Here is a 144179-nt window from a genome sequence, read left to right as displayed (position 1 = left end):
CTGCATTCAGGCAAAGGGTGTGACATATTCTTCATGTTCACTCCACAATATCGACCCATGTTTGCAAGCTGTGCATTTCCACATGGGTTCCCTATGCACATCAATCTCTGTTTCTTAATATTAACAGGTCTGAAGATATGGGAGCATGTGGCCAACTAGCAATCATGGCTCAATCCAAGCTGATGTGGATAGTGGAATAAGCAGACATCATTGCTCTCCTTAGCCTCAGCTTACTTTAAGTAACTGTTTTTATTGATTTCCACTGACTTCTCAGTACATTTGTTCTAAATGTTTCAGCGGTGCTCACTGTCTCACAAACGAGAAAGAAATTCAGAAAATAAAAACAGAACTGAACATATCCTATCAGGAGGCCAGAAAACGCATTCAACCAATAAATAGCGGGAAACCTTCATACGCCCAGAAGGTTTCTGCGAAGTGCACCATCGGTACACAAACTGAGATGATATGACTATACCACCAAAAGAGTCATTTACTCCGATTGCACGCTATTTATTGCGTTCACAAAAGCCCACCCACAAAACACAGTCAGCTGCCACTCCTATTTCCATACCTCCTAATGCTCCACCACTACCAAAACCAAGTGGTAAAGTAAAGGTGCAAACATCGGAAGGGTCACCTGCAATACAAGAAACAATGGATGTCGAAGATAAGGAGGTATCGGATGACCCAGTTCTGGAAATCTTTGCAGAAGAAGATATGGATACAGGCCAAAGACCTGTGTTTCCGAAGAAAGATAAAGCCAGGACTGAGAAAATGAAGCACTCAGCCCTTCGGAAACCACCTGATGGACCCAACAAATCCAAATAATGGAAAGTTTAAATTTCTACAATGGAATTGTCGTGGATTCCGTCGAAATAGTGACGACATCAAGGCGCTCCTGAATAAGCATGAGCCTACTTGCTTTTGCTTACAGGAGACGTATTTAAAGGCAAATGAGGACCCATAATTGCGTAACGTTTTCGTTATACGAAAAGACAGAGATGCGGATGGACCTGCCCACGGAGGCGTCGCTATCCTTGTGGGTAACCACATCCCATTTCAAGCTACACCACTTACCACCAACTTAGAGGCTGTAGCAGTTCAAGTTACTGTAGGGTTTCTTTTAACTGTTTGTTCCATCTATTTGCCACCTGGGAACAACATCCCCCAGGCAGACCTTGATGATCTCATTAGACAATTGCCGCCACCTTTTCTGTTACTAGGGATTTTAATGGACACAATACTCTGTGGGGTAGTGTCGACATTAATGGAAGGGGTCGGACTATAGAGCACATGCTTGAAAACAATGACCTGGCCCTGCTAAATGTTAGACTTAACACTTTTTGCACATGCCTACCCGTACATTTACCGCGATCGATCTCTCTATATGCTCGCCCTCTCTCTTCCCATGTGATGCCAATGAGCCTCCACTAAATCTCAGGAGGAAAGTATTGCTTCTTAGCTATGCAGCCAAATTACTTAGCCTCCCTTCTCACCCCATCTGGACATCTCTTTGAACCTCAGCGGGTAAACTTATACAGAAACAAACCAAATGAAAATAAACCTGCAGGTATCCGGCTACAAGAGTTAACAGAAGACTGGGGCATCTATCTTGGAAATATATCTCAAGCTGCAGATGCAGTACAAGCACCATGGGCAATGTATACACCTCCTTGCGATAACTATTTTCTTCAGTGGGTAAAACACTCCCTATCAAACAACAACATTAGACAGTTACATGCGTCTCATGCATTGGCCAATGCTCGCAGTCTCCAAATATATACAGATGGCTCCAAAACTGATATATCCGTAGGAGCTGGAGTAATCAGTCCTACAACCACTCTTTCTGTAATAGCGATTTTGTGTACAGTGGAAAAGCTGGCTGCGCATGTTGTAAATATATGATATTGAATTGTAAAACGCTACTTATGTTTGTTCATGGATAGCGCCTCGCTATTTGCCTTCTGAGTTTAACGGTGTAATCTGGTAGTGTCGGATCAGATAATCATAGCACCAGCCAGAACAAAAAAAAAGAGAGAAAAAAAAAAAAAAAGTTGAGGTAAAGTGGTTGAGTCCTGTACAACGACTGGACAAGTGTGTCTGGTTGCTGTGGCCTAATACTTTTCAAATGGTGTTAATTAATGTAATGAAGTGTTATTCATAGTTTTGGTTGTCTGATTAAGTCCCCCAGGAGTGGTGATCGTACTCACTTAGCTAATAGTAAACATTGTATATAGTTTTTTTTTTTTTTATTATTAATTATTTATATATATATCTATATATATATATTTTTTTTTTTTTACTCTATCCACTATTGTAAACTTCTCTCTTCTATTTCATGTGAGGTCTATCTCCCCCTTATCTTCTATGCAACCTCCCCATACCTCAATTGTTATCCCCACTTCCTTTTCCCTTGGGCTCCCAGGCTTGCCTGATAGCCCCAGTAAGAGTCTCAACTAGAAAGTGAACCTGGCGCGCCTCCTCGTGGCCAAGGTCCGGAGTCAGAGGGCAGGGGACCAGTGTCCCCTGGCTGCAAAGTCGCCAGTGCCGGCACTCAACACTCATCATAATAAGACACCACATACTTACACACCTACATACATTCATACACTTGCCGGCCTTCACCTTTTCAGATGCTACAGCGGCATATAGGGGAAACCCCGGAGACCGCAAATGGAACAACCACACCTTGACACCTTGTTTCTGTCCAGTTACCACTTGAATGTAGTGTTTATACTGCTGAACTGTATGCGATAAAAACAGCTTTAAATGTCCTTAACGATCATCTAGACACCCAGATCATAATATACACTGACTCTTTACGTGCTGTCAATGCCCTACGGAATAAATCACGAAATTTCCATCCACTTATCCCACAAATTAGATCTCAGATATATCACCTCAGTGAAAATAAGCAAACTGTAACGTTTTGCTGGATACCCAGCCATGTTGGTATTCGAGGAAACGAGCGTGCAGATGAAGCAGCAAAACACCCTACTTGTTTCAATTACATCACAGTTCCATATTCCGACTACAAACCAATCATACGGCAGATATGCACTGAGATATGGTCTAAAATGTGGCATCACCAAACAGATAACAAGCTCCTTCAAATAAAACAGAATCCACAGCTTTGGAGATCCAGTTCCCGATTAAACAGGCAAGAAGAGGTTGTGCTTGCTAGAGCACGAATTGGCCATACACATCTAACACACTTATTTTTACTACTAGGTGAAGATCCTCCACTTTGCTCGCTTTGTAGTACCACACTAACCGTGAAGCATATTATCATTGAGTGTCCACGTTACCATTCAGCTAGAATTGCATGTTTCGGAACTCTACTGAATTCACAAAACCCACTGCAACTAAAGCATATACTAAGAGATGATGCCAATTTATCAGAATTGTTTATTTATCTGAAAATGATCAATGTATACAACCACTTCTAGACCCATCTATAATGTATTGATGAATTTTCGAAAGTAACAGGCGCAATTTGGCCATAGTAGCCCTTGCGCCGATAAATCCCACAACAACAACAACTAAGACATGTGAGAGATGGAAAACAGAGAAAAAAATTGCGAAATATAAAGTTGAAAACAGAGTTAGTTATCAGGAGGCTAGAAAATTAATTGCACCGAGTATACCTAACCGTACCTATGCCAATATTACAAAAAAATATCAAACCATTGCCACACAAACCGATGTTACCGTTCCTTCAAACACTTCCATCTCTGACTGGGCTCGGGCTGTCCTCTCTCAGCAACAGTCCAGTGCTGTTAAGCACTCAGACCAAGAAAATAATACGCCTCTCACAATACCAGCAAAATCTCAATCTCCGCCAGTGAATGCCACTACAAATAATGATAGTACGACTTCGAAAAAGATTATCCAAGACAAATCGATGGAGGCAGAGTATCCATCCAAACAGGGAGATCGAATTCTGGAAATATTTGCTGAAGAAGAGATGGACACTGGTCGCCCTTCCTTTCCGAAAAGAGACAAACCAAAGCCAGAACGCCATAAGACAGCCACGTCAGGTACAGCTTCTTCCTCTAAATTCAAATAATGTCTAACATCTTGCAATGGAATTGCAGAGGCTTTCGTGGAAACATTGACGGCATCCGTTATTTAATTAATCGCTACTCTCCAGTTGGTTTCTGCCTGCAAGAAACCTATTTAACTCCTCAAATTTCCATTTCCATCTAAAACTACTCGGTCTATAGACAATATCGGAATACATCCGATTCTGCTTGTGGTGGTGTAGCTATTTTAATTAGTAAAAGGATTCCAGCTAAGCAAATTACTCTCCAAACCCAAATCGAAGCTGTCTCTGTGCGTCTGATTACTCAAACTGCATTAACTCTAGTCTCAGTTTATCTCCCACCAAATCATGCTTACTCTTATAATGATCTTAAAGAACTTTTATTGCAGCTACCCTCCCCTATCTGCCTGCTATGGGATTTCAACGGCCACCACCCTTTATGGTGTTCATCTAAATTAGACAGACGCGGCCGACTGATTGAAACTTTACTGGAAAAAGAAAACCTCTCTCTTCTTAACAGTGGCTCGCACACCCATATACAGTTACCCAATGGACAGACTTCTGCCATTGACCTATCGATTTGCTCCCCGATACTGTTTTCAGCTATGCAATGGTCCACCCTGGATGATCCCATGGGCAGTGATCATTTTCCAATTGTTTGTAATCTGTTTACTACCCAACCACAATTACAACATCCCTGTAGGAAATGGAAATTCTCTAAAGCCAATCGGGCGAAATTTCAGTCAGCAATCACTGTTGACAAAAAAACTCTTCAACTACAGCCCATTGATGAAGTTACTGATTATATTACATCCCGCCTTTTAGTTGCAACTAAGTACTCAACTCCGTTATCAAATCCCCCGTCCCGACGGCATTTCAACTACTGGTGGAACGAAGAGTGCACAAAAGCAAAGAATGAAAAAAATAAAGCATTTAATTTATTCCGTCGATCTCCAACCACAGCTAATCTAATTAGCTACAAGAAACTAAGGGCAAAGGCGCGTTACATTCAAAAGCAGGCCAAGAAAGATTCTTGGACTAGGTTCGCATCAACTATCAATAGGAACACTGACTCCAGACCAATATGGAAAAAAATTAGGCAGCTTTCTGGGAAGTTTCCAACTGTTCCTTCCCCAATTCTCTCCTGCAAAGGGCAAGAACTCTCTGCTCCTGTAGATATAGCCAATGCCTTGGGCAAAACGTTTGCTGAAATATCGGCTGCATCAAACTACACTCCAAAATTCCAGAAAATTAAGACTGCCAAAGAACAGAGACCTATCAACTTTCGAACCTCACTGTCACTTCCATATAATCAGCCTCTGCAATATTGTGAACTTTTACAGGCCATCAGAACAACACGAAACAGTGCCTCTGGGCCAGATGGCATATATTATGTCATGCTGCAGCATCTCGATGAGAAAAACTTACAACTGATTCTAATCGTTTTTAACCGGATCTTCCTGGAAAATATCTATCCAACCTCTTGGCACCACGCTACAGTTTTGGCATTTTTGAAACCTGGAAAAGATCCCTCCAGTTCTAATAGTTACAGACCAATATCACTGTCAAGTTGCCTTGGTAAAATTCTCGAAAAAATGATCCATAGTCGACTCACTTGGATCATTGAAACTCAACATCTACTGAGTAATTGTCAACATGGCTTTCGCAAAAACAGGTCATCCCTAGATCTGATGATCAAGGCGGAATCTGAAATTCGCAATGCCTTTGTGAAAAACGAACACCTTGTCATGGTCTCCATTGATATAGAGAAGGCATTTGATACTACCTGGCGGTATGGCATTCTCAGTGACCTATATAATCTTGGTCTACGAGGCAACCTACCCATATTTATTAGGAACTTCCTGAAGAGCCGATCTTTCCAGGTGAGATATCAAAATTCCCTTTCTGCTACATTCTCGCAGGAAGAAGGAGTACCAAAAGGATCAGTTTTGAGTGCAACCTTGTTTGCCCTTAAAATTGATTCCATTACAAAAGTACTCCCAAATACTGTAGAGGCTTACCTTTACGCTGACGATCTCGCTATTTCTTGCCATTCTCAGAACATGAGATCTATCGAAAGGCAATTGCAGATGTCCCTCAATAAAGTTCAAAAGTGGGCTGAGCTCAATGGATATCGTCTTTCCCCACAGAAAACAGTTGCGATCCACTTTTGCTGTCAACGCAAATTGCATGCAGATCCTGAACTTCGGATTTCAAATTCCACCATTCCGATTGCCAGCAATATGAAATTCTTGGGACTAATCCTGGACAGTAAGCTCAATTTCTTAGATCATGTTAAATTAATACGTACTGCCTGTCTTAAAAAGATCGACATGCTAAGAGCTTTATCTGCCCTCTCTTGTGGAGCAGATCGTACAACTTTGCTGCTCTTATATAGAGCACTGATTAGATCCCGTTTAGACTATGGTGCTCCAGTTTATGATTCTGCCCGAAGGAGTGTGCTATGGCTGGATCCTATTCAACATAATGCATTGCGGATTGCAATTGGTGCATACAGGACGTCTCCAACTCAGAGTCTATACATTGAAGCTAATGAGCCCCCTTTGCATCTTCGTAGAAAAATGTTACTACTTAAATATGCAGCCAAAATACAGACTTGCCTTTTGCATCCTTTCAGCCATACCTTTTTAATCAACCACTAGTTAATCTCTATAGAAATAAACCAAGTAAAATCCAACCGGCTGGCCTACGGCTCCTTGAAATATCGCAGAACTGGAATGTTCCTCTCCACAATAGGCAACAGATAAAGAATTACTCTCATCCACCATGGACCACCTTTCCTCAACTGACCTCTGATACCTATTTCCTTCAATGGGGAAAGAATTGCCTACCGGCAGTGACTGTGCAACAACTCCATGCTAGCCATATTCAAACCTATGCCGACTTCTTACCGATATATACGGATGGTTCCAAATCTCTGTCAACTGTTGGGGCAGCAGCAGTGTTTCCCTCTGCTATCATATCAGCTTCTCTTCCACCTGAGTATAGCAACTTTTCAGCAGAACTGTATGCAATACAGTGAGCTCTAGAAAATTTGAATTTACATCCATCTGCAAAATATATAGTTTATACTGACTCTCTCAGCTCAATCAAAGCAATGTAGAATACATCTCAAAAGAATCACCATATTGTAATGAAAATCAGGAGTTTGTTATTGCAGATTTATGATCGTCAACAACTAGTGAAGTTTTGCTGGATTCCAGCACATTCAGGCATAAAAGGGAATGAAGTGGCTGATATATCTGCCAAAAGTCCAAGTTCGGACCTAACTTCTGTCCCTATTCCAGCGCCCGATTATAATACCTTAATTCAAGCAGCATGCCATGCACAGTGGACAGAATTATGGCATAACCAAACGAATAACAAACTTTTCCAGCTGAAACAAAACCCGAAGTTCTGGCATTCCAGCAATCAGACAGTGCGGCGGGAAGAAGTGGTACTCACACGAATGAGAATAGGACACACCCATCTGACTCACCTCCACCTACTAATGGGCGATGATCCTCTTCAATGTCCACACTGCTTAGAACATCTAACAGTCAAACACATTCTGATTGACTGTCCGCAGTATCAACAACATCGAGATGCAATACTTCAAAATATGGATAATCATTCAGAAACATTGGGCCCCGGGTTCCAAGCGTTCCGTGGCCAAGCGATTTCAGTGCGTTTATACAAGTGAACTATCTAAAGAGCTTTTGCCAATACATATTCTGTTTATTTCTGAATAGCGTTTTCTTCATTTCATTTTATATTTCAGTAGCTCTTTCGTTCTACAAGTAGGCCCAGAAAGGAAAGACACCTTTCTGTTTCTTTTTCCTTTAGTACTAACTCAACTAACAGCCGTTTGGTCACCTCGTGGCACTGCTCCTGCCTCCCCGTGGCGGGGGTAACCTGGGAGGTAAAGAAAAACCCCCAGGGCCAAAAGGAGCCAACATGGATAAAAATACTTATCCACCATTAGAGCCTTCGAGCTCCAGGGCAGAAAATTACAATGACCATGACACAAATCACGATTTAGGTAACAACACCAAAAGACTGAAAACTGATAGGATGGAGCAACCCTGCCCATCTTTTCTAATTTTCCATTCCCTCTCTAGTCAACCTATGAGTAAACTCTCCCTTTGTGATTCAGAAACATCTGGAAGGTATTGCAGGATGCCCTAAGACTGTTAAGAGACTGCAATCAGGAGACCTATTAGTGGAAACCAATAACCACAGACATTCGGAGAAACTTTTACAACTAAGTAATTTTGCTGGTATCCCAGTAAAAATATCTCCTCACGCAACCCTAAATTCATCGAAGGGTGTGATATCCAGTTGGGATCTTCTAAATGTCAGCGAGGAAGAAATAACCCAAGAGCTGCAGGGACAAAATGTCATTGAAGCAAAGCGCATAATGACTAAAAAAGACAATCAACTTACACCTACCAGAAACATTATTCTCACGTTTAATACCCCTGACTTACCCACCTCTGTAAAAGCAGGTTATTTGCTATGCCGCATTCGCCCATATATTCCCAATCCTTTACGATGTTACAAATGCCATAAGTATGGCCATTCGCAAACTAAGTAAGTGTAAGTGTAAGTGTAAGTGTGTTTAGGGTCAAGCGGCACCAGGGGTTTCCCCCATCTCCGCGTAGTTTACATTGTGGTGTGTTACAGTACGCTGTAAATGCCAGAGATTTAAAAGTGTGTGGATCTTGGATCGTTTAGTGTCGTGTACCGTTGTTCTTCTGGTCGTTTAGCCGCTAAACCCCAATTGGGGCCCAACGTTGCCCCACTTACGCCCCGTGGAGACAGACCAGGAACCCAGTAGCTTATATGCACTCTGGCAGGTCCTGCCACCTAATTTCCTGAGATTTCGGTGGCTAGGACCTAAAAAAAAAAAAAAAAAACGGGGGCACTTAAGTTTAGAAAAGCCAGAAGGGGTTAATGTGGTTCAGTTTTCAGTTTAGAAATCGTTAATTTTGATTAGTTATGTGGGGTTTACGCTGCCGTATTAGTCAGAGTAGGGGGAAGAGACTGAAGACTGGGGGGAAAGACAGAAGTATGAGGGCGATAGGGAAGGCAACCCCAGATGGTCAGTAAGGCATGCCTATGCCTCACCAGGCGAAATATGTGGAGTGGTAGGAGAGGGAGGAAACAGGAAGACCATTTCCTCCTCCCCCTGCCAGGGATAGGGAAAAAAAAAAGGTACCAGGCAAGGGAGCTGGTAGAGTTCGCCATTTGGCTACATGGCAGTGAGGCTGCATCAGTCGTAGTGTAGTCATAAGTCCGGTAGTAGAGTCACTCGTGGGATAGTGTCCCGTCCAAGTTGAATGTCTTTGTTTTGGTTCTCTATCTTCATTCAGTATATTTGTCAGTTTCATTTAGGTCTCATATTTGTTGGTACATAGGCAGGGTTTCTTGGTAGACAGATAGTAGCTTCCACATAATTTTCATTCTGGGGTGTGTCCTAAAGGATGTTTTGATTTGTTATCTGGCTGGTCGTCTTTCACTCCTGGTGTATTGCATATAGGGTTCTCCTTCTTGAGAAGAGTTCTTGAGCGAAGTTGGTATTCCTCCTCTGAATCCAATAGGTGAAACTCTTGCCCTCTGGGGAGGTATCTTATACTCGTGATTAGAATGCACCTGAGATCCTCGTATTGCGGACAGTCGTACATGAGGTGTTCCCAGGTTTCGATCTCTCCACATGTACAGCATGGGTCCTCTACAAGGGCGAAGTACATTAGCTTTGCGTTAAAGGGGCCGTGTCCAGTTAGCAAGTATGTTGTTTGCAACCCCGGAAAGAACCAAGTAGGCGATTTTGGATAGATTTTTTCAAGTTGCGGTAAGAACTTGTGGGTGATTGTTCCTTTGGTTGTTTCTGCCCACCTGTCCTGCCACACCTGCAGCAGGTGAGACTGAAGCCGGATCTTTTCTGCCTTATGGTTGTTTGTTGGGTCTATTGTAAATTCCAAGAAAGTGGTGGTTATTCCCTTAGATAAGTAGTAGAGGAGTCTTGTTCTTGCGATTTCAAGATCAAGTGGACGTACTGCTGCTATGATCTGAAGCGCTGGGTTACTCATCGTTTTGCAGGCGCGGGTGGTAGTGAGAAGGATGGTGCGTTGAATTGCATCCAGGGTTCTCTTATTTACGACCAAAGCAGTTTTGTCATACCAGATTGCTGAAGCGTATGTAATTATTGGGAGGAAGGTTGTCTTGTAGTATAAGGCTAGGGTACGTTTTTTGAGACCCCAGTCTCGCCTTGTGACCCTAGCTACCATGGCAGAGTAGTTTCTGATCTTTTATCTTAGGAATTTGAGATGTGGTTGGAAGGATAAGTTATTGTCTAGTATTACACCCAGGTGTTTTAGTTGACTAGCAAACTTGATAGTTGTCCCATCAATCTTAATCTGGGGTGGTCGTCTCAGTTGCAGGGTTCCTTTGAGCAGCGCCGACAATGTCTTTGTCGGTGAAATTGTTAAGAAATTCTTCTTGGCCCACTGTTGGAGTATCTGCAGGGCTTGATTAGCTAGGATTTCCAACTGGGCTCTGGAGTTTGCTTGCACTGTCAAAATCACGTCATCTGCGAAGGCCTGCACCCCCACTGCGCCCAGGTCCATTCTCAAGAACTCATCAAATACCAAGTTCCAGAGAAGTGGGCCCAATACAGACCCCTGTGGACATCCTCTGTGTACTGTTCTTGCGATCTTTTTGTATGGAGTGTTTATTTCAATTTTTCTTTGTGAGAGATAGGTTTCTATGACTTTATAGAGGTTGATGGGTACTTTAGCTTTCCTGAGTCTGCCCAAGACGCTCGGCCACCAGAGTGAGTCGAACGCCCCGGCAAAATCAATCGCTATTACGAGGAAATATTTGTTGTCACATTCTTTGACTTTGTTAGTTAGGTTTCTGAGGGCTTCTGTTGTGTAGGATCCCGGTTTAAATCCAAACTGATTCCCACTACGAGGCCAGCTGCTCCGTAGTGTTGAAGGATTCGTTTGTGCAGTAGCCTTTCAAATAATTTGCTAACTACTGAAAGAAGTGCGATGGGCCTGTAGGATTTCGGGCACTCTGATTTCTTAGTCGGACTCTTGATGATAAGTTTGACGTTGGCCGTTTTCCATTTTGTTGGGAATTTCCCTACCTCTAGGCATCTGTTGAACAGGGTCAATAGAAGTTGTGGTGTATATTCTATTACTTTTTTAAGTATTTCGGGTTCTATCATGTCTAGGCCGGGACATTTTCTCTTTCTTATCCGGGCGGCAGCAGTACTGAGCTCCTCCATGGTGAAGGGGGGCTCCATGATTTGTGTATTGTAGTTCAGGTTTTCTTGACAAAGATGATTTTGTTCCTGTAGAGTTGGGACTGCCGGTTCCTTGAATATGGCATTCAAGATGTTGTCCACCGATTGTTCCCAAGTTGTTGTCATTTGACCTTGTGGGGTTCGTGTGGTAGTCACTACCTCCCCCCTAGGGAGTTTGTTGGTAATAACCCTGTAGACTGTTCCCCAAGGGTCATCATTTCCAGTTGTTGTCACTAAGCGTTCCCAGGTTCGTTCCTTACTTTTCCGTATGCCGTCCGTGTATCGGTTTCTGGCTTCTCTATAATGTTGCCTGAGGGCTTCTACTTCGGCTTCTGGCCACGTCCTGCGCGCTCGTTGGAACTCCTTTCTTCTTTTGGTTACCACTTTGCGGAGGGCACTGATTTCCGGAGTCCACCAGGGGTTAGCTCCAGGTTTCGGGTTCTTCTTTTGGATAGCTTCGTTGCTTGTATCTGTGATTATTCTAGTTGTCTTATCTTGCAGTACGTCTGGGTCGGCTTTCGGGTCTAAACTTCCTGGATTGTGTTCCACCGCTTCATTCAGTAGGTTTCTGAAGAGCTCCCAGTTGGCACTGGTGATAGCGTATCTGTTTGTCATCTGCTTGGCTAGTGGTGTTCTTGTTAGGACTCTTGTTATCTTGTAGGTTATGACCCGGTGATCCGAAGTGGTCCACGAATCTTCGACCCTCCAATCAGTCACGAACCCAGCAAGATTTCTTGTTGCCAGAGAGATGTCGATCGTGGCCTCCCACGGGGTATTACAATAGGTTGGCAGATGATGTGGCTGGTTTAAAACAGTAAATTGGGAGCCCATGAGGAAGTCCTCCAGAAGTTGGCCGTTTCTGGTACCTCTTCTGTCTGGTGTAGTACTATGCCATGCTGGCGAACGACAGTTGACATCCGCGCCGACGATAATTTTTTTGGTTAGGTAGTGTATCCAAAAGTCGTTGTAAGTAGTTTATTGCGAAGGTTATTTCTTCTCCTGGTCGGCAGTATAGCGCCACCACGTAGAAGGCTCCCAGGGCTGTGATAAGGTGTGCGCATGCGGCCCAGGTCGTGCAGAACTGCGTGATCCTGGTGGCCGTGATGTTCTGATTTCTGATCAATATGGCCGCCCACGGGATATCCTCATCTGTCTGAATAATTTTGAAGTGCAGTGGATAGCCCCTGACCAGCTTTTTATGTACATATGGCTCCTGGAGTAGTATAATGTCTGCATTTTCCTCCTCTGCTTTTACTCTGACCTGGTCGGCCACCGCTCTGGCCCGTTGTGCATTTGTCTGGAAGATCTTTATCATTGTGGAATTAAAGTTTTTAATTCGTGTCCCCATAGTTAATTCTTCCTTGGTAGACACTCTTGGCTTTCAGATAGATCGGGCATTTCTGGTCTCTGATGGAGTGATTATGGTCTAGTGTCTGCGACTTACAGTTTGCGCATACGGGGTCTTGGTTCTTGTTTAGTCATGCCCCTTTTCAGAGCAGTGACCACATGTCTTGACGTCCTGTGCGCAAGTGTGGGAGGTGTGGCCGAATTTGCAGCATTTGTAACACTTGGGAACAGCCACATGCTCCCTGAAGCGACAGGATCCCCAGTCTATGTAGATTCTTGATTCATTTCTTATTACTTGCCAGGCTTCCGGCACTAGTTCCACTATCCAGTTATTGCTGAAACCATCCCTTGATTTGATGGCGTATTTAGGAGTTATTAATTGTTGTGATTTCCCTTCCGGATATATCCCCTGGAAATTTCTTTGATATATTTCCTCTGTCAGTTCTGATGCGGTAATATCTTTGTTTACATCATAAATAACTATAGATGGGCCCCTACTTTTGGGTGGCTCCGCGCTCAGTCCAAGGATTGCGATCTTTGGGTTTTCCATTAATTCCCGTGCTTCTTCTTTGGTCTCTGTCTCTATGACTATACCCACACTTCTCATTTTCCTAATTCCCTTTACTCTTGTCTGCTTTAGGTCTTCTTTTAGGTTTGTTATTATTTTGGTTTTGATTTCATCACTAGTTTTTATTTCTTCCAGGTTTCTTGGTCTTAGGATGACCAAATTTCGCAAACTGTGTGCAGAGGAGTTCCAGTCTGCCCCAATTGTGGATCCTCTGAACACAATCAAAGTGACTGTTCGGCTACAAAAATGACATGCGCTAACTGCAAAGGTGACCACCCTGCATATTCCAAAACTTGTGAAAAATGGAAAACAGAGAAAAAAATCGTAAAATACAAGGTTGAGAATAAAGTCAGTTACCAAGTGTACGCAAACAACAGCCCAAAGTCTCAGACCAGGCAAATAATACTCCTCTGACAATACCAGCAGCATCTCCTCCTCCAATGAGTACTACTACGTCCGATATTACAAACTCAAATGCAATGAAAAATACCCAGAACACAACCATGGATACAGATAGCACATCTATACAGGAAGATCCAATTTTAGAAATTCACGCTGAAGAAGAAGAAATGGACACTGGTCGGCCAGTTTTCTCCAAAAAAGATAAATCAAAATTAGAACGTCATAAGCCAATCACCTTCAAAAAGCAGTCAGATACAGCTCCATCAGTTAAACACAAATAATGCCTTGCATTTTGCAATGGAACTGCAGAGGCTTTCGTTGCAATACAGACGATATTCATGATCTGATAAATCGGTATTCGCCAGTTGCTCTTTGTCTCCAAGAAACTTACTTAACTTCACAAATTTCCCCTTCGATAAAGAACTATTGTCTTTATCGAAGAGACCGTAATACAGCAAATGCTGCCCATGGTGGTGTTGCAATTCTGATAAATTCAAAGATCCCAACAAAGCATATCCCACTGCAAACTGAAATAGAAGCTGTTGCTGTTCGTATAACGCTCCATATTTCATTAACACTTGTGTCAATCTACTTGCAGCCAAACCATACATACTGTTTAAAAGAACTTGAAGACCTCATCATACAGATACCTCCACCTTTCTGTATTTTAGGGGACTTTAATGGTCACCACCCACTATGGGGCGCTACTAAATTAGATAGACGAGGTCGACTCATAGAAAGCCTATTAGAGGCACTAAATCTAGCCATACTGAATACTGGCACGCACACTCACATTCAGCTCCCAACTGGACATACTTCAGCAATAGATCTTACCATTTGTTCTCCAGTACTGGTCCCGACCATAGAGTGGTATGTTATAAACGATCCTATGGGCAGTGACCACTTCCCAATCGTATGCAAGGTATTGACAGCACAGGCTCCTTTAACTAAACCCTGCAGGAAATGGAAATTTACAAGAGCAAACTGGGCAAAATTTCAGTCATCAATCTGTTTCGATGAGAAAAAAATCTGTCTCCAGCGTATTGATGATGTGACAGATTACATCACGTCGCATCTCCTAAACGTGGCTAAAGATACAATACCATTATCAAATCCACTGGGCCGTAAACACTATAATTATTGGTGGAATGAGGAGTGCACCAAAGCAAAAAAGGCAAAAAATAAAGCGTGGAATTTGTTTCGGCAATATCCAATCACAGCCAATCTGATAAATTATAAGAAAGAAAGGGCAAAAGCACGTTACATACAGAGGCAAGCCAAAAAAGAATCCTGGACCCGTTTTGCATCAACAATTAACAGAAACACTGACAGCAAATTAATTTGGAAAAAAATTAGACAGCTTTCTGGTAAGTTTCCAACCATACCTTCTCCAGTCCTCTCCTGGAATGGGCGAGAATTATCTAGTCCCTCGGATATAGCTAATGCTCTGGGCAATACTTTTGCTAAGATCTCAGCAACATCAGCTTATACTACATCTTTCCAACGAATTAAAAACAGTCGAGAACAGTATTCTATTAACTTCCAAACTCCCCTCATTCTACCATATAACAAACCTCTACAATATTCTGAACTATTGCATGCCATTAAAACAGCTCGTAATGGTGCCGCAGGACCAGATGGCATCTATTATATCATGCTGCAACATCTTGATGACAAATCTTTGCGCCTCCTCCTGGTCTTTTACAACCGTATTTTTTTAAAAAATGTTTATCCAGCTTCTTGGCACCACTCTATTTTTTTGGCTTTCCTGAAGCCTGGAAAAGATCCAACCAATCCCCATAACTATAGACCAATATCTCTGTCCAGCTGCCTCAGCAAAATCCTTGAAAAAATTGTCCACAGTAGACTTGTATGGATAATAGAGTCACAACATCTAGTGAGCAATAGTCGGCATGGCTTTCGACAAAACAGATCATGTTTAGGTCTCATGATCAAGGCTGAATTTGCCATTCGCAATGCTTTCGTTAAACATGAGCATCTGGTAATGGTTTCTATAGATATACAGAAGGCTTTTGACACCACCTGGCGACATGGCATACTTAGTGATCTTTATTCTCTCGGTCTACGGGGCAATCTTCCCATATTTGTTCAGAACTTTTTATACACTAGATCGTTTCAAGTAAAATACCAAAACGACCTCTCTACAACTTTCATTCAGGAAGAAGGTGTTCCTCAGGGATCTGTACTGAGTGCCACTCTCTTTGCTCTTAGAATCGATTCCATCACTAAACAGCTTCCAAACACAGTTGAATCATATCTTTACGCGGATGATCTTTGCATTTCCTGTCATTCCCAAAGCATGAGATCAATTGAAAGGCAGCTTCAGATATCACTGAATAAAATACAATGGGCCAGCCTTAACGGCTATCGACTCTCACAACAGAAAACAGTTGCTATCCATTTTTGTCGACAACGCAAACTCCATCTGGATCCTGAACTCCAAATTTCCAATGTCTCCATCCCAGTCACTACTAACATCAGATTTCTAGGATTAATCCTAGACAACAAATTAAATTTCTTAGACCATATTAAAAATGTACGTACTTCCTGTTTAAAAAAGTTAAATATACTCAGAACTTTATCCGCCCTAACATGGGGTGCAGATCGCACCTCCTTACTTCGGTTATACAGGGCATTAATCCGATCCCTTCTCGATTATGGTGCACCTGTCTATGATTCTGCCAGAGCAAGTGCTTTGCGCTGGCTTGATCCAGTTCAGCACAGCGCCTTGAGGACTGCACTTGGGGCTTTCAGAACATCACCAGCACATAGCCTCTACATCGATGCACATGAGCCCCCTTTAAATCTACGTAGGAAAACACTGCTACTGAAGTATGCCGTTAAAATACAAAGTTGTGCCTCGCATCCAATTCAGTCATACCTATTCAATTCTCCATTAGAAAACCTCTACAGAATTAAGCCTAGCATAGTAAAACCAGCTGGTCTTCGCCTTCTTGAACTGATGCAGCTTTGGAATGTCCCCATTCATTCTGTACAAGAAGTAGTAACATGCGCTCAACCACCATGGACGTGTACTCCTCTACCCACCTGTGACACTTACCTTAGCCAGTGGGGAAAAAATGTTCATCAAGAATCAAATGTGAAACAACTTCATGCAATTCACACTCACAGATATTTTGACTTTTCTCCAATTTATACAGATGGCTCTAAATCTAACTCAAACATTGGAGCAGCAGCAGTGTTCCTAAATACCACTATTTCAGCATCCCTTCCACCTGAATTCAGCATCTTCTCAGCAGAATTATATGCAATTATACTAGCCTTAGAAAATCTCTGTTCTGACTGCTCATTAAAATTTGTTATTTACACTGACTCCCTCAGCTCAATTATGGCATTATCTAACTCCGCAGATAAATATCACCCATTTCTAAATGAAATTAGAAGATTATTACTGCAGATTGAAGAGCGCCACCAACTGATCACCTTCTGCTGGATTCCGGCACATTCTGGAATTTCTGGTAATGAACTGGCCGATAAAGCTGCAAAAAATCCATCTACCTTAAATTTAACCAATATACCTGTTCCAGCATCAGACTATCCACAAATCATTCGTGGTGCATGCCTAAAAGAATGGAGAGCACTCTGGCACTCTCAAACAAATAACAAACTTTTTCAATTTAAACAGGATCCTAGATTTGGCGTTCCAGTGTGCGTTCATCAAGACGAGAAGAAGTACTTCTTTCAAGATCAAGAATAGGCCATACACATTTGACTCACCTTCATTTACTCACAGGAGATGATCCACCACAGTGTCCACATTGTTCTCTAAATTTGACTGTGAAACACATTCTCATTGAATGCCCACACTATAATCAAGACAGAAATACAACCCTACTATCTTTGGTTAACCTTCGGAAACCAATAACCCTAGAGAATGTCATTGGTGACAATGCAAATATTCCTGAATTTTTTAATTTTCTGAAGAAAATTGGACTTTTTACTCATTTCTGATTTCTCCTTTTCTGACGTGACAAGAAATTCTAATATTTTATTACAATAAAGGAATAGGCGCATTATAGCCAAAGCAGCTTATGCGCCAGAAAACCACCACCACAACAACAACATAACATTTCAATTCCTCTTGTTCACACTGTCCGTGTTCTTGGCCTCGTACTTGATAAGAAACTGAACTTTCAAGCACATGTAGCTTATCTTAGAACTATCTGCTTGAAAAAGTTGAATATTCTCCGATGTGTGTCATCGATGTCATGGGGTGCTGATCGACATACCTTGATCCATCTTTATCGAGCTCTGATCAGATCCCGCTTAGACTATGGCTCTCCAGTGTATGATTCTGCGAGAAGAACTACTTTAGAGCGATTAAACACGATCCAGCACAGTGCGCTGAGAGTTTCACTAGGGGCTTTCAGAACCTCCCCTGTTCAGAGCCTTTATATCGAAGCTCATGAACCACCTTTACATCTTCGGAGGAAAACATTACTTTTGATGTACGCCGCAAAAATTCGCAGTCTTCCCTCCCACCCTAGTTGGAAATATCTGTATAATATCGAATGGGAGTCATTTTATAACAGTACGCCAAATGAAAACCGACCTGCTGCACTTAGACTTAGACTTAAAGAACTCACTGAAGCATGGAATATAGACATCAGCAATATATTTCAGGACATGACACCTCCTGATCCGCCTTGGACAAATATTTCTGTTAATTACGACGATTATTTTCAACAGTGGGGTAAGAATACCTTGTCGCCCTCCAATATTGCACAATTACATGAAACTCACTCTTCTAACTCCGAGGCCTGTAAAATCTATACAGATGGATCAAAAACTGAGACCCAATGCTGCAGCAGTCTTCCCTTCATTCACCATTTCTGTTTCATTACCAACAGAATGCAGTATCTTTACTGCTGAGCTTTATGCTATTAATTTAGCTCTTGATCGGATAACTGAATTTTTAATTACGACTACTTTAATATACACTGACTCACTCAGTGCTGTCTCTGCCATAAATACTAATACCAACTCCTCTCACCCTGTAATAAAACAGATTCATTCTAAGCTACTTGCCTGTAAGGAATTGAACCAAACTGTGACATTCTGCTGGATCCCAGGACATTCTGGAATAACTGGCAATGAAAGAGCGAATCATGCAGCCAAACAACCAGAAACCACTATTTCGCAGACTTTTCAAGTTCCATATACGGATTACAAACACATTATCCGTAAAGCATGTTATAACAGCTGGTCATTAATTTGGAAAGGTTATCCAGGAAATAAACTCTACCAAATAAAACCGGAACCAAAGCTGTGGCCCTCCAGCTTCCAGAAAAGAAGACGAGAAGAAACAATTTTAGGAAGGCTCAGGATTGGGCATACTCATCTCACTCACCTGTATCTGTTAACTAATGAAAGCGCTCCACAATGTCCATCATGTCAAGTACAACTGACCATTCGTCATTTGTTAGTGGACTGTCCTCACTTTCAAAACATCCGCTTAGACACTTTTAAATCGTTAACTAATATGCAGACATCAATAAATTTAACTCAGATTCTGGGAGATGATCCTAATAAAAAAGAACTATTTACTTTCCTAAACCGGATAGGGATATATAATAAAATATAGTTATTTCATATTCACCATTAGGAAGACACAATATGGCCCAAGTAGCCTATGTGTCGTTAAACACAACAACAACAACAACAACAACAACTAGTAGAAACCACCAACCACAGACATTCTGAGAAGCTGTTACAGCTTACAAGGTTTGCTGGAATTCCAGTTAAAATATCCCCGCACACAACCTTAAATTCATCTAAGGGTGTGATATCCAGTTGGGACTTATTAAACGTTACTGAGGAAGAAATAACCCAAGAGCTGCAGGGACAACACGTAATTGAAGCAAGACGAATAATGGTCAAAAACGATAATGTACTTACACCTACAAGAAACCAAATAAAACCGGAACCAAAACTGTGGCCCTCCAGCTTCCAGAAAAGCAGACGAGAAGAAACAATTTTAGGAAGGCTCAGAATTGGGCATACTCATCTCACTCACCTGTATCTATTAACTAACGACAGCGCTCCCCAATGTACATCATGTCAAGTACAACTGACCATTCGCCATTTGTTAGTGGACTGTCCCCATTTTCAAAACATCCGCTTAGACACTTTTAAATCAGTTACTAATATGCAGAGATCAATAAATTTAATGCAAATTCTGGGAGATGAGCCTAATAAAAAAGAACTATTTACTTTCCTAAACCGGATAGGAATATATCATAAAATATAGTTATTTATTTCATATTCACCATTAGAAAGACACAATATGGCCCAAGTAGCCTATGTGTCGTTAAACCCAACAGCAACAACAACCTACAAGAAACATTATTCTCACCTTCAATACACCCAACTTACCCTCCTCTGTAAAAGCAGGTTATTTACTTTGCCGAATCCGGCCTTACATTCCAAACCCTTTAAGGTGTTACAAATGTCAAAAGTATGGCCACTCACAAACTGTATGCAGAGGAGTTCCTGTCTGCCCTAATTGTGGATCTGCAGATCACATACAAAGTAACTGTACAGCTACAAAAATGACCTGCCCAAATTGCAAAGGTGACCATCCTGCATATTCCAAGACATGCGAAAAGTGGAAAACTGAGAAAAAAATTGTAAAATACAAGGTTGAGAACAAAGTAAGTTACCCAGAAGCGAGAAAATTAGTTGCTCCAACTATAACCAAAAATATGACCTATGCCAATGCTGTGAAAAAATATCCGACAGTCTCCACTCAAACTGATGTAACAGTTCCCACTAACAAATCAATTTCTGATTGGGCTAGAAATGTTCTTTCTAAGCAACAATCCAAGTTCTCTGACCAAGCAAATAGTACTCCTCTGACAATACCAGCGGCATCACCTACTCCAGTCATAGATACCATATCTCATAGTTCAAACGCAAATGTAGTAAAAAATTTTCAGGACACAACCATGGACACAGATGGCACATCCATACAGGATGATCCCCCTCTAGAAATCCATGCAGAAGAAGAAATGGACACAGGTCGACCAGTTTTCTCCAAAAAAGATAAAACTAAATTAGAGCGTCATAAGCCAGTAATCTTCAAAAAACAGTCAGATACAGCTCCTTCAATAAAACACAAATAATGCCTTGTATTTTACAATGGAACTGCAGAGGCTTTCGTTGCAACACAGATGATATCCGTGATCTAATTAGCCGATATTCTCCAGTTGCCCTTTGTCTTCAGGAAACTTACCTAACCTCGCAAATTTCTCCTTCAATAAAAAACTATTGTCTTTATCGAAGAGATCGTAACACAGCAAATGCTGCCCATGGTGGTATGGTGGTGTAGCAATCCTGATAAACTCAAAGATCCCAACTAAACATATTCCACTTCAAACTGAAATAGAAGCTGTTGCTGTTCATATAACTCTGAATATTTCAATAACAGTTGTTTCAATATACCACCACCAAACCATACTTACTGTTTAAAAGATCTTGAAGATCTATTCATACAGATACCTCCACCTCTCTGTATATTAGGGGATTTTAATGGGCACCACCCCTTATGGGGCGATCCTAAACTAGACACACGTGGTCGACTCGTTGAAAGCTTTCTAGAGTCACAAAACCACACCTTACTCAATACTGGTGCGCACACTCACGTACAGCTCCCAACTGGACACACCTCAGCAATATATCTCTCAATTTGTTCAGCAATACTCTTTCCAACCATAGAGTGGTACGTTTTAAATGATCCAATGGGCAGTGACCACCTTCCAATCATATGCAATGTTTTAATGTCACAGAAAATGGAAATTTGTTCGCGCAAACTGGGCAAAATTTCGATCATCAATCTCTCTTGACGAGGAAAAAATCCAGCTCCAAAATATTGATAATGTAACAGACTACATCACATCACATCTCCTAAAAGTGGCCAAGGACACAATACAATTATCAAACCCCCCTGATCGCAAGCATTATAATTATTGGTGGAATGACGAGTGCACAAAAGCAAAGAAAGCAAAAATCAAAGCCTGGAATTTATTTCGGCGATGTCCAACCACAACCAATCTCATTAATTATAAGAAGCTAAGAGCAAAAGCACGATTTGTACAAAAGCAAGCTAAGAAAGAATCCTGGACCCGTTTTGCATCGACCTTTAACAGAAACACTGATCCGAAAACTATATGGAAAAAAATTAGACAGTTATCTGGTAAGTTTCCTACTATACCTTCTCCAATCCTCTCCTGGAAAGGGCAAGATCTATCCAGTTCCTTAGACATTGCTAATGCTTTGAGCAATACTTTTGCTGAAATATCAGCGGCATCAGCATATCCTACATCATTCCAACGAATTAAAAACACTAGAGAAAAGCATGCCATAAAATTTCAAACCGCATGTACTCTTCCATATAACAAACCTCTGCAATACTTTGAACTTCTGCATGCCATTAGAACAGCCCACAATGGTGCAGCCGGGCCAGATGGGATTTATTATGTCATGCTTCAACATCTCGATGACAAAGCTTTAAGCCTGCTTCTGGTTTTTCACAATCGTATATTTTTAGAAAACGTTTTTCCAACTTCTTGGCACCACTCTACTGTTTTGGCATTCCGAAAACCTGGGAAAGATCCAACTAACCCCTATAGCTATAGACCGATCTCTCTATCAAGCTGCCTGAGCAAAATCCTTGAAAAAATTGTCCACAGAAGACTCGTATGGATCATTGAGTCACAACATCTAATGAGCCATAGCCAATATGGCTTTCGTAAAAATAGGTCATGCTTAGATCTTATGGTCAAGGCTGAATTCGCCATTCGAAATGCCTTTGTTAAACGGGAACATCTTGTAATGGTTTCAATAGATATCGAGAAGGCTTTTGACACTACCTGGCGGCATGGCATACTTAGTGATCTTTACTCTCTTGGTCTGCGAGGCAACCCTCCTATTTTTGTTCAGAACTTCCTACGTACTAGATTGTTTCAAGTTCAGTACCAAGATGCCCTCTCCAAAACGTTTATACAGGAAGAAGGAGTACCACAGGGATCAGTACTGAGTGCCACTTTGTTTGCTCTTAGAATAGATTCCATCACCAATCAGCTTCCAAATACAGTTGAGACCTACCTTTATGCAGATGATTTTTCCATCTCCTGCCATTCCCAAAATTAAACAGCATTCCCAAATTGAATTCCCAAAATGGTCTATTGAACGGCAGCTCCAGATATCACTTAATAAAATTCAACAGTGGGCCAGCCTCAACGGTTATCGACTCTCGCAGCAGAAAACAGTTGCCATCCATTTTTGTAGACAGCGCAAACTTCATTTATTAATTTTTTATTAAATCTGTTTATTGCTCTGCCAAAGAGCCACCCCCTGGACAGCTGGAAGCTAGGGGGGTGATATTACACGCAGAGGTTAAGACAGGGACATGTGCCTGGCGGTTACATGGGGCCCATGTATGCCTAACCCGACAGGTACAGAACTTAGTGTTTATTATTTTACATAATTAACAGAATTAAAGGATATTATTTTCTCTAAATTGCTATAAATTACATAAGCATGAGGGAAATATACAAAATATAAAGAAATGAGGCAGTCCTTCACCGGTTGTTGCACGTGGTATCTCTTCAATTCTTCAATATTGAACGTAATATTGCAGCCAGGCGTCTTTGGAGTAGTAGATTCTAAGTAAGAGAGGACCAGTGATGGCTTCACCTATCTTTAACGGGATGCATTGTGGTGGCATTTTCCTTCTGGTGGCGTCTCATAAGTATATGTTTGTATATGTGTCCTTTAGCTTCTGACGTCTGTATGAATGCTGTTCGCAGAATCTATCCAGGTCGATGGCTAGATTGTTCATCAAATCTACCGTGTTTCCTGGGAACATGCGTCTCAATCCTTTCAGGTTGTTCAAGCTGATTGTGAGTGGGAGCCTTGGGTCCATTTGATTCCTTCCGGCAATGCGTGGAGTTTTTATTAAATCAGTGATGTCAGGGGTGTCGAGTCGTCTTGTGATTAGTCTGGCAAGTGTAAGAAGATTTGCTGCCACAATCTGTTGTTTCCATGGGGTGACTTATCTGGATCCTGAACTTCATCTGGATCCTGAACTTCAAATTTATAATGTCTCCATCCCGGTCACTAATAGCATCAGATTTCTAGGATTAACATTTGATAATAAGTTAAATTTTATAGACCACATTAAAAATGTACGTACTTCCTGTCTAAAAAAGTTAAATATACTCAGAGCTTTATCCTCCCAAACATGGGGCGCAGATCGTACATCTCTGCTTCGGTTATACCGGGCATTAATCAGATCCCGTCTTGATTATGGAGCTCCCATCTATGATTCAGCCAGATTGAGTGCATTGCGTTGGCTTGATCCAATTCAACACAGTGCCTTGAGACTTTCACTCGGTGCTTTCAGAACATCACCAGCACATAGTCTCTACATTGATGCCCATGAACCCCCAATAACTTTACGTAGGAAAACACTGTTATTTAACTATGCTGTCAAGATACAAAGCTGTGCCATGCATCCGACTCAGTCATACCTGTTCAATCCACCATTAGAAAACATTTTCAAAAATAAACCAAGCGTAGTAAAGCCAGCTGGTCTTCGCCTTCTTGAACTGATGCAAATTTGGAATGTTTCCATCCCTTCCGTACAACAGACAACAACTTGTCCTCAACCACCATGGGTTCCACCACCTATACCGACCTGTGACACCTACCTCTCTCAATGGGGTAAGAACATTTTACAAACATCAAATATCAAAAAACTTCACGAAGCTCACATTCAAAGATACTTTGACTTCTCTCCAATTTATACAGACGGCTCTAAATCTAATTCAAACGTTGGAGCAGCTGCAGTGTTTCCAAATACCGTAATTTCAGCATCCTTGCCATCTGAATTCAGTATCTTCTCAGCTGAATTATATGCTATCAAACTAGCTTTACAGAATCTCTCTTCTGACTGTGCTTTAAAATATGTTATTTACACTGATTCACTCAGCTCAATCTTGGCTTTATGTAACTCCTTAAATAAAGTACATCCTGTTCTAGACGAAATAAAAAGCATATTACTGAAAATTGAAGAACGCCACCAACTGGTCACCTACTGCTGGATTCCAGCTCATTCTGGCATTTTGGGCAATGAACTGGCTGATAAAGCTGCAAAAAATCCAACTAGCTTCGACTTAACTGATATTCCTGTTCCGCCATCAGACTATGCATTAACCATTCAGGCTGCATGCCTGTCAAAATGGCCCCGAGTGCCAAGCGAGTGATAATAGCGATATTTTCAAAGTGATTTGAAAGCGTCTTTTCTCTAAGCGACAGATTGTAGAGATTGTTAAAACCTTCTTTATTTCAAGTTATTTAATTTTGGCTTTTTCTAAATAAAGAACTAAACTTAGTATCAAGGAAGGAAAGACGCCTTTCTTTTATATTTATATATATATATAACCAATTTCTCTAACACGCTAACCACTAATCTCTTATCGCTTGGTCACTGGTGGCACCGCTCCTGCCTCCACGTGGCGGGGCTGGTAGTCTGAGTATTAATCTAATACTCAGGGCGAAAAGGAGCAAACATGAATCCATTAATATCACCGAATGTAGAGCCTACGTGCTCGCATGAACTTGAGTCATCTCAAGCAAAAGAATCAAAAAAGATGATTCTTCACATGACATACCTGCTTTTATAATTTTACACTCTTTATCAACGAAACCTCTTAGTAGCTTATCGCCATTTCTTGTGCAGAAAAGCATAGAGGCTGTAGCAGGTACTCCCAAAATTGTCAAACGCCTTCGCTCAGGAGATCTTCTTATAGAGACTTCCCATCCCAGTCATTCTTGACAACCCCTGAAGCAAACGACCTTCGGAGGCCTTCCCATTTCGGTAACCCCGCACAGAAGTTTAAACACCTCAAAGGGAGTCATCTCGGAATGGGACCTCCTTAATGTTTCTGAGGAAGAAATTGCCGAAGAACTGAAAGCACAACGTGTTGTCGGTGCTAAGAGAATTATGACCAAACAAGAAAGATGGTGTCCTAACACCAACAAGAAATGTTATCCTTACCTTCAGCAGTCCGAATCTCCCAGAATCAGTAAAAGCTGGCTACCTTTCCTGTAAGATCCGACCCTATATACCAAATCCACTTAGATGCTTTAAATGCCAGAAGTATGGTCATTCTCAAACAGCATGCCAAGGTAAGACAATCTCTGTCCCCTGTGTGGCTCATCAGACCATTCCCAAACTGAAGTACAGCAGCAACGCCAGAGTGTCCCAATTGCCAGGGTACTCACCCCGCATATTCTAGAACTTGCGAATTATGGAAAACGGGAAAGAAAATAATGAAGTACAAGGTAGAGAAAATGTATCTTACCAAGAGGCACGTAAACAGATATTAAATGTGATGCCTGCCAAAACATATTCCAATGCAGTCAAAAACACTAAAGAATTTTCTACACAGACATATATTACTGTTCCTCCTAAATTATCTCTTATTCAATGGGCTAGATCCATCCTTGCGGATGGTGAGACACTAACAGCAACAAAGACAAAGAGTCCATCAAATTCTACTAATACAAAGCCATCCAAGCCACAACAAGACGTTCCAAACTCAGGCACGTTATTAAAGGAGAAAGATGTTCATCGTACAGAAAATAAACCAACTGAACGAACTATGGAAATCAATGAGAAGTTAGATAATGAAGATGCTGTTCTCATGCTTCATGCTGATGATGAGATGGATATTACTCGCCCAGTCTTTTCAAAACGAGAGAAATATAAACAGGATCGAGGGAAAAACAAACGATCAGACCAATCCGTCTAACCTAAACCCAAGTAATGCAGAAAATTATACAATGGAATTGTAGAGGACTAAGAAGTAATCTTGAAGAATTAAAATGCCTAATGCACCAGCATGATCCTGCATGTATTTGTCTACAGGAAACTTATTTATCATCAAATTATAGCCCACACTTTTCACGGTATACACTATATAGACGTGACAGATGTTCTGATTCTCCAGCAAGAGGAGGAGTAGCAATATTAGTTCGTGGTAATGTACCATCGAAACCCGTTCAGCTTTCCACTAATCTAGAAGCAGTAGCCGTTCGTATTGTTCTTGCGATTAATCTCACTCTTGTCTCCATTTATATTCCACCAAACGTTTCATGTTCCATTTCAGAACTTGATAATTTACTTAATCAACTACCCCAACCTATATGCATTCTATGTGATCTAAATGCTCATCATCCTTTGTGGGGTTCCCCGAACATGGATCGTAGAGGGAGGATGATCGAAACTCTACTTGATAACCATCACTTAACACTACTGAACACCGGTGTGCATACTTATATCCACTTGCCTACAGGTTCTAGCTCTGCTCTAGATCTGCCCATATGTTCCTCGTCCATGTATCCTAGTGTTGATTGGAAAGTATTAACTGACCTTCACAATAGTGATCACTTTCCTATAATTTGCAAAATACAGACGGATACAAACTATACATCTGACCAAAAAATTACATGGAATTTTCACCGAGCTAACTGGGAAAATTTTTCGAAAACAGTGCAATTTGATAACCATTTGATTCTTACTGCATCTATTAATAATGTCACTAGACATATAGTAGAACAACTACTTGGAGCTGCTACCAGCGCAATACCAAAAGTTAACCTTACGAAACAAAGGTATAATAATTGGTGGACAAGGGACTGCTATCTTGCCAAAAGGAAACAAAACAAAGCTTGGAATACTTTTCGCCGAAATGCTACAATAGAGAACCTTATAAACTATAAACGGCTGATAGCTGAAGCACGCCGAATTCGTAGAAAAGCTAACCAGGATGCGTGGATTCGATTCAGTTCTACCATCTGCAGAAACACTGAACCCAGAATAATTTGGAGAAAGATCCGCATTCTCAGTGGAAAGTGTCAACAAACCAAAGCCCCAATCCTGTCCTGGAAAGGAATAGATATTTCTTCTCCTACTGATATTTCAGAGGCTTTAGCAGAAACATTTGCAGTCACTTCATCATCTCAATCTTATGAAGACTCATTTAGACGCAAAAGAATGCCCGCGGAAAAATATAAAATTAACTTTGTTACAAAACAATCTTATTCTTATAACCTTCCGTTCACTATGAATGAACTCAACGAAGCTCTACAGAATTCTACAAATAGTTCTGCTGGACCAGATGGCATTTTCTATATAATGCTTTGCCACCTTAACTCAAACTCAAAATCTATACTACTGAAATATTACAATAGAATCTTTGAGGAGAATGTTCACCCTGAGACATGGCATCAGTCAGTTGTGGTAGCCATAGCGAAACCCGGTAAAGATGCTTCCTCCCCCAATACTTATCGTCCAATATCTTTGACCAGCTGTTTAGGAAAGATAATAGAAAAGATGGTTCACAAGAGACTTGTCTGGATTGTTAAAGATCAAGATGCTATATCATGCCATCAATTTGGTTTCCGCCATAACAGGAGTACAACTGATGTGCACATCAAGGTTGAAGCTCACATTAGAAATGCTTTTCTTAAAAAACAGCACATGGTAATGATAACTTTCGATATTACCAAAGCATTCGATACAACCTGGAGATATGGAATCCTCCAAGACTTATACAAACTTGGACTGAGAGGTAATCTGCCTAGATTCATTCAGAATTTTCTTCACCTCAGGACCTTTCAAGTAAGATTCCAGAATAAGCTATCCAAAATTCACACACAAGAAGAAGGAGTACCTCAGGGATCGATTTTAAGTGCCACACTCTTTGCTTTACGTACCAGTAACATTAAAAGAGACATCCCAGCCACAGTAGAAGTTTATATGTATGCAGTCGATCTTGCTATTTCCTGTCAATCATCGAACATGGCTACCATTGAAAGACAACTACAGATAGCAATAAACAAAATTGAAACTTGGACAGAAAGCAACGGCTATCAATTAACCGAGGGGAAAACAGCAGCAATACACTTCTGTAAATTACGATCGCTTCATCCGGAACCTGTATTAAAACTGAAAGGCAGAGAAATACCGATGACAGATTCCATAAGATTATTGGGTCTGAATTTAGACGCCAAATTAAATTTTCGTAAACATGTGACCTATCTACGAACTACGTGCCTCCAGAAACTAAACATCCTTCGTGCAGTATCCTCAACATCTTGGGGTGCTGACAGACAGTCATTGCTGAATTTATATCGTGCTCTAATCCGGTTACGATTAGACTATGGAGCTATAGTATATGCATCAGCTAAAAACAGCATCTTACGCTCTGTGAACACCATTCAACACAGTGCCCTTCGATCAGCATTAGGCGCTTACAGAACCTCGCCTGTAAAAAGCTTGTATATAGAAGCACACGACCCTCCGCTTTATCTTAGAAGACAACGCCTACTCTGCCAATACGCTGCCAAAATAAGAAGCTTTCCAACTCACCCTTGTTGGGTATACCTCAACCAACCTTTATGGCCAACACTTTATGAATCTAAGCCTAATGAACCCAGACCTGCTGGAATTCGTCTTCAAGAAGTAATAAAAAAGTGGAAACTCGATCTCAATAAAATTGCGGAAAATGAAAATATGCCTTTACCCCCATGGAATAGACATCATATAAACATTGATCTTTATTTCGCTCAGTGGCCAAAATACACCATTCCACCCTGTAATATCCGACAGTTGTATGCCAACTATACTTCGCAACACACTGGGAAACTCATAATCTATACGGATGGATCTAAGAGCCAATCACATGTAGGTGCAGCAGCCGTGCTCCCATCGCATGTAATTTCAAAATTCCTTCCAGTTGAGTGCAGCATTCTATCTGCAGAACTATATGCTATACAGCTTGCATTAAGTGAAATATGTCAACAGTCGTCCCTCTCTGTCTTAATATACTCGGATTCACTCAGTGCTATTTCAGCCATACAGGGTAAACGACATTCTCGTCATCCTTTCCTACAAGAAATTGACTTTCTAATCAACATCTGTCAAAAGAAACAATCTGATATAACTCTTTGCTGGATCCCAGGACACTGCGGAATAGAAGGAAATGGAAAAGCAGACATTGCAGCTAAGTCAGCATCAGAACTGCCAAATTAAACAATGATAGTTCCATACACTGATTTTAGTCCAAACATTATTAGAGAAAGTGAAAATGAATGGGCCCAAATATGGAAAAATGAAATCAACAATAAACTGCAGGAAATAAAACCTAATCCAGAAATATGGAATTCCAGCATCAGAGAGAGTCGCAGAGAAGTAATACTTGCCAGACTGAGAATTGGCCATACTCATCTTACTCATTTTCATCTATTGGCAAACAAAAATCCCCCACTCTGTGTCCAATGCCAAGTTCAGCTTTCCGTAAAACACATTCTTTTGGTATGCCCTCGATTCAGAAATTCCAGATTGCTTTGTTTTCAGAGTTCATGCAATAACCAGAATCCAGTTACCCTTCAACAGATCTTAGACAATTCTGCGAATATAGAGGAATTGCTTAATTTTATTCGGCAAATCCGATTCGACAAACAAATCTAAAAAAAAAAAAATTGACTTACATCAAAACTTGGAAAAGACACATCTTGGCCATTGATGCCCTTGTGTCATTAAACCCTTAATCAACAACAACAACCTGTCAAAATGGACAGCAATATGGCACTCTCAAATTAATAATAAACTATTTCAATTTAAACATGATCCAAAAATTTGGCGCTCCAGTGTCCGCACATCAAGACGAGAAGAGGTAGTCCTTTCAAGGGTAAGAATAGGACATACTTACCTGACCCACCTGTATTTACTCACAGGGAATGACCCGCCACAGTGTCCACTTTGTAATATAAATCTGAGTATTAAACGCATTCTCATTGACTGCCCTTACTATGAACAAGACAGAACTTCAACCCTACTATCACTGGTTAATCTTCGTAAACCAATAACGTTAGAGAATCTCATTGGAGATGACGCAGATATTTCGGAATTTTTCAACTTCTTAAAGCAAACTGGACTTTTTAATCAATTCTGAATTTATGAAACTTTATCATTTCTTTTTATTATAAATGAATAGGCGCATTATAGCCAAAGTAGCTTATGCGCCATCAAACCTCCATATCAACAACAACAACAATAAGCCAGAATATCATCAGTGGATCGATACTGACAGAATCCATACTGGTGATTGTTGATCAGACGGAAGGTTTCCATGTAGTTTAAGAGTTGGCAGTTGATTGATTTCTCCATTACTTTAGAAAGAGTAGAAGTAATCCCAATGGGACAATAATTGGATGGGAAGGATTTGTCACTCTTTTTAGGAACTGGCTAGATATGAGCAAATTTCCAAGGAGAAGGAAAAACACCTTTGGAATAAGAAAGTGAAAAAAAAAAAAAAAAGTGGCAAAGAACAGGAGTAAGTTCAGGAGCACGGCTTTTGAGAACAAGTGGAGAAATACCATCCGGACCTGGAGCATTCTTATCATCAAGATTCTTCAAAATCCTTTTGACATCCCTTTGATGGAAGATCACAGGAAGCATTGAATGGAGTGTGTTGGCAATGGAGGGAGGTGTTTTACAAAGATCATTAATACGTGAGTTGGTAGAAAAATGGGATGCTGGCAGGTCAGATTTATCCTTGGCTGGAGTGACAACAGAACCACGTGGTTTGGACAGAGATGGGAGCAGAGATGGGCAAAAGTTGCAGCCAATAGCTTTGGCAAGAGACCAGAATGCTCAGCTACCACCAGATACGGAGGATGCGGAAAGGTCAGGGAATGACCACCGCATATCCAGAAGCAATATGGCCTTAGTTGCTAATGCTCCTAAAAAACAACCAAAATAGCTCAGCTACCATTAGGGCAAGAAGCAAATTTTCTACTCTTAGCCTGTTCAAACTCTAGTTTGGACCAATTAAAAACTGCTTTACAATCGTTGCGAGCTTTGGTGTAGGCAGAAAATGATACTGAAGAATTAGAAACTAGCCAATTACAATATGCAGTGTTTTTCTCTTGAACAGCCTTAGCACATTTATTGGAAAACCAAGGTTTAGATAGAGGACGAGATTTTAATGTGGAGTGTGGGATAAAGGATTCCATTCCTGAAAGAATAATTTCAGTGACACAATCTGAGCGAACGTCGATATCAGAAGTTTTGAAACAGTAATCCGACCAATGAAAAGAAGTCTTGCAAGTAATCCCATTTTGCATTTTTGTAATGCCAAACAACACGAGGGTGGGAATAGCCATGAGATAAAGGCTGCATTGGAGATGAGACAGTCACCAAGTTGTGATCTGAAGTGCCTAAAGGACCTCTCGGCCCCGGGTGCCAAGCGAATTCGAGGTCAAGCATTCAAAGTGCGAATATATAGCGATCTTTCCCAGTGATAAAAGTTCATTTTAAGTTATATCGTTTTTTACTGGAAGTTCATTTATAATTCAGTTCTATACTTGAAAAATCACAAGTAAGAACAAGGAAGGAAACTCACCTTTCTTTTTCATTACATATATTTACTCTATTTTACTAACCAACTAACTTATCTCACCGCTTGGCCTCCTTGCGGCACTGCTCCTGCCTCCCCGTGGCGGGGCCGGAAACTTGGGAGGAAAAGTCAACCTCCCAGGGCAAAAAGGAGCCTAACATGGACTACGACAATTACCCAGAGCTTGAGCAGCCTAGGCGCTCATCCAGTACCATCAACAATGCTGATCATGAAATTTCTCACGATGTAACAAAGTCTAAACGACTGCGTACAGACACAGACCAACAGTAATGCCCATCATTCCTTATCTTACATAGTCTGTCGGACAAATCTATGAGCACTCTCTCACCATTTCTTATACAAAAATGTTTGGAAAATGTGGCGGGCTCTCCCAAAATGGTGAGAAGACTAAGATCTGGAGACCTCTTGGTAGAAACAGTGGGTCGTGCACATTCTGAGAGACTGTTGAAACTAACAATATTTGGCGGACTACCCATCCAAGTTACCCCTCATGCAACACTAAATACTTCCAAGGGAGTAATTGCAGAGTGGGATCTGATAAATGTAACAGAAGATGAACTGGCCCAAGAACTCAAACATCAGAAAGTGATACAAGCCAAACGCATCATGATCAGGAAAGATGGAGAATTTGTTCCCACGCGCAACATCATCCTGACATTCGGAACACCTATCTTGCCATCCAGTGTCAAAGCCGGCTATCTCAACTGCCGAGTACGACCCTTTATCCCGAATCCTATAAGATGCTACAAGTGCCAAAAAATTGGTCACGCACAAATGGCTTGTCGAGGGGATCCAGTCTGCTCAAACTGTGGGTCGAAAGAACATTCGCACATAGACTGTGACGCCAAAACACCGCACTGTCTGAATTGCAAAGGCGTGCATCCAGCCTACTCCAAGTCATGCGATCTATGGAAAACTGAAAAAAAAATCCAAAAGTACAGGGTAGAACGAAAAGTCACATACCAAGAGGGAAGAAAGCAAATTATGCTTAACGCACCTAAGAACACATATGCAGCGGCAATGCAAAAATACCAAACAACAGCAACACAAACTGAAGTATCAGTTCCCCCAACCATGTCGATTGCAGATTGGGCCCGATCTATACTGACACCATCAATGAAACAGGCTCCAAAAGAGCAAAAGGTAGTAGATAGAGCCAACAATACCCCTGTCACAGTCCCACCAGCAACCTCACATAGACCATCAGATATTTCAAAGTCAAAAACCGACTCAGTTACAAATAGGAAGACAAACAATATCACTTCAGAAAATATGGACACTGATAATAATACTGACCCAAATGAACCTATCCTAGATCTTCATGCAGAAGATGTCTTGGATACCGGACGCCCAACCTTTCCAAGAAAAGAGAAAAATGAAACTCGATCGCCACAAACAGCCTGGGAATAAAAAAGACTCAGAAGCTTCCTCAAGTAACAAAACCAAATAATGCACCAAATCACACAGTGGAACTGTAGAGGAATTCGCAGTAACATTGATGATATCCACGAGTTAATTGATCGTTACCATTCCGTAGGCATCTGCCTACAAGAGACAAATTTAACACGTCATGTATCACTCTCAGTTAAGAATTATGCACTCTTTAGAAAAGACAGAACTGTTACAAATAATGCTCACGGAGGGGTAGCCATACTCATAGACTCACGAGTACCTTGCAGATTAATTCCTTTACAAACCTCCATCGAAGCTGTTGCAACACGTATTGTGATTGGTATTACTTTGACAATTGTTTCTATCTACCTTTCGCCCAATCACTCCTATACCATCCATGAACTGGAAGATCTTATTCAGCAGTTGCCAACCCCTATCTGTTTATTGGGTGACTTCAATGGACACCATCCATTGTGGGGTTCTCCCAATGCAGATGGACGAGGACAACTTATCGAACAGCTTGCTGACAGACAAAATCTGATTATACTAAATACTGGCTTGCCAACTTACATCCATCTCTCTACGGGTAGAACTTCTGCAATAGACCTTTCGATATGCTCTCCGATCCTCTTCCCTAGTATTGAGTGGACGGCCCTCGACAACCCGCTAAATAGTGATCACTTTCCGCTAATATGTAAGATTCAAACAGGACATTCCATAATTTCCCAAAACTACGTAAAATGGCAATTTCACAGAGCAGATTGGGCAAAATTCACTTCCCGAGTGTCCTTTGATGAACAGATAATCGAAACCTGTCCTATTGACAGAGCTACTGACCACATCACGAGACAAATACTGGCTGCTGCATGCACTGCGATTCCACAATCACAGTCAACAACCCATAGAACCATAAACTATTGGTGGAACGAAGAGTGCAAAGGTGCAAAAAAAGAAAAAAACCGAGCATGGAATCTGTTTCGAAAATATCCCACCACCGCCAATCTTATAAACTACAAGAGACTCAGAGCCAAGGCCCGTCACATTAGGAAGAAAGCTAAAAGAGAATCTTGGATTCGATTTGCGAGCTCGATTAATAAAAATACTGATTCAAGAATAATATGGCAGAAAATAAAACAACTAAGTGGCAAAGTTCCCCGATTATCCTTCCCAATTCTCAACTGGAATGGACAGGATCTTTCTTCTCCTACAGATATAGCGAATGCCCTAGGGACTGTTTTTTAACAGTTATCTGCCTCAACAGCATATGATCTATCATTCCAGAAGATCAAAGTATTAGCTGAAAAGTCCAAACTGAACTTCAGACCTACGAGTAAATGTACTTTACCTTATAACCAGCCGCTTACAATGCTTGAACTTCAAGAAGCCATATCTAGCTCAAAACACAGTGCTGCAGGCCCAGACGGAATATACTACATAATGCTCCAACACTTAAATAAAGGCGTGAATCGGTCTGTTCACTGCTCACTTTTTTCAATCGCATCTTTCTTGAACATTGTTTCCCCAGTTCCTGGCACCACGCCTATATAATAGCAATTCCGAAACCAGGAAAAGATCATTCCATTCCTGAAAACTATAGACCTATTTCTCTCACCAGCTGCTTTAGCAAAACCCTGGAAAAAATAATTCACCGTCGACTTACTTGGTTTCTCGACTCTAAAAATATAATTTCTGACAATCAATTTGGATTCAGAAAAAATCGATCAGCCCTGGATCTCATGGTCAAAGCGGAAACAAACATCAGGAATGCATTCATTCGAAATGAGCATCTCGTCATGGTATGCCTTGATGTAGAAAAAGCCTTCGACACCACATGGCGTTTTGGTATCCTGGGAGATCTGCATTCCCTTGACCTGAGAGGCCACTTACCGTACTTCATATTGAATTTCCTTCAGCACAGATCTTTTCAAGTCCGATACCGACAAGTTCTCTCTCAAACATATATACAAGAAGAAGGGGTCCCACAAGGCTCTGTGCTCAGTGCCACCTTATTCGCAATAAGAATAAACCATATGACTAAATATATGCCCAGCACTGTTAATCCATACCTCTATGCCGATGATCTCACTTTTTCTTGCAGTTCTCAAAACATGACTTTCATTGAGCGGCAGCTCCAAATTTCAATTAATAATATCCAGTTATGGATGGCACAGAATGGGTATCGACTCTCTTGTTCAAAATCTAAAGTAGTTCACTTTTGTAACAAAAGGAAGATGCATCCAGATCCAGAAGAAATACACTTAACAAATCAGCCTATCTCAGTTGTGAGCAGCATTCGTCTGCTTGGTCTGACTTTTGATAGTAAGTTGAACTTCATAGAGCACGTTAAACATCTAAAGACGTCTTGCCTGAAAAAAAATGAACATACTCAGAGTCATTTCTTCTACATCATGGGGTGCAGATCGGTACACGTTACTGCATTTGTAAAGAGCCCTAATCAGATCTCGCCTTGATTACGGTGCCCCGGTGTATGATTCTGCTAGGGAAAGCGTGCTAGCGCGACTTGCACCAATTCAACACTCTGCCCTGAGGATTTCTATAGGCGCTTATAGAACTTCACCAGTTCAAAGTCTTTATATTGATGCTCATGAACTTCCTCTAACCCTCAGGAGAAAGATGTTAATTCTTAACTATACAACTAAAATCCAAAGTCTACCTACCCATCCCATTAGGCCGATACTTAACGACCCACAGTTCACAACATTCTATAGAAATAAACCTAGAGCAATTCAGCCTATTGCTCTCAGAGCTCAAGCACTATCAGAAACTTGGAATATAGATCCCGATAAAGTTCTTCAAGATTTAAGCAGTACGGATCCCCCATGGAGGTGCATTAAGCCACTCTGTGACAATTATTTTCTAAACTGGGGAAAACACTCTCTTGCAAATGTTAATATACAACAACTCCATATAGCCCATACACAAAATTATCTGCATTTTTCAAAAATATATACTGACGGATCAAAATCTGAGAGTGGAGTGGGTGCATCAGCCGTTTTCCCTCATAAAACCTTCTCTGTATCACTTCCCAATGAATGCAGCAGCTATACAGCTGAATTATACGCCATCAAAATTGCAGTGGAAAATATCGTCCATCTGACCATCCATAAAAGCATGATATATACGGACTCCCAGAGTGCGATTATAGCTTTACAGAACAATTCTTCTAAAACACATTCTTTAATAAAGCTCATAAAATCCAAACTGATGCATCTTCAAGAACTCCAACGAGTGGCCATTTTCTGTTGGATCCCAGGCCATGCTGGGATACAAGGAAACGAACATGCAGACTATGCCGCTAAACATCCATCCGACAGAGAATTATCACAGCATTACGTCCCATATTTTGACTACAAAAGTAACATTCGAAGAATGTGTAAAGAACAATGGAGAATTCAATGGCAAGCCCAAACGCACAATAAACTCGGCCAAATAAAACCTGAACCGCAACCGTGGACCTCCAGTTTCCGTATAAACAGGAGGGAGGAAGTAATTTTAACTAGAGCGCGAATTGGCCATAGTCATCTTACCCACCTTTATCTCCTCACAGGTTCAAAGTTCAAAGTATTTTATTATTTTTTTTTTGACGGGCTCCAGGGTTTCCCCTATTCACCGCTGAAAGTAATCTATACATTGGGTACAATTTATAATGATTAATTGTACATAAAAGTACAATGATTAGTTATACATAAAAGTACAATGATTAGTTATACATAAAGAGTACAATGATTAATTATACATAAAAAGACTATATACAGTGGTGGTACATAAAAAGACTATATACAGTGGTACATAAAAAGACTATATACAATGATGGTACATAAAAAGACTATATACAATGATGGTACATAAAAGACTATATAAAATGATGGTACATAACTAAATACTGGGCTTCGGAGTCCAGCAGACTGATCAATACATCAGGTAAGAGTAATCCAAAGAAACAGTCTAGCATTTTACTGGACCTCAGGAGCAAGAATTCTTTTCCTCCGTTTAAACAGTTTCTCTGCATAGGTGGAGAAGGCGGTATAATATTCAGAACAGTTAACCAATCTTGGCAGTTCGGAGCATTCAAATACATTTGTGAGAAGTTGAAAGTCCAGTCTTAAATCATCGTACAGAGGACAATGAAAGACGAGGTGCTCGACAGTTTCTTGAGCACCACAACTACAGAGAGGAGTGTTACTTAATCCTAGTGAGAACAATTTAAAGTTAAGACTTCCATGACCGGTATATAAAAACGTAACGTATAAACCAGGATTGAACCAGCCCATTTTCTTGTCGTAATCAACAACCTCGGGAAAAAACTTAAAGGTCTCCCTACCCAAAGTAGAGGTAGACCAGGTATTTTGCCACGCTGTACAACATTCATTTCTCATTCTTTTAATGTCTACGTTTTCTTGCAAGTCAGTATTATATGTTATACCATTTACAATCGCGGGAACATTTTTTCTTCTACAATATAAAAGATAGTGTAACATTACTTCATATTGGATTGGCAGTCGATGACTGAGGACCTGGAGAGCAGCTGTAGAGACAGTTCGACAAGCTCTACTTACAGCGAGAAGAAAGAATCTTTGTGCTTGGGTAAGATATTTTTGAACAAGGGAGTTACCGATTCTGTATCCCCAGGCCCCAGCCCCGTAACACACAATTGGTATAAATATAGAAGAGTAGTATAATTTAAGGGAAGATTTCTTTACACCAAAAGTACTCCTGGTAATCTTAATAATTTTATAGGTCATAGCTTTTATTTTCTGAAGTACATATTTTGCGTGGTAATTAAAATTAAGACGGTCATCAAAATAAATTCCTAAGTATTTATGCTGCCGAGTACTCCTAATCATTTCTCCATTCAACTTCATAACAGGTGGTCTATTCACATCAAGAGAGCCCTTTAGCAACATTTGTTTTGTTTTATTAGTCGAGATTTGAAGTTTATGTGTTTGACACCAGATATCCAAGTCCTCCAGAACTTCATTTGCTCTGCACTCTAGCTCCCGGCGGGAATTACCAAAAATCAGAACAGCAACGTCGTCTGCATAAGCTATCTGAAGGATGTTGTCTCGATCAACCGCGAGCCACCCATCAAGGACCATATTCCAGCACACAGGGCCAAGAACAGAGCCCTGAGGGAAGCCCCTAGAAACAGATCTGGAGACAGAGCAGAATCCTGAGGAAACTGTGATGCTGCGAGAATCAAAGTAATTCGAAAGGAGACGGTAAATAGGAGCAGAGACCCCGGCCTCTCTGGACCTCGCCAGGACACTTGGCCACCAAACAGTGTCAAATGCCCCTTGGAAATCAACAAAGAGACCGAGGACATATTTAGAATTGGAATTTTGAACAGAACTCAAGATCTGACAAATAGCATCAACAGAAGACCTTCCACGTGTAAAGCCAAATTGAAGTGGGGAACTTAGGTTTCTGTCTAAATAGTAATTTAGAAGACGAGAAACAATTAATTTTTCCAAGACTTTGCCAAGGATGGGCAGCTGTGCAATGGGCCTGTAAGAGGCCGGATCATTGGAGGGTTTGTCAAAGGACTTAAGCAGAAGTTTAAGTCTAGCCTGTTTCCAAGCCAGCGGGAATAATCCTGAAGACAGACAAGCATTCAAAAGATTTAATATAATTAATGGACAATTTTTCCAAAATCTTTTAAGTACAGAAACCTCAAGGAGATCCTGTCCAGGACATTTACCATCCCTTAAGGTTGAGATAGCAGATTCCAACTCAGTATCTGTAAAAGGAGCTTCGGTTCGGGGCCCTTGGTAAGATAAATGATCTAATCTCATTGTAGTTTGGATGGTGTTTTCACAGGAAGCAGTGTCCTCATGGAGCAAGCCATCCAAGATAGCATTTATGGATAAACTCCAGTCCAGGGTTTCGTTACCATTTACAATAATAGAAGAAAGAACATCGCCGGGATGAACCTTGTTAGTAACAAGTTTGTAGGGTAATCCCCACGGATCTTCATTTATGTTATGCTGAACAAACCTTGCCCAGGCAAGTTTCTTCTCTTGGAAAATGGTATTGAAATAACTCCTTCTATTGGGTTTATACAACTCACCAAGTCTGTCAATCTATCCTCACAGGTAATGATCCTCCACAATGCACACAGTGCAACTGTCCACTCACAATAAAGCATATTCTTATTGAGTGTACTTTATACACCACTGCCCGCCAAGTCTCTTTTAGCTTTCTGCCAAACCTTAAAAGAACCTTTGACACTCTGCCACATCATAGGTAACGACGCTAATCTACTGGAGTTCTTTCACTTCACAAAAAAGATCGAATTATATGATCGTTTTTGAGTAATGCCATCACAATCACCATGCATATGTAACATTTATAACGGTGATAGGTGCAATATGGCCTAAGCAGCCCTTGCACCAAAAAACAACAACAACAACAACAACAACAACAAAGGACCTCTCACTTCGACTGTGTACTTAGAAGGGTTGTTTGTGAGAAAAAGTTAAAGCATGTTGGCTGTATGATTAGGATTGTTCGTTATTCTTGTACGTAAATGAACCATCTGTGCAAAGTCATTGGTAATTGCAAAAGTGTCAGCATCTCGACCAGCTGGGTCAGTGTGATTAGAAAACGGAAGCCAGCTGGAGTTGTGAACACTAAAATCACCAAGGAAAATTACCTCACTGTTAGGAAAGTTGGACTGGAGAAAGTCAAGTTGCAAAGAGAGCAGGTCAAAGCGCTCCAGATGAATTTGACACGAGGTAGAGAGATTTTAAGCCAGAGAAGATCGAAAAGAGGAGATTCCAAATTACCAAATCTCTGACAGGGAATATTAGAATGGTCATATGCACAAGTATCACCTTTGAGGTGAAAGGAGTCATACAGCATATAATTTGGACATCTGAGATGAGCAGAAGTTGAATCAACCGATAACTGAGATTCAGTCAGAAAAAGTACATGGGGTTTGGCAGACTGCAAATGGAAACGAACATCATTGAGGTTAGAATTTTGACAACGTATATTTGTGAAATTAACGTGGAAGTGTTTGGGAGGTTTAGATCTTTTCAAAGATAAGCTTACGCTATTAGTTTGACAATTTGTTGTGAATTCAATGGTAAGAAAAAGTGGATGGGACATGCTGTTTGAAGTAATGAAATTTTTGGATATGGCGTACACATGGTAAGAATATGCCCAGATCCTTGACAATGACCCCTCGCATACACACTACTCGGACTCCCTCCAATCACTATTTGGCATAGTAGTGTAGCAAGATTATACACTGCAACACTAGCTGATCCGGAAGCCTCCTAAGAGTTACCATTAGGTTCGGTCCGGTGTACTAAGTAGTGGCTGGTCTGCAAACACCGTTTTAGAGCTGTATCATCGAAATGTAAGGAAGATTGGATCTTGCCATGATGTCCATCAAAACCTGAAAAGTCATCAGTCATACTGCATGATGGAAGAGATGGGGAAGCGTTGACTTGAACTTAGCTTTGGAGACGAAACATGGGTTCCACCACTTCAAGCCTCCAATAAGGAAAGTGGTGGTATTTCACCGGTTGATGAGAGTCATCTACCACATAGTACTGCCTGGTAACACATAGTGGCAGCATTCATCTATGTGTTGTGGGTGCCACACCTTGACCTCTGCTTATGTTGGTTCACACCTGGGTGGTCACCCACTGAGTACTTGTGCATAGAGGTTATACCGAGGATTACTACAGTGCCACTGTCGTTAAGGTGCAAGCAGAGGATTTGGCTGGCACAGACCATCCGGACTGCGCCGAAATTGTGTCCACTTGACTTGAGGGTCACACAGATATCAGTTCCATCAGGGTTTTAGGCTCCTAGGTAGCAAGTACAGCTTGTCTGGCACATCTGAGAGAATGTCTGTGACAACTTCAAGGACGAATTCTGTAATCAAGTCACAAAGAGGTTACCAAATACGGAGGATGCGGAAAGGTCAGGGAATAATTGCTGCATATCCCCGGAGCAATATGGCATTAGTTGCCAATGCTCCTAAAATCCAAATAACAGCAACAAAGGAGGTAAGGCAGGTGAAGGCAGTTCACAAGGAATCTTTGACAAAGGATGCAAAGAAAAACGCCAAAGAGTTCTTTATTTATGTAAACTCTAGAGGCCTCCGTAGCCAAGTGGGCAGGAGCGGGAGTGCAGTAGCACACGCTCTTTGAGTAGACCGGGGTTCAAGCCCCTGACTGCTGAATATGGTCGATCTGCCAACCCGCATTGGACCAGCGTGGCAGATTATGGTCCATTTCCCTCAGCATGAATTGTTGAGGAGGCTTCCATCCTGCAGTGGGTGGATAATGGCTGCACTTAATTTTTTTTTTTTTTTTTTTTTTTAAACTATGATATGAGTGCGAAAGGCATCATTTTGTCTGTATCTGATATTGTGCTCATCGTTCTCAATGAATTTTCAGGTATTGCACTACATTGATTAAGCAACACTTCACTAATACAACACTACAGATACTTATTCTCGGGGAGTCCCACCACCCAGGTGGCACCGTCTCAAAACTAGTTGACTTTTCAGTGGAGGGTGGTCAGGTACCCTGGTATTGCAAACATGACAACCCAGTTGTGAAGTTAATCAAACATAAGAACCCAGTTTATTCGAGATTGTGCAATACCTGAAAAGTCGTAAAGGTGAGTCCCCGGGTGCCAAGCGTTCCGTGACCAAGTGATTTTTGTGCGTTCCAAAAAGCGTTATATATCCAAAGAGCCTTTGAACAAATTATATTTCGTTCCAACTACCGTTTTCTTTATTTATAAATTACTGCAGCACTTTCGCACTACAAGAAGTAGGCAAAGGCCCAGAAAGGGAAGCCACCTTTCTGTTTCTATTTCTAACAGTAATAGAAACCTAGTGGCACTGCTCCTGCCTCCCCGTGGCGGGGCCGGAAACCTGGGAGGTAAAGCAAACCCCCAGGGCCAAAAGGAGCAAAACATGGAATATGACAACTTCCCCCCGATTAAGACTGCAAATCTGAATAATACGGATTTGCATCAACCTGATATCGACTCTACCAATCCAAAGAGACTGAAAACGGATACTCCTCGAATTGAACATCCGAGTTTTCTGATTCTCCATTCACTGACAAACCAGCCCTTAGGCAATCTATCGCCATTTCTAATTCAAAAATGTCTTGAGAATGTAGCTGGTTCCCCGAAAATGGTGAGGCGACTAAAATCTGGCGACCTGCTTGTAGAGACCACAAGCTCTAAACACTCTGAGTCTCTACTTAGATTCAATTCATTTGGTGGAATTCAAGTCAAGGTGTCCCCACGTGCCACACTAAATACATCCAAAGGCGTAATTTCAGAATGGGACCTAATGAATGTTTCAGAGGAGGAAATTGTTCAGGAATTGCAGGGACAGAAAGTCACACAGGCCAAAAGAATCATGATGAAAAAAGATGGCGAGCTAACTCCAACTCGGAGCATCATACTAACATTCAGCTCACCAAACCTATCTTCGTCAGTGAAAGCAGGGTATTTGCATTGTCGCATACGGCCATACATTCCAAACCCAATAAGATGTTATAAGTGTCAGAAATTTGGACACTCACAAACAGTCTGTCGAGGTGACCCAGTATGCCCAAACTGTGGATCGAAAGAGCATACCCAAACTGATTGTAATGCCCAGTCTTCTCTATGTCCCAACTATAAAGGCAACCATCCAGCCTTCTCCAAAAATTGTGAACAGTAGAAATACGAGAAAAAAATCCAGAAATATAAAATAGAAAACAAAGTCTCGTTCCCAGAAGCACGAGAGCAACTGCAAATACAGATGCCTAGACGTACATATGCCGAAGCCTCTAAAAAATTTCATTCAGTATCCATCCAAACTGACACATCAATTCCACCAAACATCTCTATTGCTGAATGGGCTCGATCCTTGCTCTCTTCTGCACCACAATCATCAAAGCAACATATATCAAGCAGGGCTAACAACACGCCAATCACCATACCACCTGCTGTCCATGCAGCCCCTGTAATATCCGTTCAAACAGAGAAACCAGATCCCGTTAGCAAACAGCCAGTTGACTCCATCCTTATGGATACCAATGAAATCCCCAGTCAAGAAGAAACAGAAATCATTCTGGAGATCCATCCGGAAGATGAAATAGACAAGAGACCAGTTTTCTCAAAAAGAGATAAAATTAAAATTGACCGCGGTAAACAGACTTTTAAGAAACAGACAGACTCAGCTCCCTCATCTAAATCTAAACAATGAATAATATAGTCCAGTGGAATTGCAGAGGCTTGCGTAGCAATATTGATGACATCCAGGAAATAATTAAACGTCATAATCCAATTGGCATTTGTTTACAGGAGACATATTTAACTCCTAAGGTATCTCTCTCGATCAAAAATTATTCTCTTTTCAGAGAAGATAGACCAGTTACAAATAAAGCTCACGGTGGGGTTGCTATTCTCATAGATTCACGAGTCCCTTGCAGACGTATTCCTTTGCAAACCTCTATTGAAGCGGTTGCTGCGCGAATAGCAATTGGAGTCACTATAACACTTGTTTCTGTCTATCTACCGCCCACTCAGCCTTGCACTATTCATGAACTTGAAGATCTAATACTGCAGTTGCCAACCCCTTTCTGTTTATTGGGCGACTTCAATGGACACCATCCATTGTGGGGCTCTCCCAATGCAGATGGACGGGGACAACTCATTGAAATGCTCATTGACAGGCAGAATTTATCCATCCTAAATACTGGTTCACCAACTTACATCCATCTCCAAACAGGAACTGTGTCCTCAATAGATCTATCTATATGCTCTCCAGTCCTTTTTCCTTGTATTGAGTATTTCCTTGTATTGATCTAATACTGCAGTTGCTAACCCCTTTCTGTTTATTGGGCGACTTCAATGGACACCATCCATTGTGGGGCTCTCCCAATGCAGATGGACGGGGACAACTCATTGAAATGCTCATTGACAGGCAGAATTTATCCATCCTAAATACTGGTTCACCAACTTACATCCATCTCCAAACAGGAACTGTGTCCTCAATAGATATATCTATATGCTCTCCAGTCCTTTTTCCTTGTATTGAGTATTTCCTTCTATTGATCTAATACTGCAGTTGCCAACCCCTTTCTGTTTATTGGGCGACTTCAATGGACACCATCCATTGTGGGGCTCTCCCAATGCAGATGGACGGGGACAACTCATTGAAATGCTCATTGACAGGCAGAATTTATCCATCCTAAATACTGGTTCACCAACTTACATCCATCTCCAAACAGGAACTGTGTCCTCAATAGATCTATCTATATGCTCTCCAGTCCTTTTTCCTTGTATTGAGTATTTCCTTGTATTGATCTAATACTGCAGTTGCTAACCCCTTTCTGTTTATTGGGCGACTTCAATGGACACCATCCATTGTGGGGCTCTCCCAATGCAGATGGACGGGGACAACTCATTGAAATGCTCATTGACAGGCAGAATTTATCCATCCTAAATACCGGTTCACCAACTTACATCCATCTCCAAACAGGAACTGTGTCCTCAATAGATCTATCTATATGCTCTCCAGTCCTTTTTCCTTGTATTGAGTGGACAGCTTTGGATGATCCACTGAACAGTGATCACTATCCACTAATCTGTAAAATTCAAACTTCACACTCTGTGACTTCAGAAAACTGCATGAAATGGAAATTTTCCAAGGCTGATTGGGCAAAATATACTTATCATGTATCCTTTGATAATCAGATAATTGAATCTTGTCCAATTGACATAGTCACCAGCCATATCACTAAACAAATCCTAGCAGCTGCGTCTATTGCCATTCCACAGTCACAGTCAACCTCCCGTAGATCCATAAATTATTGGTGGAATGAGGACTGTAGGAGTGCCAAAAAATGTATGTATTGTATGTATTTATTTGTCTTGGGGGGCACCTGGAACGTTAGTTCATCTCCGCCTCATTAACTTATACAAATATACAAAGATTAAATACTGTACAAAAGAAAACCTCAACAGATTGAGGTAAACACAGATAATTTCAAAGTAAACAATGAAAGTAATCTCATGCATATTAACATAAAAAAAAAAAAAAAAAAAAAACAAGTTCAAAGAAAATAATTAAGGATAACAGTACCCATTCAACTGACAAAACTTTGCACAAGCCCAGAAGTCTTAAACAAACCTTAAAACAGTTGAGGTTAAATCCAGTAAGTCCTGCAGTCATTAGTAGCAAAGTCACAGTTAATCACCAATAACAAAGTCACAGTCAGTTAACAGCCATCCGAACAAAGGAGCACAGGAATTTTCACAGGAATCAAATTGAGTTTCAGTTGTAGGACACTTGTAGAGTTTAAAGAAAAAAAAAAACAAAAAAAAAAACACAACACACACAGAGCACAAGTCCAGAGCGGTAGATCTTGTTGAGAAAATGGACGTCATTGCAGTGAAGGTGAAGAGTCTTGAGCTGAATTTGAAACATTCGCATGTAGTCATTGCAGAAAGGATTGCGAGCCTTTTATTGAAGGTTGCCTTAGCAAAATCCTGAAGAGCGCGGTAACTCGTGGCATTTGATACGAAATTAGGTTCCAATCCTGATGAAAAGTTGGGAATTGCATTCTGCAGAATTACTCGAAATTCATTGTATGAGGGACAAGAGTACAACACGTGCTGCCAATCTTCCACACCGCCACAATGGCAGAGTTCCGTAGGAGCCAAGCGAAATTTAAACAATTTCTTATTTAATGATCCGTGTTCTGATATCAAATAGGAGGTAAACAAGTCAAGGCTAAACCAGACTGTAGATTTTTTATCCGTAAGAGAGTCAACTTCAGGAAAAAACTTACGCGTTACACTGCCCAGTGTTGCGCCATCCCACCTACTCTGCCACAAGTTGATCAACTCTTGCCAAATTCTTTGTCGTTCGGCTTTAACATCGACTTGAGTGTTAATAGAAATACCAAGGATCTCAGTGGGAATCTGAAGTTTCAGGCGATAACATAAGCCTCTGAAAATTACGTAGAAATCGAGTGGTAACGTCCCGGCTAAAACCTGTAAAGCAGGTGTTGAAACTGTTCGACAAATCTTCAAAATACAAAGTAACATTGTACGCTGGATTGTCATCAATTTTGATTGAAATTGTACAGTCCGCACCCTATGGAACCAAGCGCCAGCAGCATAGGTAACCATAGGGAGAAACACAGAGTTATAGTAGATTCTTAAACATCTTCTAGAAAGACCCCACTCAGTTCTAGAAACTCTGACAAGAGCGCCGGTGAAATTTCTGATCTTAATTCGCAGATTGGATAAATGAGGGAGAAAGTTTAACTTGCTGTCAATAGTTATTCCCAAAAGTTTAATTTCCGTTATTAGAGGTATTTGTCTGTTGTTTATTTTAACTCTTGGTGGTCGACGAACATCCAATTTAGAGCCAAGGATCATAATTTTTGTCTTGGTAGAACTAATTTTTAACTTATTTTCAACTGTCCATTGTTGAAGATCAGATAGAACTTTCTCAGCGGATATTTCAATAGAAGACTTTGAATTTCCACCAACAAGGACTGTCAAATCATCCGAATAAGCCATGCTCTTCACGTTGTCAAAAGTTCGGGTAATCCAACCTTGCAGGACAAAGTTCCAGAAAAGTGGTCCCAAAATGGAGCCTTGAGGACACCCTTGATAGACCTGACGCAAAATTTGTCTGTACTTAGATCTGGCGGTGATAAATCTGTTAGAGAAATAGCTCTTAATTAGAAGATAAAGTTGCTGGGAACATTCGGCATGACGTAAACGTTCGAGGGCACTTTCCCACCAAAGGGAATCAAAAGCACCCTCGAAGTCAATAAAGATAGCAAGAGTATACTTGAAACTGGAGTGTTCAACAGAAGAAATGATGTCTACAAGGGCGTCCTCGCAGGACCTTCCAGGAGTGAATCCGTATTGATGAGGCGCAATTAATCCCCGTTCCAATAACAAGTTGTTTAATCGCAGGGCAATTAAACGTTCTAATAGCTTACCAAGGTTGGCCAATAAAGCTATAGGCCGATAAGACCTTGGTTCCTGGGGGGGCTTGTCAGGTTTCCTAATCAGCTTGATAAGGGCTGTCTTCCACAGATCTGGGAAAGTCCCAGCATCTAAACATTTATTGAAAAGTTGTAGAAGTATACTGGGCTTAATCTTGGCGAGCCGTACTATAAAGGTACTCTCCAGCATGTCCATCCCTGGGCATTTCTTAACTTTCACTTGTTTGACAGCTGTGTCCAACTCGATGGCACTAAATGCCTCAGTCTTAATTGAAGAAACGTACAGAGAGTTGGCAGAACGAATATTAGTGTGAAAATCAGAGTCGGAGCTCACATTGTCCTGTAGAAAAAGATTATCTAGAATAATATTTACAGAATCCGTCCAGTTAGTGGTCTCCAGACCATTGTATATGATCGATCCATACACTTCTTGTGTAAATAATTTATTTCTTACAATTTTATAAAGTAGCCCCCACGGGTCTGCATTACCAGAGTTGTGCACAAATTCTGTCAAAGATTGCTTCTTCCTGGTAGCAATTGCCTTCACATAACGTTTCTTGAGATCAACGTAATTATTATAAAAGATGCGAACATCAGCCTGAGATAAATGACGATTGCGCTGATAGGTGCGTCGAGCGTGGTGGACCTGTTTCCGAAGCGAAGGTAATTCTGACGACCACCAGGAACAAGTTCTGGAATTGACGAGTTTTTTCCTTGATGATTTATATGATGCATTAATCAAAATTTTTTGAATCTGTGTCGCAGCTTCAGACACAGACATGGCGTCAAAATGAGAGTTAGTCAGTTTGGAGAAATCAGCATTTACAGAATGTTCAAATATGTCCCAATTAATGTTATTAATTGAGAAGCGAACGTACTCAGGCACACAGATACTCGAATCTGAGGGTGGAGAAGGTATGGAGACCGAGAAAGAAATTGCTCGATGGTCACTTGTTGTCCAGTTAGGTTGTACAGTCCAATCGTTGATAGCTAGATTACAGAAGGAATTTGAGAAGGTGATATCAATATTTGATTCTCCGGAGAAGCTGGAGAACGTAGTGAACTGTTGAGGTCTGTTAAAAATCTTCATATTATTATTAATAATAAATTCTTCCAGTAATTGCCCTCGAGCATCAGAGCGTGCACTAAACCAAAACTTAGACTTGGCGTTTACATCCGCTGAAATAAGGACATTATGAGGACCCAGAAAATTCAATGTGGATTGTAAATAATTTAATGAGTTATTTAAGTCTTCAGATGGAGGGCAGTATATTGAGATGATATAAAAGGTCATGGTAGAATATGTGACAAGGATACAAGTTGCAGTTTGGTGACAGAGACCGTTAATGACAGTTACATCAATTTTGTCGTTTAATACAACAATACAAGTCTTCGGTTGCTGGTGAGCAGGTTGGATTACTCGGGTGGAAAGAGAATAACCTGTGATCTTTGAACAATCTCCCATTCGCCCTTTAGCAAAATATGGCTCTTGAATAGTGATGATGTCGATTGAGTTTTGTTCTGCTCTTAATCTAATCTCGTCCGAAACAACTCGAGAATGATGCCCGTTGATCTGCATAAATTTCAGATTAATAGACAACACTAGGCAAGTTCGTACTATTAACATCACCAGTAGGGGAATTATTTACACTATATACACTGGAATTGGGTGTGTTACTCATCGGCAATCCTCAGTCGTGCTGTTTCCAAGGCCTTTTTGTAGACTGGACAGTTGCTATCTCTCACCGAATGGTGAAAGTCACGTTTTCCTCTCTTACAATTGATACACGATGGCTCTTCGTTTTTATTAGGACACTCGTTAAACACATGACCACCCTGCGCACAGTGACTGCAAGACGGGGACTCGCGCGTGCAGTACTGAGCGGTGTGACCGTATCCCAAGCAGTGAAAGCATTTCGTCACAACAGTATAAGGTCTGTGTCTATGGGAACTCCAGGCAAGAAATATGCGCTCCAGAGTAATGATATGTTTGTAAATCTTGGGAGAAAAACTAACAGCCCAGTTTACAGATAAATTTGACCTTGCTTTAGTTGAGAAACGAAAGAAAGTTCCGTTCTTAACCTCCTCAAATGTAAAATCCGAATCGCCAAGATTTTTGTTATATAAATTTTCAAGTATCTCGTCACGTGTCAATTCCTTTGGGACATCATAAATCAGTACAGTGGGGTTTCCCTTTCGAGGAACACCTGAGCTGATACCTGCAGATGTAAAAGACTCCGAGGAGGACAAACACTCCAGATCTGCTTTAGAGGCCGTTTCCAGCAAGACTCCTTCGTTCCTCACTAGCCTAAGAGACTTGATCTTAACATTTTTTTAAATCTGATTTAAGAGTTTTAGCCACCAATGTCTTAACGTCAGCACTTGACTTACAATCACTGTTTTCAGAAGCTCTAAGAATTAAGACATTGTCAGGTTTCACTTTAGGAACATTTGCAGCGAAACTGACAGCATTAGCAAAGGTCCTGACAATAGAAGTGTCAGTAGCAGTGTCTTCCTGCAAAGTTGAATCATCCGTGACAATCGGGGAAGGGGACGCATCATGTCTTAATGTAGGTTTGTCTGTAGAGGAACTGTCACTAACAGATTGTTTGGCCAAACAAGCCTTATTTGTTGTTGTTATACCGGAAAATGTATTTATAACTCTTCCAAAAGATTGGTACGTGTATTTATTTCTATGTTTAGGGCCTTTAGCTTTTCGTTCTCTACAAGGAGATAAGTCGCAACAGTCTCCAAATTGAGCCATTTATCCATTATAGTGTTACCTGATTGCTTGGTAATCTTGTTGCCTTCATAAGAAAGGAAGCTGGAGAGATCCCGTCTCATTTTTGCAATTCTGTCGTATAAAATAAGAACATTCTGTCCCGGGTCGCTTGCCTGAGCATTTGTTAAATTATTTTTCTCCTCTGCACCTGCAGTTCCAAGTTTATTACTCGAAGGGAGCTCCGTCTGACGTTCTTTGTCAATAGTTGATTGTGAAAGAGAATCAGTAGCAACTTTTGAAGATGAGCTTTCCTGAGAGGCAATAGTCGGTTCCAGTGATTGAGTCAATGGCACTTGAGGGGTCAGAGGTGTTGAGATCTCACCAAGAGATGGCAACGGAGAAAAGATATCAGCTGCAGTAGGTTGTTTATCATTCATGTTAATTGAAATCAGAAATATATGCGAAGAGCAAATTTAATATCTAAAAGTGATGACACTGAGACAAAAGAAGAGTTTAACTTGAAACCTCTTCAGTCTTCGCGGGGTCCAGGAGAACAGACTCTTCAGGTCAAATTTTTGCAGTCTGGTAGCTGATCTTGGCATAAAATGGGTGTGCTGTACAGATCTTTATGCAGACGGTGAAAATTTGCGACGCATGCGTGCTATTGAGACAAGCACTGCTGGCACTAGGTAAGTGTAAGAAGGAAGTAAACACCGGAGGCACAAAACGGTGTAACTGGTAGCTTCAATGCCACGCCCGTCCAAGGTCACGGAAGGGGGTAAACAGCCCCAGTCAAATTAGCAAGATAGAGCTGTGGTGGTCGGGCAAAGGAGTGGCCACCTCCCAAAAGCTTCGGCTATGGCGCCTAAGCTGAGTGACCAAAGAACAATAGCAGCGAGAAGAAAATGGAAGAAACTCGAAAGCGAGCTCTAATAACACAAAACTATGCTTACCAACAGAATCCTCAAGTTGTAATTATCTATTTGGTAAAAAACTGCACTTTTAACACGAAATAAATCCATAGTTCTAACATGATAATACAGGAGCTAAAAATAACGTGACCGTCCGACGACGTAAAAAGTAAAGTGCAGCCATTATCAACCCACTGCAGGGTGGAAGCCTCCTCAACAATTCATGCTGAGGGAAATGGACCATAATCTGCCACGCTGGTCCAGTGCGGGTTGGCAGATCGACCGTATTCAGCAGGCAGGGGCTTGAACCCCGGTCTACTCAAAGAGCGTGTGCTACTGCACTCCCGCTCCTGCCCACTCGGCTACGGTAACTCTTCCGTATCTCGGAGTGCCAAAAAAAAAAAAAAAAAAAAGAAAAACCGAGCCTGGAATATATTCCGCAAAGATCCTACTACCAATAATCTTATAAATTATAAAAAACTCAGAGCCAAGGCTCGCCATATCAGGAAAAAAGCAAAAAGAGACTCCTAGGTCCGATTTGCAAATTCAATTAATAAAAATACAGATTCTAGAATAATATGGAGAAAAATAAAATAATTAAATGGCAAATTTCCTCCTCCATCCTCCCCAATTCTCAACTGGAATGGACAGGAGCTGTGTACTCCTGCAGAAATTGCAAATGCTTTAGGCTCTGTATTCTCACAGCTGTCTGCATCGTCCGCATACGACCAGTCATTTCAGAAGATTAAAGCTTCAGCTGAAAAATCTCGATTGAACTTCAAAACCAAATCGTGTCTATCATATAATCGGTCCCTTACTATGATTGAACTTCAAGAAGCTATACATACCTCAAAGAACAGTGCTGCTGGTCCAGATGGAGTGTATTATACAATGCTTAAACACTTAGATAACAAAGCATTATCCTTGCTGTTAACATTCTACAATCGTATTTTCACTGAACATTCATTCCCCACATGCTGGCATCACTCCTATGTACTGGCAATTCCCAAACCAGGGAAAGATCACTCTGTCCCTCACCACTATAGACCTATTTCTCTTTCCAGCTGCTTGGGTAAAACCCTGGAAAAAATGATACACCGCCGACTGACCTGGTATCTTGACTCCAAACATTTAATATCTGATAGCCAATTTGGCTTCAGGAAAAATCGATCATCCCTGGATCTCATGGTCAAAGCTGAAACAAACTTCAGGAATGCGTTTATCCGAAACGAGCATCTCGTTATGGTATGCCTTGACATAGAGAAGGCCTTTGACACCACTTGGCGTTTTGGCATCTTGAAAGATCTACATTCCCTTGACCTCAGAGGCCACTTACCATATTTCATACAAAACTTCCTTCAGCATAGAACTTTTCAAGTCCGCTATCGGCAAGTCCTCTCGAAAATCTATATACAAGAGGAAGGAGTCCCACAAGGCTCAGTTCTGAGTTCTACCTTATTTGCAATAAGAATAAATAATATAACCAAATGCATACCCGTCCCTGTAAACACATATCTCTATGCCGATGACCTGACTGTTTCCTGCAGTTCACAGAGTATGAACTTCATCGAAAGGCAACTACAAACCTCTCTTAACAATATTGAATTATGGATGACACAGAATGGATACCGACTATCACATCAGAAATCCAGTGTCATTCATTTTTGCAACAAACGAAAGATGCATCCTGAACCAGAGCTTCACTTATCGAATCATCCTATATTAGTCATGAAAAGTATTTGTCTCCTGGGCCTCATTTTTGATAGTAAGCTTAATTTCTTAGAACATATCAAATATCTGCGGACTACTTGCCAGAAAAAAATGAATATACTCAGAGTTCTTTCTTCGACAACATGGGGTGCAGATCGCTATACCCTGCTTCAATTGTATAGAACCCTAATTAGGTCTCGTCTTGATTATGGTGCCCCAGTTTATGACTCTGCCAGGGAAAGCGTACTTACACGCCTTGCACCTATTCAACATTCTGCCATCAGGATTGCTACAGGAGCTTTTAGGACATCGCCAGTACAAAGCCTTTATACTGAAGCCAATGAAGTTCCACTCTGTCTCTGAAGAAAGGTGTTACTTCTGAATTATGCAGCTAAAATTCGAAGCATGCCTACCCATCCAATTTGGCCTATACTTAGTGACCCACAGTTTAAAATTTTTTTTATAGAAATAAACCCAGTGTTGTTCAGCCTACTGGTATCAGATTACAAGCACTATCAGAAACTTGGAATGTCCATCTCGAAAAAGTCCTCCAAGATCCAACCTGTTCAGTCGCCCCATGGGCCTATACTATACCATCCTGCGACAATTACTTCCTAAACTGGGGGAAGCATTCCCTGGCAAATATCAATATACAACAACTCCATACTGCTCACATAGAGAATTATCCTCTTTTTACAAAAATATATACCGACGGATCAAAGTCTGATAGCGCAGTAGGTGCTGCAGCAGTTTTCCCTTTTAACACCATCTCTCTATCACTTCCCACAGAATGCAGCAGTTATACAGCTGAGTTATTTGCCATCAAGCTTGCCCTACAAAATATTCTCCATCTGTCCATCAAAAAGAGTATAATATATACGGACTCGCAGAGTGCACTTATAACATACTTATGATAGTAACAACAAATGGTTTTTTCCTTGTATGGTAACATCGTTTATTTTAACTGGCCATGGCTCATTGAATTTTAAACTACATTACTTTGGTCTAGTCAGCTCTCCTTTATGCACGTGTGGTCAACCTGAGACTTGGAGTCATTTATTATATGATTGTAGTTTGTATGTTGAACATAGAGAAAGGCTATAAAAGTGAAGATTGGTAATTTAGTTAGAGGCTGTGAAAGTGACCTTATTGCTAATCAGGATAAATTTCAAGCACTGCAAGAGTTCTGTGTAACTGTTTTTCAACGGAGAAGACATTGGAATAATCTAATGATTACTAATTAAGATTTGGTTATATACATTTTGATTATTTGTGTTTTTTTTCCCTTTTAGTTTGTTTGTGTGTATATATGTATTTTATTTATTTCTTTTTCTTTTTTTTTTTTTTTTTTTTTGCTGGCTCTCAGGTGTGGGCAGCCTGGGAGCGGGATTGCTGGCACCCACCGGTATAGCACTACTTCCGGTGGGTGCGGGATTTTTGTGCATGAGGCACTTAAAATAGAAGACCAGGCCCAGCACCAAGTGAATATGGGCAGCCATTAGGGTCTATTCGCCAGCGGGGAGCGGCTGTGCAGGTGACAGCTTCTCCCTGATGGTGAAGAGACCTTCCATACAGGTCTATTTTGCAGAGGTTCTGCACAAAGTCAACTCTATCAGGTGGAGATAGACGGAAGTCTAGGTGCCACCTTAGACATTATAATAATAATAAAAAATAATAATCTACTTTCTGTACGAATATTTTGAGTGGAGTTGGCGTGAGGATCATCTGTAAAACAGCCATTTTCAGCATGTCACCAAGTGATAAATTAGTCAAAACAAAGTTTCAGAATTATTTCTTTTGAAAATTCGTGGTTTTTAATGGTAATAAAAAGCAGTAGTTGAGAATCGCTGCTCTAGAGAATAGACAATCAGACACGATCTCTATTAAAAGTCTATTTTATTTTATTCTTCAAAAATACACTGTTAACTCACCTAACTGTAGGTTATTACAAAAAATAACTTTATAATATGTATATATATAAAAAACTAGTTGCAGCGTAATGTAGACTGAAGGCCTATTTCCGAAGGTAGGACTCACTACAAAGCTGCAGTGTGAAAATGCACTTGTGTGTTCTACCATAGGAAACAGAGGTCAGTCTAAATTACATTACTGGTCCATTTCTTTGGAAAAATTGGGACAGGGGAGTACTCAAGCCCACGACGAAGGCACTTGTGTAGGTTATAATAGAGAACAAAAAAAAAAAAAAAAAAGATAATAAAAATAATAAAAAAAAACAATCCTGCTTAACAGCAGCAGGGGCAGTAACACTTTACACATCTAGGAACATAAGCCATGTAGCAAGCACTACACTTGAAGAGATTCGGGAGGTTGGGGAAAGAGAATTTGGCAGGAGAACACAATAGTTTGTAAAAGGGCGATCAAGCTGCATAGCAAACTCCGACTGCGTGGCCTTTAAAAAACACCCCCAGACTGTCCACCTCAGCACATGGAAACCAAAATTCATGGTCCCTAATTTGTCACCCTCTGCAAAAAAAAAAAAAAAAAAAATGCAAGTGAGCCTAATATTCACCTACAGTCGTTTACCTGAAATAGTGTCCACTCCTTTTCCTTCTAACTTAAGAGCAAAATCACTCACCAAGTCACGGAAGTTTAAGGAATCGAGATTTTTGCATAACAGATTGAATACCAACCAATCTCCTAGTTTACATTTATTTATTATGGCTTGCAGATAGTCCTTGTTGGCGAGTCGGGCACGAGATCTTGTAACTATGAATCTGGAGCGAGGCCACATGACCATAGCGGTACGATAGACGAGCACAATACCACTGAGGATAGCCAGAATGACAAACCAGAACCACAAGAAGACGTAGATCTTTTCATTGATGATGTTGATGGGGAGGATGCACATCGCATCGTGAAGCTGGACATCTCCGGAAGAACCGTATTGATGGAAAGTACATTTTGTGAGTCGCGGAAACACTTTGATCATAGGATCGTAACGAACGGTCCAGTCCCACTCGGTGAACTGGATGACTTTAGCGCCATACGTGGAGAACTCTCCTCCCAGGAATCTGTCCATTAGGAACATCTGCCCAACAACGTTGACGAAATTGAGCACCTCTGCGAAGACATAACAGAAGAAATAAAGATTATGGTTATTCATGTTGGACACCAAGTATTCCACCAACAGTTTCCTATTGGTGTTCTTGGTCTTATCAACAAGGATCGGAGAATTTAACCCGAGAATTAAATGTTTAATGCGCCCTCCTTCCATGGCTTTCCAGAAGTAGTGTGGAACGTAGAACAACAAGGCTTGCAGTAATAGAACAAAGCACACCCACTGATAGTAGGCATGGTACACTCTTTTTTCTCCTTGGGTGAACTTATCCACTCCAGGATAGGGGACTTCCGAACCTACTTTCTTATTCCAGCCACCTTGCACGCTGAACGTTGTATGAATCCAACAGTAAGTATCTAGTAAGTTCGGAGGGATGTTGTCTTTTGAGATGCAGTCGATCGGATCGCCGATGTACTGTCGTCCGGTCACGAGTATGCTGAACGCTACCAGCACGACGGCAGTCACCTTGTAGTGGAGGCGAAACACATTATTGTCGATTAAGGTGACGTCTGTTTTGAAGAAGTTTTTGAGCCCAGCGAAAAGATCCATGCTTCTTCACCTGGGCAAGAGAAAAGAGAAAAATTAGAAAGTCGAAATACACACACACAGACAGAACGCGCACAGTACAAACCACAGGTTTTTGACCTTGGCCGGCCGTTACGACCGGACACGTTATTTCGCGCTCCTGAATTTGTGTGGAAATGAAGTGTTTAAAATGTTAAATCAGCCTAAAAAAGTGTTCCACCTGAAAGAGTTTATCTGGAGGATTCCGTAGGTGAGATTAGTTTTATTATCTATTGGGAATTTAGTAAATTACCAGCGTTTCTATCTGTGTCCTTTGTTGTCAGACTACAATGGTCACCATGTCGCTGGCAGAAGGGCCATAGAGAGGCACTGATGTAAAGCAGAAGCCACGTTGGTAGTTTACACTTGACTGGGGAGTTGCCCAAACTGTGTTTAAAACTGAGCTGAAAGACCGCTCCACCAAACTGTACCGTAAACCGCCGAATTTTGTAAAATCGTGTGCTTCGAACATGTACTTAGTGTAGAGAACTATTTTTTACTGCGCCGTGCTACACTGGGACGGCCGGCGACGACACACATTCTGCTTCACCCATTGTTCTTGAACTGGAGGGTGTGACTACAGTGATCTGCATTATTGAGTGGGGAGGGTGACCCCCATGTGTGTAAATGCTTAAGCCTCTATTAGCGAGAGCTCCTGGTTGCCATCTACAGCCTTCGGCAGTAGCTTCGTCATCGCCACAAAAAGCAGCGACCACCTGCTTTTCACAGCATTCACTTTCCCACTATACTTGGGTGAAACCCCCCCCCCCAATCATTGGTGGGGAATATTGGTGAGGAATCAAAAGTTTAGATTGACCACTGCTAGGCCCGAAATTGTGCCACGGACTTACGATCGGCAACATTTGTAAACATTCCTAGCCGGTTCTTGAGTGTGTGGATCCTACCTCGATAATCCGGATTAGTCTCGATAAACCGTACCTGAGACAAAATGATTAGCCATAGTCAGAAATTGACTGAACTTCAGCCAGAAGATGAACACCAACGAAGAAGGCAACAACCTATCGTAGAGCAAAATGATGATTTGCAAATTATAGAGAAGAATGATCACGACGATGGAGCACAGCCACAGCAAACTTCAAAAAAGAAATACAAGAAATATGTCGCCCCGAGTACGGGAATGGAGACAAGATCGCAAAGCGAATCGAAAGACCAGCAAAACAATGAGGACCCCCAACCAGAGAACAGCGAAGAATTAAGTAAGCAACACCAGCCTACCATAGACCCCAGATTGCTGGATGGAACGGTACTGGACCAGGTTTTGGCCCTCCGGGTGGAGCTTGAAAACAAACTGAAAGACTCCGCAAGTAGAATCTCAGCTGCCCTTAGGGCTGATATTGTAGGAATATGGGCCAAGCTGGAGACGGTCTTCCACAAGGTTCGCAGTGAGGCAGAAAGAAATGCAGCCAAACTGGAGGCCTACCAGGAATGTAGGGTCACACAACAAATGCAACAGCGCATCCCTACCTATGCAAGTGTACTGAGTAATCCACCAACTGTGACACAGATGCCAAGAAATGAACAGCCAAAGAAAAAGACACTCCTCCCAACGCCAAACCTGGTAATACTAAGGCCCAAAAATGCCGAGGAAATAAGAACAAGTGAAGAAATTAAGGCAAAACTAATAAGCACCATGAAGGAAGGGCCAGCCATAATAAAGAAAAGGGCCAGCCATAATAATATACGACGTAGATAAAGACATCACACCGAACCAATTAGCGTACGAACTCTACCATAGAAACCTACAGGGTAAAATCCCTAACAAAAATCCACAAGAGATAGCAATGCCCAAATACTCCATTAAAGCGAGGGATGGAATAAACAAAAACTGGGTAGTAGAACTAACCCCGGAAGCCTGGCAAACCCTGAAGAACCAAACAAGGGTGTTTATAGAATGGGGCTGCTACCGATATCACGAACGTGTGGTCGTTCCGAAGTGCTACCGCTGCTGCAAGTTCGGTCACACCACGCATACGTGTGCACAAACCACCCCAACATGCGGCCACTGCTCAGAAAAAGGCCATGAATATAATTCCTGTCCCCACAAAGATGTGGGACCTACCTGCGTAAACTGTAAAAACTTAAAGCTAGAGTACAAGCATTCACTGAGAGATCCCATGTGTCCCACGTACCAACGAGCCAAGAGTTTATACCAAAGTAGGATTAACTATGGGGACGAAAATTAAAGCTTACAACACAAATATACTAAAAATAATTCAAATAAATGCGCAGAGGGCTAGGGCAGTAGCCGACCAGATCCGAGTTAAAGCTGAAGAGGAAAACGTCGATGTCATCATATTACAGGAGCCATACTCGCATGGGAAACGGGTTGTAGGCTACCCGCTCACCTACAAAGTGATACACACAGTTGAAGACACCCCATGGGCTGCTGTCCTGGTAAGGAACAGCAATATCACAGTGACTAAAATCACGCAGTTCTGCACGGAGTGGGCCGCCTGTGCCCAACTAAATACAGCTTTAGGGAACCTGTACGTTGTGGCACTCTATTGTAGACCAGGACAACAGATAGATTTTGCAATCGAATATCTTCAATGCCTGCAGGACATCCTACCAAACCAAAAAATCATCATAGGAGCCGACGTGAACTGTCGATCCCCGACATGGCACAGTACTACCCCTGGCAGGCGTGGAACCCAAAATGGTCAACTCCTTGAGGATTACTTGGCAGGATCACAGCTGACAGTGCTAAATCAACCTCACCACTTGCCAACCTTTTGCAACACCCTCTGGGAGGCTACGATCGATGTATCCCTAGCTACTAGGAACTTGGCGGGATTTGTGACTGACTGGAAGGTGGAGGAGGCATGGACTACCTCAGACCACCATGCAATCACCTTTAAAATAATCAGACAACTGACAACAGTAACACGAACAAACCAACAGAAAAACAGATATGCAGTTGCCAAAGCAGACTGGATGTCATTCAAAAACCTGCTCATCACAGCCATAGAAAGCAACCCAGCCAGTATAAACCCACAAAATGACCCGGATGACCTTCTGAGGGGGACTACAGACCTAATACAAACCATTAGCGATCGAACAATCAAAAGAAAAAACCCAAAACCTGGTGCTGTTCCTTGGTGGACCCCAGAAATAGCCGTGCTTCGACGCCAGATGCAAAAATCTAGGAAAGATTTCCAGAGAGCCCGTAGGACTTGGCCTGCACATGAAGTGGAGGCTTTAAGACAGCGCTATCGAGAAGTCAGAAATCACTATACGGACGCGATACAGAAAAGCAAGAAGCGTTCCTGGGAGCGTCTAGTATCCACGACAGGAAGAACTGACCCCTGGGGTGTAGTTTACAAGGTGACTACAAACAAACTGCCCAGGGGGGAGGTGATCAGCACCACCAGGACCTCGCAAGGAGACTATACAACCACTTGGGAGCAATCAATGGGTAATATACTCGACACAATTTTCAAGGAACCCGCGACCCTAACTCTGCAAGAACAACATAACATCTGCGAAGAAAATGAAAAATATATCACCCCTGCGCTCGAGCCCCCCTTCACCCATGAGGAACTCGGCGCGGCTGCTACCAGGATCAAAAACCACAAATGCCCGGGACTTGATATGATCGAACCGGAGATACTGAAAAAAATAGTAGAAATTGCTCCGCAAATCCTACTCACCCTCTACAACAGATGTTTGGAAACAGGGAAATTCCCTGCAGCATGGAAAACTGCAAACACCAAGCTAATTCTGAAAAATCCTACTAAGAACCCAGAATGTCCATCATCATACAGACCCATCGCTCTGCTCTCAGTAGTCAGTAAATTATACGAGAGGCTACTCCGCATGCAGATACAGAACCACTACGAAAGGGCAGGCCTGGCAGCTAAAAATCAGTTTGGCTTTAAGCCAGGATCCTCTACGGTGGATGCCCTTGGAGATCTGCTTAAGAAAGCACAAGAGTGCAGGAAAAAATATCTATTGGTCATTTCAGTCGATTTTGCCGGGGCGTTCGACTCACTTTGGTGGCCGAGCGTCCTGAACAGACTGAGAGAAGCTGCAGTACCAATCAACTTATACAAAGCAATGGAAGACTACCTTTCAGGCAGAAGAGTGGAAATAAATACAAATTATCAAAAAATCACAAGAAACATACATAGGGGATGTCCACAGGGGTCTGTCTTGGGTCCTCTCATTTGGAACATGGTCTTGGACGATTTCCTGTGCCAGGACTTGGGGCTGGCTGAGGCCCAGGCCTTTGTGGACGATCTCATTGTTACTATTGAGGCAGATTCCAGAGTCCAACTGGAAAACATCGGCAATCAGGCAATGCAGAAATTACAATACTGGGCCACAAAAAACCAGCTAAAAATTGCACCGACGAAAACCATATCCATCTTGCTGAAAGGAACTCTTCAGGTACAGCGTCCGCCCCAAATAAAAATAAATGGCCTGACCATCAAACTCACCAAGCAAATGAAGTACTTAGGAGTTATCTTAGATAATAACCTATCCTTCATACCTCACCTGAAACACATAAGAATGAAAATAAGAAGATACTCAGCCCTAGTGGCTAGGATTACGAGGAAGGATTGAGGACTGAAAAAACGAACCCTAATGCTATATTTTAAGTCAACCTTCATCCCAGCAATAATCTACGCAGCTGCAGTATGGTACACCAAAACATCACTGGTAACCAACAAGAAAATCCTGGATATGACACATAGGACCATCCTATTGACAACCACACGAGCTTGCCGCACGGTAAGCACACCTGCACTGCAGGTGCTTGCTGGCGCGCTACCCCTGGATTTAGAAGCTGTGAAAGCAGGACTGCTCTACTTGCACTCAAAGGGAGTGGCCGCAAATCATCAGGACTTCACAATCAACCCAGCAAACAGTCAAAAAACGGAAAGAAACGACTACAGACCTACCTCCTTCAGGAGTGGCAGCAAAGATGGACAGAGACGACGAAGGGCGAGATCACTCGTAAATTCTTTCCAGAACTGAACAAAATATACCCAAGGCAACCGGGTTGGTTCTTCCCGGGCTTGCACCTGACCTCGTTACTCACAGGACATGGACCCTTCAACCAGAAACTGTTCAGCTTCTGCCTCGTCGATGACCCAAATTGCACGTGCGGGGAGGTCGAAAGCTGGGACCACTTGCTTTACGACTGCCCACAATACGAAGACCTCAGATGCACCCTCATCACGAAAATCCATTACCTCCCCAAAGGACTTGAACATCATTTCATTGACACAGAAGAGGAGTACCGAGCACTTTCCCAGTACGCACAGGACCTCTTCACATGAAGAAGGGTGTTAATTGCCATACCTCGAGACTAAATCGCATAAGACAGAGACAATTCCTGGAAAATAAAACTGTGGAAGAAAAGAAAATGAATGGAAAAGAAAGGAATAAAGAAAAGAAGGTAAAAAGAAGAAAAGAGAATCAACGGAGGAAAAAAAAAAAAAAAAGGGGGATTGGGATTGCCTCATGAGTGTCCCAATCTGAATCAAGTGGACAAGAATAGAGACAACAAACAACAAACTGCAGCCTAGCTCCCAAAGCCTCACGGCAGCCTGAAGAGGGCACCCTAGCCCCCTTCACCTTTAAACCCTACTCCCCGGGGAGACGATTCTCTCGTCGCCCCCTCCTCATTTCCACTCTGGTGGGGCATGGGCATGCCACACTGGAACTTGGGGCTGTCTTCCCTATTGGCTCCATATTTCTGTCTTTCTCCCCCCAGTCTTCAGCCTTCCCCCCTCTCTATCTTCACGCTAGCCAAGTCCCACACACCTAACTTTAAATACATCCAAAATATCTTCACCCACGTTCTGGCCCAACTCAAGCGACGTCAACCCCACGATTGACGTTTGTATGTGTATGCACGTTGTGTGTACATATGTGCATGTGTGTATATATGTACTTATATGCACACATATATGCACCCAACTCAAGTGAGGTCAACCCCACGATTAACGTTGGCACATGTATGCACGTTGTGTGTGCATATATGTGCTTGTATACATGCATATATGAATGCAATATAAATACAATATTTTTTTTTCTTATTATTATCATTTTATTTATTTATCTTTTTATTATTATTTTATTTATTTATTTATTTTATTTTATTTATTTATTTATTTATTTATTTTATTTTATTATTTTTTTTTTATTTATTTATTTTTTTTTTTTTTAGGTCCTAGCCACTGAAATCTCAGGAAATTAGGTGGCAGGACCTGCCAGAGTAACTTAAGTCTACTGGGTTCCTGGTCTGCCTCCACGGGGCTAAGGTGGGGCAACGTTGGGCCTCAGCAGGGGTCCAGCGGCTAAACGACCAGATGAACAACGGTACACGGCACTACACATATACAATATCCATACACTTTTAAATCTCTGGCATTTCCAGTGAACTGGTACACCCACAATGAAAACTACGCGGAGATGGGGGAAACCCCTGGTGCCGTCTGACACTAAATACACCTTAGTACAAACCACAACGAATCGACACAGACGGCCGACAGCTTTTCCGCGCGACCTACTCAACAGGTTGTTCTTTGGCGTTTTCCAGCTACGCAGTGTTGCCAACTCCTAATAATATTTCCCGCTAGCCGCATACTGAAAATCCGCTATTTTTAGCACTTGTCCCGCCAAATTTTTTAAAATTTCATTTGTTTGTACTTTGTAGTGAATAAAAACAAACAAACAAATAGTATATATAAATAGTTATTTATTTTTCTGTTTTTAATATAAAATCAATATCTAAAAATCTAAATTAATTTCGAAATTCAATACCTCCTCATCATATGCTTCTTGTGTTCCTATTTTGCGAAGCACTTCTTCAGGTAAAACAATTTTTACAACACTTTTCAACTCTTTTGAGCCCGTATCGTACTGATAAGATTGCATTAACCGTGCCAACACTCATTCCGTTGCGTGTTTTGTGTTTTACTAGATTTAAGTTGCTGAATATTCTTTCCACATCTGCATTGGATAATGGCAAAATTAAAATACCCAATGCAAATTCGCTAATTTCTTTAAATGGATTTTTACCGCTTGCATCTCGATATTTCGAAACTTCTGACCAAAAATTCATTGTATCGTTGATGTTTTCCCATTTAACGAGAGTAATGTTTATATACTGTTGCTCATTTTTTTCAATTTGATTCAAAAGATTTGTTTACTCTTTGTACTTCAGATAAGATAGGTTTTAAAATAAAAGATACGCTAAATTACTTTCATCTTTGAACATTGAATAAAGAAGTTCTGCAGTATAACATTTGTCAGTCAAACGAGTTATTTCAAAATGGGCTTTTAAAAATGCACGATTTTGCATTGCACGAGGGTTTCTAGGAATACAACTATCGTGCTATACGTGGACTGACTATACTAAGATATTATTACACTGTGGTTATTAGAAATAATTATTACTTATTACTCTTATTACTTATTGCTCTGTGGTTATTAGAAACGTTGAAAGAGATGTCGGTAATTCGGATCGCATTTCTTGGAAGCCAAACAAATACGACGAAGAAAAATTATCCAATGCCATTCCTTCGCTGTTTCAAAAAAAGGCGTCATTAGAATTTTTTCCACATTTTTAGATTTGATTCAACAATTTAAAGCCATGACCCAATGATCAGGTCGTTTGACCGCGAGCGTAACTACGTAAAATTGTTGGGGTTCTCCTCAGGGAAATCCAGAATAATATAAAACGGATTCTTCGCTTTATAAAAAAAAAAACTATGAAATATGATATCCCTACTATTTCAATTATGAATTATTTTTATTGTTAATTAATTGAACAATTAATTTAATATTTCTTAATATAAATGTTACATTGCCAAAATACATAAAATGCTAAACATTTATACTCTTCCCGCTAAAAAATCCGCTATTTCATATTTTTATCCGCTAAACCTGAAGCAATTCCGCTAAATCTAGCGGGAAAACCGCTAAAATGACAACACTGCTTACACAGTTAAAATCAAAACAACGTTGTGTACAAAAAATTTACAGAAAGCAATTCATTATAGTTAAACTCACCTTTAAGAAATGAGCAGAGTTGATGTCTGCATTTGAACAGTTTATCTTCGTGTTTATCTTTTTACAGTACGTACCGTAAAGTTACGGGGGAAAAAACCCAGCAAATATGAAAAGGGATAAATACGAATATAAATAGGCACTCGAATATTACACTTATAATTTGCGCAACGCTGGTAAATAACCACAAAAATCAAAAGTCATTCACCATTAAAACGCGTGGAAGAAATAACTCCAGTATTAAAAGTTGAACCCGCACAAATAAAGCTTTACACAACATTCATTCCCAAGTGAACGCATTAACAGGCAGACGAAAACTTATAGCCAATAAGATGTTAATAAAATGACACTTGGCAGTGTTGGCATGGTAACTGTGTAGTTGCCATTACTGTTCTCTTAGTAATGCCGTAAAATGTTTAGGAAACACGCGAAAGTGAAAATAATGCAGCTGCCACACAGATGAACGCACCTGAATAACCATAAGGTTAAGTGCAGATAGACATATTTGGTTCGCCATTAACACAGCAAATCAACATTGAATGAAGAGTACGCATAAATTTCTTCTAAATGAAAAACATAAAAATATATGTTGTTGTCATTCACATATTAACGCCATTAACCATTCGTTCTTCATTTATTATTTGTATATGTACGTGACATGTAGAATCATATGCGAATCCTAGCTAAGGGAGTACCCGTTTAATAAGTAAATTAACTAGATCGTATGTATAGCTTAGCTTAATTTTCAGCACTCACCTCTAAAATTAAGCTAAGCTATACATACGATTTAGTTATTACATTTTAGAATATAACTTTAAATTATATTCTAAATAATTTAAAATTATTTAGAACTAAGTTCGAATTATTTTATTACGGGATAAGAATTCTCTAAATGAGGAGTATTGAAACTGACCTCCCATAGACTTCCATGTTTTGAGCTTTGCCACTTATTTCTCGTGCGCTGTTCACGTGAGCGTTGCTTACAAATAAAATCATCTAGGAACTAATTTTAATCACGCAGAAGAACAGAGAGAGAGAGAGTGTAGGAATTTTGGAGCAGAAGAACAGAGAGAGAGAGAGAGAGAGAGTGTAGGAATGTGGTGCTCATACAGGGAGTTAAGAAGAAAATCAATTTGATTGAAGCGGTTTTTCTGGAACTTTCGGTGAAGAGGAGGGGTGCATACAACTTTGGCCGTATTTATTTCGGAATACAGTAACAGATCGTCTGTTGGATCGCCGAAGGTTCAAGTGATGTTTGCTGCATGCCCGGTTCACTGAGATCATCTTCTGGGTAAGTTATGCTGTTTATTATTTCAGTTGACCTCATTACTGTTCGTGCAGTGAACTTAATAGAAGCTTTTAAATATTAAATCAACGCTAAATTTCATCACAAATATTCTGATTGTGAATAACGCGATGGCAATAGAAAGCTCTATTGAGGATTTATGCCTGGAGTAAAATCTTTAGAGAGTATAATTCCAGTGATTATGTTTTTGATGTTAAATGCCCCGATGATGGTACTTGAGCTATGATGGTTTACAGCATGAATTATCTTCTAGCGCAGCGGCACTGTCGATTATATGTGCATTTTTTATACACACTTTTAGTGTTGGCAATAAAAAAAAAATTCATTCTCTTGGCATTTTCCTTGTTATTCCTGTTTCTTTATAGCAGTTTACCAAAAAATGATTAAATGAAAGATTCCTCGTAATTGTAATGGTTCCTTGTTATTGTAATTGTTTGATAAACTTATGTGGGCGTATTAATGAGAGAGAAAAATTAGATAATTCATTACTTTAGCGACATGACATCATTTTCCAGCACTAGGGTATATTTGAATTTCATTTCATCGTACGAGCGAAAACGATAATAATTGCTAGCCATTTTTCATCCGCCTTGTTTATTTATACTAGACATTTATTTACACTACACACACCAAGAATAGGTTTTTATAACAGCAAGTTGGTGGAGCAATCACAGGTTTAGTCACAGGTCGGAGGTAATGCGCAAGGAACCAGTGTTGCCATTTTAGCGGTTTTCCCGCTAGATTTAGCGGAATTGCTTCAGGTTTAGCGGATAAAAATATGAGATAGCGGATTTTTTAGCGGGAAGAGTATAAATGTTTAGCATTTTATGTATTTTGGCAATGTAACATTTAAATTAAGAAATATTAAATTAATTGTTCAATTAATTATTTAATTAACAATAAAAATAATTCATAATTGAAATAGTAGGGATAACATATTTCATAGTTTTTTTTTTTTTTTTTTTTTTTTTTTATAAAGCGAAGAATCGGTTTTATATTATTCTGGATTTCCCTGAGGAGAACCCCAACAATTTTACGTAGTTACGCTCCCGGTCAAACGACCTGATCATTGGGTCATAGCTTTAAATTGTTCAATCAAATCTAAAAATGTGGGAAAACTTCTAATGACGCCTTTTTTTGAAACCGCGAAGGAATGGCATTGGATCATTTTTCTTCGTCGTATTTGTTTGGCTTGCAAGAAATGCGATCCGAATTACCGACATCTCTTTCAACTTTTCTAATAACCACAGAGCAATAAGTAATAATTATTACTAATAACCACAGTGTAATAATATCTTAGTATAGTCAGTCCTCGTATAGCACGATAGTTGTGTTCCTAGAAACCCTCGTGCAATATAAACAACAGGCCCTATGGGAAAAGTAGGGTTAGGTGCCGACCACCCAAGATTGAACACACATTTGTAACCAAAACATTACCAAACACAATAAATAATCGTAAAAAAATACTTACGTATTTTATTACGATTATTACGTATTTTTTTTATTACGTAAAGGTCGTAATAAAATATTGCTAATGCTTTTGCTTTTATCGTAAGCAAACTTGTTTTTTGTTTGATTTTCTATCCAAACAGATAACAGCCATTCCATCACTTCCAATTCTTTGTGTGTTAATGGATTTTAATTACACTTTGAGTTGTTCCCGCTATGAAAGTTGTTTTTATGTTCTCCGCATTCTTTGTAATTCTCGGCGTTGCCTCATTTAGGTCTGTAGCACGTGCAATATCACATGGTCTTTCATTTCGCTCAAAGCGTTTCACGATTTCATATTTTTTTCTCTGTCGATAGAGGCGGACTGGCCATAAGCCTTACCTTACGGGATGGCGGACAAAAACAAAACGAAATATACCCAAAATTTTCGGAAGGAATGGTTAGCTTTTCCGCAATTCAAAGACTGGTTAGTAGAGATTCCAAAACATCCAACTGGAGCAAGATGTAAGTCTGATTTTACTGCTAAAATTTCGGACATTAAAAGTCATTTAAAAACTTTCAAACATATTAAGTCAGCAGAACCATTTTCACCTAATAGATCAGGCAACCAATCTAAATTAAATTTTCCCACCAAGAATTTACAATCAGTGGAAGCTGAAGCAAAGTTGTTTGTTTGTTTGTGCTCACTCTTCAATACTGGCAATAGACCACCTTGGTGAATTATGTAAGAATGCATTTCAAGATCAAACAGCCAAAACTTTAAAAATTCATCGAACAAAATGCAGCGGCATTATAAAATATATCGTACACCCCCACTTTCAGAAAGATTTATTGAAGTCAGTGCTCGATGATTTTTCAAATTATAGTTTGTTACTAGATGAATCAAACGATATTAGTGTGACAAAACTATTAGGCATTGCAATTGGGTATTATGATGAGCAATTCGATAAAAGACTTTCTACGTTCTTAGCTCTTGTAGAATTAGATCAATGTAACGCTGAAAATATTTCAAATTCAATTAAAATAACGCTGGAAAAATTTAAACTTCCTTTAAATAATCTTGTGGGCATTGGGATAGATAATGCTAGCGTTATGATTGGAGTTAATAACAGCGTTTATACACATTTGAAGTCCGATGTATCGAACTTGATATTAATTAAATGCGTATGTCATTCTTTGCAATTAGCAGTATCTCATGAAACACGCGAAACATTCCCTAGAAGTCTAGAATTCATGATCGCTGAAACTTATAATTGGTTTAGTAAATTCACTAGCCGACAAAATCAGTTCAAATATTTATACAATGCCACAAACGATGGTGCAGATCCGAAAAAGATAGTTCATTCGTGTCAAACAAGGTGGTTATCCATTGAAGTTGCTATAACAAGAATTTTAGAACAGTATATTGAATTAAAAGCCCATTTTGAAATAACTCGTTTGACTGACAAATGTTATACTGCAGAACTTTATTCAATGTTCAAAGATGAAAGTTATTATCTTTTATTTTTAAAACCTATCTTATCTGAAGTACAAAGAGTAAACAAATCTTTTGAATCAAATACTGCCGATCCTACATTATTACTACATGATTTAAACACGCTATTGTCAATGATTGCCAATAAAATGTTTTTACCAAATACACATATTGAAAGGATAGAAGAGGACATTAATAATTATTTAGACCCTAAGCCATATTTAGGTTACCAATTTGAAAGAAAAATAAATGAGTTAATAATGAATAAACTTATCAGATGAAATGGCAATAAGAGAGAGAGGTCGTAATTTCTTGATTGATTTGTATCTACAATTAAACCAACGCCTTCTGGACAACATAAAAGAATTAGAAAAAATATCATTAATCTCAGTTAACAATATATTAAAGCAACAAAAAGAACCACTGATAAATTTATTACAAAATTTAAAATTGTCTGAAGTAAAAATTGAGAAACAGTATATAAACATTACTCTCGTTAAATGGGAAAACATCTACAATACAATGAATTTTTGGTCAGAAGTTTCGAAATATCGAGATGCAATCGGTGAAAATCCATTTAAAGAAATTAGCCAATTTGCATTGGGTATTTTAATTTTGCCATTATCCAATGCAGATGTGGAAAGAATATTCAGCAACTTAAATCTAGTAAAAAACAAAACACGCAACACAATGAGTGTTGGCACGGTTAATGCAATCTTATCAGTACGATACGGGCTCAAAAGTGTTGTAAAAATTGTTTTTCCTGAAGGAGTGCTTCGCAAAATAGGTACACAAGAAGCATATAATGAGGAGGTATTGAATTTCGAAATTAATTTTGATTTTATATTAAAAACAGAAAAATAAATAACTATTTATATATACTATTTGTTTGTTTGTTTTTATTCACTACAAAGTACAAACAAATGAAAATTTTAAAAATTTGGCGGGTCAAGTGCTAAAAATAGCGGATTTTGAGTATGCGGCTAGCGGGAAATATTATTAGGAGTTGGCAACACTGCAAGGAACGCTGGGAAATTGGCATGTCGCTAAAGTAAAGGATTACCAAAAATTATATCTTGTGTAATCATTTTTGTTACTATTTAGCGCAGTGTTTCATCTTCCATGTAATTCAGTGGACTATTCATTTAGAATAATGTGGATTTTTTACTGCTTAATGATTCCTCGAAACACCACTTAAGTCTACCTCCCTTTAGACAATCTGGGATCGTTTCTTCATACAGTGGCATCAGTGCTGTAGTCCTAAAATTAGCAGAAGGAATACTCTATGAATGCTACGAAAAGGACAGAGTATACTGCGCATATCAGGCTTATTTGTTTAATGAAACCTCCAAACACTAAATGTATCAAAACGTGCATGGGTTGAAGGAGATGGAGGGCTGCCGGAAACTTTGGGTTTCACCACTTCAAGCCTCCAATAAGCAAAGTGGTGGTATTGTACCGGTTGATAAGGGTCAGCTGCTACCTAGTGTTAGTATTAGTACTAGTAAGTATTATATTATAGTACTGTGTTATATTAGTAATAGTCACTGCATATATATTAATTTTTTTGAACATGTACTTTGTACAGTAGTTCTTCGGAGTTGATGATAAAGCATCAACTGTTCCTTGCAGGAAAACTGGTAAAACTTACTGAAGTTTTCTTTAGAATTATAAATATGTTTTTTTAATATTATTTATCTTTATTTTTATTTATTTATTTTAAGTTTTCTGGGTTTCGCAGTTAATTTCCATACAGGAATGTTACGCTGATAGGCAGTTGTGAAATGTAGTCAATAGCTTTCTTTAATAATAATTGAATATCATCCAACTGTGCAACCAGACTGCACAGTTAGCCGGCGGCGATGGTATCATGGCTTGGGGGTTGTTTTCATGTACCTCACTGGATCCATCATCTCCACTGAACACACTCTCACCTCCAGATCCTCCCTCCGCATTGTGTCGTGTCCACCGAGGTTGCCCTCAGGGCTCTGTCCTGGGCCCCCTTTTCTGGAACTCTGTACTCGACGAGCTTCTCAGTACTGACTTAGGCGATGTCCAGACCTTGGCATATGCTGATGATCTCTCCCTGATCCTGGCAGGGGACTCCAGGGCTCAGCTTGAAGTATCTGCCAACAGAGCTCTTACCACCCTTCAAGCGTGGGTCCGGAAAAACCATCTGACCATCTCATCCACAAAAACTCAATCCATTCTCCTGAAGGGCTATCTTGATCCGCAGAGGCCGCCTCAAATCAAGATACATGGCACAACCATCAAGCTTGTTACTCAGCTGAAACTCCTTGGCATTATCATCGACAGCAAACTAACATTTCTCCCACATCTCGACTATCTACAAAAGAAAATTAGAAATTACATTGCACTGGTTGCCAGGGTTACCCGCCGAGATTGGGGGCTCAAAAAACGCACTCTAGCCTTACTGTATAAAGCCATATTCATACCAGCTATCACCTACGGTTCTGGCATATGGTTCACCAAAGCCTCCACTGTGGTAGGACGAAGAAAGCTGAACATCATTCAACGGCCAATTCTCCTTACGATAACCAGAGCATGTTGCACCTCCAGCACGCACGCCCTACAACTCCTCGCCGGTGTACTGCCCCTAGACCTTGAGGTGGCCCATGTGGGGATGATGTATCAACTCAGCAGAGGAAAGTCTACCACCTTTATTGATTTTACCACGGATCCTGCTAACACCTATTCCAGCGAAAAAAGCAGACTCCTAACCTACTTACAACAGACCTGGCAAGCCAGATGGTCTGAATCCACCAAAGGGGCCATCACCCGCAAATTTATACCAGACATATGCAAAGTATATCCCAAATCACCATCCTGGTTCTCTCCAGGCCTTCTAACCACGTACCTCCTAACAGGGCATGGTGCCTTTCGCAGCAAACTGAACCTTCTTGGACTTTCCGACAGCCCCCTTTGCACCTGTGGTGCCCAGGAAACCTGGGACCACTTGATGCATGACTGCCTACTATATGATGACCTCAGATCTTCTCTCATCACACAAATTCATTTCATCCCGAGAGATCAGGAGCAACATCTCCTGGAAGACCACCATACCTATACAGCCTTTTCGAACTTTGCTCAGGGCCTCTTCACGAGGCGGAAAACCCTACCACAACCACAGAATCAGACCCAACCAGACAATGAAACGGCCTAAACAGCCATGTGTTAAGACCACTACTTGCTTCAGCACACTGCAATCCCCGTGAAGACTTTCAACCTGCACAATAATTGTGCCTTTACAATGTAGTCTCAACATCACCTTCATCTACCATGACTGCCGCTCCGGCTTCGCCTCCCACCAAGTTGACTCACCACTGAAATGACTCTACTATCTGGACGGGACTTCTTTGTCCCAGGATTGACACTACTCGGATTTGATCCTCTCTGATTGACTCTACCAAATACATCTTCATGCAGCTCACTACTGAAATGACTTCACCACCCGGCCGGGACCTGTCTGTCCCAGGACTGCACTACTCGAATCTTACCTTCTCGGAGTGGACTCTGCCAACTATGACTTCACGCAGCATTGCTGCCAATGCCACGTGGCGATCCTGAACCCGTGCTCCCTTGCGCGGCCCTGTTTCTCCCCTGTCCTGGCGGGGAGGAGGTGAAGGTCCCCTTGTCTCCTCCCCGCCACCCCCCCTTTCCTTCTGGTGTGGCATGGGCCTGCCTCACTGATTTTGGGGTCATCTACTCTATCGACCCTATACTTCTGTCTCTCACCCCCCAGCCTTTAGTCTCCCCTCCCCCCTCTAGCTTTCCAACTAGCGTTCATCCCATGTCAAAATTATCCTAGCCCTACACCCAAAATTCTTAATTCCACACTGCATAACTTAAAACTCCTTGGCCTGACCCAACCTCTAGCGCACCCCCCTTTTTTTTTTTGGTCCTAGCCACTGAAATCCCAGGAAATTAGGTGGCAGGACCTGCCAGAGTACTTATTTAAAAATACTGGTGTACCTGGCTTGCCTCCACGGGGCTAAGTGTGGGCAACGTTGGGCCTCAGTAGGGGTCCAGCGGCTAAATAGCCAGATGAACAACGGTACACGACACTACATCCAACAATATCCATACACTTTTAAATCTCTGGCCTTTACAGTGTTCTGTAACACGCGACAATGTAGACTACACGGAGATGGGGGTAACCCCTGGTGCCGTTAGACCCTAAACACACTTTACACTTTACACTTTACCTCCGCATTGTTTCGGACCAAGTTTTTCCCTGCGTAGTGACCGTGTATGGAGATGGACTGAACGCTAAAATCAAGACGCCAGTGCCTCGCTCCGTTACCGAATTTTGGGACGTCCATTTGTCCAGGATAGTTGAAAACACATTCTGCGTTCTCGTGAAGTCATTCCACGCCGGGTGCAAGCGGTTATCACGGTGAAAGTTGGCCTAACACTTTTAGCCAGGTAGTCATAATATTTTGGCTCATGAGTGTAAGCTTGCTTCCCCGCATCATTTGCTACACCACCCCGAAAAGGGAAGTAATAACAGAAATATTTTTGCATTTTAGAAAATGTTTCGCCTTAACGATTCATCCACTTTTCCGAGTTTTAAGCAAGATCATGTTGGCAATACACCCCCCACCCCACAAAAGGTGTGATGATATTTTTTTCAGCTTGAGAAGTAATAATATTTTATTTTCAGTAGGTTTCTTCCTTCCAATTACTTATAATCAGTTTTAGAATTATCTCTTCCCCAAATATGTAAAAAAATATTTTAGCTGAACCTGCATATGGTATTTGAAGTCCAATCTTGCTGAAATCTGATAGCGCAACAATTTAATATAAAAGTACTAATTAAGGACTTCATGAACAATCTGTTTGTCTTATTTTGATAATCATAGGCAATTAGTACAAAACCATATGTTTGGCAACACAATATCTCCCGATGCAGAGCAGGTTGCACGGTACACTTATACAAATTCATCCAAAATGGCATAAATAAAAATGCGAATATCAAACGCAATTTCGAGCAAATATAAGGATTCGCTAGAACCAAACAAAACAATAAATATAATAAATTATTTTATGAATTTACAGTTTAAGTAATCTCTGAACTATAAAAAAAAAAAAAAAAAACGGTTAAAAAGTTTGTACATCAGATTTAATAATCAGTCGTTATGATTGGGTTAATTTATTATTTTTTAAATTTGGTTCTCATTTAATCTTTCTTGCCTTCGTGTTTATTTGTTTGTTTGGTTTTTGCTTTTTTATGGCGTATTGGCACTTTGTTTGCAAACTTACGAATTAGTGGCGTAATTAATTAATCAAGGCCCATTTTGGCTGTCATTTTTGTGTTCAGTAGCTATAAATAGCAAGATCATTTAATCTAGCTTGCTCTTTGGAATTTCTTTTATAGTTTTTTATTTTGGCCACACATAGCTGAGTGGCCAAATGCAGGTATAGGTCCGAGTACAGAGATACGCACGCTGCGTTCCACTGAAACCACACAAAATGCGGTAATATTCTCGTAGACTCCGTCTTGTAAACTCTATTTGATCTCTTCAGAATATCATTAATACAGGGTATTTCAGAATGCACGCAAGAAATGTAGATACATATTCTACAGTAACTTTTTCCCCCTTAGTTTTAGCTAGAATATGCACGGTCGATCTGCCAACCCACACTGGACCAGCGTGGCAGATTATGGTCCATTTCTCTCAGCATGAATTGTTGAGGAGGCTTCCATCCTGCAGTGGGTTGATAATGGCTGCACTTTACTTTTTTTTTTTTATGCTCCTACATCTGTTCTGTGCAATTTCGAAATGCTCCGGATAATTTAAAGTTAAGTGCAAATGCGCAACAGGTCTCGCAAAAGGGATGAGCGTAACTCCCTGGTGACTTTAGTCCTATATTATGAGAGAGAAAGAGCGAATGAAAGTAAATTATCAAGCTTCATCCAAGTCAGTTCTTTACCCGAGCCCAAGAAATTCGTTTTGGTCCTCACCCCATCTTCCAGTTTCCGGATTCGTCTAAGTAAGACGAACTTCGCCCACCTCAGTGGCATTTCCGTTTTGGTGCTCACCCAGGGTACGCAAACGTAATCGCCCCTGCTGATAAATTAGATGAAACTCTTGTGAATATGATTATGTCGAAGGAAGTGGAGAGAGAGGTAAAACGCGGCTGATAAAGGAAGGGGCGGCGGGATCTGGAGCGAAACGAAACTAAACCTACTGTCCCGCACTTCTTTTCCTCCACTTAAGTTTACAACGTTCGAAAGCCAATAACGACGGCGCTGTAAACCACGAGCCTCTCCTATTTCCCCTTTAAAATTATTGTGGCTGACAATATCTTCGGCGCTTCATTCTTCGTACCCTCTATCAGTGCGCCGAACCCCCCAGCGAAAATGAACTCAATGGGGCAATTACTCGGTCGAGTGATCGGCAAAGAGCTTTCCCCAACGGGGTTCGTACAAAAGTCGGATGTCAGTGAAAGGTGATATTACAAGCAATGTTGGCCGCGGTTACAACAACGAATCTGGCTTTGACGCGACAAATGCGACTTTGAACAAACCCACCGCAATGTAAGGTTTATAGGGGCAAATAATACCGGAACGACAGAAGGCAATAACAAGGCTAACGTCAAATGAAAATTCGCTCGAGAGAGAAAGTATGGAGTCCGGCGTGCATGTGCTTGTGTCCGAAGAGGACATCCGGTTCGGCACTACACATCTGTTCCACGTCAGAATAGGCCATTCGACACGCAGTTTTAAGCATCTGAGAGAGACTTCGAGCAGAAGAGAAGGCGGATTAAAAGAAACAAAACGCGTGGTAACGAATAAATAGTTCGAATTTTAATACGTACACCGGCGATCTGTGGTGTGTGCCTCGCGACTAAATTGATAAGACCGAGGAAATCATTAAAGTGTGAATCCGTCCGATCACGAGATGGACATTCCGCAGTGTTCCCCCTCTTGGCACAGGGTTTGCTAGCGTAGGGTACCGAACTCATTACATACAGTGGATTTAAAATTTCAAGTGGGACGAGAAAGGATCGTGTAAAACTTCTGGTGCGGTTAACCTTCATTCGCCAGCATGGCGTATGATTGTATAAAAAATGTAAACAGAACATTTTTTCAAAAAAAAGTTCTGTTTTTTTTTTTTTTTAAATCTGGAAACAAAATCAAATCCTCCCGCGCGCCTTCCTCCCCAATATTCTGTAACTGCCTATCCTATACGGTATTTTCTGTTTTCATTTCGATGTACAATGAATTGAGAGAGATTTTGTTTGGCGTTTAACAGATGCCAAGTGAGCAAAAGCGTCTACCTTCCTCTCTAGGAAACTCTCATAACCACATGGGTCGGTGAGACTCCAATGATAGGGCTGTAATCCTTTCGTAATTAGTGATGAGCATAATCGGTTATCGTAATAGAAATAAATGACTATGGTATTTCCAAAATAGACCTTTTCTCCCAGGGTAGCGGGGCGCCTCCGTAGCCAGGTGGGAAGGAGCAGCAGTGCGTAGCACACGCTTCTTAATTAGACCGGGGTTCGAGCCCGTCACCACCAAATACGGAGGATGCGGAAAGGTCAGGGAATGACCACCGCATATTCCCGCAGCAATAAGGCCTTAGTTGCTAATGCTCCTAAAAACCAAACAACAACAACCAGGGTAGCGTTCCGCATTATCCATGAAGATTGAGGAAGTGTAAAAGTGTGTGTTTGCGGCTAAAAATCGGTTCGATTCGATGCGTGCCAAGCCCTGCTCGCACGCCAATTTGACAGACCCATAGCGTTTTCTGAGAACGGATATCTGAGAATGGCTAAACAAGATTGCCAGGAAACCGTTTACCATCTCAAGAGCGGTCTTTTCTGCCAATCTGGACATCACACCCTGGAAGTATATGAGATATAATTATGAGATAGTCTGTAGGCCGTCCACGGTGCGGTCGATTATTTCAGTGCTCCCATTAATCCATAATTTCAAGTAGTTCTAGTTCACGCAGGAACGCCAGATAAAGACTGTACTGATCAGGAAAGACTCGCTCGTCAGCTACTAATTTTCCATAGAAGACCTTCCAACAGGTAAACTTTTATTATTATTTTATATTAGCCACTCGCCCACTGCTTTGTCTTTGCCCTCTTTATGAACATACTACAGTAACAAATCACCAAGCCTACGGAGATAATCAAGGTCAGCACAAGGTCGTAACCCCTCAGGAAGCCTATCCCAACAATAGCAGTCCGCTGCCACCCCCGACTGCCTTCGGCAAGACAAGGCGTAAACAAATACATTTCTTTCCCTGAACAGTATCTGCTGCATAACGCAATCGGATTCTTAGTACTCAAAATTTAACAGGATAATAAAATAAGAAAATGCAGGACGAACAACACACTCAGCACCCAACCACGTGTGCCATCTGTCAACTAAACAAGGAAGCTTATTTAACTTGCTGTCGATGCAACCTGAACATTTGTAGCTCCTGTCTTACCCCCTCACAAAAGAAATTAAACAAGCAAAGAAGACGCGCATGGATCTGCGAAGCATGTAAAAACTATACCTCTACTATTGACAACACAGATCTTCCTACAGAGAATACAACGAAAGAAGATAATTTGCATAACTCCAACGCAACACAGATAACTCTTGAAGAAACACAACAGGAGACTTTGCCTAACATGGATGTTACTGAATCGACAACTCCAACTGATGAGGAACTAATAGGAGACCCAGAATCAACCACATCAAGCCTTGAACATCTCACCCAAGAAGAAAACTTAACACCTCAAACAACCATCTCAGAGGCCAACACAGTCCACGATTTTCGCAACCTTATCACTGAAGTTTTAGACAGATATAACGTACAGTTAACTCGACAGAACAATTTGGATCGGGCTGCAGATAGTAATACCGTCCACCGCATCCAATCTAATCATGATACAAGAGATGCACTCGCTTCGCGAGCAGAACCAACAGATATTAACAGAAATCTTCCATCTAAAATCACAGCTAGTAAACATTGAAACCCACTTAATTTTGGAAACTCAGTACCTTCGGAACTCTCATAAAGCTGTTGAATGCCTCAGGAGTCGACATAACAAAACCACATCTCAAGTTGATTTTGATTTTGATATAACAGAACGGAACCAGGATCTCAATGCGAATATCCCCAAGTGGGGCCCTTTTCAGCCAGTAGGACGCAGCCACTCACCTGACGCCATTAGGAGAGAAATGCCAGCCCTTCTCCAAACACACACCCCAGTGAATAACACCTCATTGTCAACCGCACTCCCAAGGCAGCAGTATTTCCCGGTGGAGGCATCCAGTGAACTGGCACAAGCGAACAACCTAGCAACTACCAGCAGTCAAAGTACAAAATCACGAAGCTTCCAGAGCCAGCCTGCATATAACCCCCAGAATAAAAACCGGGGTGACCCGTCAAGCCCTCCCACCAAACAGACATATGCTAAGGTGGTAAAGATGCACCCAGAAAAGCACGACAGGTTAACCTCACGGTCAGCAGTTAAACCTACCTCTCCTCTAGTCAGGCGGTTAAACCCACAGTCAGCTGATATGGTTCAATCAATTGACCCAGGCATCAATGTTCCTCACGCAAATAACTCTTTACCAGACACCAGATCATTAATACCTCGAAGAGACCAACACTCACAACGCCTGTCTTCCATTTATAATATCACTGCTGTCCCAACTCGCGGGAAAATTTTCGTCTCAAGATTGAGCCCAGCTACAACGGGCGAAAATATCAAGATGATGTTGGACACCGAGTTCGCAGCACAGGTAGAAGTGAAACCCGTCAAAACAAGACGCCCAAGTTATACCTCATTTGTAATTTTCTGTCCTCCGGATAAACAAAGCATAATTCTAGATCCCAAAATCTGGCCACCAGGAACCCTGGTTAAACCATTCATTGACAGGGTTCATAGAGAAAATTTCACCACCAACGAAATCAACCATTCGACATAGCAACCAACAGATCAGGAACATATGAATCCGAAATGCCTTCAGCTCAGTTGCTTCATCCAAAACGTCAGAAGTCTCACCAACAAACTAAACACACTTCAATCCCTGCTCCTCATGGAAGAATATGAAATTATATGTATCACAGAAACATGGTTACCCAAGAGCAATCACCTAGATACCCTCACGCAGCCAACAAAGTACAGATCTCTAGAGAATTCCAGAGACGACAGAAGAGGAGGTGGAGTCGCACTGGTGTTCAGAGAACATTTTCAACCCACTAAAACTAAAACCAGCCAAACATCTAACTTTGAATCTCTTTCCACAGTGTTATCGTTCAAGGATACCCAGATTCAAGTCTGTGTAATATATTTTCCCCCAGATCATACTGAAGATTCAAGAGTGGAGCTACACAACTGGATAGCTACAAACTTAGAAACAAACCTCAAAACCATAGTGACCGGTGACTTCAACATGCCTACACCACGCCATGAAGAAGCCAAGAAAGAACTGGACGCCATATTTGTTGCCCTGGGCCTCGTACAAAGTATTACCAGCCCAACCAGAGGTAATAGCACACTCGACCTCGTATTCCATAATCTTGACAGCATATCTATGATCACCTCTTCTTTTAAATTTTACTCTGACCACAATCCTATCACATGTGAAATCGTCTTACAAAAAAATCACAATCATCACTTGCCCAGAAAAGAAAACCAACCTGAGAGAGAACTCACCTTTTCTACTAAATTCCTGAAACCAGAAATCATCCTCAGACGTCTCAGAGAATTCAACTGGACACACCTATTCACTGTCCCTCCTGATGTAGCCCTAAGCCACCTAGCCGAAGAGCTTTATGGAATAGCCAAAGAGGGAGCTGCAAAAGAAATACGCATCACCTCCAGAACCTCTGTATGGTTTAATCAAACAATCAAACAAACTTTTCTCCAGAAACAGAAGGCTTACAGACGATGGAGAAAATCAGCTGACACCGAAAACTTCAGCGCCTATAAAAAGGCAAGGGCTCTCTTCTTAAGACAAAAACGACTTGTCTGCAACCAGTTTGCCCTGGATAAGCTGAAAAGATCTAAAAGACTCCAGAAACAGAGCCATAAGCAAATCAATATGAAGGAAGAAATATTTAAAGAATGGACTGAGCTTACTTTTCAACAGACCGACCAGTCACATGTTCCATCCCCTGTTACACTTTTTGGCCCTCTCTTCAAACCTCCAATATCACTCATAACCATAACCCGGAACCATCTGATGGAGGTCATCAAAAAACTTCCACTGAAAGCTGTTGTGGGTCCCGACCGGTTTCCTCTGTTTCTAATCAAAATCTGCAGTACATATATTATAGACCCACTAGTCCATATTTTTAACAAAATCTTAGAAAGTGGGGAGATTCCAAATATCTGGAACACATACTTTGTGCGGCCAGTCCCTAAATGCAGGGACCCCAAGCGGTCTCAAGATTTCAGGCCGATTGCCATCGGCTGTGGGTTCCTAAAGATATTTGAAAAAGGAATCCAGCCCACCATTGCAGACCACTGTTTCAATCACAGGCCTCCGTACCTCCACACTGTGATTAAGGGGAGATCTACTAACAGCAACCTCCTAGACACCCTTACCAGAATCCAGAAAGCCCTCAACAACAGGACACAGCTTGATGTTATTTTCTTTGACATAAAAGCGGCCTATGACAAAATAGATATAACAGCTCTAATCACCATTCTCCAGCAGTACTTTAACATCACTGGAAGGATTCTCCGTATCATTAAATCAATCCTGGAGCATAGACATCTCATCATATCACATCGCAGATTTCAGACAACTTGCATTACTAATAGGGGTGTCCCGCAAGGGGGAGTGCTATCACCAACCCTATTTGCCGCAGCGCTGGAGCCCTTCCTTGCATCCCAAACTGACTTCCAATCATACGCCGATGACCTGAAACTTTATATTACATCCTCTGACCAAACTCAGGTTCTTAGCACTACCTTGCAGGCAAATAAAACCATACATAACCTTCAACAATATTTGGCTTCCATCGGACTACAGATTAACCAAACAAAGACAGCTCAAATGTCCTTCACCTGGAAGAAGTCACGCAATGACATTAATCTTACTATCAATGGATCACCCATTCAGAAAGTTAAAACGCACAAAGATCTCGGATTAGTGTGGGATGATGGGCTGACATTCCAGGCTCACCTCCTGAACACAAAAACAAAAATGTACTCCGCTATGTGGGCGATCCGCCAGGAACTAACGGGAATTCATGACGCCGACCTGGTAAAGAAATATGTTGTCCGATGTGTCTATCCCATGCCTCTCTATGCTGCAACCATTTGGTCCTCTGCTCCCACAACACACTTCAACAAGTTCCTCAGCCTGGAATACTGGCTCCTGAAATGGCTCAACTGGCGGACTGGCAACCAATACACCATTTCTAGGGCTCAGTTCTACATAAATCTGGAAGTCACCCCATGGAAACAACAGATTGTGGCAGCAAATCTTCTTACACTTGCCAGACTAATCACAAGACGACTCGACACCCCTGACATCACTGATTTAATAAAAACTCCACGCATTGCCGGAAGGAATCAAATGGACCCAAGGCTCCCACTCACAATCAGCTTGAACAACCTGAAAGGATTGAGACGCATGTTCCCAGGAAACACGGTAGATTTGATGAACAATCTAGCCATCGACCTGGATAGATTCTGCGAACAGCATTCATACAGACGTCAGAAGCTAAAGGACACATATGCAAACGTACACTTATGAGACGCCACCAGAAGGAAAATGCCACCACAATGCATCCCGTTAAAGATAGGTGAAGCCATCGCTGGTCCTCTCTTACTTAGAATCTACTACTCCAAAGACGCCTGGCTGCACTATTACGTTCAAGATTGAAGAATTGAAGAGATACCACGTGTAACAACCGGTGAAGGACTGCCTCCTTTCTTTATATTTTGTATATTTCCCTCATGCTTATGTAATTTATACCAATTTAGAGAAAATAATACCCTTTAATTCTTTTAATTATGTAAAATAATAAACACTAAGTTCTGTACCTGTCGGGTTAGGCATACATGGGCCCCATGTAACCGCCAGGCACATGTCCCTGTCTTAACCTCTGTGTGTAATATCACCCCCCTAGCTTCTAGCTGTCCAGGGGGTGGCTCTTTGGCAGAGCAATAAACAGATTTAATAAATAAATAAATAAATAAATATATCATCATAACCAGAAACATCTTAACTCTGGCAAAGCTACTAACGGAGAGAGAGAACAGATGCGCCGAAAGTGGGAAACGTGATCACTCGTCCTCGGATGATACGACCGAGAATAAAGAGGGAAGAACCAAGTCTCAAGAGCCAACTGACTCAATTGGACTCTCTGGGGAGATTTTTCCCAGCAAATACTGTGAATTATTTTAATAATTTAAATATAGATCCGGAAAAACTATGTACAGACAAAATGTGTAGGACAGAAATCTTTGGTAATGTGTACCGGCAGGTACAAATATAATAAGAAGACTAATTTATATAATAATATTTAGCATTTACCAACCATTCGCAATTAATTAAACCAACTTAACAATTAATCCGTTAACCACATACTCTGTGTTTTTTCATCTCCAAATTTTATAAATAAGTTCATGTAAATATGCTTGTAAATACTGATAATATAATGTAACCACACCCTCTAGCCACGTGCTGTCTATGGGTGTCTCGAAAGAGAAATAAACAGATAATAATAATAATATCACCATGAATGAGTCCTTTGTTCCTGTAGACAACCCAGAGACAAAAACGCGATTTAAGCAATGGAAAGTCTTCGCCACCAAAAAAAGTTGGGTGACCACATCAGCTGACAAAATGCTCTGCGCATAATTTTATGGGTTAAGGAATGGTTTATCCTGCATCATGCTGTGACAGAGGGTGTTACGATAACTGGACAATGTTAGCCGGACCTTCTGCAGACCAATTTTTGCCTGTGGTTAAGCGGACTTGTCCCCACTGGCACTACACAATTTTATTTTGCCAAAGACCACACGCCACGGCACAAAGTCAACACTGTCATGGAGTTCATAGGTGAAAAGGGGTCTGAAACACTTGTATTCCATGTTCTTCTAGTAATTTATTCAGATATGGCTCCTCACACGCACGCACTCACACAAAGAAGACTTTTCACTGCGTTATAAGAGCTGGGTGGAGGGTGACATCTAGTTGTAGAGAGGAGTACAAAGAGGGAGACTATGTAGAAAAGTAGGATGCATCAGCAAAGCGTTATGCTGGGTAACAAACCTACGAGGGACGTTTCCAAATAAACAGAAGTTATTTGGTACTGCACCTCATATTTGTCCTGTTATCCGGTGTGGTGTGATGCTGTCCTGACACCACCTTAATTATTCTCGTTCTAACACGTCCTCTCACACAGATGTGTTCACTTTCTGACGCATCCTGACTGTTTGTTTTTTTTCAAAATATTTCAGAAAAAAGTGCTTGCATCTTTGGATATTGTTCAGATTGGTGTAACGTCGGGTGTGGGGTCCTTCAAGGATCGATTTTTGGACCGCTGTTTGTCGTTTCTCATTTTCATAAATGACATCGACCAAAGAATAGAAGGCGTGATGTCAAAATTTGCAAATGATATAAAGATTGGCAGAGTTGTTAATGATCAATGCCAAGTATTGCTCCTTCAGGATGACTTGAACAGACTTCAAAGATAGCTCAGAGAAGTGGCAGCTATGTTTCAATGCTACTAAATGCAAGGTTTAAAATAAATAACTTATATATATTTATATAATTAATATAAATTATACACTTGGTGGGGTTGAATTAAGAACAGTGGAGGAGGAAAGGGATCTGAGAGTTACAATACGGGCAGATATGAAGTTTTCTGAACAGGGTAAGCAGGCAGCCAGGAAAGCCCATGGTGTCCTATCGATGATTTATTCGAACATCATCCTGTAAAGATAGGGAGGTCATAATTCCACTGTATAAGGCAACTGTAAGACCACATTTGGAATACTGTGTTCAAGTATGGAGACCTTATCTGAAAAAAAAAACACCTTGAAAGGGTTCAAAGATGAGCAACTCGAATTGTGAGATTGGCAGAAGGATGACCGTATGAGGAAAGACTTCGTATATGTGGACTAAAGAGGTTGGCAACCAGACACCTTAAAGGTGACCTGATTGAGGTTTATAAGGCTCTGAGAGGGATTAGTAAAATGAACGAAGGCGGAATTTTCACTGTTGTAAAGGATTCCAGAACTAGGAATTAAAAAAAAAAAAAAAATTCAAACTAGAGGGTTGAGGTTTAGATTAGATAGCTAGAAGTTTTCTTTTAACCAGCGAGTCGTTGATAGCTGGAACAAGTTGCCCTCGCAGGTATTTGAGGCTAACAGTTTGAATAATTTCAAAGGTCAAGTAGATACCTACCTGTGTGAGGAGGGAAACGTATAATTTGTATTTTCTTACCTATTTGGTTGTTTTTTCCCCCCAGTGCAGAACGCCTGTGGCTTTCTTGCATTATATGGCGAATATTACTATTTAGTGAAGTAATTGTGTACCCTAGTGACATATAAAATCAACAGTTGCTAAACAAAATTGAGAGAGGGGTGTAAGACGCTGCTCCATTTGGTTTTCTAAATTTTTTTTCGCAAATTATTGATATTTGAATATCATATCGAATTAATATAACATTAAAATATAGTTATGAGATACACATCTTTCAAACACCCTCGAGGTTAATTATCGACAGTCTCCCATCTCTCTCAGAAAAAAAAATTGTCGATGTACGTCTGTCGTTCGCTTTACCACACACCCACCCACACACATATTTGGTTGCACCAGCGTAATATAACACGTAAGTATTCTTAAATACCTATTGTTCTGGTGGACATATATAGTTAGTTTTACGATTCGAGTCTGCTATGTCGACAGTGGCCCCTTCTATTAATAAAAGAAGGAAAAGAGAAAAAAAAATTTAAGTTTAGCAAGAAGCTCAGTGATGACATCGGAGAGCGGCACCGCCATCTGTTGCGGCCGTGCCATGACAGTTTAGGTCCACAGCTTACGACACTACCGCTGGTGACAATCAGTGCCTTCAGAATACAAATGAAAAGCCTCCAACAGCCAAAAACCATACAGACCAGGCGGTGCTTTATGGAAAGGCGCAGCTATCATTTTTCTGTACCTGCCCGGGGTGGTGCCGTGAATAAAATATCACGAGACTGGGGAAGAAATAGTATATTCTTCATATTCTTGCGGAAAGAAAGAAAGTAGAGGGAGACAGAAGGAAAAGTTGAATGAAATAAAAAAGGCGAACGAAGGAAAAAAAAGAAAGTGAAGGTGCTCGAAGAATTGAGAATTCTGTTTGTATGGAAATCGCGAATAGCTCTACTGGGAAGTGTGAAGTTAGCTTCAAAACTCCACCAACTGTGTGCCTCGAGCTGGACAAGCACACTTGTATTACTGGACTAAGAAGAAGGTGCGTCCCTGTTCGCACAACTGACACTAAACTTCAGAGGGCTCCTCGGCTAACCAGACACATCTTAAAGGTTTAAAGGTTACTTTTTTAAACTTTAAGCTGGCTTTAAACAGTGCGGACTAAATAATCACGCACACACACACTGCGGAACGCCTCTTGTTGTCAATATTACGGTCGCAATGAATTTTAGGACTTCGTCAGAGGTAAAGTTTAGTGTAAATATTTCAAATTTAATGAACAGTGTTTCGGTGGTGTTTGACAGTAGTTAATAACTGCAGGGGGTTGGAAGTGAATAATAAGCTTAAATGTAATTTTAGCACATTTTTTTATCAATTTATTTTAACAGTTGCCGTTTAGTCTGTAAATTGCAATCTGTGTTCCAAAGCGTTGAATTATGGGTAACATGGCCATTGTTATTATTTACGATCGCATAAGTGTGATTTTCTATTTCTAATCAGATTCCATATGAAGGTGTTATAATTCTGTTTTTAAACGTTTTTGTGGCATCATCAAAAAGTATTACTCAAAGATAAGCAAGCACTTATGACATAAAAATTATGAGCTAAAATGGCCAACAAATAATTAGAGGTTATATTTTTGAATTCTGTATAGGGTTGACTGTCAAACACTGGCACGATCGAGACAGCACACATATATAGGATGGTTAAAAGTTTCTTTCCTACTTTTAAAAAGCAATAACTCGGAAATTAATTTATAAAAATAACACGGAGGTCATTCTCCCCAGCTGTCTTTAAAATTCTCGAAGAAATGTTCGTTCTCTTCTGACGGATTGGCCCCTTAAATTGCGAATGGCTCTGCTGAGAAGTCAGAAGTTAGCTCCAAAACTCCACCAACTGAAAAGAGTTATTGTTGTGGCATCTCATGAGTTCTTTGAAAATCACCAGAATTATGTAATAAAATTAAATAAGACGAATTAGTTTTAGCGTTATTTCCTGGTTTAAAAAAATGAAGCAATTTAAATGGGCATTCATCATTCGAGAAGCATTTAATTACAACGAAGCTGGAGTGATTGTACTAAATTAGTATTGTGATAATAAAAATATTTTCACAAATAAATTAAAGTTCCGTTCCCAATCGCCACTGGTTAAGAAGATCGTTTCAGTTATTAAAATTCAATTGAAGGGGATGGTTATATTAGCAAAAGCACTTCAAAAAAATATCAAGAACTGCTTTGAAATATGTCACCTACTAGCATTTACCCGTATCAGAGGGTGGCCCCAGTTAGGGGCTGAACAGAACTATAGCTCCCTTTGATCAAAATAATGGAATTTTTTTTTTTTTTTACTGCTACATGATGATTAGATTCGCCGGAACACTCCTTTAGTTCCCCTCCCCCTTCTCTTAGAAATCGTGGGCTGTTACTCCCCTTGTCAACTAATGATGCTTTTTGTCACTCATTATACCTTTTTTATTATTGGAACTTTCTTTTTTTATTTTAGAACATTAACAATATTAAATTATAATTATAGAAATAATTGAAACAAATGTTGAACCAACACTTCAAGAAATAGAGCAAAGCCATATAAATGGAGAATGATAACGTGTAAAGTAAATTTAAACTTAACAGAACTGATTTAATGTCATCGAAAAAGCAATTGAACATCACACTGTGATATTGGAATATGGAGAATTATAGTATATAAGGGGATGTAAGTGATGGTCAAAGAGCGAAGAAACATAGAAAAGAAAGAAAGAAATTACATTATATAAAAAATTAAATTGTGTACAAATAAATATATTGTCGTATTATCGCACAACCCTGGTGTCGTTATCGAGAGTTAACCACCAGAATTGCTCGAAAAGTGGACAGTATAGAGCCTCTGTTTCTAACGTGAAGCAAAGCATAATTAAAAAATGATGAATAAGGGAGAATTTAATAAAATTAAAGAATTTGAAATATAAGAGGTAAAGGCCAAAAGGAGATAATTATGGGGGATAAAGAACACATTATACAGCCATGTTCAAGGTTGTGTCGACAGGGGAACAAAAGAAAATGTACGAACAGAATAGTAAAAGAATTTACCTAATCGACTAGGTCACTGAAACCTAACCTAATAAAATGTAGTATAAACGTCTTGAATATACGATCAAGACAAAAGAGACCTCAAGCGGTTAAAGAAAAATAAATAATGAACTGAAAACAAGAGGTTAAATTCATGATACTTTTGTTGAGTCAACCGTGAATCACATGGCTGCATTATTTATCTCCTTCTGGCCTTTACCTCTTATACTTCAAATTTATTAATTCTCCGTAATTCATCGTTTTTTAATTGTGCTTTGCTTTGACACGTGCTTTACATTAGAAACAGAGGCTCTATATTTTCGTCTTTTCGTGCAATTTTGGCGGTTGATCCTAGATAACGACACCACGGTTGTGCGATATGCAACAATATACTTATTTATTTTGATTTGCATATTTGTGTATAATTTAATTTTTTATATATACCGTAATTTCTTTCTTTCATTTCTTTACTGTTTTCTGTATTTCCTCGCTCTTCATTATGGTCATTGGATATTTCCTCGCTCTTCATTATGATCTGTCAGTGGCCATTGTCCATAAATCTCTCTTCCCTTTTTAATTCTCACTTTATTCTGTTTTCCCTCTCTCCCTTTCTCTATATATAGAGGGAGATAGCCGCAAATAATTATATTAATAAAATAACAAAAACTACTTAAATTATTATAACTAATTACCATATAAGGATACATTGAATGGCACGTATCAAGGGTTAGCACCATTAAATTCATTCAAATAATAATCAGCAAAATCTAATGTGTTTCTTATTATTACCCAATAGTAATAGTAGGATCTAATAATATAGGCCTGAGTTAGATGTAATAAAGAAACACGTTATCACAATTTAGGATCATACTGCTAGAATAACAGTTTACCTACCAGGTAGCAGACCAAACAAATATATATACATAAGATGAGAGGCCGTTGGTGGGGGGGGAGGCTAACATAGGGTAAGAAATAATCCGAGGCTGAAAAAAAAAAAAAGTGAGGCAAATAAAATATCTAAACGATTTATTTACGTATTTTATGAAACCATGCCGCGTATCCTTCAGAATTCCAATTCTATCTAAATCAGGGCTTCTTAAACTTTTTTCATTCACGACCCCATTTATGATTGCGAGTTTCTTGGCGACCCCATATAAATATAAAAGAAAGATAAATTAATATTTTTTGATGATTTATTTATTAGGTAACAATATACATATACATATGAAAATATATAGTTTTAGAATTCGTTTTGAAACATACAAAAATCTGAAATTAAAAATTGCACAAAAAATTGTAAAATTGTATTTATTATAGTTACAAAAATTATATGCCCTATTTTTCATCAAAATTGCATTTTTTGCAATAACATAAATAAAAGGGGATTCTGACCGTCTTAGTTCGCTCGAATATATTCGAACGCAGTCGTTGAGTGGTAAGTATTAAATTAAAATTAAAGTAAAAAATTTAATGAGATGGATGTGCCTGTTTTTTATTGCATAACAAATTAAATCTTGGTGGAATGTTTGACACTGCTGGACGTAAGACCTCTTCAACATTTTTTTAGCGCTGAACGATACTGGGATTTAATGTGTTAAAGCTGAGAAAGTAACTTCACATAAATATGTGGTGTTGAATGGCAGAAGTACATTTAACGCCATATCAGCGATTGTGGGAAATTCAGTTCTAGTTCCGATCCAGAATTCAGTCAAGGACTTTTTTTGAAATTGTAGTTTTAAGTTTGAATTACTCGAAAGCTCAGCAAATTCCTCTTGAGCTTTAAGTGGCAGGTGATCAATCTCACTTAAGCCAATCCAAAACGGCTTTTGAATCCAAACTATTTTTTGGAAATCAATATTTAATATAAAATATGTACGGAACTGTGTTTCTAGCGCTTTTAAGTGATCTACAATAATTTTTGCAATAAAAGTTTTACAATGAATTTTCTCGATTATAAAATTGTCGACACTGGAAAACATTTCGAACGAATTTTTTTCTACTCTACTTTTCCAAATGTTAATCTTTTTGATAAAACTTTCAATTTTATCATTCGAAGTAAATATATCGCAATTTTTTCCTTGGAGAGACAAGTTGAGATCGTATAATTTCGCAAAAATATCTGACAAATAACACAGCTTGGATAGCCATAAGTCATTTTGAAAAAAAGCAGCAAGTTCACATTTTCGTTCGGTTAAAAATATTTCGATCTCGTCCTTTAATAGCAATAATCTTCTTAAACTTTGACCTCTTGACAACCATCTTACTTCTGCATGTAATAATAAAGTTGTGTAGTTGGAATCCGTATCCTTACAGAGATTTGAAAATAAGCGGCTGTTAAGGGCATGGCTCTTAATAAAATTTATAATCTTAACAGCATCCTGAAGCACATCGTTCAATTCTGGTGCTAATTTTTTTGCTGCAAGGGCCTCTCGGTGAATAAGGCAGTGAGTAAAAGTTATATGATCATAATGAGCAGCTTGAAAAAATTATTTAAAACCAAAATTTTTGCCGGTCATCGCTCTTGCACCATCTGTGCATATTCCACAGCAATTTTTCCATTCTAAACCTTCAGTTTTTAAAAATTCGTCAACTTTACAATATATGTCTTTCCCTGTAGTATGGTCTTCCATAGGACGACAAAATAACAATTCTTCCTCCACGCTTTCTTTATAAACGTACCTGACATATACTAACAACTGAGCCAATTGAGTAATATCAGTTGTTTCGTCCAACTGAATTGAAAATTTTGGGCTTTCTTTAATTCTTGTAATAAGTTGCACTAATTGGTCCTTGTTAATATCAGAAATTCTATTCGAGACAGTGTCGTTCGACAAAGGAATTTTTCGAATATCATCGCCATATTTACTTCCATGTAGTATTTCTACCATTTTAATAGCAGCAGGTAATATAAGATCTTCTCCAATGGTGAACGGCTTTTTATTTTTAGTAATACAGTATGAAACTTCATATGACGCTAGTAAACATTTTTCACTAACGGTTATAAATTTTTCAAAGGATTTTTTTTCTTTATTTAAAGATTTATACAGTCTTTCAGAATATTCTTTTGGTTTATTGACATACGAAACATGCTTTGATTCAGATGTCTTTTTTAATTTTGATGGTTTCATACTCTCCGGAGCCAATAATTCATTGCAGATCAAACAAAGAGGTTGTTCATTACCCTTACAATTTTGAAATGTAAAGCCAAATTGAAGAAAAGACTCATCATATTTTCTTTTTCGCACATAAGATGCCTGTTTTTCAATATTTTGTCCTGCCTGAGAAGAGTTTGTAGCATTATTATCTGCGTCATTGCTATTCTTATTTAAGTTCAGCCATTTATCCAGGGCCAAAAATTATTTTGATCCTAAAATACAATAAATATATAAAAATAACATATTGCATATAATAATTGATTTATTAATTACCGAATAAATAAAAAAAACTAAAATCTCGTTACGGCGGAACACTGACAATTGACTACACTAGAAGAGCGTCAATACTACACTAGTTCACATTAGTCAGTGTTATTGAATCATAGTCTCGCTGCACGTGTGCACGCGCATTCCTCCCTTTGTTTGTGTGCAGGTGTGTGAGTGTGACTCTGCACAAATACACATCTAGATGTTATAAAATCGTGTATTTAAATATTTGACATTAAAATCTCTCGCGACCCCAGAATTTTGCTACGCGACCCCAAATGGGGTCGCGACCCATAGTTTAAGAAGGCCTGATCTAAATGATCCTGATTTCCACCCTTGATCATTGTCTCCATAATTTTTTCTACTACTAAAGTTAGATTGATCGACCGGTAATTTCCCACTTCACTCTTAGAACTGCCCTTATTGTGCATAGTGTTAGGGTCAGGCGCCACCTGTGGTTTCCCACATCTGTGCCATATGTACACTGTGAAGAAATACGGAACACTAAATTCCAGGAAAGTGTTGTTGAATGTGCAGTATTGTGTTGGGTTCTGTTGTGTGTCCTGGCATTTGGCCGCGGGTCCCCTGGTGGTACCCTACGTTGCCCACACACACACACCACTAGGAGGTAGCTAGGTTGTCCATAATTCTCTGCCAGGGTCGCCTGAGCTTTCTGGACAGAGACCAAGTAAAAAAAAATTAAATAAATAAAAAATAATAGTAAAAAAAATAAAAATAGATAATAAAATAAATTAGATAAAAAATGCTGGGTTAGCAAATCCTACCCTACAGGAGAGTTAGCAGGGAGTCATGTCTGGTTGAGTTGTGTCAAGACCGTGGGTGCCATGTCCATAAAGGTTGTTTTCGGTTAGGGAGTACCGATCCAGTCCTGTTTTTGTCCCCTTGCAGAGAGAAGAGAGTTCTTTAGAGATGAAGGTTAAGAGAAAGTCAGAAGGCTAGTTATCAGTTGAGGCAGTTGCCTGTGCAAGGCGTGATCTTCTTACAGCAAACTTGATATAAGCTAGGTAATATTCCTGCTCGGTGATGTACCGATATTCTCTGTCTCGTGGGAGATCATGTATTTTGGATCATGTATTAAGTCTTCGTATTGAGGACACGTATAAACCATATGATCCCAGTCCTCTTCCTGGCCTCAGGAGCAGTAGGGGTCCTCCTCAATACCCATCAGGGCCAGCTTCTGTTTGATAGATCCATGCCTTGTAATAAGATATGTAGCATGGAGACTAGGAGAGAACCAAGAGGGAGATTTGGTAAAAACTGTAGCAACCTGGGGAATAATTTCTTCGTGATTGGTCGTTTGTTTGTCTGTCCAACTTTGTTGCCAAGTTTGAGTCAGTATAGAGAAGAGGGTTCGCTTTTCCATACGAATCTCGTTTGTGAGATTGATCGTGTGGTTAAGGATGGTGGCCGGAATTCCTATTGTTAGGCGATAGCGTATTCTACAGCGGATCACCTCCAGGTCCAAAGGTCCAGGACCCCAGCCAAAACCTGAAGAGCAGGAGTGCCGACTGTGCGGCAGGCCCTTGTCATGAGATACACTGGCACCCTTCAAATTCATTGGAATCTCCCGATTTCATAATTAACCTTAATGGTTCAATGCCCTCACTTTCCGCCTCCCTTAAAATTATAGAGTAGATTCCATTACCGAGAGGAGCTTTACAGGCCTGTAGGCAGTGCGGGATTAAGGTACGGGCTAGCAGGACCCTTGCCTGGGGCGCCATTGTTTAAGGGTCCCCTAAAAAAAGCAGAACAATGAGGGAAAAAATATATATCCTTAATAAATGGGTGCCGAAAAATCCCTCTGTTCGGAGCGCTACCTTGGCCCGGCCCTCCCTGTAGGCTGGAAAGTTTTTTTTTTTTTTTTCATTTAATAATCATGTAAAATTACGTTGATTGATATTTTTCAACTTCACTCCCATGATTTATCTTTGACATGAATGGTTTTTCTTCTGCAAATAGGGATGCAAAGTAACTGTTGACTACGTCTGCAACTTCAGCTGAGGTATTTAATACTATTCCAATCGGGTTTATCCTCCTCTTTGCATTCATATATGTGAAGAATTCCTTATCCCCACACTTTGCTCTCTTTGCCAGCGATTTCTCATTGAGAAATCTGCCTTTGCCAGTCTAACCTTTTCTGTGGCACTATTGCAGATCGATTTGTAGCTGCTGTAGGGTTCAGTACTTTTATTGCTCTGTAACTTTTCCATGCCGTATTTTTCTGCTCAAGTAATCTGGCAACTTCATTATTCATCCAACTTGGAATCCTCCTCGTGGAGTATTTTTTTTAATGGTATATCTGCAATGAAGGCTTCTGTGATTAATGTTTTAAAGGTATACCATAATTCAGTTGTACTGTATTCGCTCTCTGTGCGATATCTACCCAATTAATACAGGACATGTAGCACCCTAAGGCATCGTAATTTCCTTTCATGAAATTAAAACCCAATCCTTTGCCTTTTACTGCAGCTACCTCTCTCTCTTCATCATCCACCGTAGAACTCCGTGATCACTTCCTGTTACTGGTTCCTCTACTGTCAGCCCTATCATGTCATCTGGTTCGTTGGTGGCAATCAGAACTAGAGTATTCTTTTCCCTAGTACTTTCCCTGACATGTTGATACAAATAACAATCATCTAGTTGATTTAAAAATTGTCCCCCATGTGGAGTTTCCCTCCCATTTTCTCCAATCAATTCGAGGCAAATTAAAATCGCCCATGATAAGACATTCATGCTTACTTGCCCATTCCATTTGCATGTAGAGGCTCTCATCATAATCTTCACAATCACCTGGCCTGTATTTTACTCCCACTCTCATTATACCTTTGCTTCCAACTGTCTCACACCATACAGATTCTATATTAGCATGCGAAACGTCCGAATCCGGAAAGTTTTCGTCGCGCTCAGGCTGCTTTTGATAAGAAGCATGAACCCCATTACCCCTTCTATCCTTCCTAAACACATTGTACATACCGTACTGAAACTCGTCATCCCCTATCTCCTGGCGGCACCACGTTTCCGTAAACCCTATTATGTCAGCGTTTCTTTTCCCATCCAGCAGTTCGAATTCACTCATTTTATTGACAACGCTTCTAACATTACTGTATAGACAATTAAGAAAACCCTTCAGATGTCCTAGGGACTATCCAGATTACGAAACAGAAGCTCATACGTGCCATCAATTCCCTTCCCACAACAGCCACTGTTGGGGAGGATGGAATTCCGCAATTTATGATCGAATGCTTGAGCACATTCATCATAAATCCTCTTCTCTCGATCTACAACAGATGCCTCGCTGAGCATTATTTCCCACCCCAATGGAATAAGTACAGAGTGTACCCCGTCCCTAAAAACCAATTTGCCACAAACGTCAGCCAGTTCAGACCCATATCAGTTGCCTCTTGTCTGTTAAAAAAAAACGCTTGAAAAGGGTTTGCTACCCACAATCACTCATCAAATCCTCCAGACGAAACCACCTAAAATCCACTATGCCATCGCAGGAAAATCATCAATCACTAACTTGGCAGCCACCACAGAACGCATCCTCTCAGCATTCGAACAAAGAGCTGAGCTAGCAACCACATATCTCGACATAAGCGCAGCCTTTGATGCAGTGTCGATCCCGGCCTTGCTCCTCCTACTTAAGGAGAAATTTCACATTCGAGGTGATATGCTGTGCTTTTTGGAATCTCTTCTCTGTCACAGGGTACTTATTCTCCATCGGCAACAACACACCCTATCCTGCGACATTACTGCTGGAGTACCGCAGGGGGGTGTCCTGTTCACAGCTATCATCGTGCCCATTATTGCCTCAACGAATGGTCTCCTATGCTATGCCGATGACCTCAAACTGCTGACTCAAATTAACCCTGGCGACAACCCCATTCAGCTCAGCAACAGGATCAATTCCCAACTTAAGGATCTAGAATTGTACCTGGCAAACTTCAATCTAAAAATCAACCCACTGAAGTCTGCTCAGGTTATATTCTCCCTTAAATCCATGCCGACAGTACTCAACGTTTCACTCGCAGGGGTACGAATACCAAATGTACCCTCACACACAGACCTTGGCGTTCTGTTTGACCAAAAGATGTCCTTTGTCAACCAGTTTGACAAAATCAGTACCAGATTTTCTCGTCTACGGTGGATCTCAAAACAGCAGCTGCTACACGTCCGACATCCTGTCACTCTTAAAAGGTTCATCACCTCCACCGTCTACCCCGCCATTCTCTATGGTGCAGAAATATGGGCCTCTGCTGCACCTACAAACCTCAAGCGGGTGTACACCGCTGAGTACTGGCTACTGAAATGGGCCAATAACAAGCTTCGGCTACCTCCCGCTACCACAACCACTATGATGGCACAAGCACTCGACATTCCGAGGTTGAAGTTCCTGATCGTGGAAAAGAGGCTGGTCTTCACAGCCAAACTCATCACAGGCCAGATATCATCTCCAAATATTTGGAACGCTTGCTCTTGGAGGATTCCACAGCCAAGCCTAAGGTCGGTACCAGCACTCGTGGCTCACCACAACAGGCTTGTATTCACTGAGAGATTTCTTCCCAAGCAGATGCTCCCCGTACTCAACCCTGTGGACGCCGACATCGACAGCATAATAAGTAACAAGAAGGACAGACACAACTTTATCAAAGCCCTTGAACCTTGATATTTATTTATTTGTATTTCTTATGTATTTATTTCTGTATTTGTGTCTAGCTCTGTGTTTTTATGCTGTATTTGTATTTCTGTTGCATTTGTGATCGGTATTTTGTAGCCTTTTGTATTTGTACACCGTACTTATCTTATCTAGATGTGAACCCCTGGCGCTCGTCGCCGTGATGGGATATTGTGCTGTAACTCTACTTCACAATAAAGATTTATTTATTTCTGTATAGTTAAATACCCTGACATACCCCTTAAAGTTATTTAAGCTCGCTTCCCTGGTATTAGCTGTCCGCTCATTTGAAACGTTTCTGCCCTCAGAACACCTTGCTGATATGTTCTGTTGCGGTAACAAATACGAACTCTTGAGTATGTGCGAGCGTTAATTTGACCAATATTATCAGATAAACGCGTACCTATATTACCCTTCTCCCCCCAAACTAGCAGAGTCCCTGAACCTATCCTCAATAATATTGGCAAAAACTTTTGCACCACCTTTGTTTAAGTGTATCCGTCTCTACAAAACAAATTCTTTCTACCTACAAGTGCGGGCCAAGCTGATAGAAATCCCCCCCCCCCCAAGCCTTACAGAATCCTTCAAGTCTTGAGTTAATCCACAAGGCTTTCAGCATATAATCCCTCGTATCGTGCCTGTGCAGAATTGCCGACACATAGATATTGGGACCTAACTCGAAGCATTTCTTCAGCATGGTCCTATATTTGTCTAACAAATCGTCAGATCATTTGTGCTTAATATCATTAGTCTCCACATGAATAATAATATTCTCTTTCCCCCCCCTTAAAATCTGACAGTCTGTTGGTGACATCATTAATAGTTGCTCCCCTAGACATACCCTGGTTCTAGTCCACTTATCCTTATTACAAAAAATATTTCCCATTTCCCCGATAATGGAATCTCCTAATAGAAGTAAGTCCTTTTGAACCAGATCAGTTTGCACTTGGTTATTCTGTTCTGGTGCCCCAATTGAATGGTGTGAGACTTTGATAACGTGCCATTCAGTGCATAGTTGTATATATGATAATTAGCTATAATACAAAAATAAAAGGAAAATTATAACGTTAAAAATTATGCAAATTTATGTTTCCTTGCTTTAAAATGCGCGAATTTATTAATTAATTCATTTATGTTTATTTGTTCCAAAAGATAATTTTCTATTGAAATTATTGCCAAATTAGAGAGTCGTTGTTGAGACATTGTCGGTCGTAAATAATTTTTAAAAACTCCGTTCGCCTGAGGTAGGGAAACTGATAAAGTTAGAAAACGTATGATGTTACCAACTGCAAATTATCAATGGGAAGCATTTAGGAAAGGAACCATAAAATCTACTAATCTTTCTATACCAACTGATAGGGCCCTCAAGACGGCTAATTATGTAGGTTCATCCATAGCTGAACATGCCTGGGAAACTGGGCATGGTATTACGACTAAAGAAGCCATGATTGTAGATAAAGTGCATGGTTTTTGGAACCAGAAATGGATAGAGAGTCTAAGAATATGTTCATCTGGAAGCTATAATCTTAATACAGGGCTATCGTATTCATCCACTCTTTGAAGCCCTTATCCTAGTGAGAGACGAATGTTTTGGAATGGTTCGTTCAAATGCATGGGAAGCGGACCAAATGCAAGTGCCGTAGCTTGTGTTGCGTACCTGCTGGTGATGTATAGGTGTACATATATCGATTGTTGGATAACCTGTAACCATTATTGCTGATGAAAGCAGCCGTTGCTGCCAAAAGTTTTAATGTTTTAATGGTTTTTAGTAATTTTAAACATCTTTTTAGCACATTTATTTTTCATTCTTGTTATAATATCATCTCATTTTATTTTAATGTACAGTTTATACAGTCAGGATATTTATTTAATAAAGGTATTTTATTAATTTGAGTCAGTGTTTTAGTAGCATTATAGATGAATGATAGGAACTGTCCAAATTCAAGGTTTAGACCTGAGTGAATGCCAGATGAACTGATGAGATTTCTGGCAGAAAAGTAAAATGCAAAGGAAGATTATAAATTATCAGTTGACAAAAATTCTAAAATAAGCACAAACTAATCTGCAGTCAAGTCACTAAGGAGGTGAGACAAATTAAAAAAAGATTAAGACTGACTAAGAACAAGGCAAAGCAAAACAGCAAATAAATCTTTGTTTATGCTATTACTAGAAAGAAAGGGTCAAAGCATATTAGTCCATTAGATATAAATTGCATAATTACTGACGATTCTTTTCTGACTGCTTGAAAACTAAATAGGCATTTTGCATCTACACTCATGCATCAAGAAGTTTTAGAGATGAGAATACCTGAAGTATGCCAAGTTATAATTGGGAGAGGCTGCTACAATCAAGTGGTGAGGTTGAAGGGTAATTGGACTGGCAGGTGTTTCTTGGTGAAGACATAAACTTCTGTAGCTGCTGCAAGCCGATAAGTTTTCATTAAAATTTTATCTTATTTTTGATTAGTTAGCACATTAATGTGTTTTACAAATAGATTAAACAGTGGCGTTTGTTAGTTTATTTTTTTAAATTTAGCTAGTGATTTTGTAAGTTACAACTCGCTACTCCTACCATAACTCCACCATTGCCGGTCCCAAGCCCGGATGAGAACGGAGGAGGGGGAGGAGCATACCTAGTGTAAAAAATCCCCGGACTCAGCTGGCTCCGGCCGACAGTACCTGGGTTACAGGTGAAGATGGAGGATCTATCTTCAGCAACAGTGGAAGTCTGTCACTCTTCCAAGATACAGGTCCCATCTAAATTGTGGGCTATGCAGCAGAGGAATGGCAAGCCGGTTGCATTAATTTGCCTTAAACCCTATAGATCTCAGTCATTGTAAGATAAACAGTCATGTTACCGCGTGACTGTTTATCTTACAATGACAGATCTTCACAGCTGTTCTTATACCAGGGAGAACAGCTGTTAAGAAAGATATATGGTCAGCCAAAACTCAAATGTATCTCTCAACACTAAACGTAAGATTGCTTTACAAGACCGGAAAAATAAAATTGGTAGAAGAAGAATTGAAAAAGATCAAATGGGATATCGTAGATATCAGGGAAACGGGGAACATGCTTTGTAAAAAAGATAGGTGGAACAGGACCAGGGTATGTCTGCCAGTGGCAAAGGTTGATGACGTTGTAGAGCGAATATCATCTTTTAAGGGCACAAAAGGTGATATAGTTGTACACGTTGGCACTAATAATATTAAGAGTAGGAGACCGGCAGAATTACTTAACAAGTACAGGTCACTGTTGAACAAAAGCCGAGAATTAGGGTTGAATTTGAAAGTGTCTGCAATTCTGCCCAGACACGATAGGAGGGAGTATATGATGAGAGCCTTGTCGATCAATTCGGCCCTGGAAAGATTGTGCAAGGCTCAAGGGGTAGAATTTTTTTCAGCCTGGACTGTATTTGTTAACAGGAGAGATTGCTTCTACAGGGATGGGATACACTTAAATAGAAAGGGTGCAAGAATATTTGCTGATGCTATCGAGGCAGTGTTAGGTGGGTCGGAAAACTGCTAGCTTGGGGGGAGACAAAGACCAATGGATTGACAGTAGCCACTGGCAGAGGTGAAAGAGATTCTTGCACTGCTTCTATTAGAATGAGCAGAAGCCTGAAAAACAAGATGCATGGTATTTCGGAGACTGCTGGGAGCCATTGCGGTACAAGTGAACACATGGGTTGTGTTAGGGTAGCTAAGAATAGAAACAGGTGCAGGTATACTGCGTGTATACCAATGCTAGGAGTTTAGTAAATAAATGTGATGAATTTGAGGTATTGCTGAAAACATCAAAGGCAGATATTGTTGGGATATCAGAGACATGGTGTCACACAGATATAAGGGATGCAGAAATGCCATTTGGGGAGTACAACGTCTACAGAAAGGATAGACAGGATAGGAAGGAGGGAGGGGTTATGCTATTAGTTAAGAAACACATAAAAACCAAGAAGTGAAGCCAGTCGACATCACCGGACAGTGCAGTGTTGAGGCAGTTTGGTGTGACATAAGCATTGGGAGATCAAAATTGAGAGTAGGAGTGTGCTATAGGCCTAATGACTCTGATGAGTATAATAAGGAACTGTACAGAGAAATAGAGTGGGCCAGTAAATCAGAGAGTCTTATAATGGGAGATTTTAATTTCCCAGATATTGACTGGAATTTGGGGGCTGGTTACTCACACACTAGCAGGGCTTTTGTGGATTTATTGGATGATTGTTTTCTACATCAGCATGTTTGGGAGGCAACTAGAGGGAGGAATACTCTTGATTTGATTATCAGCAGTGATTCTTCATGCATTAAGAATCTGCAGATAAATGAACCACTAGGTGGCAGTGATCACAGTGTGCTGAAGTGGGATTTACTCAAAGAGATAACTACCATTAGGGGTAAAGGGAAGGGTTATTGCTTCCGTAAAGGCGACTACGATGGACTGAGACAGTATTTAAATTCTATACAGTGGGACCAACTGATGATGTTACCAACAGCAAATTCAAAATGGGAAGCATTCAAAGAACTTATCTTGGAAGCTACTAGGCTTTACATACCAACTAAGAAATATTGTTCAAGGTTTAGGCCAAAATGGATGTCAGATGAACTAATGAGGCATATGGCAGAGAAGAAAAATGCATGTGATACTTACAAATTAACACATGACACAGAAGCCTATGATAGATACAAGTTGATATGCAACCAAGTTACAAAGGAGGTTAGGCAGGCGAAGGCAAATTACGAGAAATCCTTGGCAAGGGATGCAAAGAAAAACAGCAAAGAGTTCTTTACTTATGTAAACTCTAGAAGGAAGGGGATGAATCAGATTGGTCCACTTGATATTGATGGGTCAACTGTTGATGATCCTGCTCAGGTAGCTAACAAACTAAATGAATATTTTGCATCGACATTCACACATGAGGAGTTATTCAGCAAGGGGAATGCCAGAGGTGTATTCAACTCTAGCAGTAAGCTACAGAATCTTGAAATAACTGGGAGTAAAGTGGAGGAGAAACTGTTGAAGATAAACACAAGAAAGGCACCCGGGGTGGATGGGATCTATCCAGTTATATTAAAGGAGGCAGCGAAGGAGGTAAGCAAACCCTTAGCCATAATTATGAGAGCTTCCTTGGACTCGGGGGAGGTACCCATAGACTGGAAATGTGCAAATGTGACCCCAATTCACAAAGGAGGATCAAAGGCTGACACAAGTAATTATAGACCTGTGAGCTTAACTTCTGTTCCAGGAAAATTAATGGAGGCACTGGTTAAAGAAGCACTGCAGGATCATTTAGACAAGACTTCAGTTATAGCTCAGACACAGCATGGTTTTGTTAAGGAGAAGTCTTGCCTGTCCAACTTGATTGGATACTATGATGCAGTCACAAAAGAACTGGATGCAGGGAATAACTTTGATATTATATATTTGGATCTTAGAAAGGCTTTTGATACTGTTGCACATGGAAGACTGCTACACAAATTGGAGCAGTGTGACATTGGAGGCAAATTGCTGCTATGGATAAAGGGGTGGTTGAGGGGGAGAAGACAGAGAGTGGTAATCAATGGACACTGCTCATCGTGGACTAATGTTATTAGTGGAGTCCCTCAGGGCTCAGTGTTGGGTCCATTATTGTTTTCTGTATTTATAAATGATATTGATGATGGTATATCAAGCTTAATATCCAAGTTTGCAGATGATACAAAGGTTGGCAGGGTTGTCAAGGACACTACTGACACTATGCTGCTGCAACAGGATCTGGAAAGGTTGAGCAGATGGGCTGAGAGGTGGCAAATGAAGTTTAACATTGACAAATGTAAAGTACTACAAATTGGAAAAAGCAACCCCAGAGCAACGTATCAACTCTGTGGTACTACACTGACAGTGGTAGAGAATGAAAGGGACTTGGGGGTGATTGTGCAGGCAGATATGAAGTTCTCTGAGCAGTGCAGACGGGCTGCAAGAGTAGCTCATGGAGTATTGTCAGTGATATACAGGAATTTTTCCAGCAGGGATAAGGAGGTGATTATTCCATTGTATAAGGCAATGGTCAGGCCACACCTAGAGTACTGTATACAGGTCTGGAGGCCTCATTTCAAGAAGGATGTAGAGCTGCTGGAACGAGTACAGAGAAGGGCAACAAGATTAGTGAATGGAACAAAGGGGTGCTCTTACGAAGAAAGGCTTAAGTTTTGCAAATTACAGTGTCTGGAGACTAGGCACCAGCGAGGTGATCTGATAGAGGTGTATAAAGCCTTGAATGGTTTAAGCATGCTCAATGCTGATGGGATTCTTCCTCTAGCTCAGAAAATCACCTGAGAGGGCATAAATTCAAATTGAGGAAAGACAGATGTAGGATTGACGTGCGGAAATTTGCCTTTAGCCAGCGGGTGGTTGGTTGGTGGAACAGACTGCCATCCCTTGTGGTGGAGGTTGATAGCCTAAATAAGTTTAAGGCTCAGCTGGACAGGTATTTTGAACGAACAGAGGGGTGAAGTGGAAGTGGGTTTTTTTTTTTTTTTTTTTGGCTGATGCTGCATAAGCTTGCTTTCTTGCATCAAATGCCTCTACTAATGCTAATGCTAATGAATGTCAGAGACACATTAGACAGAAGAAGGAACACTGGATATGACAGAAAGAAGAATATTTTACTCAGGGAGAAAATACAACATACATAGAGAAGGAGTCACTTTCATAGTAAAGAAATATCTGTTAAATTCAATAATAGAAATTCGCCCACACAGCTCAAGAATGATAAGTTTAAGAATAAAAGGTAAAGAAAAAGGAATCTTCATAAAAATAATCCAGGTATACGTCCCAGACTCCTCACATGATGATACCGAGCGAGACAGCTGCCTTCTATTCAGACCTACAAGAAACCATAAATAACACAAACAAAAAAAAAGATATTTTAATAATAATGGGAGACTTTAATGCAAAAGTTTGAGGCTTTTCGACAGATTTCAGTGACGTATTAGGAATGTTTGTTTGTTATTTGGCTTTTAGGAGCATTAGCAACTAAGGCCATGTTGCTCCAGGGATATGTGGTGGTCATTCCTTAACCTTTCCGCATCCTCTGTATTTGGTGGGCACGGCTCGAACCCCAGTCTAATCAAGAAGCGTGTTCTTCTGCCCACCTGGCTACGACATATTAGGAAAGTTCAGGATAGGAAATAGAAATGAGCAAGGAGAAGTACTCTTGAACTTCTGCAAAGAAAATAAACAATTCATCACCAACACACTGTTCTACCACAGATCTCAACATAAGTATACATGGACATCACCAGATGGAAATACAAAAAAAACTGTATTGACTACATTTTAATAAATAACAACTGGAAATCATCCATTCAAAATGTTAAAACTCTTAGAAGTGCAGATTTTGACACCAACCATGAACTGTTAGCAGCAACAATTAAATGGAAATTTAAAAATATGAAGCCAAAGAACAATAGAGCAACATTAAATATATCACGATTTTAAGAAGATAAAATAAAGGAAATTTATGGGAAAACACTACAAGAAAAATTAAAAGATATAAACTATTCATTATCTGTGGAAAATATATGGGAGAAAACCAAACAAATGACTAAAGATGCAGCCTTAGAAACCTTGGGAACAAAACTAAATAATCCTTGGATTACAGTAGAAATTTTAGATGTATGGACAGAAAAAAGATAAATGAAAAACCTCCTAAACAAAGAAAATAGTCAAGACAAAATGGAAAAATATAAAGCCCTAAAAAACAAAATAGACAACCTATGTAAAGCTGCTAAAAGGAAATGGTTGGAAGACAAAGCAAAGCAGTGCGAAGAGGCAAACAAACGTCACAAACAAACAAGAGTCTACTGATGAGGCTACTAGAGATGGTCGTGTTCAAAGCCACTAAGTGGATTTTTCTTATTTATTGATTTGAAATTATTGTTTTTCTAAAACTTTTGATTTTAATTTAGTAGTATAACAATATTTGGTGATATACCGTACTAGATAGCGTTAGTTGAACTTCGTTAGCAGTTAAATTGTACGTTTAAATAAATACATATAACGACTTAGATTACAAACGTAATATAATTAATTATATTTAACATAATTAATAACGTAACATAATTAATTATAATTAATTAATAAATTAATAGAATCATGACTCAGACCAGAGCAGCAAAGCAAAAGGCTCAAGCTAATGGAAGTGCTGTGGCTCAGAGCAGAACTGAGGGGGCCAGTTGTCCTCTGATTCACAGCCTTATAAAATGCACTGTTTGCTTGATGTTTGCAGAGCAATCGGGTACGGGACATGATACTGCCAAGGGGGATGTCTTTGTGTGTGCAAGGAGTGTATCGATATCAGGCAACAACTCGGCGTTCTTGTGGGCCTATATGAGAGCTTGAAGGACAGGGTGGATGCCCTCGAAGAAACTAAATTGAGGGGCCCATCAAGCTCTCAGCTGCCCACATCAACGCCAGAGCTTGCACTTGGGCATCGCGTGACACAGAGATAACCCCCAAGGCAGAATGCGCTGGTCCCACAGGAACTAGTAGTTGTTGGTGACTCTATCGTCAGGGAAACGGGGAACATGCTTTGTAAAAAAGATAGGTGGAACAGGACCAGGGTATGTCTGCCAGGGGCAAAGGTTGATGTAGAGCTGCTGGATCGAGTACAGAGAAGAGCAACGAGATTGGTGAGTGGAACAAAGGATTGTTCCACTTACCAAGAAAGGCTTAACTTCTCCAAATTGCAGCTTCTGGAGACTAGGCACCTGCGAGCTGATCTAATTGAGGTGTATAAGGCCTTGAATGGATTGAGCCAGCTCAATGCTAATGGGATTCTTCCTCTTGCTCAGATTACTCACCTGAGGGGATATAAATTCAAACTGAGGAAAGACAATTGTAGGATAGATGTGTGGAAATTCACCCTTAGCCAGTGGGTGGTTGATAGCTGGAACAAACTTCCATCTGTTGTAGTGGAGGTCAGCAGCTTAAATAAGTTCAAGGCAGTACTACACAAATGTTTGGGGTGAATGGATGAGTGAAATGCGAAGGGTGGTTTTTTTTTTTTTTTTTACCCTCACTATATAAGCTTGCTTTCTTGCATCATATACCCTACTAATGCTAATGCTAAAGTACACAAGCTTTGAGAGACCGTGGTCCAGCCTGTGTAACTGCTAAATATGGTATATTTTTTCTTGTACTCTCCATCTCGTCCTCCTCTGACAATGTGGTCATCCCAGTGGACAAGGATAAAATTTATTTTATAAATGAGTTTTTTATTAACTCATTTAAAAGTGAAGAGAAATTTTTGGAAGCTAAAAGTAAATAAAGCAACTGGGCCAATGGAGTCAATCCAATTATATTAAAAGAAGTAGAAATAGAGAAAAGCAAACCCTTTGGCCATAATTATGAAGGCAACCATGGAGTCAGTGTAAGTCGCTATAGATTGTTGATGTGCAAATATTTTTCAAATCAGTAAATTGCTTCTGAGATGCAAATGCTGTATCGGTGTCACCAGGATGCAAAATATGCTTGCCGCAAGAAGGGCTAAAAGAACTAGTTGCAGATATGTAACTAATTCTTTAACTGAATACTCTTAAACATGAATCATTGTAATATTCCTTATATTAGTATTATTTAGTTGATATCTGACTGTATGTACTGTACTAATTAAGCAATAGGTGACTTTTTCAGTGCTGACTATTAAGATGGGAAAGCATTGTAATGACTGATTAATCAGTAATTTCCCGATTAACAGAAGCCAATTAATCGGTAATCAGGCAATTTTCTTATCGGTGCATCTCTAGTTGGAAGTATAAATAATTTTATAAATTTAAATTTCTATGTTTATTATATGAACATTTCATATCAATTTGAAATATTATGCTTTATTATATATGCATATACTGTATTTTTCAAACCTCTGATATAGGTTCTAAAAGGACACAAAAGAGGGGAAGGGAGAGTTCAATAATACCTACTTATCTAATAAATGGTTTCATACACCAGCAGGTTAAAATCATATTTGAGTTCCTAGGCCACTTACTTGATGATGCAATGGACAGTAAGAACCATCTGCCATTGCAGAGCCAAAGCAAATAAACAGCATGGGACACAGCTGGTAGGTCTCCAAATACATGTTGACCCTAAAATGAACACAGAAGAGTCCTGCCTCATGGTAGTTACAATATGAAGGGCTAACTATCCCTAACCATGAACACACCTTGTGGCTTGCCACAACATAGATACCAGTTTTATTTTATTTTCTTTTTAATTATTAAAATTAAATGCTACACAGGTTTTAGGAGGATGCATTTATCATTAAATCTCTGTCCTAGAGATTTTAGGGAAAAATACATGATCAGACTATTTTAAACACTAGGGAATCAAGTTAAAACCAAAAAAGATAATTAAAAATATTACCTTATACTTGATCACACAACAAAATATTAAAATGCAGGTGATATTTTGAGAAGTCAGTCAAGGTTAAACTATTATCAGGTAAAAAAGAAACATATCGTGCAAAAAGGATAGGTGGAAAAGTACTAGGATATGTCTGCCAGGGACAAAAGTTGATGACACTAGAGCAGATGTCATCTTTTAAAGGCATAAAAGATGATATTTTTCAACACATTGACACTAATGACATTAATAGTAGTAGAGGTGAGGACTTACTTAACAAGTACAGAGTACTGTTGAGGAAAAAGTTGCGAGTTAAGAGTAGGAGACCGGCAGAATTACTTAACAAGTACAGGTCACTGTTGAGAAAAAGCCACGAATTAGGGTTGAAAGTGAAAGTGTCTGCAATTCTGCACAGACACGATAGGAGAGAGCATATAATGAGAGCCTTGTCGATCAATTCGGCCCTGGAAAGATTGTGCAAGGCTCAAGGGGTAGAATTTTTTTCAGTCTGGTCTGTACTTGTTAACAGGAAAGACTGCTTCTACAGGGATGGGATACACTTAAATAGAAAGGTTGCAAGAATATTTGCTGATGCTATCGAGGCAGTGTTAGGTGGGTCGGAAAACTGCTAGCTTGGGGGGATACAAGGACTAATAGATTAACAGTAGCCACTGGGAGAGGTGAAAGTGATTCTTGCACTGCTTCTATTGGAATGAGCAGAAACCTGAAAAACAAGATGCAGGATATTTCAGAGACTGCTGGGAGTCACTGCAGTTCAAGTTGGTTGGGTTAGGGTAGCTAAGAATAGGAACAGGTGCATGTATACTTGCGTGTACACCAATGCTAGGAGTTTGGTAAATAAATTTGATGAATTTCAATTTCAGGTATTGTTCAAAACATCAAAAGCAGATATTGTTGGGATATCAGAGACGTGGTATTACACAGATATAAGGAATGCAGAACTGGAATTTGGGGAGTACAACGTCTACAGAAAGGATAGACTGGATAGGAAGGGGTTATGCTATTAGTTAAGAAATACATAAAATCCAAGGAAGTGAAGCCAGTCGACATCGCTGGACAGAGCAGTGTCGAGTCAGTTTGGTGACATAAGCATTGGGAGATCAAAATTGAGAGTAGGAGTGTGCTATAGGGCTAATGACTCTGATGAGTATAATAAGAAACTGTACAGGGAAATAGAGTGGGCAAGTAAATCAGAGAGTCTTATAATGGGGGATTTTAATTTCCCAGATATTGACTGGAATTTGTGGGTTGGTCACTCACGCACTAGCAAGGCTTTTGTGGATTTATTGGATGATTTTTTTCTACATCAGCATGTTCGGGAGGCAACTAGAGGGAGTAATACTCTTGATTTGATTATCAGTAGTGATTCTTCACGCATTAAGAATCTGCAGATAAAGGAACCACTAGGTGGCAGTGATCACAGTGTGCTGAAGTGGGATTTACTCAAAGAGGTAACTACCTCAGGGGTAAAGGGAAGGGTTTTTGCTTTCGTAAAGGCGACTACGATGGTCTGAGACAGTATTTAAATTCTATACAGTAGGACCAACTGATGATGTTACCAAGAGCAAATTCAAAATGGGAAGCATTCAAAGAACATATCCTGGAAGCTACTAGGCTTTACATACCAACTAAGAAATATTGTTCAAGGTTTAGGCCTAAATGGATGTCAGATGAACTCATTCATTCATCATCAGCCATTTTCAATCCACTGCAGGATGAACGCCTCTCCAGCAACTTTCCAGTTCCTTCTGTTTTGAGCACTGGCCATCCATTTACTACTCAAAAACTCATGAATTTCATCTATCCATCTCCGCCTTTGTCTTCCAGGTTTTCTTCTAGCTCCTCTTGGGTACCATTCTGTTATTTTCTTAGTCCATCTGTCATCATGTCTTCGAGCTATGTGTCCTGCCCAAGACCATTTTAGTTCTTTAGTTTTGATAAGAATGTCCTTTACTTGAGTTTGCTGCCTAATCCATGTGTTTTCTCTTCTTATCTAACAGTCTGATTCCCAATATAATTCGTTCCATTCTTCGCTGTGTAGTTCTTAGCTTCTCTTCCATTCTTTTGGTGAGTGCCCAAGTTTCACTTCCATAAGTCATGGTGGGGAGTATACATTGATTCATTATTTTACGTTTCAGACAAACTGGGATATTGCTCTTCAGTATGTGACTATATTTCCTGAATGCTATCCATCCAAAATTTATTCTTCTCTTGACTTCCAGCCATTTATCATTATTACAGCTAATAACTTGTCCCAGATAAGTATATGACTCCACCTTTTCAATTACTGCTCCTTCAATCATTATTTCCCTTTCCGTGGCATACTTGTTCATCTTTACTTTTGTTTTAGCCATATTCATCTTTAGTCCAAAATCCTTACTAACTGTGCATAACTGATTAAGATTTTCCTCTAATTCTTTGGGATCGTGGCTTATGACCACAATGTCATCTGCAAATCGTAAATGGTTTAGGTACTCTCCGTTCACATTGACTCCTTTCTGCGACCAGTCTAATCTTCTGAAAGCTTCCTCAAGGGCAGCAGTAAACAGCTTCGGAGATATTGTGTCTCCTTGTCGAACTCCTTTCTCGATTTTAAATTTGCTACTGTCTTTGTCTAGTCTAATAAAGGAAGTAGCACTCTCATATATTTTCTTCAAAATCATAATATATGGAGTATCTATGCCTTGTCTTTCCAGTGCCCGGAACATTGCCTTATGCTGTATGGAGTCAAACGCCTTTTCATAATCCACAAACGCCAGGCATAATGGTGTTTTATATTCATTTGCTTTCTCCATTAGCTGTGATATTACGTGAAGGTGATCCATAGTTGAGAATCCTGTCCTAAAGCCAGCTTGCTCTTTCGGTTGATTCTCATCAAGTATTCTTTCTAATCTGTTAGTAATGACCCTTGTGAACAACTTGTAGATATGGGATAACAAGCTAATTGGTCTATAATTTCCAATTTCTGATTTATCTCCTTTCTTATGCAGCAAAACTATGATTGCATTATTCCACTGCTTAGGCATCACACCTTTTCTAATGCACTTTGTGAAGAGCCTTGCCAGTTTTTGTGCAATTTTAACAACTCTACAGTAACTTCATCTTCCCCTGGGGCTTTCCGATTCTTCATTTTCTTCAATGCATGTTCTACCTCATCAGGAAGAATATCGGGTATGTCGTATGTGTTGCTACTTTGCAATCCATGTTCCCCACTGCTGGTATCATTCCGTCGCTCCTTGTATAATTCTCTATAGTAGTCTTCTGCTATTTGAATTATGCCTTCTCTGCTGTTTATAAGTACACCATCGTTATTCTTCAGTTTCAGTATCATTTGTCTTTCTGTATTACTGCTCATGGCTGCTGATTTAAATCCTTTGTTTTCCCTTAATGCTTGTTCTACTTTTCTTGTGTTAAATCTTCTTATGTCCTCTCTGAGTCTCTTTCTAATGGCTTTGCATAACTCAGTATACTCAATTTTCTCCCTGTCAGTGTTTTTCTTGCTCTTCATTTGTCGTCTTTGGTTCATCATGACAAGTGTTTCTTGACTAATTTTTTCTTCTTTGGATTTCTGTTTCCCTATAGGTTTCTTGGGCTTTATCACTTTCAGAAAGTTGTAATATTCCTCGTCGATATCTTGGTCTCCAGCAGTCTGCAGAAGCTCAAACTTGTTCTTAAGTTCCAGTACATACTGCTTTTTCTCCTCCTCTGTTATTTCAAAGACCTTTGTATTATTTACTCGAGTCAGTTTTTTCCTTTCCTTTCCTTTCCTACATCTATATCAAGTGTACATCTTACCATTCTGTGATCACTTCCAACATTTACCTTATTCAGGACGGTAACATCATTCACAATATATCTTCTGTTAGTGAGGATGAAGTCGATTTCATTAGTTGTTATTCCATTTGGACTCTTCCATGTCCACTTTCTGTTCACCCTTTTCTTGAAAAAAGTGTTCATTACTGACAGTCCTTGAGATTCTGCAAATTCCACAAGTCTTTCACCTCTTTTATTTCTTTCACCAATTCCAAAATTTCCTATAGTTCCTCTTTCTGCGCTGTTTTGCCTTTTTCCAACCTTAGCATTGAAGTCCCCCATAATAATAGTGTAGTGGGTTTTCTGCTCATCTAGAAGACTCTCAATTTCAATGTACATTTCTTCAACCTCTTCATCTTCATGGCTTGATGTTTGCTTTGATGATGTTACCAACAGCAAATTCAAAATGGAAAGCATTCAAAGAACTTATCTTGGAAGCTACTAGGCTTTACATACCAACTAAGAAATATTGTTCAAGGTTTAGGCCAAAATGGATGTCAGATGAACTAATGAGGCATATGGCAGAGAAGAAAAATGCATGGGATACTTACAAATTAACATATGACACAGAAACCTATGATAGATACAAGTTGATATGCAACCAAGTTACAAAGGAGGTTAGGCAGGCGAAGGCAGATTACGAGAAATCCTTGGCAAGGGATGCAAAGAAAAACAGCAAAGAGTAAATCGGAGGAGAAACTGTTGAAGATAAACACAAGAAAGGCACCCGGGGTGGATGGGATCTATCCAGTTATATTAAAGGAGGCAGCAAAGGAAGTAAGCAAACCCTTAGCCATAATTATGAGAGCTTCCTTGGACTCAGGGGAGGTACCCATAGACTGGAAATGTGCAAATGTGACCCCAATTCACAAAGGAGGATCAAAGGCTGACACAAGTAATTATAGACCGGTGAGCTTAACTTCTGTTCCAGGAAAATTAATGGAGGCACTGGTTAAAGAAGCACTGCAGGATCATTTAGACAAGACTTCAGTTATAGCTCGGACACAGCATGGTTTTGTTAAGGGGAAGTCTTGCTTGACCAATTTGATTGGATACTATGATGCAGTCACAAAAGAACTGGATGCAGGGAATAGCTTTGATATTATATACTTGGATCTTAGAAAGGCTTTTGATACTGTTGCACATGGAAGACTGCTACACAAATTGGAGCAGGGTGACATTGGAGGCAAATCGCTGCTATGGATAAAGGGGTGGTTGAGGGGGGAGAAGACAGAGAGTGGTAATCAATAGACACTGCTCATTGTGGACTAATGTTATTAGTGGAGTCCCTCAGGGCTCAGTGTTGGGTCCATTATTGTTTTCTGTATTTATAAATGATATTGATGATGGTATATCAAGCTTAATGTCCAAGTTTGCAGACGATACAAAGGTTGGCAGGGTTGTCAAGGACACTACTGACACTATGCTGCTGCAACAGGATCTGGAAAGGTTGAGCAGATGGGCTGAGAGGTGGCAAATGAAGTTTAACATTGACAAATGTAAAGTACTACACATGGGAAACAGCAAACCCAGAGCAACGTATCAACTCTGTGGTATTATACTGACAGTGGTAGAGAATGAAAGGGACTTGGGGGTGGTTGTGCAGGCAGATATGAAGTTCTCTGAGCAGTGCAGACGGGCAGCAAGAGTAGCTCATGGAGTATTGTCAATGATATACAGGAATTTTTCCAGCAGGGATAAGGAGGTGATTATTCCCTTGTATAAGGCAATGGTCAGGCCACACCTAGAGTACTGTATACAGGTCTGGAGGCCTCATTTCAAGAAGGATGTAGAGCTGCTGGAACGAGTACAGAGAAGGGCAACAAGATTAGTGAATGGAACAAAGGGGTGCTCTTACGAAGAAAGGCTTAAGTTTTGCAAATTACAGTGTCTGGAGACTAGGCACCGGTGAGGTGATCTGATAAAAAAAAAAAAAAAAAGTAAACTGCAGCCATTATCAACCCACTGGAGGATGGAAGCCTCCTCAACAATTCATGCTGAGGGAAATGGACCATAATCTGCCACGCTGGTCCAGTGCGGGTTGGCAGATCGACCGTATTTAGCAGTCAGGGGCTTGAATCCTGGTGTACTCAAAGAGCGTGTGCCACTGCACTCCCGCTCCTGACCACTCGGCTACGGAGGCCATAGAGGTGTATAAAGCCTTGAATGGTTTGAGCATGCTCAATGCTGATGGGATTCTTCCTCTAGCTCAGAATAATCACCTGAGAGGGCATAAATTCAAATTGAGGAAAGACAGATGTAGGATAGACGTGCGGAAGTTTGCCTTTAGCCAGCGGGTGGTTGGTTGGTGGAACAGACTTCCATCCCTTGTAGTGGAGGTTGATAGCCTAAACAAGTTTAAGGCTCAGCTGGACAGGTATTTTGAACGAACAGAGGGGTGAAGTGGAAGTGGGGTTTTTTTTTTTTTTTTTTTTTTTGGCTGATGCTGCATAAGCTTGCTTTCTTGCATCAAATGCCTCTACTAATGCTAATGCTGTTGCAATCTTCTTCTTCACTTACATTAAGACTTTCTCCACAAATAACCTTTTCCACAATTCTGTGGTGCTTCTTAAATTTGTCTAGCCACCCAGTGCTCGCATTAAATTCTGTATGTCCCAGGGACTGTGCAGATTTCAGAGCTTGTTGCTTAATTATTGGACCCGATATTGGTATATTCTTTTCACGTATCATTTGCACCCATTTTAGAATAGCTTTATCAACATCTTCTTATATACACAACTTAATTCACTTCTTGTCTGCTCCTCCTTCAATTGCATTTAAAATTGTATATAAGCTGCTTGCAGGTATGCCATATTTGTCCGCAATATCTTTTTTCTTAAAACCCTGGTCAGTATCATGAAGAATCTTTACTTTATCATTAATACTTAAACAGTTTCTCTTCGACATTGTTTCTGCAAATTTAAAAATTACTGGACTGTTGCTCTTGCTCATACATACACGGCAAACTTCGCTGCACTGGCCATATAGTGAATTGTTAGTACCACCTACTCAATGACGTTTGCTTGCCAATTCAACAGTATCACGTGACTTTTCCTATCAATCACTTTGAAGAAATATACGACTTTCATTAATATATACACAAAGGAAAATTTATGATTAATGTATGCTGTATGTTACTTTTCAGAAAAAAAAATAATAATAAAAGAGCATATAGCCTATGTGATTGATGACAAATTGTTGTAAAAGATTGAAATAAAAAAAAAATAAAAAAAAAATTCATGAAAACTGTCTACTGGGAGTCCGGTTAGATGAGAATGGACATATCATATAATTATTGACAGGAAGGTCACATGGTACGATTGAGATGAGAAGCGAATGTCACTTAGTAGGCGTTACTAAAAACCGACTATGGTAGCATTCTATGTATTGCTACAGCAGCGAATTTCGTTTTCCCCCGAGCCAACATCAATTTACAAATCTATCCTATTTATTGTAAAGTTTATGACTACTTTTAAGAAAACCCATTTGGTTTTGTAACTGTAACAAAAATGAAACAAAGACCCTCCTATGGGCATCAATGGCCACAAGTATTCACTAAAAGGATGATTAATTCCAGATGCTAATGCATAATTTCGGAGGGAAGGAGGTCGTATATTTGAGCAGCTGTTTAGCAGTAAATGCTTGAAAATCTTCAAAAATGCTTTTACTAATTTTTTTAAAAATTTGTTATAGAGAGACTAACACTTCACTATATGGTTAATTTTACATGTAATTTCGTTTCAAGGTGCAATGTTTTGCGAAAAAATTTGTAATATAGAGAAATTTGTTAAATAGAAGTTCTTAATAGAGAAGTTCCACTGTATATATATATTTGTAAAATAATAAGAGGAGTTCCACTGTATATACATATATTTGTAAAATAATAAGAGGAGTTTACCTCAATATAGTACGTAGAACCCTTCCGTATGATACTTCCCAGAAATTAAAATGAAAAAATCGACAACTTACATTAGAGTAAAATATAAATAATTAAATAATTAAAAACCAATTTAACACAATTCAAATCAATTTAAAACAATTAAAAATCAATTTAACACAATTAAAAAGAATCTTAACGAAAATGTTCAAAACGATTTTCTTTCCTGAAGCTGACAACGCTTTTCAACCATATGTCGTGATCACAGGAATGAAAATTACTGAATAGGCTTGAGCCTGAAACTTAAATAGTGATTATCACTATTTAAGTTTATCATTAACACATCGTTTTTATGGAAATTCCTGAAAATAAAAAAGATATTCCTCATGGGGTCAGATTCCCATAGTAATGCAATGGGGTGATTTTGTTTGGAAAAACTCATTTAATTTCTGGTCTTTCTTTAAAAAAAGGGTGTAGTTTACTTAATTCACGCAGATATAGTGGGAAGCACTTCGTTTTTATCGAATTCGTTCATATGGAATTAGTTAATCGACATGTCATTTGGCTCCCATAGTAAAGCATTGGGAGGATTCCCATAGAAAAGCATAGGGAGTGAATTATTCTGGAAAAACTCACTTAATTACAGTTTGTTCTTTACGAAACTTGGCAAATTTACTTTGTTCCCGTAGATATACTGGCAAACACTTCGTTTTTATCGAAATCCCTGAAATTGAAAGAGATATTCCTCATGGGATCAGATTCCCATAGTAATGCAATGGGATGATTTTGTTTGGAAAAACTCATTTTTCTGGTGTAGTTTACTTAATTCACGCAGATATACTGGAAAACACTTCTTTTTTATCAAAATCCCTGAAATTAAGAAAGATATTCCTCATGGGGTCAGATTCCCATAGTAATGCAAAGGGGTGATTTTGTTTGGAAAAACTCATTTAATTTCTGGTCTTTCTTTAAAAAAAGTGTAGTTTACTTAATTTACGCAGATATAGTGGGAAGCACTTCGTTTTTATCGAATTCGTTCATATGGAATTAGTTAATCGACATGTCATTTGGCTCCCATAGTAAAGCATTGGGAGGATTCCCATAGAAAAGCATAGGGGTGAATTATTCTGAAAAAACTCACTTAATTACAGTTTGTTCTTTACGAAACTTGGCAAATTTACTTTGATCACTTAGATATACTGGCAAGCACTTCGTTTTTATCTTTCAACCATTTAGGCCTAAACCTTGAACAATATTTCTTAGTTGGTAGGGGTGGATGGGATCTATCCAGTTATATTAAAGGAGGCAGCAAAGGAAGTAAGCAAACCCTTAGCCATAATTATGAGAGCTTCCTTGGACTCAGGGGAGGTACCCATAGACAGGAGATGTGCAAATGTGATCCCAATTGACAAAGGAGGATCAAAGGCTGACAGAAGTAATTATAGACCTGTGAGTTTAACTTCTGCTCCAGGAAAATTAATGGAGGCACTGGTTAAAGAAGCACTGCAGGATCATCTAGACAAGACTTCAGTTATAGTTCGGACACAGCATGGTTTTGTTAAGGGAAAGTTTTGTCTGACCAATTTGACTGGATACTATGATGCAGTCACAAAAGAACTGGATGCAGGGAATAACTTTGATATTATATATTTGTATCTTAGAAAGGCTTTTGATACTGTTGCACGTGGAAGACTGCTGCACAAATTGGAGCAGTGTGGCACTGGAGGCAAATTGCTGCTATGGATAAAGGGATGGTTGATTGGGAGAAGACAGAAAGTGGTAATCAATGGACACTGCTCATCATGGACTAATGTTATTTGTGGAGTTCAGTGTTGGGTCCATTATTGTTTTCGGTATTTATAAATTATATTGATGATGGTATATCAAGCTTAATGTCCAAGTTTGCTGACAATACAAAGGTTGGCAGGGTTGTTAAGGACACTACTGACGTTATGCTGCTGCAACAGGATCTGGAAACGTTGAGCAGATGGGCTGAGAGGTGGCAAACGAAGTTTAGCATTGACAAATGTAAAGTACTACATATGGGAAACAGCAACCCCAGAGCAACGTATCAACTCTGTGGTACTACACTGACAGTGGTAGAGAATGAAAAGGACCTGGGGGTTATTGTGCAGGCAGATATGAAGTTCTCTGAACAGTGCAGACGGGCTGCAAGAGTAGCTCATGGTGTCTTGTCAATGATATACAGGAATTTTTCTATCAGGGATAAGGAGGTGATTATTCCCTTATATAAGGCAATGGTCAGGCCACACCTTGAGTACTGTATACAGGTCTGGAGGCCTCATTTCAAGAAGGATGTAGAGCTGCTGGAACAAGTACAGAGAAGGGCAACAAGATTAGTGAATGGAACAAAGGGTTGCTCTTACGAAGAAAAGCTTAAGTTTTGCAAATTACAGTGTCTGGAGACTAGGCACCGGCGAGGTGATCTGATAGAGGTGTATAAAGCCTTGAATGGTTTGAGCATGCTCAATGTCGATGGGATTCTTCCTCTTGTTCAGAATTAGCATTTTAGCATTAGTAGAGGCATATGATGCAAGAAAGCAAGCTTATTCAGCATCAGCCAAAAAAAAAAACAAAAAAAAAAAAAAAAACACTACTCCCATTTCACCCCTCCGTTCGTTCGAAATACCTGTCCAGCTGAGCCTTAAATTTATTTAGGCTATCAACTTCAACAACAAGCGATGGGAGTCTATTCCACAAACCAACTGCCCGCTGGCTAAAGGCAAATTTCCGCACATCTATCCGACATCCGTCCTTCCTCAATTTGAATTTATGCCCTCTCAGGTGATTATTCTGAGCAAGAGGAAGAATCCCATCGGCATTGAGCATGCTCAAGCCATTCAAAGCCTTATACACCTCTATCAGATCACCTCGCCGATGCCTAGTTTCCAGGCTCTGTAATTTGCAAAACTTAAGCCTTTCTTCGTAAGAGCAACCCTTTGTTCCATTCACTAATCTTGTTGCCCTTCTCTGTACTCGTTCGAGCATCTCTACATCCTTCTTGAAATGATGCCTCCAGACCTGTATACAGTACTCAAGGTGTGGCCTGACCAATGCCTTATACAAGGGAATAATCACATCCTTATCCCTGCTAGAAAAATTCCTGTATATCATTGACAAGACACCATGAGCTACTCTTGCAGCTCGTCTGCACTGTTCAGAGAACTTCATATCTGCCTGCACAATTACCCCCAGGTCCTTTTCATTCTCTACCACTGCCAGCGTAGTACCACAAAGTTGATACGTTGATCTGGGGTTACTGTTTCCCATATGTAGTACTTTACATTTGTCAATGTTAAACTTCATTTGCCACCTCTCAGCCCATCTGCTCAACCTTTCCAGATCCTGTTGCAGCAGCATAGTATCAGTAGTGTCCTTAACAACCCTGCCAACCTTGGTATCATCTGCAAACTTGGACATTAAGCCTGATACACCATCATCAATATCATTTATAAATACAGAAAACAACAATGGACCCAACACTGAACCCTGAGGAACTCCACTAATAACATTAGTCCACGTTGAGCAGTGTCCATTGATTACCACTCTCTGTCTTCTGCCACTCAACCATCCCTTTATCCATAGCAGCAATTTGCCTCCAATGCCACACTTCTCCAATGTGTGCAGCAGTCTTCCATGCGCAACAGTATCAAAAGCCTTTCTAAGATCCAAATATATAATATCAAAGTTATTCCCTGCATCCAGTTCTTTTGTGACTACATCATAGTATCCAATCAAATTGGTCAGACAAGACCTGCCCTTAACAAAACCATGCTGTGTCTGAGCTATAACTGAATTCTTGTCCAGATGATCGTGCAGTGCTTCTTTAACCAGTGCCTCCATTAATTTTCCTGGAACCGAAGTTAAACTAACAGGTCTGTAATTACTTGTGTCAGCCTTTGATCCTCCTTTGTGAATTGGGGTTACATTTGCACATCTCCAGTCCATGGGTACCTCCCCTGAGTCTCCAAAGAAGCTCTCATAATCATGGCTATGGGTTTGCTTACTTCCTTTGCTGCCTCCTTTAATATAACTGGATAGATCCCATCCACCCCTGGTGCCTTTTTTATGTTTATCCTCAGCAATTTCTCCTCCACTTTCCCCTCAGTTATTAGAAAATAATCTAGCTCACTGCCAATGTTTACTTCACCTACGACATTCCCCTTTCTGAATAACTCCTCATGTGTGAATGTAGATGCAAAATACTCGTTTAGATTGTTAGCCACCTGAGCAGGATCCTTAACTGTTGAACCATCAACATCCAGTGGACCAATCTGATTCATCCCTTTCCGTCTTGAGTTTAAATAGGTAAAGAACTCTTTTCTGTTTTTCTTTGCGTCCTTTGCCAAGGATTTCTCATAATCTGCCTTTGCCTGCCTAATCTCCTTTGTGACTTGGTTACAGACCAACTTATATCTATCATAGGCTTCCATGTCACCCATTAATTTGTATGTATCCCATGCATTTTTCTTCTCTTCCATATGTCTCATTAGTTCATCTGACAACCATTTAGGCCTGAACCTTGAACAATATTTCTTGGTTGGTATGTAAAGCCTGGTAGCTTCCAAGATTAGTTCCTTGAATGATTCCCATTTTGAATTTGCTGTTGGTAACATCATCAGTTGGTCCCACTGTATAGAATTTAAATACTGTCTCAGACCATCATAGTCGCCTTTACGAAAGCAAAAACCCTTCCCTTTGCCTCTGATGGTAGTTACCTCCTTGAGTAAATCCCACTTCAGCACACTGTGATCACTGCCACCCAGTGGTTCCTTCATCTGCAGATTCCTAATGCATGAAGAATCACTACTGATAATCAGATCAAGAGTATTACTCCCTCTAGTTGCCTCCCGAACATGCTGGTGTAGAAAACAATCATCCAATAAATCCACAAAAGCCCTGCTAGTGTGTGAGTGACCAACCCACAAATTCCAGTCAATATCTGGGAAATTAAAATCCCCCATTATAAGACTCTCTGATTTACTGGCCCATTCTATTTCCCTGTACAGTATCTTATTATATTCATCAGAGTCATTAGGCCTATAGCACACTCCTACTCTCAATTTTGATTTACCTATGCTTATGTCACACCAAACTGACTCGACACTGCCCTGTCCATCAATGTCGACTGGCCCACTTCCTTGGATTTTATGTGTTTTTTAACTAATAGCATAACCCCTCCTCCCCTCCTGTCCTGTCTATCCTTTCTATACACATTGTACTCCCCAAATTCCAGTTCTGCATTCCTTATATCTGTGTGACACCACGTCTCTGATATCCCAACAATATCTGCCTTTGATGTTTTGAGCAATACCTCAAATTCATCAAATTTATTTACTAAACTCCTAGCATTGGTGTACACGCAAGTATACCTGCACTTGTTTCTATTCTTAGCTACCCTAACAATCACCTGAGAGGCCATAAATTCAGATTGATGAAAGACAAGATGTAGGATAGATGTGCAGAAATTTGCCTTTAGCCAGCGGGCAGTTGGTTGGTGGAACAGACTTCCATCCCTTGTTGTGGAAGTTGATAGCCTAAATAAATTTTAGGCTTAGCTGGACAGGTATTTCGAACAAATGGAAAGGTAAAATGGAAGTGTTTTTTTTTTTTTTTTTTGGCTGATGCTGCATAAGCTTGCTTTCTTGTATCATATCAAATTATAAATGATTTGTAATATTAATGATTTATTTTGAATATAATTGTATTTAATTAAACTAAATTTAATTATTTGCATTTTACTGATCCTTTATTTTAACAATATGGAGGAAAAATTTGCCATCGTTTGTAGAAACCTAATTGTAATGATTTTTGAAATAATAATCACATGATACTTATTGTACAACTACTACATAAAAGAATAGTTCTCAAACCACAAAAAATTAAACGAAAGTGGTTTATTTTACTTATTATATAAGAAAAAAATTTTTTAAATAAATACTTAATATGCTTATTAAATAACTAATCCAAGGTAATGTTAAAACTGTTTGAAGTGGTCTTTACACTACTGTGGTTTGAAATCTGTATTATTTTGTATTGGGCAAGAAAACTTCAAACCTTAACTGTTTTGTGAGAATATTGTTGTTTGTAAGAGGGTGAATATTGTTTTTATTGTGATGATAAGGTCACATTATTTATATGAAAAAGTATAGTGCCCTTTAATTTTCAACTTTACCTTCTCTCTTGTAATATAAAATCTATAATCATTATTGACTTTTAGCAATTTATGTTACTGTTTAACATACTTTATTTCATAATAACCCACAGTAGTGTACTTTAATTATTAATCCCATGAAAACTTAATTTCTCATAGCTGTCAGGCCACAACAGGCTGCTAGCCCTCACAAAAAAGTGTCAATATCAAATAACATGCCTTCCACTGCCTCTAGTGGAAGTTCTTCACAGCAGTCAACTCTCAAATCGCGGCCAGGTGTATGCATTATTACTCCTAGAGCTCCTGATGTTACGACGAAATCAGGAAAGGAAGAAGAATTAGCTGTAGGTGTTTTTTTATTTGATTTTAAGAGAACATAATACTCCTTTCACAAACCATTACTCATATTGCATCTATTGCTGCAGTTCTAACCTTGATAAAACTCAATTCCATCTTTACTCTTTTAACTTCTACTTCTTTTTCTTAATGAAATCTTAGCTGTCAGTTTCCTGAACCACAGTTAAATTCACTTTCTCTAATTATTTGTTCTACGTTTTGATATGATTTTTCTGCCTAGAGACTTCTTAATTTGGAATCCCATCTTTTTGTCCTCCTTTGGCCCCAACTAAATTAATTGATATGAGCCAGATTTATTTCTGGCTCATATCTGAATATAGGGTTAATTTTTCCACCTAGTTGAATAATGTCTAATACAAATTGCTCATTTACCTGGTCCTTGAGGTTGTTGCAGACATTCTCTCAGATATGCCAGACGAGCTGTACTTGCTAACTGGGAGTCTAAAATGCTGATGGAACTGATATTTCGGTGACCGGCAAAGTCCAGTCGGTCTGTGACAGCCAAATCCTCTGCTTGGATTACTAACAGTCCCACCTTCACAATGGTGGGACTGTTAGTAATCCTGGGTATAACCCCCATGCACAAGCACACTGTGGGTGATGACCACCCATGTGTGAATCAACGTAAGCAGTTGCATTCCTCCGTATGGTGTGGGCACCACACGAAGGAATGCCGCCCCTCTGTTTTACCAGGCAATACTAGGCGGTAGATGACTCTCATCAGCCAGTGCAATGCCACCACTTTGCTTATTGGAGGCTTGAAGTAGTGGTCTCCAGAGCCAAGTTCCGGTCAAACCTTCCCCATCTCTTCCATCACGCAGTATGACTGATGTCTTTTGAGGTTATGATGGACATCATGGTGAGATCCAAACTTCCTTACATTTCAATGGTACAATTCTAAAACGGGTGTTTGCAGGCCGGCTGCTAGTTAGTACATGGATCGAACCTATTGGTAACTCTCCTGGAGGCTTCTGGATCAGCTAGTACAGTGGTCTTCAACCTTTTTTTAATAATGGCACCCCTAAGTAATTTATTTTATTTTGTGGTATCTCTACTCACTTTTCTGCCTGTTAGATCTGATTGTGTGTGTGTGTGTGTGTGTGTGTGTGTGTGTGTGTGTGTGTGTGTGTGTGTGTGTGTAATGTTCTTACTGTTTGGTAAAGTTTACCATAATAGGTACACGTCAAGTGTGCAATGTTATTGCTATTGTACATGGGGCAATTAGGCATTATACGTGCATGAAATTATATTAGTTAATTTTATTTTGTGGTATCTATCTGTAGGGAATTAAGTGTATAAGGACCAAACTAACAAGTTATTAAAAGTAAACTAGCTTTAGCCTGGAAGGCCTATATAAAATTATATTAATGAAAAATGGAAATAAAAATAAAAAATGATAATGAAAAATGGAAATAACAATAAAAAATTATAAACAATGAAAATAAAAATGTAAATAACATTCTTCCACTTGGTCATCGGTTGTACAACGGGTAGGTATGAGACATTCTTTTAGTCTGGCTATCAGTCTGCTCAAAGCCCCTGAAGAAGTAGCAGACCAATGACCAAGTGGAAGAATGTTATTTACATTTTTATTTTCATTGTTTATTATCGTTTTTTATTTTTATTTTTATTTCCATTTTCATTAATATAATTTTATATAGGCCTTCCAGGCTCAAGCTAGTTTACTTTTACTAACTTGTTAGTTTGGTCCTTATACACCTAATTCCCTACAGATAGATACCATAAAATAAAATTAACTAATATATATATATATATATATATATATATATATATAATTTTATCCTTTATATAGAGGTACTAAATAAACATCAATTATAGATCACCACAAAATTAAATAGATACCTTACACCTTTTTTATAATGAAATAAATATATAAATTTAAAAAATAATAACAACTTTAAGTAACTTGAACCCAAATTACGTGGCACCCCCTGGAATGTTGTTGAGGCACCCTAAGGTGCCACAGAACCCTGGTTGAAAACATCTGAGCTGGTGTATAACCTTGCTACCTCTACTCTGCCAGATAGTGATTGGTGGGAGTCCGAGCAGAGTGTGTGCGGGGGACATTGTCGAAGCCAAGTTATGTCAAGGATCTGTGTATATTCTTACCATGTGTACGCCATATCCAAAATTTCATTACTTCATACAGCATGTCCCTCTCACTTTTCTTACTATTGAATATGCCATGAATTTTCAAACTAATAGAGTAAGCTTATCTGCGAAAAGATCTAAACCTCCCAAACACTTCCTAGTCCATTTCACAAATATAACTGGTCTCAGTTCTAATCTCAATGATATCCATTTCCATTTGCAGTCTGCCAAACCCCATGTACTTTTTCTGACAAAATCTCAGTTATCGGTTGATTCAACCACTCCTCATCTCAGTTGCCAAAATTATTCGCTGTATGATTCCATTCACCTCAAAGGTGGTACTTGTGCATATGTCTGTTCTGATATTCCTGTCAGAGACTTGGTAATTTGGAATCTCCTCTTTTCAACCTTCTCTGGCTTAAAATCTCTCTACCTAATTCTGTTAAATTCATCTGTTGTCTCTACCGTTCTCCCAGCTCTACTGATCACATGGAGCTCTTCGACTTAATCTCTTTGCAAATTGACTTTCTCCAGACCAACTTTCCTAACAATGAGGTAATTTTCCTTGGTGATTTTAATGTTCACAGCTCCAGCTGGCTTCCATTCTCTAGTCACACAGACCCAGCTGGTGGGGATGCTAAGGCTTTTGCAATTACTAATGACCTTCCACAGATTGTTCATTTACCTACCAGAATATCGGACAATCCTAACCATACAGCCAACACGCTTGATCTTTTTCTCACAAACGACCCTTCTAAGTACAAATGGTCGAAGTGAGTGGTCCTTTACACACCTCAGATCACAACTTGGTGATTGTCTCTTCACCAATGGAGCCTTTATCTCATGGCTGTTCCCAACCACGTGTTGTTTGGCATTACAAGAATGCAAAATGGGATGACCTGCAAGATTTCTTTTGTGCTTTTCCTTGGTTGGGTTACTATTTCAAAACTTCTGATGTCAATGTTTTTGCTCAGATCATGTCAGTGAAATTATTCTTGTAGGAATGGAATCCTTTATTCCACGTTCCACTTTAAAATCTCATCCAAGAGAAGATTGTTGCATATTATAATTGGCTTGTTTTCAATTCTTCAGTTTCATTTTCTGCCTACACCAAAGCTCGCAACAATTGTAAAGCAGTTATTAATCAGTCCAAATTAGATTTTGAACAGGTTAAGAGTAGAAAACTTGCTTCTTGCCTTAATGGTAGCCAAGCATTCTGGTCTCTTGCCAAAGCTATTGGCTGCAACTTTTGCCCATCTCTGCTCCCACCTCTGTCAAAACCAGATGGTTCTGTTGTCAAGGATAAAGCTGACCTGCTAGCATCCCATTTTTCTTCCAACTCATGTATTAATGATCTTGGTAAAACACCTCCCACCATTCCCAACACGCTATTGAATGCCTCCTGTGGTCTTCTGTCAAAAGGATGTCAGAAGGATTTTGACGAACCTTGATGCTAAGAAAGCTCCAGGTCCTGATGGTATTTCTCCACCTGTACTCAAAACCTGTGCTCCTGAACTTACTCCTGTTCTTTGCCGCCTTTTTTCACTTTCTTATTCCAAAGGTGTTTCTCCTTCTGCTTGGAAATTTGCTCATATCCAGCCAGTTTCTAAAAAGGGTAACAAATCCCTTCCATCCAATTATCGTCCCATTGCAATTACTTCTACTCTTTCTAAAGTAATGGAGAAATCAATTAACCACCAACTTTTAAACTATCTAGAATCCTTCCATCTGATCAACGATTGCCAGTATGGATTCTATCAGTGTCAATCCATTGGTGATAATCTGGCTTATGTTATCCATTTATTAGCAAATTCAATGGAAGACTTCGGTGAAACACAAGCAGTTGCTCTAGACATCTCAAAAGCTTTCAATCGTGTTTGACCTAAACAGGCTTCCATCTTATGGTTTGCCAACTGTTTTTTGTAATTGGTTATCCAGTTTTCTCTCTGACTGCTCACTAAGGGTGATGGTAGATGGCTCTCTGTCTTCTAACTTCTCCACTAATGCTGGTGTACCCGAAGGTTCAGTTCTTTCTCCTACTCTTTTCCTCTTGTATATTAATGACCTTCTTCCATTGATTGGAAACCCTATCCATAGTTTTACTGATGATAGCACATTGCATTCCATTTTTCCAGTTTGAGAAACTTTTCCCTGCTCAATCAGCTCTAACTACTCAAATATCCATTACCAATTCCTTAAATGCCAATCTCTAGGTAATTCTCCAGTGGGGCTAAGACAACTTAGTTGATTTTAATCCTTCTAAAACTCAGTACTGTCTTATATCTTGTAAAAAGGATTCTTCTGCTCCTATGCTAATCTTTTGTGACACTCTGATTTCTAGGCAAGATGATATATCTCTTTTGGGGATTACCAAAAGACACTGTTGCGCATGCAAGACTATTGTACAAATTGGAGCAGAATGGTATTAAGGGTAAGTTGCTACAATGGATAAAAGGTTGGTTAAGTGGGAGAAGACAGAGGGTGGTAATCAATGGGTGCTGCTCTTCTTGGACTAATGTTATTAGTGGAGTCCCACAGGGTTCGGTGTTAGGTCCACTGTTGTTTTGTATATTTATCAATGATATTGATGAAGGTATATCAGGCTTAATGTCGACGTTTGCAGATGATACAAAGGTTGGCAGGGTTGTTAATGACAGTAATGGCAGTGTGCTACTGCAACAGGATCTAGATAATTTGGGCAGATGGGCTAAGAAGTGGAAACTGAAGTTTAACCTTGAAAAATGCAAAGTACTGCATATGGGTAGAAGTAACCCCAGAGAAACGTACCAACTGTGTGGTACTACACTTAAGGTGGTAGAAAATGAAAAAGACCTGGGAGTAATTGTGCAGTCAGATATGACGTTTTCTGAGCAATGCAGACAGGCTGCCAGGGCAGGTCATGGGGTTTTGTCAATGATATATAGGAATTTTGCTAGCAGGGAAAAGGAGGTGATTATCCCTCTGTGTAAGGCAATGGTCAGGCCACGCCTTGAGTACTGTGTACAGGTCTGGAGGCCTCATTTTAGGAAGGATGTAGATTTACTTGAGTACAGAGAAGGGCAACAAGATTGGTGAGGGGAATGAAGGGATCCTCTTACCAAGAGAGGCTTAAGTTCTGCAAATTGCAGTGGCTGGAGACTAGGCACCTGCGCGGTGATCTGATTGAGGTATATAAGGCCTTGAATGGGTTGAGCACGCTGAATTCTGATGGGATCCTTCCACTTGTTCAGATTACGAACCTAAGGGAGCATAAATTCAAATTAAGAAAAAGACAGATGTAGAATAGATGTGCAGAAATTTGCCTTTAGCCAGCGGGTGGTTAATTGCTGGAACAAGCTTCCATCTGTCGTTGTGGAAGTTGATAGGTTGAATAAATTTAAGGAGGAACTGGACAGGCATTTGGAGGGAATGGTGTGATTTTTTTTTTTTTTTTTTTTTTATATATGTTTATATATGTATGTTTTTTTTTTTTTTTTTTTGGCTGATGCTGCATAAGCTCATACACTTGCTTTCTTTGCATCACATGCCACTGCTACTACTACTACTACCCTGACTTCTAATCTCTCTTGGATCAAGCATATTACAAATATTGCTTCCTCTGCATCTAAAAAACTTGGTTTTCTCTTTCGCTCTAGGTGTAACTTTTCTTCCAAACAGCTGTTCATTCTGTACGAATCACAAATCCGCCCTACCATGGAATATTGTTCCCACATTTGGGGCAGTGTCCCCAAAACCTCTGTCTTCTAGATTCCATTCAGAAGAGTGCAGTTAGGTTAATTAATGACTCATCTCCAACATAGTCTCTGCACTCGCTGTCTTATAGATGTACTGTTTTTGCTGCCTGCCTTTTCTACAGATATTTCCATGGGCACGGTTCTTCTGAATTGGCTTCTATAATTCCCTCTTTATCTTTAAAAACTGTCCGAACACATACGGCGCCTCTGTAGCCAGGTGGGTAGGAGCGGCAGTGTGTAGCACACGCTTCTTGATTAGACCGGGGTTCGAGCCCGTGATCACCAAATACAGAGGATGCGGAAAGGTCAGGGAATGACCACCGCATATCCTCAGAGCAATATGGCCTTAGTTGCTAATGCTCCTAAAAACCAAATAACAACAACCGAACACATACCGTCACCAGCCAACACCCATTTACTGTCCAACTTCAAACTCACAGAACCAACTTTTCATCTTCCTCATTTATTCCTTCAGCTGCCGTTTTCTGGAACAACCTTCCTTCATACGTATTTCCTGAAAATTACAGTCTACAGAAGTTCAAGATCTAATGTCAACAAATATCTTCTTTCATCTGCTTAACCTCCAACCCAAGCACGGTACTAAGTACTATAGGTTCTAATACCTCTTGTGTTTGGAGTTTTCATAAAAAAAAAAAAAAAAAACCCTACTAGAATTCAAGACATTTTTAGTCACCAACTTAATGTATTTGATTTTTCCTCCTGTTCTGTGTCATCTTTTTTATACTATTTTTATTCCAGTTCTTTTTCTATATGCATGTAAATTCCCTCTTATCCAGCCAATTTCGAAGAAGAAAGACAAATCTTCACATTTCAGGTTTTAGTTTATTGCCTTGACTCCAAAACTTTTTTAAATAATGGAAAAATCCATTAAGTGGATGTACACTTATACTGTACTATCATAGAAAACTATAGAAAGTATATACAGTTACATTTTTTGTCTCTTCGTAATATTTTATTGAAAGTAAATCTAAATCATGACTCAAACCAGGGCAGCAAAGCAAAGGGCTCAAGCTAATGGGAATGCTGTGGCCCAGGGGAGAACTGAGGGGGGCAGTTGTCCTCTGAATCACAGCCTTGTAAGATGCACTATTTGCTTGATGTTTGCGGAGCAGTCAAGTATGGGACATGATACTGCCATGGGGGATGTCTTTGTGTGTGTGCGATGCAAGGAGTGTAAGGAGATAAGGCGACAACTCAGCGTTGTTATGGGCCTATATGAGAGCTTGAAGGATAGGGTGGATGCCCTCGAAGGATTACAAGTGAGGGGCTCATCAAGCTCTCAGCTGCCCACACCAATGCCAGAGCTTGCATTTGGTCATCGCGGAACACAGCGGCAACCCCCAAGGCAGAATGCGCTGGTCCCAAAGGAACTAGTAGTTGTTGGTGACTCTATTGTCAGGGAAACGGGAAACATGCTTTGTAAAAAGGATAGGTGGAATAGGACCAGGGTATGTCTGCCAGGGGCAAAAGTTGATGACGTTGTAGAGCGGATATCATCTTTTAAGGGCACAAAAGGTGATATAGTTGTACACGTTGGCACTAATGACATTAAGAGTAGGAGACCGGCGGAATTACTTGACAAGTACAGGTCACTGATGAAAAAAAGCCGTGAATTAGGGTTGAAATTGAAAGTGTCTGCAATTCTGCCCAGACACGATAGGAGGGAGTATATGATGAGAGCCCTGTCAATCAATTCGGCCCTGGAAAGATTGTGCAGGGCTCAAGGGGTAAAATTTTTTCAGCCTGGTCTGTACTTGTTAACAGGAGAGACTGCTTCTACAGGGATGGGATACACTTAAATAGAAAGGGTGCAAGAATGTTTGCTGATGCTATCGAGGCAATGTTAGGTGGGTCGGAAAACTGCTAGATTGGGGGGATACAAGGACTGATAGATTAACAGTAGCCACTGGCAGAGGTGAAAGTGATTCTTGCACTGCTTCTATTGGAATGAGCCGCAGCCTGGAAAATAAGATGCAGGATATTTCAGAGACTGCTGGGAATCATTGGGGTACAAGTAAACACATGGGTTGTGTTAGGGTAGCTAAGAAAAAGAACAGGTGCATGTATACTTGTGTGTACACCAATGCTAGGAGTTTAGTAAATAAATTTGATGAATTTGATGTATTGCTCAAAACATCAAAGGCAGATATTGTGGGGATTTCAGAGACATGGTGTCACACAGATATAAGAAATGCAGAACTGGAATTTGGGGAGTACAATGTCTACAGAAAGGATAGACAGGATAGGAAGGGAGGAGGGGTTATGCTATTAGTTAAAAAACACATAAAATCCAAGGAAGTGAAGCCAGTCGACATCGCTGGACAGTGCAGTGTCGAGTCAGTTTGGTGTGACATAAGCATTGGGAGATCAAAATTGAGAGTAGGAGTGTGCTATAGGCCTAATGACTCTGATGAGTATAATAAGAAACTGTTCGGAGAAATAGAGTGGGCCAGAAAATCAGAGAGTCTTATAATGGGGGATTTTAATTTCCCAGATATTGACTGGAATTTGGGGGCTGGTCACTCACACAGTAGCAAGGCTTTTGTGGATTTATTGGATGATTGTTTTCTACATCAGCATGTTCGGGAGGCAACTAGAGGGAGTAATACTCTTGATTTGATTATCAGTAGTGATTCTTCATGCATTAAGAATCGGCAGATAAATGAACCACTTGGTGGCAGTGATCACAGTGTGCTGAAGTGGGAGTTACTCAAAGAGGTAACTACCATTAGGGGTAAAGGGAAGGGGTATTGCTTTCGTAAAGGCGACTACAATGGACTGAGACAGTATTTAAATTCTATACAGTGGGATCAACTGATGATATTGCCAACAGCAAATTCAAAATGGGAAGCATTCAAAGAACTTATCGTGGAAGCTACTAGGCTTTACATACCAACTAAGAAATATTGTTCAAGGTTTAGGCCTAAATGGTTGTCAGATGAACTAATGAGGCATATGGCAGAGAAGAAAAATGCATGGGATACATACAAATTAACACGTGACACGGACGCCTATGATAGATACAAGTGGAACTGTAACCAAGTTACAAAGGAGGTTAGGCAGGCGAAGGCAGATTACGAGAGATCCTTGGCAAGGGATGCGAAGAAAAACAGCAAAGAGTTCTTTACTTATGTAAACTCTAGAAGGAAGGGGATGAATCAGATTGGTCCACTTGAGATCGATGGGTCAACTGTTGATGACCCTGCTCGGGTAGCTAACAAACTAAATGAATATTTAGTTTGTTAGCATGAATGAATGAATGAATTTTTTTTTTTTTTTTTTTTTGGCTGATGCTGCATAAGCTTGCTTTCTTGCATCAAATGCCTCTACTAATGCTAATGCTAATGCTAATGCTAATATTTTGCATCGACATTCACACATGAGGAGTTATTCAGCGAGGGGAATGCCAGAGGTGTATTCAACTCTAGCAGTAAGCTAGAGAATCTTGTAATAACTGAGAGCAAAGTGGAGGAGAAATTGTTGAAGATAAACACAAGAAAGGCACCTGGGGTGGATGGGATCTATCCAGTTATATTAAAGGAGGCAGCAAAGGAGGTAAGCAAACCCTTAGCCATAATTATGAGAGCTTCCTTGGACTCAGGGGAGGTACCCATTGACTGGAGATGTGCAAATGTGACCCCAATTCACAAAGGGGGGATCAAAGGCTGACACAAGTAATTATAGACCTGTGAGTTTAACTTCTGTTCCCGGAAAATTAATGGAGGCACTGGTGAAAGAAGCACTGCAGGATCATCTAGACAAGACTTCAGTTATAGCTAGGACACAGCATGGTTTTGTTAAGGGGAAGTCTTGCCTGACCAATTTGATTGGATACTATGATGCAGTCACAAAAGAACTGGATGCAGGGAATAACTTTGATATTATATACTTGGATCTTAGAAAGGCTTTTGATACTGTTGCACATGGAAGACTGCTGCACAAATTGGAGCAGTGTGGCATTGGAGGCAAGTTGCTGCTATGGATAAAGGGGTGGTTGAGGGGGAGAAGACAGAGATTGGTAATCAATGGACACTGCTCATCGTGGACTAATGTTATTAGTGGAGTCCCTCAGGGTTCAGTATTGGGGCCTTTATTGTTTTCTGTATTTATAAATGATATTGATGATGGTATATCAGGCTTAATGTCCAAGTTTGCAGACGATACGAAGGTTGGCAGGGTTGTCAAGGACACTACTGACACTATGCTGCTGCAACAGGATTTGGAAAGGTTGAGCAGATGGGCTTCGAGGTGGCAAATGAAGTTTAACATTGACAAATGTAAAGTACTACATATGGGAAACAGCAACCCCAGAGCAACGTATCAACTCTGTGGTACTACACTGACAGTGGTAGAGAATGAAAGGGACCTGGGGGTGGTGGTGCAGGCAGATATGAAGTTCTCTGAGCAGTGCAGACGAGCTGCAAGAGTAGCTCATGGTGTATTGTCAATGATATATAGGAATTTTTCTAGCAGGGATAAGGAGGTGATTATTCCCTTGTATAAGGCAATGGTCAGGCCACACCTAGAGTACTGTATACAGGCCTGGAGGCCTCATTTCAGGAAGGATGTAGAGCTGCTGGAACGAGTACAGAGAAGGGCAACTAGATTGGTGAATGGGATAAAGGGGTTCTCTTACGAAGAAAGGCTTAAGTTTTGCAAATTACAGTGTCTGGAAACTAGGCACCAGCGGGGTGATCTGATAGAGGTGTACAAAGCCTTGAATGGTTTGAGCATGCTCAATGCTGATGGGATTCTTCCTCTAGCTCAGAAAAATCACCTGAGAGGGCATAAATTCAAATTGAGGAAAGACAGATGTAGGATAGATGTGCGGAAGTTTGCCTTTAGCCAGCGGGTGGTTGGTTGGTGGAACAGACTTCCATCCCTTGTCGTGGAAGTTGATAGCCTAAATAAGTTTAAGGCTCAGCTGGACAGGTATTTCGAACGAACAGAGGGGTGAAGTGGAAGTGGTTATTTTTATTTATTTATGTTACTTTTTTTTTTTTTTTTTTTTTGGCTGATGCTGCATAAGCTTGCTTTCTTGCATCAAATGCCTCTACTAATGCTAATGCTAATGCTAATTTCTAGTTTGGATTCTGTCAAGAAGTTTCTTAGCAAGAAATTTCTTTTTTTTTCATACTTTTGATACTATAACTATTGATTTAATTTAGTAGAATCACAAATTTACAAAAATCTGAGAGGAGAGGGAGAGAGAGAGATGGAAGCCTCATTTTAAAAAGAATGTAAATTTCTTGGAAATTAGGCAGAGAAGAGCAACTAAATTAGTCAAGAACACAATGTGGTACTCTTACAACAAAAGATTTTGGTTCTGCAACTTGCAGCAGTTGGAAACTAGGCACTTATGAGGAGAACTAGCTGAAGTTTTTTAAAGTTTTGAATGAATTTAATCATCATTAAATTCATTCAAAATTGACCAAACTTAATGATGTTAGTATTCTTACTCTTTCTCAGGCAACACACACAAAGAAAGAAACTTAAAATGAAAAAAAAAAATAAATAAATAATAATAATTTTTTTTTTAAATACAAAAAGTTTTTGCAAAAATATGCTTTCAGCCTTTTCACACACTTTTTTTTTTTTTTTTTTTTTTTGTGATTCATCATTGGAACAAACTGCCATTTGGTGTTGTTATAGAAGTGGGTAGTTTGAATAAATTTATAGGATTGAACAAATTATTAGAATGGATAGGCAAATGAAACAACTAGAGGGTTTTTTTTTTTTTTTAAGTCTGATACTCTATAAGCTAGCTTCCTTGCATCATTTTACTAATACTAAAATTAAAAATTTGTCAATGAGTCCATCATATTGTCACAAAGAATTGAGAATGAAAAAAATTTCAAATAAAATGGATACCAAAAGTAATTTAAATGGCTGGTGTATAGCATATACTGGTGTATATGCTATACACCAGTTATTTAAATTCCCTTTAGCTGCAAAAGATATATATATTTTTTTTTTTCCCACATTGTTAACAGAATTTTATCTATTTTTTGCATTGTTGCTTAGCTATTTTCAAATGACTACAGTTGGCAACATTGATGTTGATGTGATCGCCATTCTAGTTCAAGGTGTCACACAGTTTGGTTGTGCATAATGTTTACTACTTCAGTGTAATTCAGACTTTAGCTGCACCTGTGTCTGCCAGGCACAAAATGGTGCCCCCCCATCATTTTTTTCTGAACCTGCCACTTATTATAACAGAGACCAAACCAAAGTCCATGGGTGGTATCATGAAGGACTGCCTTGCCACACAAAAGTTTAGAGACAGCCAGTAACTACCAAGATAATCGCATCAGTTTTTTAGGATGGAGAAGGGGCGATATTCATCTAGTCCTGTGTTACAGTGTAGTGCAGTGGTTTAAACCGGAGTGCCCCAACAACATTCCAGGGGTGCCACTTAATTTGGGTTTAAGTTACTTAAACTTATTATTTTTTTAAAATTTATATGTTTATTTCATTATAAAAAGGTGTACAGTATCTTTTTAATTTTGTGGTGATATATAATTGATGTTTACTTAGTACCTCTATATAAAGAATAAAATTATTATATACTGTATATATATAATTTGTATTAGGAAATGTAATTTTATAATTATATTATTGTAATAACTATCATATATAATATATACACGTATATTTTTTATAATATTATATATATATACAGAGGGAGAATTGGATCTAACATGCAGAAAATTGAGTAGGGGTGCCATTATTAAAAAAAAGGTTGAAAACCACTGGTGTAGTAGTTTTGCCACTTGTCAGTTTTGGAGATGCCTGGGTTCAAGTGTCATTGGAGGACTTGAGTCAGGGCTGTATTTGTATTTAGCTGAACTCAGGTTAAGGGAGTTTGGTTTTGGCCTGCGAGTTATTCTGGTTTTTTTCTGCCTGCACAATATGATTTAATGGTGCCTCCATAGCCAGGTGGGAAGGAGCAACAGTGCGTAGCACACGCTTCTTCTTGATTAGACCGGGGTTCGAGCCCGTGACCACCAAATACGGAGGATGCGGACAGGTCAGGGAATGACCACCGCATATCCCGGAGCAATATGGCCTTAGTTGCTAATGCTCCTAAAAACCAAACAACAAACAACAATATGATTTAATACACATAGTGCAATGTGGCCTTAGATTCTTGGAGTCTCCAAGAACCTTAGATTCAAGGTTCTTGGAGACACAGAATATCATAACCTCCTTCAATCATACCAACTTTAATTTCAACCATGACATTTCTTCATTTTTGACCAGTCAGTTGAACAATCCTTGAAATCGGCAATCTAGCATGTGGAGAGGCAGAGACACCGAGTCGTCGCCTCCAACCCCATCCCTGCCACGTGAAGGCATGCCGGGTTCTACTATCGTCCTGTTGAGCACTCCTAAAGAACTTTAGGAGTGCTCTAGGTAGAGGAAGGGGAAGGAGCGGAATGGAAAGTGGACAGGTCTAAGGGAAGATCTGTCCTAGATAGAAGAAATAAGTGTCAAGCAAGTAGAAAGATTCTCCCACTCAGGATAGTGGGGGAATAGGGGAAAGGTGAGTTTTGATGTTGTCTTCACTTAATTATTATTAAGTGCATGAGTTGGCGATTGTCAGGTCCAGTTCGGTCGTCCTCTCTTCTAATAGTTTCTCTTCTTTTGAATGCCTTGGTGGCAAATGTGTTAAAGGCCTTGAAGTTACTTTCTGTTGCAATCAGGTTTTCTTTATTCATTGGCGGTATGGAATCCACCAAGGAGGAGAGCTCCTGTCTGAGGTCTTGGTAGTAATAACACACATCGAGGATGTGGTCAGCTGTTTCTATTTCACCGCAATGGCAGTACGGTGCTTGAGCCAGTCCTAGTTGGTGCAGTTTGGCATTTATGCTACCATGTACCGTCATAAGGAATATTGCATGTAGACCTGGTGCCACCCATAGTTTTTCTTTCGAGGTCAATTCTCTTGCTTCCAGGATGTAGCGCTTCTAGTCATTTCCCCCAATTCAGCCGTGGACCAGATTTCCTGCAAATGAGAGAATCTTTTTAAGCATATCCTAAATAGCTATAAAAATACGCGTCATATATCAGGAGCCTAGGGAATAAAAAGGCCACCAGGACAAGAGGGAAAATAGGACCGATCATCTCAAACAAGATTTGTAATATGTTAAAGAAAAGAGACAACCTTCCAGGAATTGCTAGAACAGGAATCGAGGCAGATAAAATTAAATACACAACGTACAGAAACAAAGTCACTGAATCCAATCGGTCAAAGGAAGGAAAATACTATAGTTCTCAACTTACAGGTTATCATAATCTGAAATGAGGTACTCATTTCAGATTAGCATTAGCATTAGTAGAGGCATTTGATGCAAGAAAGCAAGCTTATGCAGCATCAGCCAAAAAAAAAAAAAAAAAAACCCACTTCCACTTCACCCCTCTGTTCGTTCAAAATACCTGTCCAGCTGAGCCTTAAACTTATTTAGGCTATCAACCTCCACCACAAGGGATGGAAGTCTGTTCCACCAACCAACCACCCGCTGGCTAAAGGCAAATTTCCGCACGTCTATCCTAAATCTGTCTTTCCTCAATTTGAATTTATGCCCTCTCAGGTGATTTTTCTGAGCTAGAGGAAGAATCCCATCAGCATTGAGCATGCTTAAACCATTCAAGCCTTTATACACCTCTATCAAATCACCTCGCTGGTGCCTAGTCTCCAGACACTGTAATTTGCAAAACTTAAGCCTTTCTTCGTAAGAGCACCCCTTTGTTCCATTCACTAATCTTGTTGCCCTTCTCTGTACTCGTTCCAGCATCTCTACATCCTTCTTGAAATGAGGCCTCCAGACCTGTATACAGTACTCTAGGTGTGGCCTGACCATCGCCTTATACAATGGAATAATCACCTCCTTATCCCTGCTGGAAAAATTCCTGTATATCATTAACAATACTCCATGAGCTACTCTTTCAGCCCGTCTGCACTGCTCAGAGAACTTCCTATCTGCCTGCACAACCACCCCCAAGTCCCTTTCATTCTCTACCACTGTCAGTGTAGTACCACAGAGTTGATACGTTGCTCTGGGGTTGCTGTTTCCCATGTGTAGTACTTTACATTTGTCAACGTTAAACTTCATTTGCCACCTCTCAGCCCATCTGCTCAACCTTTCCAGATCCTGTTGCAGAAGCATAGTGTCAGTAGTGTCCTTGACAACCCTGCCAACCTTTGTATCGTCTGCAAACTTGGACATTAAGCCCAATATACCATCATCAATATCATATATAAATACAGAAAACAATAATGGACCCAACACTGAGCCCTGAGGGACTCCACTAATAACATTAGTCCACGATGAGCAGTGTCCATTGATTACCACTCTCTGTCTTCTCCCCCTCAACCACCCCTTTATCCATAGCAGCAATTTGCCTCCAATGTCACACTGCTCCAATTTGTGTAGCAGTCTTCCATGTGCAACAGTATCAAAAGCCTTTCTAAGATCCAAGTATATAATATCAAAGTTATTCCCTGCATCCAGTTCTTTTGTGACTGCATCATAGTATCCAATAAAGTTGGTCAGGCAAGACTTCCCCTTAACAAAACCATGCTGTGTCTGAGCTATAACTGAAGTCTTGTCTAAATGATCCTGCAGTCTAAATGCTGTCTAAATGCTTCTTTAACCAGTGCCTCCATTAATTTTCCTGGAACAGACGTTAAGCTCACAGGTCTATAATTACTTGTGTCAGCCTTTGATCCTCCTTTGTGAATTGGGGTCACATTTGCACATTTCCAGTCTATGGGTACCTCCCCTGAGTCCAAGGAAGCTCTCATAATTATGGCTAAGGGTTTGCTTACTTCCTTTGCTGCCTCCTTTAATATAACTGGATAGATCCCATCCACCCCGGGTGCCTTTCTTGTGTTTATCTTCAACAGTTTCTCCTCCACTTTACTCCCAGTTATTTCAAGATTCTGTAGCTTACTGCTAGAGTTGAATACACCTCTGGCATTCCCCTCGCTGAATAACTCCTCATGTGTGAATGTCGATGCAAAATATTCATTTAGTTTGTTAGCTACCTGAGCAGGATCATCAACACTTGACCCATCAATATCAAGTGGACCAATCTGATTCATCCCCTTCCTTCTAGAGTTTACATAAGTAAAGAACTCTTTGCTGTTTTTCTTTGCCTCCCTTGCCAAGGATTTCTCGTAATCTGCCTTCGCCTGCCTAACCTCCTTTGTAACTTGGTTGCATATCAACTTGTATCTATCATAGGCTTCTGTGTCATGTGTTAATTTGTATGTATCCCATGCATTTTTCTTCTCTGCCATATGCCTCATTAGTTCATCTGACATCCATTTTGGCCTAAACCTTGAACAATATTTCTTAGTTGGTATGTAAAGCCTAGTAGCTTCCAAGATAAGTTCTTTGAATGCTTCCCATTTTGAATTTGCTGTTGGTAACATCATCAGTTGGTCCCACTGTATAGAATTTAAATACTGTCTCAGTCCATCGTAGTCACCTTTACGGAAGCAATAACCCTTCCCTTTACCCCTAATGGTAGTTACCTCTTTGAGTAAATCCCACTTCAGCACACTGTGATCACTGCCACCTAGTGGTTCATTTATCTGCAGATTCTTAATGCATGAAGAATCACTGCTGATAATCAAATCAAGAGTATTACTCCTTCTAGTTGCCTCCCGAACATGCTGATGTAGAAAACAATCATCCAATAAATCCACAAAAGTCCTGCTAGTGTGTGAGTAACCAGCCCCCAAATTCCAGTCAATATCTGGGAAATTAAAATCTCCCATTATAAGACACTCTGATTTACTGGCCCACTCTATTTCCCTGTACAGTTCCTTATTATACTCATCAGAGTCATTAGGCCTATAGCACACTCCTACTCTCAATTTTGATCTCCCAATGTTTATGTCACACCAAACTGACTCCACAGTGCACTGTCCCGCGATGTCGACTGGCTTCACTTCCTTGGTTTTTATGTGTTTCTTAACTAATAGCATAACCCCTCCTCCCTTCCTATCCTGTCTATCCTTTCTGTAGATGTTGTACTCCCCAAATTGCAGTTCTGCATCCCTTATATCTGTGTGACACCACGTCTCTGATATCCCAATAATATCTGCCTTCGATGTTTTGAGCAATACCTCAAATTCATCAAATTTATTTACTAAACTCCTAGCATTGGTGTACACGCAAGTATACCTGCACCTGTTTCTATTCTTAGCTACCCTAACACAACCCATGTGTTTACTTGTACCGCAATGGCTCCCAGCAGTCTCTGAAATACCATGCATCTTGTTTTTCAGGCTTCTCCTCATTCTAATAGAAGCAGTGCAACAATCTCTTTCACCTCTGCCAGTGGCTACTGTCAATCTATTGGTCTTTGTCTCCCCCCCAAGCTAGCAGTTTTCCGACCCACCTAACACTGCCTCGATAGCATCTGCAAATATTCTTGCACCCTTTCTATTTAAGTGTATCCCATCCCTGTAGAAGCAATCTCTCCTGTTAACAAGTACAGTCCAGGCTGAAAAAAATTCTACCCCTTGAGCCTTGCACAATCTTTCCAGGGCCGAATTGATCGACAAGGCTCTCATCATATACTCCCTCCTATCGTGTCTGGGCAGAATTGCAGACACTTTCAAATTCAACCCTAATTCTCGGCTTTTTTCGGTAAACATCGTCAGTAAACAGAAATTATCTGACCTTTCGTTCACTTCAATAAATCCAAGTGCATGTGATCAGGGAAACTGCTTGATTCCAGGTGCGTGGTTGAATGAATAAATGCATTTTAATCTCCTTCATTACACGCCCCACTACCGTTCTGCTTGAAAGGCAAATATATAGTGCAAAGAGGTGACAGTGTCTATCTAATAACGATCCTTATAGATTTCTTCTAGAAGAACATCCTGGTGGTGAAAAAAGATTTTATTTTTAACGCTGCTCGGTTATCAGAAAACTTCTGTAAGTTGACACGAACTTCTTTTCAAGAAAAACCTTCAAAAGCGCGGTTTTCGTCCTGTGCGTTACTGGATTTTTCTCTCAGTCAATAAGTTTCCTGGCCATCTACGGGCAAGCAATACCCCACAGTTGTAGATGTGGACATTGAGAAACCAGAAGTTAATTGGGGCTCCTTCTATGACTGTCTGTCAGAAATTCCCATAAGTAAACTTTACAACAGTTGCACATAATAACATCACACTCTCTAAATTATTATTAAGGATCACACTCGCAGTGATTCTTTTTAATGAATTCCACAAGCCATGCATAGATTATTACTAAATGTACTGCTACTGCCGAAATATTAGAGAATGTACCTAATCGATCGTTAATAACGATCGATTAGGCACATCTAGGGGCGATTTATTAGTTATTTCCAGTAGCACTGTTAAGATGTGGGCCTGGTGATGATATTCCATTCTTGCTCGAATGGTCTTTGAATTCGTATTCCTTCTTTTCTCAGGCCTTTCCCAGACGCATCATTGCAGGTCAGCCGGCAGAGATCGGGTGACAGACATGTTCGGGGTTTCGGTGGCTTGCACTGCACGTCGTTGGTCGTGCCATTAATATCGCCGCACACCAACTTGCACAATCCTCGCCGTTCGGGTTGTTTCGTTTGGATGTTAAAACCGTTTTTAGTGGCGTTATTCCAAAAATATTGTAACGAAAAAACCACCATGCGACAGCGTTACGGAAATTACGCAAATGACGTCACTTCCTAAATGACGCTAACTTCACATTCACTGCTCATGTCGAACACTTTAGTAAAATTAAAAACTTTACTGCTTCAACTGTTAGAGTTACCAGAAAGGAATGGAGGGGGGGGGGGGGGGGTAGGCAATAGAGTGCTTAACTTATAAGGTAATATTTTTACCAATTGCGAGCTATGCAGCATCTGTTTGGTTCAAACGTCCAGTTCTATTAAATTTTAAAATAAAATCAATTCACTGCAAATGTTGTTGTTTGGAGTATTAGCAACTAAGGCCATATTGCTCCGGGGATATGCGATGGTCATTCCCTGACCTTTCCGCATCCTCCGTATTTGGTGGGTTCGAACCCCTGTGTTAATCAAGAAGGGTGTGTTACGTACTGCAGCTCCTGCCCACGGAGGCGCCTCCACTGCAAAGATCTACGTTACTTACTATTCTCAGAGTGTGTAAAACTATTCTGAGAGTGTGTAAAACGGTGTCTACGGACGCCTGCAAGTTATTGCGGGGTATGTATGTTTTTTTTTTTTTTTTTTTTATGTATGGTACTTATAGAGCTTTTAGTTATTTTACTAGAAAAGGTTTCATTTTTGGGTTTAACCAAAGATGTGACGATTAATATAAAATTGGCAAGTAAACAAATTATGTGTAAATTATTTGAGAATTGGCAAGAACGCTGGAATTGCTCTGACCAGATTATTTATACCTAATGTTAAGTTCAGTTTTAATAATAAATTGAATAAATGGTTTCATATTAGTGTGGAAACATCTTTCTTGATAACAGGACATGGCTCTTTGATAGCTAAGTTACATGAATTAGGTTTAGAATCAGATCCTCCTTGTTCTTGTCATGCGTTGGAAGCATGTATTGTATTAGTGTTCAATTTATGAGCAGTTTAGAACAGAAGAAGAAGAATCTTTATTGCAACGCTTAGAATGATAATTTACATAATGGCGGTAGTTTCAACAGCCCGTCACGGTACGGTTGCCAGGGGTTAACAATCTACTACAGAGACATCATTGCCTCAAAGAGCCAAAATAAATAAATAAATAGGCGAAATAAATTACAGGAAAATGGAGATTTTACTTGAGTATATTACATATATAGAACATTAAGGGGGTGTACAATCATTTGTTTCAAAATTCTTACTATAAAGATATACAACGAAGTGCATAAACATATACATGGTTGGTTGGGTTAAGAATATACATTGCTCAAGACTCAGATTATAATAGTAGTAGCCTTGGCCACCCCACTGAGTATTCTTTTTCCATATTTTCGATCTCAGCAGAACTTGGTGAAGTCGACAGCTAAGTCCTTGACTCCAGATAGCGGTCCGACAAATGAAGGCTTCTTTGCAGAGAGCATAGCTGGGGAATTTCTCGCAGACGTGGCACTGAGATCCTACAGAACCGGACACAACCAAAGCCAAACATCTTTTGCCCAAATTGCCAATATATGCACGCCCAAAATTGGACCAACAATGCAAAGAGCAAGACACAATCTACCTAATGTTAGCAAACAACATGCCATCATAATTAAAGCTGCTGATGGTCATAATGTCACGAGTGAAGAAATAAAAGAAAAAGTAAAATCCAAACTAGCCCCAATATTTAAGGACGTAAAAATATCCAATATTAGGAAAATATTGGATTTTTTACGAGTGAAAGTTCAACTCCGATTCTCCACCAAACCCAAAGACAGACGACCAATGGCATAATCATAGAAGCGCCGAGCCAAGTAGACCTGAAAAAGATCCAAAACTGTACTCAGTTACAAAAAGCAGGACTCCAAGCCAAGCTGAACTTCCTAGAAAGTTGGGCCCACAGTCGCCATATATGACGTCCCAAAGGACATTACATATGACCAAATTATAGCAGACCTATATTATAAAAACCTAAGAGAATATGCCTACACGGAAGAAGAGGTCAGAGTGCAAGTTAAGCTCCGATTCTCCACCAAACCCCAAAGACAAAAGACCCTACGTTAATTGGATACTCCAGGTAACTGGGGATCTTAGATACTTGGGATATAAGAAGAAAATTACTGGTCAACATGAAGAAAGTCTACATAGGCTAGACGTCTCATACAGTCAAAGATTATACAGTGGTGCCACGCTGTTTTTCTTCATGCGGGCACGAGGCAGCACATTGCACCCAAAAGTCCTGAACCTGCAGGCACTGGCCCCTGGAAGGACACAATACTCAAGATTGTTCAGATACAGAAAAGTCACCAAATTGTTCCACCTGTACACGAAAGAAAAGAAACAATAACCACTCATTTAGCGAATTCTCAAAGAACTCGCTACATGGACAGAAAACAACAAACTAAAGGTGTCGACAAAAAAGACAGCACAAATTCTCATCAAAGGAAAGCTTGACAGGAAGCGACAGCCAGCAATTAAATGTATGGATCAAAGGATCAAGTATACCAAAACAAACAGATACTTTGGAATAATAGTAGATCATACACTCAGCTTCCTCCATCACGTCAAATATATAAAAGAAAAAAACAAAACTTTCTTGTTTGCTATAAAACAGTTAACCAGACGAGAGTGGGGCCTTAAAGCTCATATACTAGGGCTCTATGAGAACTGCATTATTCTCACAACTCCCTCCTGCGGTGCCGGGGATTCGGGTTATAGAGCGAACAAGGTAGCTCTGATTAAGCAGATGAATCAAGCGCAACGGCCAGCTGTACTAACCATGCCCAGAGTCTGCCAGAAAACTTCTACTATGGCCCTACAGGCACTGCTTCGGAAGATGCCAGCCCATCTGGAAAAAATACAATATCGGTATCTTAAATACAGGCTAAGAAAAAATATACTAACCACCTTAGATGACATCATCATCAACCTACAAGCAGAAAAGAAAGAGAAACTAACAAAGATAAGGAGAGATAATAATAACAATAATAATAAAAATTTATTTATCCCTATTTTATGTTACACTTTTTTGGGAGAAAACAGCAAAAAGGGAGGGAGAACACATAAGCCAATGGCTTTTTAGGGGGTGTTCCCTTAAAAAATGATGAATATACAAATACTGTTTACAATTGAAAAACATACAGTTCTGAAATTGTACAGGTAATGTTCAACAGAAAAGACAAATAAATTGAAGTTTTTGTACATTTCTTTACAGAAGACTTCGAAAAGCATCACTACTTATAACATCATTGTGAACATTTTTACAATTAAATGAGGAGAGAAAAGAAAAATGATGACATGTGTGCACAGAAATTTACAAACTATTTGCCAACTGTTTCCTTTAACATTTGTACATTATTTCCGTGTTGGTGTTTTTGAAATCCAGGAGTTCAGTGGAAACGGCTTTTCTGAAAAGCGGAATCTTCGGGTTGGCTTCATTTCTTAGATTGTACGATATTTCTTCTTCGTCTCTGGTTATGAAAAAGGATCTGAAGAGAGGGGAAAAGTCTGCTGTCTTCATAGCACTGTAAACAAGGATCGCTTCGGCTTTCTGCAATAGCTGGTAGATGCTTAGGAGTCTCACTTCCTTGTATCTCGAACTAACCGATGCGTTCCAGAGAAGGCCCAAAATTGAACGAACGCATCGATTGAGACTGGAGTTGATTCTCGCAAGGTTTTCTTGGCTGGTGGCACCCCATGAGATGATTCCATGGGTGAGCTCCGGCTGAATTAAACAGAAGAATACTTGTCTGAGAAGAGAAGGAGACACCGAGGCAGAGGCCCTGGCGAGTATTCCCGCTAGTGATGAAGATTTCTTTCGCAGGGTTATCATTTGTTTTGCCCAACTTAGCTTATCATCTAGCCAGATTCCGAGAAACTTGGTTTCATTCACCTTTTCGAGTTGTTTTTCTTTGTATGTTACGTCTAAATCAATATTTAGTGGTTTGTGTTTCGTTCTAAACACCATATATTTTGATTTTTCTGGATTCAGTATAAGCTGGTTGCCTTGAAGCCAACTATGCATCACAAAAAGCAAATCAGAGATTTTGAGTGGAAGCTCATTACGGTCTTTATCTGTGATTAGAATGGAAACATCATCGGCATACGCTACTAGGTGAGAAGATGAGAGAAATTCATCGATGTAAAGAACAAATAGGATAGGTCCAAGAAGTGAGCCTTGAGGTACTACCCTGGAGAAATAGCAGGTCGGAGTATGATTGTTTTGTTCTTACGAGAAATGGCCGATCAGTAAGGTAGTCTTCAAGGAGAAGGTTAATTTTCCCTCTCAAGCCAAATTATTGAATTTGTTAAGAAGAATATTATGTTTTATGCAATCAAAAGCTTTAGATAAGTCAAGAAACCTGCTATAGCATAGTGATCCTTTTCAAGACTATCAAAGATCCTTGAGCAGAAGTCAATAATTGCAAGATCAGTGGATCTTTTAGAGCGATAAGTATACCGTTGTTGATGGATGAGCTGATTTTCTTCAAGAAAACCCATGAGTCTGCTACGAAGAATTTTTTCGAATAATTTTGCAAAAACTGAGAGAAGAGTTACTGGGCGAAAGTTGTTGATGGAGTTACAACGGTTTCCCTTTGGAACAGGGATGATTATTGCTTTTTGAATTGAGAACGGAATTTACCAGATTGAAAGGAGAGATTGAATATATACTTCAGTGGCATAAGAATTGAGCTAAGGACCTTTTTCAGCGGAGACGGAGATATTTCATCAAAGCAAGGGGCTCCCTTTTCTTTCAATTGATTCCCTGCTTCTAAAATCTCTTGATCGGAGAGAGTAGCGAGAAAAAAAGTTTCTGACTGAGTACTTGGCAGATTCTCTCATTTCATTGTCTCTGGAATCAAGTTCGTCTTGAAAGAGATTATTTCCACTTGATATACAGTGGTTCCAGAAGGCAGTAGCTTTCAGCTCATCATCTGAAATGAGTACCTCATTTCAGATTATGATAACCTGTAAGTTGAGAACTATAGTATTTTCCTTCCTTTGACCGATTGGATTCAGTGACTTTGTTTCTGTACGTTGTGTATTTAATTTTATCTGCCTCGATTCCTGTTCTAGCAATTCCTGGAAGGTCGTCTCTTTTCTTTAACATATTACAAATCTTGTTTGAGATGATCGGTCCTATTTTCCCTCTTGTCCTGGTGGCCTTTTTATTCCCTAGGCTCCTGATATATGACGCGTATTTTTATAGCTATTTAGGATATGCTTAAAAAGATTCTCTCATTTGCAGGAAATCTGGTCCTCGGCTGAATTGGGGGAAATGACTAGAAGCGCTACATCCTGGAAGCAAGAGAATTGACCTCGAAAGAAAAACTATGGGTGGCACCAGGTCTACATGCAATATTCCTTATGACGGTACATGGTAGCATAAATGCCAAACTGCACCAACTAGGACTGGCTCAAGCACCGTACTGCCATTGCGGTGAAATAGAAACAGCTGACCACATCCTCGATGTGTGTTATTACTACCAAGACCTCAGACAGGAGCTCTCCTCCTTGGTGGATTCCATACCGCCAATGAATAAAGAAAACCTGATTGCAACAGAAAGTAACTTCAAGGCCTTTAACA

At 40.1% G+C, this 144179-nt stretch overlaps 1 protein-coding gene across 1 annotated transcript; it reads right to left on the bottom strand.

The window, feature by feature from the left end:
- Nucleotides 1-55198: 55198 nt before the first annotated feature.
- On the bottom strand, nt 55199-56598 carry LOC150089097 (innexin inx2-like). Its single transcript, XM_090369815.1, has one exon. It carries the CDS (start codon nt 56586-56588, stop codon nt 55491-55493), a length of 1098 nt encoding a protein of 365 aa, XP_090225941.1. The 5' UTR covers nt 56589-56598; the 3' UTR covers nt 55199-55490.
- Nucleotides 56599-144179: the final 87581 nt, after the last annotated feature.

This window comes from Mastigoproctus giganteus, chromosome 3 (assembly GCF_048544385.1).
Source record: "Mastigoproctus giganteus isolate SK-2022 chromosome 3, ASM4854438v1, whole genome shotgun sequence".
Classification (NCBI taxonomy): domain Eukaryota; kingdom Metazoa; phylum Arthropoda; class Arachnida; order Uropygi; family Thelyphonidae; genus Mastigoproctus; species Mastigoproctus giganteus.
This window is presented reverse-complemented; position numbering and strand designations above follow the sequence as displayed.

Coding starts and splice junctions, on each gene's coding strand:
- LOC150089097 (XM_090369815.1), bottom strand. CDS start 56,588: ATGGATCTTTTCGCTGGGCTCAAAAACTTCTTCAAAACAGACGTCACC.